Here is a 143,720-nt window from a genome sequence, read left to right as displayed (position 1 = left end):
AACAGGTCAGCATTGACTAGAAGGGCTGATAGGCCTGTTTCATTGCTGCTTGGCTCTGTGATTCTAATAATATTGTGGTTTGTAATTTCCACAGGTAGTACATTGCTACTAATGTCTGAACCCAGAAATTTGCCCAAACAAGAATTGAAAGACTCTTGGCTGGCTAAAAAAAGTGTCTGCAAGCTGTGATACTTGCCAAAGGGGGTGCTACTGAAAATGTAGGGCGCCCAAACATTTGCTTCTGGCCCTTTTCCTTTTTTTGTTATTTTGAAACTGTAATAGATTGAAATAAAAATGTAATCTTGCTTAAATATTAAAGAAATGTGTCATCTCTAACTTTATGCCTTTTGGAAATCAGGTTGTCTTTTACTCGCTGATCTATTCACATTAGCAGAACTTTTGATAGGGGGTCAAAAGCAAGGAAAATTATTGGGAAAATCAGATCGCTACTGGAAGAGTGGATTGGGAAAATCAGTTCTGCACTGGATCTCAAGAGAGAGAATTTCTAGAATGTCTATGAGATGGCTTTTTAGAACAGCTTGTTGTCGAGCCCACTAGGGGATCGGCTGTACTGGATTGGGTATTGTGTGATGAATCAGAGGTAATTAGAGAGATGGAAGTGGAACCCTTAGTGATGACAACATGATTGAGTATACTGTGAAATTTGAGAAAGAGAAGCCAAAATCAGATGTGTCAGTATTTCAGTGGAGTAAAGGAAATTACAGTAGCATGAGAGAGGAACTGGCCAAGGTTGACTGGAAAGGGACACTAGCAGGGAGGATGGCAGAGCAGCAGTGGCTGGAGTTTATGCGAGAAGTGAGGAAAGTGCAAGACAGATATATTCCAAAGAAAACTAAGTTTTCGAATGGATAAAGTATATAACCGTGGCTGACAAGAGAAGTCAAAGCCAAAGTAAAAGCAAAGCAGAGGGCATACAAGGAAGCAAAACTTAGTGTGAAGACAGAGGATTGGGAAGTTTTTTTTAAAAACTTACGAAAGAAAAGTATGGTTATTAATAGAGAAAAGAAGAACTATGAAAGAAAGATAGCAAATAATATCAAAAAGGATACTAAAATCTTTTTCAAGTATATAAGGAGTAAAAAAACAGGTGAGGTAGATATAGGACCGAAAGAAAATGATGTTGGAGAAATTGTAAATGGAGATAAGGATATGGCTGAGGAACTGAACTGACTCCATGTGTGTATATGCAATTATGATAAGAAATACAGACCATAAAACTTAAATGACAAGCTGGCTCAGAAAAATAAATCATCACTCTGGATGAAAACATTAACCAGTGAAATGTGTATGACCCTCCATGGGAGACATCCCAATGATCTGAGCAGACGAGATGGTGACAAGGAAGCATCGAGCACCTGACTGAGAGTTGGAGACTTCTTCCCAGAAACAGAGGAGTTCCTTGCGGAAATACAGGACGAGGTGGGTAACAAAAGTAAAACAAATCGAAACTTCATGAAATACAAACAAACAAAGCAGTAAGTGCAGAAAAGTCCAAGAGAAACCAGACACAGTCCAACACATTCTAGGATCCTGCAGCAGTTTAACTCAATCTGATTACTTACGCAGGTACAATCAAGTGGCAAATATCTTTCACCAAAATCTTGCTTTAAAATACAAACTCATGAATGCCCTCCATCACCTCATGAAAACACCATAAATTCAAGCCTGATCCAGTTTTAGAGCCAAAATCTTGCAAATTATATGATCATCAATACATTATTTCAGATAGGTCAATCCATCTGGTTATAATATTACAGGATAAACAAGCAGGAATAACTCCCCCAATAGATAAAACCATTCCTAACACACATGTTCCTCAACCAGTGGAACACCTCACCACAGGTAGTGTTTGTGTCGTCAGTCAGATAACCTAATTACTTTCTCTGTCAATCTGCTTCCAAATGTCATTCGTTGACATGCCCTGTTGCTGAATCCCCTCTCCTCATCATACGTTCTTACCCCGAACATCGTCCAGGGCCCCAAATTCTGCTCTGTGCAGACCTCCCTCTGGACCCAGCTTCATTGAAAATCCAATTGATGACTTCCCACTCTGCTTTCAGTCTTTAGAGGACAGTGGTGTTCGCTAACAACATTTTAGAAGTGGGGAAAGTGACCCATAATGTGGACATGAGTCGTGATTAAGGAGGTTAACTCCCAATGTCATTCTTCCTCAGCCCAGAGATTAGAGGGGCAAAGAACATCTCAGACAGATGCGCAGTCAGCTCGACTTCTTCAGTCTGCAAGAAATTCAAGGGAAACATATTCACCCACAGAGTGATGACTATTTGGACCTCATCCCAGGGAGAGTGAGAGGTGAACAACAGGGGAGGATTTGAAAGATCTGTTGTGGAACAGAATCACTGGCAGGGTTCAGCCGGCCTGAGTTGACTCTCTACTGTACACTAGGTGTGTTATAAATTCACTAAGTAACAGAGACAGTGCTTAAGATAGAACTGATTCATTTGTCACAGATCTAGTCCCATTAAAAGTGAATATGCAGCAGAAGAAACTCCCCCCATGTCCAGTGACCAGGGTGCAGAACTGGGTGTGGTGAGCAGCAGCAATAATTGCAGAGTTCAACACTTACAATCACTCTCAAAATAGCATTCAGCAATGGTGATGGACAAATATCCAGCATGAAGCTTATTGAAACTTTCTCCCCTGTGTGAATCCGGTAGTGTGTTGTAAGTGTAACACACTGTAAGGTTTCACTGCTAATGTAATGACCTCTCTGTAATGTTTCACTGCTGAGGTAGTGGTTTCTCTGCAGCAGCAATGTTTAGGATACAACTAGAGATAACAGGGTTTTGGAGTGCTGGGCTATCCAATGACAGAAATGTTCTTTCTTGTGAGTCTGAATGAGAGAATTTCATGGGCTTTTGCTGTGGAGAGATGAGAAGCCACAAATGGGGAGAGTGGGCCCTTTTTTTTTACTTTACTAACCCTTTAGTCAAAGTAAGAATTATGAATCACATCTTGTGTACTGTTCGTTATTTTGGGGTATTGATTTGTAACAGGGGAGGCGGCGCAGCATCCACATACATTTGGCTGAGCTAGGGGGCTATCACCCCCTATATTAAGCTGCTAGCCGGAGTGAAAGTTACATAAGGTTAGATGACTGAGTGAATACATTCCCACATTAACAGGAGGTTAACGGTCTCTCTCCAGTGTGAACTGACTGGTGTGTCAGTAGGCGAGATGACCGAGTGAATCCCTTCCCACAGTCTGAGCAGGTGAATGGCCTCTCACCTGTGTGAATTCGCTCATGTACCTTCAATTGAGATGATTGAGTGAATCCCTTCCCACAGAATATGCAGGTGAACGGCCTCTCCCCAGTGTGAACTGACTGGTGTGCTTGTAGGCCAGCTAACTGTGTGAATCCCTTCCCACAGTCTGAGCAGGTGAATGGCCTCTCCCCAGTGTGTACTCGCTGATGTACCTTCAATTGAGATGACCGAGTGAATCCCTTCCCACAGTCTGAGCAGGTGAATGACCACTCTCCAGTGTGAACTGACTGGTGTGTCAGTAGGCAAGATGATAGAGTGAATCCCTTCCCACAGACTGAGCAGGTGAATGGCCTCTCGCCAGTGTGAACTGAATGGTGTGCTTGCAGGCTAGATAACTGTGTGAATCCCTTACCACAGTCTGAGCAGTTGAACGGCCTCTCGCCAGTGTGAACTGACTGGTGTGCTTGCAGGCCAGATAACTGTGTGAATCCCTTCCCACAGTCTGAGCAGGTGAACGGCCTCTCCCCAGTGTGAACTCGCTGATGTACCTTCAGTTGAGATGACAAAGTGAATCCCTTCCCACAGTTTGAGCAGGTGAATGGCCTCTCTCCAGAGTGAACTGACTGGTGTGCTTGTAGGTTAGCTAACTGTGTGAATCCCTTCCCACAGTCTGAGCAGGTGAATGGCCTCTCCCCAGTGTGAACTCACTGATGTACTTTCAGTTTAGATGATGAATTGAATCCCTTCCCACAGTCTAAGCAAGAGAACGGCCTCTCCCCGATGTGAACTGACTGGTGTGCTTGTAGGTTAGCTAACTGTGTGAATCCTTTTCCACAGTCTGAGCAGTTGAACGGCCTCTCCCCAGTGTGAACTCGCTGATGTACCTTCAGTTGAGATGACGAAGTGAATCCCTTCCCACAGTCTGAGCAGGTGAACAGCCTCTCCCCAGTGTGAACAGACTGGTGTGCTTGTAGGCCAGCTAATTGTGTGAATCCCTTCCCACAGTCTGAGCAGGTGAATGGCCTCTCTCCAGTATGAATTCGCTGATGTATCTTCAGTTGGGATGAGTAGGTGAATCCCTTCCCACATTCCGAGCAGGTGAATGGCCTCTCCTCAGTGTGAACTCGCTGGTGAGCCATGAAGTCAGATGACCGAGTGAATCCTTCCCCACAAATTCAGCAGATGACCAGCCTCTGCCCAGTGTGAACTGACTGGTGTGTCCACAGGTGGGAAGACGACTGAATCCCTTCTCACTCACAGAACAGGTGAATGGCCTTGTCCAGTGTGAACTTGCTGATGTACATTCAGTTGAGAAGACCCACTGAATCCATTCTCACAGTCTGAGCAAATGAACGGCCTCTCCCCGTGTAAAATTTCCGCTTTGCCAGTCGGTCAGATGACCAAGTGAATCCCTCCCCACAGCCTGAGCAGGAAGGATGATCGAGTGAATCCCTTGCTCCACTTCTTAAATATCTGGACAGAGACAGCAAAATTGGCATTTTGTGTTCGAGATTCCCGTAGATAAATTCCTTGTTTTTAGCCTGTAAAAAGATTTACAAAATCCATCAATGTGTGTGGGGCAACTTTTCATATGAGATCACTTGAGTTGTCACGGTGTGATCTGGCAACACACTCTTACAGTGAAGTTCAACCCAAGTTGGAGTGAGAAATCATCTTCTAACTGGGCACAGTGCTGGTACCTGGAATGACCATCAAACTCTCTGATGCTCTTCCTGTCTCTTTAAGAATGGGGCATCTCTCCCATCTCCAATCTGTGACCTGGCTCAGTTTGACTCTCGCCATTGGTATTGCTCCCTCTTCCCACTGAGCAGCACGGGCTCCTGGCCCCACAGTAACTGAAATACTCTCACACAAATAGCCTGCAGTGCATTCCACGCACCCACCACTCTCTGGGTAAAAATCTTACCCCTGACATCCTCTCGGTATCTATTTCTAAGCACCATAAAACTATGCCCCTTCGTGTTAGCCATTTCAGCCCTGGGAATAAACCTCTGCCTATCCACATGATCAATGCCCCTCATCATCCTATACACGTAAAACAGGCTCTAAACATAAACAAGGACATTGTACATAGCTTTGGGAAATTGTCAGAAGTATACAAGATTATGAGGGTATAGATAGGGTAAATGCAAGCAGCTTTTTCCACTGAGGTTGGGTGGGATGGCAACCAGAGGTCATGGGTAAGTGGGGAAGGCGAAAATTTAATGGGAACATATGGAAAAGCTCTTTACTGAAATGGTCGTGAGAGTGTGCAATGACATGTCAGCACAAGTGGTGAATACGAGCTCGGTTTCACCATTTCAAAGAGGTTTTGATGGAAGCCTGGATGGTAGGTGTATGGAGGGCGATGGTCTCGGTGCAGTTAGTTGCAATAGACAGCTTAAATTTTTTTTGGCATTGACTAGATGGGCCAAATGGCCTGTTTCCATTTTGAAGGTCTCCATTATTCTATGACAGAGAAGCTGGACAAACTTGTTTGGAAGGGAAAAGGTTGGAGTGACAACGGAGCAGCAATGGCTGGAATTTCTGGGAGCAATTCAGGAGCTGAGTGATCCACATATCCCAAGGAAGTGAAAACATTGGAAACCAGGAGGACACAACCATAGTTGAATTGAGAAGCTAAATCCAACATAAAAGCCAAAGAGAGGGCAAACAAAAGAGCAAAATCTATTGGGAAGCTAGAAACCAACAGAAGACAATGAAAATGTTCAGATGAGCTCAGGGCATGGATGATGATTAATGAGTCTTGGTAGCACCCAAAAGTCTGAGGCATTTAAAGGAACGAAATATCCGGGGCTTCAATATAGCCAGAAAGCCAAGATTCCCTGCACCAGTTACGTTTCAACTGTTACATTGTTAGGCACATAAAGTCTCTACACCCTCAAAATTTCACTTCTGAAGGCCTCCCACTTACAAAGTACTCCTTTGTCAGAAAACAGCATGTCCCAATCCACACTTGTCAGATCCTTTCTGATACCATCAAAATTGACCTCTCTCCAAATTAGAATCTCAAGCCATGGTCCAGACCTCTCCTTTTTCATCTTTATTTTGAATTTCATGGCATTATGAACACTAATTTCTGTCACCAGCCCTGGTCATTGCCTAACAGCTTATTGCACACTTCTACATCGGGAATTTTACGTACCAATTAAGGGCACATTTGACAAACTTTACCCCATCTAGTCCTTTTACAGTATGGGAGTCCCAGTCAATATATGTAAAGTTAAAATCGCTTACAATCTCAACCTTTGTTTCTTGGCATGGTCTGTGACCGCTCTGCAAATTTGTTCCTCTAAATCCCTCAGACTGTTGGGTGCAACCAAGCCCCTATAATGGCCACAATATCATAATTCCCTGTTGTGAGCTCATCTGGCTTTCCTACAATGCTTCTTGCATTGTGATATACACAGCTCAGCACATTCATCGCACCATGCCCAACCATTTGATTGCTGACTCTGTCTGAGGTCTGAACAATATCTGACTGGTATCAAGAAAACAAACTCTCCCTCATTATCACAAAAACAAAGGAGCTGATTGTGGAGGACAGGAGTAGTGGAGACACAGATAAGGGCATCACCCTGGGACTAGTGAACAACCGACAGCTTCCCCGGTTTCCGAATCCCCAGTAGTGGGCACTTAATCTGGACTCCACCGCGTTTGAACCCCTTCCGTCAGCGGCCGACCCTCATGTGACTCTGTGCTATGACCCTATGGGGTGCTCATTGAGGAAAGCCAATATTATGCACCCCTCGAGCGAGAGAAGTTCCCAGTCATGTTGATTGGACAGGATTAAGGAAAAGAGGGCAGCACATTACTGGCCGAAGTTCCGGATTTCCTTTGGTGACAGACAGGACTGGTGGCTCCCCATACCATCGTTAGGGTTTGCCCTGGGTTCACGTCAAAGAGCCTAGAGTTCATTGCCTTCACCCTGAGGAAACAAGCCTCCAGCACCAAGGGAGACTGGCAAGACTTGGCCGTGGGCCAACTCCGATACTGGAAGGACATTGAGGTGAAGACGGGACATCTGGTAAGACTCTCTTTTAAAATTGACTGAACCCAAGACATTGCACACAATCTCTGCTCAATTTCAGGCAATGAAGTTGACTGCACCAACTGCCCCCTGTCTGGATCACCGTGAAAGAAGGACAGACTCTCCCATCCCTTCCTCAAAACCCCCTCTAGCCCGAGGTAATGTTCCTTGAGGATGGAAGCTCTTTTGTGGATCCAGCAGGAAAACGATATTCTGACTACACAATAGTGACGGACAGTGAAGTAATTGAGAAGGCCTCTTTTGAAGCAGCTGTCTCCGCCCAGAAGGCTGAGCTGTTTGCTCTGACTCGTGCCTGTATCCCAGCAACAGACTAAAGTGGGAATGTTTACACAGACTCCCGTTATGCATTTGGAATTGTACATGACTACTGGGCTCTCTGGGAACATGGGGATTCCTGTCTTCCTCTGGCCACCCCATTAGTAATGTCACCTTTGTAAACAACTTACTCACCGCTCTACAGCTACCTCGAGCTTTGGCTGTTATTTAATGAGCGGCCCACACCCACATGTTGACTGAGTCACTAAATGCAATGCTTTAGCGGATGAGACAGCGAAAAGTGTGGCACAATCCTAGTAGTTGTAGTCTCCTCGGGTTCCCATCAGGCAACCCTCTGTGTCTTAAGCAGAACAGGTTTGCCATACATGTGGGAGGTACATACTTTTCATGGGGACATCTCTGAGCAGCAGCGCAAATTGTGGTCCTAGATGGGGTGCTAGAAAGAACCCAACCTAGCTATTTGGATTACTCCAGTGGGACAGGTTTGTGTTCCTACACAGTTTTTACCAATATTGGTCGATCATATACATGATTTGACACACCTGAAAGGAGGGAATGGTTGGTAACCTGTACCCTGCACACCGGGTACCTTGCCAGGTGGACCCTTTTTGTGTCTACAAGTTGATTTTATTGAATTGCCTAGAGTACATTGCTATAGATACTGTTTAGATATTATAGATGTGTTTAGTAGATGGGTTGAAGCTATTCCAACTACCAATAATACTACTATGTCTGTTGTGAAGTTATTATTATGGGAAATAATTCCCAAGTATGGCCTGCCAGAGATGCTGAGCTCTCACAATGGCCCACACTTTGTGGTGAAAGTATACGAAGGGGTACCAAACGAACTAGCTATCAAGCAACAATTCCACGGTGTACACCACCCACGGGCCGCTGGCTGAGTGGAAAGAGCCAATGGCACTCTGAAGAGTAAACTGGCCAGACTAACAGCGGAGACTGGACTCACTTGGTTGAAGGTCCTACCATTAGCCTGATTCCACATGAGGGTTACCCCACAGGGGAAAACAGGGTTGTCACCAGCTGAAATCATTTCTGGATGGCCCATGAAGACACCCTGGGAACTAAGGCCTTGTGTACCATTGCTCCCAGAAAGTCTACTAGCAAAATTGGATATGCATATCTGAAGGGAAGAGATTGGGAAATATGCATGCCAACTAACCAAAATTTTCCAAGCATTACATTCACAGGTATGACAGGCTTACAAGGAAGAGAACTACCCCACAGAGAGGAGTGACTATCCCACCATAGAACCTGGGAATTTTGTCCTAATCAAGAACTGTGATTGAGGAAAACTCTGACCTCAGTGGACAGGACCATATCAGGTGTTACTGACCACTCCCACGGCTGTGAAACCGAAGGGGCAATCTCGATGGATACATTGAACATACTGAAAATGTGTTACAGAAGGAACTGAGGAGAAGGGCTCTCTCGGACTTAAGGAAAATGTATTCGTTGATAGTGGTCTTTGTGTTTTGCCTTATTGCTCAAACGATATCCGTGGGCCCCCATGTTAACACCTTTCTGTCTCTCTGTCACACCTATGCCATATAGGCAGAACTAGGGGCCTGCTGCGTTTGTGCTGCAATTTCACAGCATGGTAAAACTATGTTTCCAATGTCAGTAATTCCGCTCAACCAGAGTGAGGAACTCTAAGCCTGGGATTTCTCAAATAACACCCGGGGAAGTGAGGTGAGGAACTGCGGTCCAGTCAGAGATGACAGTGGCTGTCAGTGTTTTGAGGGATGGTATCTCAAGTTCCCATCAAATGGAATTTCCTACACTGGGAAACATGAATCCTGGTCTTAGTTGCAGGTGCCCAGCAGCAGAGAGGAATAACAGATTGAGTGCTTTTGGATGATCGCTTTTCTCGCCTATGGAGTAGCCAGGAATTCACGAGAGACAATCAATTTACCTACAGCACTTGAGGAGCTGGCCACAACACTGCAGGGACCCTGACAGAAACACAGGCCCAAGTAACAGAAATATCCACCGAAATGATTGCAATCTGGCAAACAGTCCTACAAAATTGTAGACTTTATCCCAGCTGAGAAAGGGGGAACCTGTGCTATTATTGACACAGAATGCTGCACCTATATCCTTGATGAATCTACTAACATTACATCCCTCTCCAAGCACACTGCCAAGGTGATTGATAGCTACTAGATAGAAAGCAGAGCATGATTTACATCGGTTCACTGAAGGATCGAAGTGGTGGTCTTTGAAGGTATGTTCAGTAATACATGGAACAGGATATTGCATTATGACCTAACAGTTGTCCATAGCATTGTTATAAATACTGTTGTACACTGTTTTTTTTTCCCACTGATAAGTCAATGTTGTACTCATTTGCTTTCCCTGCAAAAAAATTACTGCTTTGTTGATCATGTAATGATCAAAAGGAGGGAATGACAAAATGCGTAAAAGGGTTAACACTTTGTTAAAAAATAGCAGCCTGTTTTTCTGAAAGAAACTGCTGATAATCAACAGATGTGCTAAGCCATGCTGAGCCATATTTCTTCTTGAGGGTAGCTAGCTAGGGTTTCAGGATGCTTATCTCCTTGCACATTCACATCTAGAGATAGTACAGCTTCAGTCTGTTCTGTGTGTGTGTAAGCCATTATGACTGTTTTGTACTCTGTCTTTAGGGGCTCCAGCTTGTCATGTAGTAAATAACTTTGGCTCCAGCATGTCTTGTGTGGAGGGTATCTGGACAGATATATCAGTGGTATAAGGGGAATTGTTAGTCAGTTAGTGGATTGGGCGGGAACAGTCATCAACTGTTCCTGTTTGAGCGACTGAGTAAGCCCGATGCTTGGAATAAAGAGTTTGTACTTATACAGTCTCTCAGTGACTTTATCCAGATTCGACTTCCACATAATGGGAGTGGTTTCAAAGGGTTGCTGGATGCACATTACCAGACCTGGAGTGATTGCAACTGGGTCTGACGGAGGCATAACTGGTACTTCTGGACATGTTCAGTCTCACTCCAGCTATTTGCTACCTTCCATTGTACAGGTATGAAATGTCTAAAGAACAGGAAGTAAGACTCACCAAAATTTCTCCTGACTGAATCACTGGAATCTCCGAGTCAGTTGGGTTCTCTCTGATTGATGCTCCCAGTCCTCGGGTTGGTTCACTTGTTGCTGCTCCCTCGTCATCAGTCGTGGTTTTCCTCCAGTTGGGGTTTTTCTTCCAATAAATCTCTCACTGCAGGTCTAACTTCAAATTGAAAGATATTGAAGCATATTAACAATAACAAAGAGAACCAAACATTTCCGATTCATGTTATTAAGAACAAAACTCACTGAAATTTAAATATTGAAGGCAAATATACAGTAATGATCTCAGTGAGCAATCTTTTATTGTCCCACACACGTCACAAAACGATATAGAATCAGAAGGAGCCATCATTCAGTCATGGTCAGGCAGAAGGAACAGATTCAGATGATTCAATCCTTCTGATCTGCTCCACCACTCAACCATGGTTGATTTTTATTCCAACACCATATTCTTGCCTTCCTCCTGTAACCCTGTAGCTACTTAACAATCTTTAATGTATTAATCTCCCTCATAAATATACCCAAACGGCAGCCTCTACCAAACTTCACAAATTCCACACTTCAGACACCTTTTGGCCAAAAGATTTTTCTCAGCTGAATTTTAACAGAAGGTATTTTTATTCTGAGACGGTGCTGTCAGATCACAGACTCTCTGTCTAATGGAAACATCCTCTCCATGTACACTGTATCCAGGCTTTTTAGCATTCGGTATGTTTACTTAACCATACATCCCTCCACCACCCCCACCATCCCTCTGAACTCCATCGAGCACAGGTCCGGAACCATCAAATGCTCCTCATACATGAAGCCGATCGTTCCTGATATTATTCATGTTAACCTTGTTATCAACACACCACGTGATCCTCCGTCACAAAGCGGAGGGCGGGGCGGATCTGCGGCACGCAGCCTCACGTGACCTGTTGGTTGGTCTCCCATTTCAATTCTGCGGAAATAGACAGCCTGGGCTCCTGGTTTGAATCGTTCAAAGCAGATTAAGTGAAGTCGACATATTTTTGCCGAGCCCATATAACTGGAAAATAAATGAGTAACTGGCCCTCAGTTCGGGGCTGACGGCCAACATCGGACCTCCCTGCTCGGGATCAGTCTCAATACTCACCAATAGGAAAGTGATATCTTCAGCCCGGACACAGTAATCCAGAGCCCCGGCTCCCGGACATACGAGACGAGAAGCCTTTCTCGATCCCGCAGACTTCAGCACCGAGCGTTAAGGAATACACCGCACACCCGGAGACAGTGAGTATGCGCGAAGTGTGGTACGTCATCAGGAGGGCGGGGCCACAGAAACGGCAGCGCGATGTTGCCCACCTACGGTTTAATTGGGGGGGGTGGGGGTAAACTGCATCACGTGACCGGTTTTGGTCTCCCACCCCAGAGAGATCCAGTTACCCGCTACTCTGTGGAAAGAAGCAAACTTGCCGCTCACATCGACGCTCACCTTAAAAGTGTTAGACATTTCAACCCCCAGGAAAAATATATCATCTGTCCACTCTGTCTATTCCTCTCGTAATCTTATAAATGTCCATCAAGTCTCACCCCAGCCTGCGCTGCTCCGGAGGAAACAACACAAGTTTGACCAACCAGGTCGGGCTGCATCCGTCGAAACGAGCCGTCAACGTTTCGGGCCGAGACCCTTCGTCAGTGCTGAGTTCCTCCAGCGTGTGTGTACGTGTTGATTTGACCACAGCATCAGCAGTGTACTTTGTGTTCGTCCAATCTCTCGTTATAGCTCATGCCCTCTAAACCAGGCAGTGTCCTGGTAAAACTCTTCCCCGTCCTCTCCAAAGCCCCGACATCCTTCCGAGAATGGGGGCGACCAGAACTATATGAAACACTCCAGATGTGGTCTAACTAGTTTTATAAAGCTGTGTTACGAACTGTGACGTTTTAGAAACGAACCAGCAGCAATAGATTTCACACTGGATTCTGGTTTTGATGGTTAAAACACTCTGTTTATTAGTATTTACTTATAACATAGTAACTTAACGAAAGTTAACAGTGTTCAGTGGATATAAGTGTAAATATAATTCCCAGACTATCGAGCCTGAGGGAACAAAGCCCAGAGTATTGTGATGGTAAAGAAGGAAAGTTCAGTAATCCACGGAATAAATGATGGGAGAGAGAAATTTGTGATCCGGAGTGAAATGTAGAGAAAAGGCGGTTACTTCAAAATAACCGTCGACGAAGTTCTTATCCGTTGAATCCGTCCACATACGAGTTATCAGCGAAAGTGACCTGTCAGAGGAATACCGTCTTCCAGGGGTTACCACACGGCATACCCAGGCAAGGATTAAAGTAAGATATTCCAAAATCTACTCCTATGGATTATACGAAGTGACAGCCACACACATTCGTTGTGTTTCCGTGTACCGATGATCAACCCACTCTTGTGGGCATAGGAGAGTTCAAAGCCTCAGCTGCAACTAACTGAAGCGATCAGCTTTTCCAGTCTCTCTCTTTCTTTAGACTGGCCGACTGCCTGTCTGCAGATCGCTCTCTCTCTCCCTTACGATTCAGTCCACAATCAGCGCTGTCAGCCTGTGACTGACGTCATAGTCCCGCCTCCTCACGCCGGCGCTCTTAAAGAAACAGTCACAGTAGGAACGCAGGCTCGTAACAGCCGCAACACAACTTCCCGACTTTTGAACTCAGTGCTTCAACTAATAAAGACAACCATGTCATTTGCCTTCTTACCCACCCGATCAATCTGTGCAGTCTCTTTCAGGGAGCGATGAACTTGGAGTCTAAGATCCCACTGATCATCAACACTGTTCAGGGTTTTGCATTTAACAGTGTACTGTCGCATACATTCGACCTACCGAGCTGCCAAGATGATCATCACTAATCAAATCTCACTGAGATTTCTCAGGTCCTGTTGAATTTATTGCCAAGTGCACAAGTATGGGAAGGTAGAGGTACAGAGAAACACTGACTTGTGGCAGCATCACAGGCAAGTACTTTCAGATAACACACGGAACACAAATGATATGATTCTCTGTCAGTAACAATCTATAAATATGTTTTATGTCATCAACAATATATAAAATACATTGCGTCATGATCACTATTAAAATGTGCATTTTGTGTCAATAACAGACTTGGAAATGTTGAATTTGGTCCCTGTCTCCATTCCTCCTGTAATCCACAACCAGCTCCTGTGTTTTTGTCACAATGAGGGAGAGGTTGTTTTCTTGACACCACTGTGTCGGGGTGATGACTTCTTCTCTGTCGGCTGCCTCGTTATTATTTGGGATTCGGCCGATCAATGTACTGTGGTCAGCAGATCTAATTAGCAGATTGGAACCCGCCACTGCAGCCCCACAGTGCACTATGTACTGATTGCAAAGCTACGAAATTGCATGTGAATAGCCTCCCCTCCCCCAACTCAACTCTTTCTGCCTCACCAGCAGACTGGGACATCTCTCATCTCGCTGCCTCCGCCAGGACATTAAACTGTGAACAACTGTGGTCAGGGACTGATCTCTGGGGTACTCCAAACGCTATCTCCTTCCAGTCTGAAAACGACCCACTCATCCAGCCACACACGACCGGCAGTTTATCGATCTCCAACGAAAAAGCCTAATCACCTACTCCCGATGTTCAATACCATTGCTAACTCTGAGTTTGCCACTGTCAAATGCCGGGAGGGACATAATAATCAGAAAGTCTCTTGTCACAGCCGTGTAAATAAAATGTGATCTCAGTGGGTGTGTGGCGCATGCTCAGAATGCGAAGGAGACAGACAGACTGAGCCAAGTCACAGACTGATGAAGGGGAGGAATGATTCATTTTGATACAAAGAGGGAGGCAGAGAGTTTGATATTGTTCCTGATGCCGGAACTGTGGCCGGTTAGAAGATGAAGTCTTGTCCCCCCAAGTTGTTTTGAGTTGTGACAGTGTTTTTCTCAGAAGGCACCATGGAAACTAAATAATCTGAGTGGAAATGTTGTCCTTCCCCCACCGACGTGCTTTGTAAGCTTTTAACAGTGTAGAAAATACAAAGGATTTGTGTATGGGAATCACAAACACAACAACACGTTAGTTCTGCTGTATCTGTCAGTTCACCAGCGCTTGAATGCCGCCGGTTCTTGAATGTGGAGGCGGAGATGCTGGAGAAGACAGCGCCTCACTCGCTACAAGGAGAGCCCGAACACGTGTCCATGTCCGTGATCTGATTGGATACATCGCCATGACGTTGATAGCACTGTGACGTCATTCACTGGCTCTCATTTTGGAAGGGATTCAGTCGGCCATCGCAGATACACTAACAGCTTCGCACTGGGAAGCGGCCGTTCACCTGCTCCGTGTGTGCGAAGAGACTCATTCAGTTCACCCACCTTGTGATGCTCCGGTGAGTTCACAATAAATAGAGGCCACATTTCTGTCCGGAGTGAGCAAAGAGTTTCACTCAATCATCTCAGCTGCAGCAACACCAGCAACTTCACATCAGGGAGCAAGTTCAAATCTGCTCCGTGTTAAATGTTTAACCATCACGGTGACTGAAGGCAGCTGCAGGTCCATGAGGGACTGTTACTGTCAGATTCTGCAGTTCTTGCGGCTGCTCATCGCACCCAGGACTGAACCCTGGTCTCGGAGCATTGGAGGATTCTGTTCTGTTGATGTTAGCCTTAAACTAGACTTGTGTTTAATATTGTGGATCTGTGAAAGATAAATCAGTTCTGTATCAAATCCCGTGTCTCGCTTGAGAGGCCACTCGGCCCATCTTGTCCCTGCCCATGTTTCTGTTCCATTTCAGTATATGAAAATCTATCCCTGCCGTTCCCCTCTCACTCTCCCTGAGATGACAGATTGCAACTAGTCACCACTCTGTGGGATAGGAGATTTCCCTTGAGTTTAATAGAATCACAGAAATCAACAACATATTACCGATGCTTTGGCCCACAATGTTGTACCGACCATGTAACTTGCTTTAGAAATTGCTTAGAGTTACCCTACCGCATAGCCATCTATTTTCCTAAGCTCCATGTACCTATCTTAACAGACCCTTTTGTATCCGCCTCTACTACCGTCACTGGCGGTGCATTCCACACACACGCCACTCTTTGTTTAAAAAACTTGGCTCTGACATGTCCTCTGTACCTACTTCCAAGCAGCTTAAACCTATTCGCCCTCGTGTTCGCCGTTTCAGCCCTTGGAAAAAGCCTCTGACTATCCACACGACCAATGCCACTCATCATCTTATACACCTGCATGAATTTCCTGCATGATTTTCTCCGGGCTGAACAAGACGATGAGCTCACTGTGGTTGTGACGTTGTTCAGGGCTCCGGACGAAGTTGGTTAAGCTCCTTCTTCCCCGCTCTTTTCAATGTTTTGGGCCATTTTCACCAATTTTAAAGGACTATGCCTCAGACAGCTGGGTTGTTGCAATTGTTACATACCAGCAGCAATAGATCACTAACGGAGTCTGGTTTCGATGTTAAAACAATTATCTGTATTAGTATTGTGACGGGGTCCTGAATTGCCCCTATGAACTGTGTTTTTGAAAAGAGAGAGGGAGTTGTTCAATACCGAACACCTTGTTGGAGAGAGGGAGAGAGAGGGAGAGAGAGGGAGAGAGAGGGAGAGAGAGAGAGAGAGAGAGAGAGAGACGGGGGGGGGGGGGAAGACTGCTCGGAGATGGTGTTATGCTTTCTCTGCAAGCTTGTTGACACTTTTACAAGGACACTGTCAGCTTCTGCGTTCTTACACAGAGAGAAGGGAGGAACTGTTTGATGGACAGCTGGGGCTCAGCACGGTGAGATAAGTAGGAGGTCCGCTGATAGACCTCCAGACACATGGTTTTGGACACTGAATGAGCTTTGTTGTGTCCACAGAAAAAGTTGGGCTTTGGAAGATCGATCAGGCGCATCGATCCGTGGCTCTCGCAGTGTGAAAAGGCTGTGACCGGTGGGGAGTTATTCGTGTGTCCATCCCTCGCCTGGGTTAATAACTCCACCACAGAAGAAAGGTCACGTTTGTAGTGGTCACAGTCGGTGACATCCAAAGGATTTCGGAGGACGACGGGACTATCGACGGCGTCAGCTTACCTGAAGACTCAAAACTCTCCCTCTCTCTCTCCATCACTACTCGACTCAATCCCATGAACTGAACCGAACTTCACTCATCACCGTCAGACGGTATCCATTCACCCCGAGGCGTGAAGAAGCTTGGCTTTCCTATTTCCACACACACACACACACACACACACACACACACACACACAATCATTGCTAACCTGTTTGATATATCTGCAGTTATATTGCTGAATAGCGTAGTTACTAATAAAGGGAATGTAGAGAGAAGGCAATTACGAAGAATTCCACACACATTCCACTCTGGGTAAACGAAATCACAGTCGCCGAAGATCTTATCCGTCGATTAGTTCCGAAATCCACTTAGAAATATCACCAGGTGACAGTGACAGGAATATCGTCTTCAAGTGGTTACCACAGAACACCCCGATTCCAGGTAAGGGACAACAAAAGTGATACCACAGGATACTCCAGCAAATCCACACATATGGATGATACGAAGTGACAGTCACACATCCGATGTGCACTACGTGCCGATGATCAGATCAACCCAACCTTTTGGGCATGGAAGAGTTGCAGCCTATAGCAGTCACACGCTGAAGTTCCAACAGCTTGTCTCCCTCTCCCGCTCCCGCTCCCTCAGGCTGCCGCAGCTTGTGTCTGACGTCACAGCCCCGCCTCACTCAGCCACTTAAAGCGACACTCACAGTAAACGGTCTCGTAACACAATGCACCTCTAAAGTCTGACAGCAGACTAACGAGTGAATCTTCGATGGTGCAGAGTCAGAAACCGAAGATTTGCCAGCCTGAGTCAGGGGCTCCAGAGAGAGATGGGGTCCAGAGGAGGAGGACGAATAAGACGAGCACGATGTGGTTAAAAGTGAAAGATTAGAAGCATTTGGAAACTGGTTGATCGAAAAAAAGGTGGTTAATTTCTGCAAAACACAGGTGGAAATCAACAGATAAGGCAGAAATTTTGGAGAGGAATACATTGAAAATGTTTTCTCAGTATTTCCAGCAACTGCAGAATCTCCTATGTTTTATATCTGCATTTTACTTTGGCATTAGATACACGTTGATATTGAGTATATTGCTTATGGGAGCCGCTTTCTGCGTTAAAACAGCTGCAGATTTTTTCTATACCCAAGATAAAAAAAAAATGAGGTATGGACATTGAACCGGTGCTTGCAGAAATGTTTAATGGCACCGTGATTACCCATATGGCCATGCGTTCAGAATTTCGCCGGCGCTGAAGCGCCGATTAAATGCGCAGGCGTCAGGCTGAGGCCGTCCCTGAGTTTCACGCATGCGCGCAGTGCACAGAAGGATTTGAAAATGTCGGTTGCAGGTAAGAGCGATTAACCGTGTTTTTATCTTAAATACCGATTTCGGGATAATTCCTCTGAATTTCGGACACCGTGGGCAGCAATCCCGAGACAGTCCTGCCCTCTTCCCTCTCTCTCAGCCCCACGACCCGTACACGGGCCCCGGGGAGCTTCCGGCTGATGAGGGAATGGGAACAGATGGATCTCTCAGACAGAGCTGAGCTCCAGCTATCTAAACGCAAGGATTAGGAACTCGGAGAAAGGGAACAAAATCTTTTACATCACAAGTTGAGAAAATCGCCTTTGTTCTACCTCCAATTACTAACAGGAGAAAATCTGCAGATGCTGGAAATCCAAACAATACACACAAAATGCCGGTGGAACTCACCATTCGTACTCTTTTCCATAGATGCTGCCTGGCCTGCTGAGCTCCTCCAGTATTTTGTGTGTGTTGCTTCCTTTACCTCCTCTTGCTCTGGACTTTTCTACCGGTGAGAACATGTTTTGTCCCATTCTCTCTGGGTTCGCAATGATATCAAGCACCTTTGCCCTGGGCAACAAGTAGCTTTCACATCAGAAATGTGCCAGACTCCAGGGAGACAGACTACTGCCCTTCCCTTCATATTCATTGGCATTGCCATCACTGAGTTCACCACCGTCAGTCATTGGGGGAGGGTTCAGGGGGAATATATATGTAGAACACAGAAACTAGTGATGCCTGTTTGCATTTTGGTGATGCAAAAGTTGCTGGAGAATTTGCAAGTGGGAGGAAGTGGAGTGATATTTGGAAATCTGACTTCTTAAAGCGTAATTTAGCAAGCAAACCACATATGGACAATGTGCAAAAGCTTTGGTGAGAAACTCCTGCATTTCCTGTTACAGGCCTGCTACATAGGTTGTGTGAGAGTGCAGATGAACTCGATCAAACCCAGAGGAGATCAAAGTTCCTATTGACAGTGATTTGCTAGCTGTCACTGGGTAAAAAATACACAGTCCCAAGATTTATCTGCACACTGGATATTACAAATTAGAGGGGTATTGGAGGGAAGGAGGGGAGACCTGCAGTGTCCCTGATGCCCTCCCCTACAAGATGTGCATCCAGCTGCAACTTGTAACCCTGCACTTCAATGAGCTGCTTGAAATGGGTGAATTCCATATCATCCAGCAGTTGGAGGGGGTGATAGATATGACATGAAGAGAGGTGAGTTACTCCCAAGGTGCAGGACACAGGAAACTGGGTGAGAGTCAGGAAGGGGAATGAGGTTAAATAGGCCTCGCAGAGTACTCTTGTGGCTATTTCACACAACAACAGGTGGACCACTTCAGAAGCTGTGGGGGTAATTACCTGGCAGAGGAAAGTCAAAAGACTGATAGGGGATTCGTTAGTTAGAGGAACAGAACAAGAGGGGACAAATATCCTAGTGGTAAGACTCGCTAGTGGTAGTGAGCAGGGGAGGGGGTGATGTGGTTAAAATAAGTTGAAGAATGACAGAACAGATAGTGGAGAGGGTGAATTGAATTGACTTTATTAAATACATATTTCATAAACATGAGGAATAGTAATATTTACCTTACATCATCTAAATGGGCAATGGTTAATTTATAGTAATTTATAATAGATAGTTTGTACATAGGACAGTCAATACAACATCGAAATGCAATTGTATCAGCATGAATTAATCAGTCTGATGGCCTGGTGGAAGATGATGTCCCGGGGCCTGTTGGTCCTTTTGCTGTGATACCGTTTCCTGGATGGTAGCAGCAGGAACAGTTTGTGGTTGTGGTGAATTGGGCCTTTTTGTCCCTGATATTCGTTGGGCCCTTTTTACACACCTGTCTGTGTAAATGTACTGAATCATGGAAAGTAGATTGTGCAATGTATAATTTCCTTGTTTATATTTAGAGACATTTTTTGGTGTATAAAATGATGAGGGGTATTGAGCGTGTGACTGGCCAGAGAAGTGTTTTTTCCCCCAGGGTTGAAATGGATAATGCCGCTTCTCCACACTCCCATAGACCCTTTGTCCATCTCCTGAGTAAATAGAGTTTGAAAAATATTTAAGGTCTTCCCCCATCTGCTTTGGTTCCACATGTGGATTGCCATTCCGGTCTTCCAGAGGACCAACTTTGTGTCTTGAAATCCTTTTACTCTTAATCTATCTCTAGAATCCCTGAGGATTATCCTTCACCTTTTCTGTGACAGCAACCTCATGCCATCTTTTAGCCATCCTGATTGATTTCTTATGTGTTCTCTTGCATTTCTTATACTCCATAAGAAACTGACTGCCTATCCCTGTTATGCAATTCCATTTTGTGCTTTACCAGGGTCTCAATATCTCTTGCAATCCAAGTTTCCCTACAGTTTCTATCTTTACCTTTTATTCTGACATACCCGCTTACTACTTTCAAAATTTTGCTTTGAAGGACTCCCATTTACCAAGCACACCTTTGCCATAAAGCAGCCTGTCCCAATCCACAGTTGCCAGATCCTAGTGTTGATTCCATGTGTTGATCCATGCCCTGAACACATCCACCTTTCCTACGCTGCTCCTTGTATTGAAATATACAGGGCTCAGCATATTCACTGCACCATGCTCAACTTTTTCATTCCTGACTTTGTCTGAGGCCTGAACAACATCTGTCTCCACAACCTCTCCAATACCCGTTCTGTTATTCAGGCTCCCATTCCCCCTGCAACTTTAGTTTAACCCTCCTTACCCCCACCTCCAACCATGCAGATCTATCACACCTTTGGCTTTCCTCTCCCAGATCAATAAAAAGGAGGTGCATACCAGGTACAGGCAGATAGGAACAAATGGGGTACTTATGAAATACAGGAAATTCAAGTGAACACTTATGAAAGAAATAAAAGAAGGCATGAGGTTGCCCCTGCAGACAAAGTGAAGGAGAATCCTCAGGGATTCTGCAGACATGTTAAGAGCAAAAATATTGCAAGGGAAAAAATTAATTCTCTGGAAGATCAGAATGGTAATCCATATGAAGGGATAACATTGACTTGGGGAGGGTTTTTTTGCATCCGTATTTACTCAAGAGATGAACACAGAGTCTATAGAAGTGAGGCAAAGCCGCATCAACTTCATGGACCCTGTACAGATTACAGAGGCCGAGGGGTTTGAGGCAAATTAGTGTGGATCAATCCCCAGGGCCTGACAAGTTGTTCACTAGGACCCTGCGGAAGACAAGTGCAGAAATTATCGGGGCCTTAGCACAGATATTTAAATCATCCTTAGTGACAGGTGAGGTACTGGAGGATTGGAGGACAGACAATGTTGTTCTGATGTTCAAGAAAGGCTGTAAAAATAAACTAGGAAATTATACGTTGGTGGGTTGACATCAGAACTGGGAAAGTTATTGGAATGTGTGTGCAGGAACCAGGTATATACTGTAAGTATTTGGATAGGTGTGGACTGATAAAGGATAGACAGCATGGCTCTCGCCAATCTTATAGAGTCTCTCGAGGAAGTTATCAGGGAAGTGGATGAAGGCAAGGCAGTGGATGTTGTCTACATGGACTTCAGCAAGGCACTTGACAATGTCTCATATGGGAGGTTGGTCAAGAAGGTTCAGTCACTCAGCATTCTCGATGAGACAGTAAATTGGATGAGACACTGTCTTTGGGAGAAGCCAGAGTGTGGTAGCAGATGGTTGCCTCTCTGACTGGAGGCCTGTGTCTAGTGGTTGCCACAGGGATCAGTGCTGGATCTGTTGTTGTTTGTCATCTATATCAGTAATCTGGATGATAGTGTGGTTAACTGGATCAGCAAATTTGTGGATGGCAACAAGACTGGGGGTTCAGCGGAGTGCAAGAAGACTATCATGGCTTGCAGTGCGATCTGGACCAGGTGGGAAAATGGTTTTAGAAATGGAAAATGGAATTTAATGCAGTCCAGTGTGAGTTGTTGCACTTTGGTCTGACCTACCAAGGGAGGTCTTTCAGAGTGAATGGTCAGGCACGGAGGAGTGTTGTAGAAGAAAGGGACCTGGGAATACAAGACCTTAATTCACTGAAAGTGGTATCACAGGTAGATAGGGATGGAAAGAATGATTTCAGCCCATTGCCCTTCATGAACCAAATTACTGATAACAATAGATGGATGTTGTGTTGACTTCAAGAAGACATTGGTGAGGCCTAATTTGGACTGTTGTGTACAGTTTTGGTCACCTACCTACAGGAAAGTTGTAAAAGAAGTTCATAGATTTCAGAGAAAATTCACAAGGATGTTGCCATGTCTGGAGGACTTGGGTTATAAAGAAATATTGAACAAATCTGGTCTTTATTCCTTGGAATGCAGAAGATCGAGGGGAGATTTGATTGTGATAGAGAGGCGCAGATAGTGATAATGCAAGCTGGCTTGTTCCATGAAGATTGGGTGGGACAACAACCAGAGTCCATGTGTTAAGGGTGAAAGGTGAAATGTTAAGGGGAACATGAGGAGAAACTTCTTCACACAGACAGTCATCTGGCTGTGGAATGAGCAGCCAGCACAAATGGTGCATGCGAGCTCGATTTCAACATTTAAGAGGTTTGTATTGGTACCTGGATGGTAGGGGTATGGGAGTGGGCTGTTTAAATAGTTCTGCACAAACTGGATGGCCCAAAGGGCCTGTTTCTATGTTGAAATTTTCTATGATTGTGACAAGAACCTGAAATAATACAAAAATTCACTCTAACCCCTTTTGACAGCTGTGTGAACCAACCAGTCATTTCAGCAGGAATTTTTATGTGGCATTAAAACTGTGGCACTTTAAGTTAATAATACATAAAAGAAGATCCCAGCTGCAAGTCAAGAAAAACTATTTGCGTGAGAGTGTTTCAGTTACTGTGGGGCCAGGCATCCATGCAGCTCAGTGGGAACAGGGAATAATACCAATGGAGAGAGTCAAACTGAGCCAGGTCACAGATTGGAGACGGCAGAAATGCCCCATTCTTATAGAGACAGGAAGAGCTTCAGGGAATTGATGGTCATTCCAGATATCAGCACTCTGCCCAGTCAGAAGATGATTTCTCCGTCCAACTTTCGTTGAACCTCACCGTAACAGTGTGATACCAGATCAAACCTTGACAACTCAAGTAATCTCATGTGAAATGTTGCACTAAACCCATTGATGGATTTTGTTAAATCTTTTTACAGGTTAAAAATGAGAAGGAATTCATCTCCAGAAAGCTCGAACACGGCACAACAGTTTTGTTGTCTCTGTCTAGATATTTAAGAAGTGGAGCAAGGGATCCAATTGACCACCCTTCCTGCTCAGACTGTGGGGAGGGATTCACTCGGACATTTGACCAACTTGCACGCCTGTAATTTACACAGGAGAAAGGCCTTTCACCCGCTCAGACAGTGGGAATGGATTCACTCGGTTATCACAATTGAAAGTACATCAGCAAGTTCACACTCGGCAAGGCCATTCACCTGTTCTGTGTGTGAGAAGGGGTTCAGTCGGTCATCCCACCCGTGGACACACCAGTCAGTTCACACTGGGCAGAGGCTGGTCAACTGCTGAGTTTCTGGGAAAGGATTCACTTAGTCATCTGATCTAATGGCACACCAGCGTGTTCACACCGGGGAGAAGCCGTTCACCTGCTCAGAGTGTGGGAAAGGATTTACACAGACATCTACCCTACTGGTACACCAGCGAGTTCACACTGGGGAGAAGCCGTTCACCTGCTCAGTCTGTGGGAAGGGATTCATTCATTTAGCTAACCTACAGAGTCACCAGCGAGTTCACACTGGGGAGAGGCCATTCACCTGCTCAGTCTGTGGGAAGGGATTCACTCAGTCATCCCACCTACAGAGACATCAGCGAATTCACACTGGAGAGAAGCCGTTCACCTGCTCAGTCTGTGGGAAAGGATTCACTCAGTTAGCTAACCTACAGAATCACCAGCAAGTTCACAGTGGGGTGAAGCCATTCACCTGCTCAGTCTGTGGGAAAGGATTCACTCAGTCCTCTACCCTACTTGTACATCAGCGAGTTCACACTGGGGAGAAGCTGTTCACCTGCTCAGTCTGTGGAAAGGGATTCATTCAGTCATCCAACCTACAGATACATCAGCGAGTTCACACTGGGGAGAAGCCGTTCACCTGCTCAGTCTGTGGAAAGGGATTCATTCAGTCATCCAACCTACAGATACATCAGCGAGTTCACACTGGGGAGAGGCCATTTAACTGCTCAGTCTGTGGGAAGGGATTCATTCAGTTATCCCACCTGCAGAGTCATCATCGAGTTCACACTGGGGAGAAGCCGTTCACCTGCTCAGAATGTGGGAAGGGATTCACTCGGTTATCCAGCCTACAGAAACATCATCGAGTTCACACTGGGGAGAAGCCGTTCACCTGCTCAGAATGTGGGAAGGGATTCACTCGGTTATCCAGCCTACAGAAACATCAGCGAGTTCACACTGGAGAGAAGCCGTTCACCTGCTCAGTCTGTGGGAGGAGATTCACTGACTCTTCCACCCTGCAGAATCATCAGCGAGTTCACACTGGGGAGAGGCTGTTCACCTGCTCAGAATGTGGGAAAGGATTCACTCTGTCATCTACCCTACTGGTACATCAGCGAGTTCACACTGGGGAGAGGCCGTTCACCTGCTCAGTCTGTGGGAAAGGGTTCACTCTGTCATCTACCCTACTGGTACATCAGCGAGTTCACACTGGGGAGAGGCCGTTCACCTGCTCAGTCTGTGGGAAGGGATTCACTAATTTATCCAGCCTACAGAGACATCAGCGACTTCACACTGGGGAGAGGCCGTTCACCTGCTCAGTCTGTGGGAAAGGGTTCACTCTGTCATCTACCCTACTGGTACATCAGCGAGTTCACACTGGGGAGAGGCCGTTCACCTGCTCAGTCTGTGGGAAGGGATTCACTAATTTATCCAGCCTACAGAGACATCAGCGACTTCACACTGGGGAGAGGCCGTTCACCTGCTCAGTCTGTGGGAAGAGATTCACTCAGTCATCCAACCTACTGAGTCACCAGCGAGTTCACACTGGGGAGAGGCCATTCACCTGCTCAGTCTGTGGGAAGGGATTCACTCAGTCATCCCACCTACGTAGTCATCAGCGAGTTCACACCGGGGAGAGGCCATTCACCTGTTCAGTCTGTGGGAAGAGATTCACTCAGTCATCCACCCTACAGAGTCACCAGCGAGTTCACACTGGGGAGAGGCCATTCACCTGCTCAGTCTGTGGGAAGGGATTCACTGTGTCATCCACCCTACAGAGACACCAGCGAGTTCACACTGGGGAGAAGCCGTTCACCTGCTCAGAATGTGGGAAGGGATTCTCTCAGTTATCCAGCCTACGGAAACATCAGTGAGTTCACACTGGGGAGAGGCCATTCACCTGCTCAGAATGTGGGAGGAGATTCACTGACTCTTCCACCCTGCAGAGTCATCAGCAAGTTCACAGTGGAGAGAAGCAGTTCACCTGCTGAGAATGTGGGAAAGGATTCACTCTGTCATCTAACCTACTGGTACATCAGTGAGTTCACTCTGGGGAGAAGCCATTCACCTGCTCAGAATGTGGGAAGGGATTCACTAATTTATCCAGCCTACAGAGACATCAGCGACTTCACACTGGGGAGAAGCCGTTCACCTGCTCAGTCTGTGGGAAAGGATTCACTCAGTTAGCTAACCTACAGAATCACCAGCAAGTTCACAGTGGGGTGAAGCCATTCACCTGCTCAGTCTGTGGGAAAGGATTCACTCAGTCCTCTACCCTACTGGTACATCAGCGATTTCACACTGGGGAGAAACCGTTCACCTGCTCAGTCTGTGGGAAGAGATTCACTCGGTCATCCCACCTACAGAGACATCAGCGAGTTCACACTGGGGAGAAACCGTTCACCTGCTCAGTCTGTGGAAAGGGATTCATTCAGTCATCCAACCTGCAGATACATCAGCGAGTTCACACTGGGGAGAGGCCATTTAACTGCTCAGTCTGTGGGAAGGGATTCATTCAGTTATCCCACCTGCAGAGACATCATCGAGTTCACACTGGGGAGAAGCCGTTTACCTGCTCAGAATGTGGGAAGGGATTCACTCGGTTATCCAGCCTGCAGAATCATCAGCGAGTTCACACTGGGGAGAGGCTGTTCACCTGCTCAGAATGTGGGAAAGGATTCACTCTGTCATCTACCCTACTGGTACATCAGCGAGTTCACTCTGGGGAGAAGCCGTTCACCTGCTCAGTCTATGGGAAGGGATTCACTAATTTATCCAGCCTACAGAGACAACAGCGACTTCACACTGGGGAGAAGTCGTTCACCTGCTCAGAATGTGGGAAGGGATTCTCTCAGTTATCCAGCCTACAAAAACATCAGTGAGTTCACACTGGGGAGAGGCCATTCACCTGCTCAGAATGTGGAAGGAGATTCGCTGACCCTTCCACCCTGCAGAGTCATCAGCAAGTTTACAGTGGAGAGAGGCAGTTCACCTGCTGAGAATGTGGGAAAGGATTCACTCTGTCATCCACCCTACTGGTACATCAGCAAGTTCACACTGGGGAGAAGCCGTTCACCTGCTCAGTCTGGGAAGGGATTCACTCAGTTATTCACCCTACAGAAACATCAATGAGTTCACACTGGAGAGAGGCCGTTCACCTGCTGAGAATGTGGGAAAGGATTCACTCAGTCATTCCACCTACTGGCACACCAGTCAGTTCACAATGGGGAGTGGCCATTGTTATGAATCTCTAGGTTTTGTTTGCTGTGGAGAGAGAGAGAGAGAGAGAGAGATTAAGAAGGCAAATGTTTCTGACTTGCAGCTTGTTTACATCGTGTGCAGCTTGTTTAATTTTAACCGAGGACACAGACACTCAGAGTCAGACGGAGACAAAGGAGGAAAAATGGAAAGAATCAAAACCAGGGAACTAGTGGCCAAGGGTCACTGTTTGGAACTTTTCTTCGCTCACAAGGGTGGGTTAATTATCGATTCACCGTACATCGAATGTGTGGTGGTCACCTCATTTGATCCATAGGAGTGGATCTGATTTGGTTTATCCTGCAGAGACCACTTATGTGTTAACCCTTGCCTGGCTGTGGTGTGGTAATTCATTTGAAGACGATACCCCTCATGATAAGTCACTTCGGGTGATAATTAGTTTGTGGATTTAGAAGGATGACAGATAAAATCTACAGCGACTGTTGGTCTCATTTTACCACCATGGAACCTGTGGAATACGACATAATTGCCTTCTCTCAACATTTACCCTGGATTACAAATATCTCATCACCTATTCTGTGGTTGAACTGAACTTTCATACTTTACCATCTCAAGACTCCAAGTCTTGTTTCCCCCGAGCTCAATAGTTTGGGAATTTTATTTATACACATTTATACACATAACACTTAGGAGGAAATCTGCAGATGCTGGAAATTCAAACAACACACTCAAAATGCTCATGGAACACAGCAGGCCAGGCAGTATCTATAAGGAGAACTGTCGACGTTTCAGGCTGAGACCCTTCGTCAGGACTAACTGAAAGGAAAGATACTAAGAGATTTGAAAGTAGTGGGGGGAGGGTGAAATGCGAAATGATAGGAGAAGACCGGATGTGGTGGGATGAAGCTAAGAGCTGGAAAGGTGATTGGCGAAAGTGATACAGAGCTGGAGATGGGAAAGGATCATTGGACAGGAGGCCTCAGAGGAAAGAAAGGTGTGGGGGTGGGGGAAGCACCAGAGAGGCATGGAAAACAGGCAATTAAATATGTCAGTGATGGGGTAAGAAGGGGAAGAGGGGCATTAACGGAAGTTAGAGCAGTCAATGTTCACCCCATCAGGTTGGAGGCTACCCAGCTGGTATATAAGGTGTTGTTCCTCCAACCTGAGTTTGGATTGATTTTGACAGTAAAGGAGGCCATGGATAGACATATCAGAATGGGAATGGGACGTGGAATTAAAATGCGTAGCCACTAGGCGGAGTCTGTTGCTGCTGGTTCGTTTCTAAAGCATTACGGTTTGTAACAAAATGGGGCCTGCGTCTGGGATATGAAGAAATTTAAGGATTGATTTATTATCAATTTCATTGGGGAAATCCCTTTTGATTTATTTGTGTGTGAAAAACCAGCAGCAATGGATGTTGATAGATATCTGGAAGTGTGAACCTCTCAGGCATTAGAGAACACCAGAAGGATTGAGTTGTTCAGTATTGCTATAATGTTAATACTTGCTAAGGTGAAATTGACAATGAGGAGGGCACAGATGCAGAAGATAATAGCTGAACATTATGTATCTGAGGGTGTGTTTAAAGTGGAGGAGTTGGAGGTGTTTCCTGAAAGTAAACCTAGTGAGCTTGAGATCCAGTACAAGTGAGAAAAATTAAAGATGGAGGCCACGGAAAGGCAGAGGCAGTTTCAGGCTGGAGAGGCAGAAAAACAGACAGAACTTTCTCTTACAAAGTGTAATTAAGGGGAAGGCTTAGCAAGCCTATTCTGCTTTGACAGTTGCTGAAGCAGCTTATTATTTATTTATTTATGCTGCCCCAATCATCGCCACTGGGCTATAAATGTGCAGGAGCTGTGTATGGTTCAGTGCTTTGCTCAAGGACACACAAGTTTCCTCGGCTGAGGTTCGAACTCATGACATTCAGATCACGAGTTCAACACTGTAGCCACATGGTCATGACCTATTCATGACACATTATGACCTATTGAAGCAGGCTATGCTCAAAGCTTGTGAGTTGGTCCCAGAAGCAGACAGGCAGAAGTTCAGAAATTTGAAGAAATCTGTGAACCAGACATACGGAATTTGCTTTTGAGAAATTTGTGTGTCTTGACCGCTGGTGCACATCTGAACATGTAAATGATAATTTTAACAGCTTCAAAGAGTTGGTTTTAATTGAAGAGTTCAGAGGGTGCGTTCCTGATGACATAAAGATGTATTTAGATGGAAATGATACTGCCACTATGCAGGAATCTGCTAGATTAGCAGATCAGTTTGCTTTAACTGATAAAGTTATGTTTACCCTGAATAAGAGTTTCCAAAAGGCAGTTGTCAAGTTGTGGGTAAACCTAATGAGGTCACCCCAGTGGCCTATACCTGCATTCGGTGAACCCTTTTCCAAAGTTATAGTGGATTGTGTTGGCCCATTGCTACAGACTAAAGCTGGCCATCAGTATCTGCTAACTATTATGTGTACTGCATCCAGATTCCCAGAGGCAATGCCTCTCAGAAATGTTAAAGCTAAAACTGTGGTGAAGGCTCTTACCAAGATTTTCACTTTATTCGATATGCCTAAAGAAGTCCAGTCTGATCAAGGATGTAATTTTACATCTGGATTATTCCAGCAGGTTGTTTCTGAACTCGGAGCAAAACAAATTGCATCATCTGCGTACCATACAAGGGGCTTTAGAAAGATTTAATTCTACCCTCAAAACAATGATTAAGACATATTGTGTTGAAAATGGAAAAGACTGGGATGAAGGAATACATTTGCTTTTTTCCACAGAAAGGGAGTCAGTGCAGGAATCACTGGGCTTTACTCCGTATGAACTTGTATTTGGTCGCAGAGTGACCTTTGACCTTGTTAAAAGGAACGGTGGATTGATGGGCATGTACATGTTAACTTGTTAGACTATGTTTTGAAGTTCAAAAAGAAACTACACCAAGCCTGTAGTCTAGCGAGACAAAACTTAAAGATTTCTCAAAACAAAATGAAGTGTTGGTTTGATAACAGGGCTCACGAAGGAAAATACCAGGTTTGAGATAAAGTGCTTGTCTTATGTTGACGAATCCACTTCAGGCGAAATTCAATAGACAGTATGAAATAGTCTCCCAAATTAATTATGTGAATTATGTTATTAAAGCACCCAACTGAGTTGAACTAACGCAGGTGATACACATAAATATGATAAAGCCTTTTTTGACAAGCAGGCACCATCTGTGTGTGTTGTTCTCAAATCATATGAATCTGGCAACCCTGAGAATGAAACAATTGACTTGTCTGAGACTTTCCACAAGCCAAACGTGGTCCCAGTTAGGCTAATGAACTTGGTTGTTCTGGAAAACATTGATAACATGTTGGCTCATCTGCAGCCAGAGCAACAACAACAGCTGAAGTAATTAATTCTGAAGTTTAAAGATTTATTTCCCGATGTTCCCAAGCAAACCATGGTCGCAGTACATGATGTAGATGTTGGTGAAGCCAAACTGATTAAACAACACCCATATCGCATGAACGTAGAAAAGTGTAAATTGGCTGACCAGGGAATTGAGTATATGCTGGAGAATGGTATTATTAGGCCATCAAAATGAGATTGGAGTCACCCTGCATTATTGTGCCCAAACCTGATATAACCATATAACAATCACAGCATGGAAACAGGCCATCTCGGCCCTCCTTGTCCGTGCCAAACCCTTAATCTCACCTAGTCCCACCTACCCGCTCTCAGCCCATAACCCTCCACTCCTTTCCTGTCCATATACCTATCCAATTTTACCTTAAATGACACAACTGAACTGGTCTCTACTACTTCTACAGGAAGCTCATTCCACACAACTATCACTCTCTGAGTAAAGAAATACCCCCTCCTGTTCCCCTTAAACATTTGCCCCCTAACTCTCAAATCATGTCCTCTCATTTGAAGCTCCCCTACTCTCAATGGAAACAGCCTATTCATGTCAACTCTATCTATCCCTCTCAAAATTTTAAATACCTTGATCAAATCCCCCCTCACTGATGGTAGTGTTAGATTTTGCACTGATTATAGAAAGGTAAATGCAGAAACAAAAACAGATGCCTGTCCTATCCCTAGGGTGGATGATTGCATCGATAAGGCTGGAAAAGCTGATTTCTTACAAAGATCGATCTGTTGAAAGGGAATTGGTGTGTTCCATTGACGGACAGAGGTAGAAAAATTTCTGCGTTTGTGACACCTTCTGGGATGTATGAATACAATGTTTTGCCTTTTGGACGGAAAAATGCTCCAGGAACATCCCAGAGAATTATTGATTTTGTAATTCGAGGGTTAGAACACACAGATAACTATATTGATGACTTAGTTACAGGGAGTGACACTTGGGAAGAGCATATCTCTGCAGTAGAAAAGCTATTTGACAGGCTTTCCTAGGACAACTTTACAGTTAATTGAGCTAAGAGTGAATTTGGCCATGCCACTGTGACCTGTCTTGGGTATGTTGTAGGTCAAAGCAAGTTGGTTTCTGTTCGGGCAAGAGTCCAGGCAATTTCTCAAGTTCCTATTCTGACTGCTAAGAAGGCTCTTAGAAGGTTTCTGGGAATGGATGGATATTACCGTAAGTTCTGTAAGAACTTTGCTGCTATCGCTCTTCCTCTGACCAATCTCCTGAAGAAGGGTGAAAAGTTTGTTTGGACCGAGCCTTGTCAGAAGGCATTTGATTGATTGTTATCAGTATTTCAGATTAGGCCAATCAATGTACTGCTGTCAGCAAAATTTAATTAGCAGATTAGAGCTGTGGGTGGCAACACAAGTCATGGGTGCGCAGAGAGTAAAGGAGAAGGCCAAACAGACAACCCTGTAGGTTATGTATGCTGAGGGTCAGAGAGACAGAGGAGATGGAGCCCACTCTTACTACCTGCTGGCGATCTGACAGAAAGTTCAGGATCCAGCTACACAAGGCAGGGTGAAGGCCGAGGTCTTTGAGCTTCTTGTCGATACTTCACGCCTTCGTATGGCTGCTGCTCTGCCCATGACGGCAAGGAACTGCAGAGAACTTTGGAGAGCAGAGAACATCAGAGAAACAAGCCTCCACTCCATGGACTCTTCCTATACTTCCACTCCCTCGGGAAAGCAGGCCATGGACACAAAGAACCTCATAACCTGGACAGTCTGGCTGCAAACCCACTCCCCCATCGGGGAAGAGATACAAAAGCCGTAAAGTGCGTAACACCAGGCTGAAGGACGGCTTCCTGTCTGTGGTTATAAGCCAAATGAATGATAAAATGGACTTGACCTCACAATGATTAAGACATATTGTGTTGAAAATTTATAAGAGTGGGATGAAGGAATACATTTGCTTTTGTCCACAGAAAGAGAGTCAGTACAGGAATCACTGGGCTTTACTCCGTTTGAACTTGTATTTGGTCGCAGAGTGACGTTTGAGCTTGTTAAAAGGAATGGTGGATTGATGGAGATGTACATTTTGAAGTTCAAAAATAAACTACACCAAGCCTTTAGTTTAGCGAGTCAAAACTTAAAGGTTTCTCAAAACAAAATGAAGTGTTGGTTTGATAAGCAGGGTTGCGAAAGAAAATACCAGGTGGGGGATAAGGAGCTTGCCTTATGTTGACGAATCCACTTCAGGTGAAATTCAATAGACAGTATGAGATAGTCTCCCAAATTAATGATGTGAATTATGTTATTAAAACACCCAACTGACTTGAACTAACACAGGTGGTACACATAAACATGATACAGCCTTTTTTGACTAGTAGGTACCATTTGTGAGTGTCGTTGTCAAAACAAATGAAACTGGCAACCCTGAGAATGAAACAATTGACTCGTCTGAGAATTTTCACAAACCAAACGTGGTTCCAGTTAGGCTAGTGAACTCGGTTGTTCCAGAAAACATTGCTAACAGGTTGTCTCATCCCCAGCCAAAGCAACAACAGCTGAAGGAATTAATTCTGAAGTTTAAAGATTTATTTCCCGATGTTCCCAAGCAAACAACGGTCGCAGTACATGATGTAGATGTTGGTCAAGCCAAACTGATTAAACACCCATATTGCATGAACGTAGAAAAGTGTAAATTTGCCTGTCCAGGGAATTGAGTATATGCTGGAGAATGGTATTATTAGGCCTTCAAAATGAGATTGGAGTCACCCTGCATTATTATGCCCAAACCTGATGGTATTGTTAGATTTTGCACTGATTATAGAAAGGTAAATGCAGTTACAAAAACAGATGCCTATCCTATCCCCAGGGATTACATCGATAAGGCTGGAAAAGCAAATTTCTTACAAAGATTGATCTGTTGAAAGGGTATTGGTGTGTTCCATTGACGGACAGAGGTAGAGAAATTTCTGCATTTGTGACACCATCTAGGTTGTATGAATACAATGTTTTGCCTTTTGGAAGGAAAAATACTCCAGGAACATTTTAGAGAGTGACTGATTTTGTAATTCGAGGGTTAGAATACACAGATACCTATATTGATGACTTAGTTACAGGGAGTGACACTTGGGAAGAGCATATCTCTGCAGTAGAGAAGCCGTTTGACAGGCTTTCCTAGGACAACCTTACAGTTAACTTGGCTAAGAGTGAATTTGGCAATGACACTGTGACCTGTCTTGGCTATGTTGTAGGTCAAAGCAGGTTGGCTCCTGTTCGGGCAAAAGTCCAGACAATTTCTCAAGTTCCTATTCTGACTGCTAAGAAGGCTCTTAGAAGGTTTCTGGGAATGGATGGATATTATCGTAAGTTCTGTAAGAACTTTGCTGCTCTCGCTCTTCCTCTGACCAACCTCCTGAAGATGGGTGAAAAGTTTGTTTGGATTGAGCCTTGTCAGAAGGCATTTGATTGATTGTTAGCGGTTTTGAGATTAGGCCAATCAATCAGTACATGATGATAATAAACAAATTCCCCATTTTAATTGTGTGGAAATATTAGACAGACTGAGCTTCTGCTCAGGAACCTCAGAAGGAAACTGAACTGTTGTAATTTCTGTGGAAAGCAACTGTATGGAAAATGCTTCAATCTCACATTACGATCTGCGGTAACTGGGAACAGGTGGCCGGTGGTGGGTCTCCCATATCAATATCAGAATCAGGTTTAATAGCACCGGCATATGACATGAAATTCATTGTCCCTGCGGCTGCAGTAGAACCTAATTCATAACAATAGATTTTAACAATTGTGATTTTAAACAAGAAACATGCAGAAAGTATTGCAGAGAAAAAAACATTGTCCACGCACAACAGAGGACGTGACAGATCCGGATCTCACTGACTTGTCTGAACGGGGAAAGATGAAGCTACACATACACGTAGAGCAGTGACCCGCAGATGCTGCAGATCTGCAGAGAAACGTGAACAGGAAACGGGATCAGGAGAAGGGTGGAGGGTCTCCCTTCTGATCTGGTGACTCTGCTCCTCGCCCCTCACACGCTGCCCGACTCATCCACTGCATTCCCCACATTATTCCATATTTACCCCAGAGACATGATTATTATTTAACACCATATCTTCCCCGATCCCTTTCCCTCCATCTCCAGGTCACAGAGTCAGCGGCTCATTCCCATCCAGGTCCAAAACATAATTCAGACCCAAACAGGAAATTTTCACGTTTCATTTAAATCAGTTCTGTGTTTATAAACACTAATTTGTATTCGCATTCCTCCGGAGCCTTGCTGGACAGGAACACTGAAATATCAAGTGAGAAACAGCAGGCCATTCAGCCCCTCTAACCATCAGCAAGATTGCGTCTGCTCTCCCATCTCAGCCACATGTTTCTGCCCAGTCCTCGTTTCCTCCATCCCTTCGGTCTCCACACATTTGCCGCCCTCTGTTTTACGTGGGGACGATCACTGAGTTTTCACCGCCCTCTGTGGAGAGGTTTTACAGACATTTACCACCCTCGGAATGGGGACATTTCCTCTCATCTCAGTCCCGGACAGTCCATCCCTGTTTCAGAGACTGAGATCCCTGGTTCAACCGGTCATGATGTTGTGAATTTCAATGTTCACCTCTCAGTCCTCGATTCTCTAAATGAAAGGGTTATCACATTTGATCTTTCTTCATATGATAACCCCACCACCCCAGGGATCAGTCTGGTGAATCTTCATTGCACTCTCTATAACAAATGCTCTCTATCCTCTTTGATAATCCTCTGTGGAATTAATTTCCATCTTCTGCAGCCCCGTGTTGCCCCAACCACTCACCTCCCACCCCTGTTACTATTTCCACCTTCCCACCTCCCCCTGACCTGTATCCACCTCTCTCTCCCCATCTCTTGCCCCATCCCCACCCCTCACCTCTTTTATCTGACTATTTCCCGTCCACTCTCAGTCCAGAGGGAGAGTCTCGGCCCGAAATGTTGACGGTCGATTTTCCTCCACAGATGCTGCCCGACCCACTGAGTTCCTCCGGCAGTTTGTTCTTTGGTCTGTATAACCCGTGTCAGTATGGGGAGCGGGATTTTACACCAAATTCCAGGTACAATCTCAACAAAGCACAAATAATTGTCACTCTGCCCGGACCATTGGTCCCGCTTGCAGGGCAACAGTCTGCCGGTGTTTGCCCCCAATGTGGTGAATCCCTCTGCTCGGCACCACCGTGGGTTCAGACATTTCCACAGATGAGCCCCTCCTGTCCCCACCGGGACAAACATCCTGTCCGCCCCCTCTCTCACCATCTTCATCCTGTCAATAAAATCCCTCCCCGGGGAACCGGCATCGAACCGACGGGCCGAGCGGTCTCCTCCTACCTCTCAGCGATATATCAGACTCCGGCCGCAGGATACGCTTCACAAACGCCCCAACTTCCCTCGGAGGGAAAGGGAAATAAATCAGAAAGCGGACATTTACTTTGAGGTTTTCTTCGCTCTGAGGAGGCTGTCGGCGCTCGAGAGGGTGACGGACTCAGCGGGGTAACGCCCACTCGGCTTGTCCGCCTCCGCTACTGGTTGTAACCCGTGATTGACATAACTTCGCAACAATGGGAATAACGTAGCCCCTGAATCCTCTGTTGACAGCGGTGGGGGCGGGGCTAGTCACGTGATTATTAGCCCAGCTGTTAAACCGATAAAGCTCGAGCACAGCAGCGCGTCCGTGACGTAAGACACCACGCACATCAGGGCAGAACCCGGTGGGGGAGCCCATGCCTGACGTCAGGCGCGTGGGGGAGGAGCTGTGTGACGTCACATGTGGGAGTGCGTTGCCAGCGGGGTCCACACACAATGTATTAGTCAACAGAAAACCTCCCGTCCCTGCAGTCTTTGACTCCTGGTAAACTCAACACCCTGACAGTGTGGACCATAGATACCCCTTCCTCTCAGAGTCAGGGAATCATTCAGACAGCTGATCGCTGAGAGGAATTATATTTATTGGTCATTAAAGATCACCCAGATTCGTTTGGACGGATTTGATGTGGAGTTCGGGGTGTCACAGTGAAAGGGCCGGACGGTCAAACTCTCTCCGTTGTCCAAACATCCTTCCAGGTGAGGCGACACTTCACCTGTGAATCTTCCGGGGTCGCCTGTTGTGTCCGCTGCTCCCGATGCGGCCGCCTCCACACTGGTGACACCGGCTCCTCCGCAATTGTCCCGGGTAGGAATGTTTATTTTTCGGGGGTGTTGATGTTATTGTTCCCTTTTGTATGGGAGGGGTGGGTTTTGGGGGTTGATGATCGGGATGCCGTTAGTTCTTATGCTGGGGTTGGTGTGGAAATTTCATTTTTCTCTGTGAACGACATTTGTTTCGTGGCTCTCTGGAGAAGTAAAAAATTCAGAGTTGTTTATGGATACCTGCTTTGCTAATAAATTAACCTTTGAACTATCCGCTCCGAGCGGGACTTCCCGGTGTCCAAACATTTTAATTCCCATCCCATTCCCGTTCCGACGTGTGAAACATCGCCACCTCTTGTGCCAAGATGAGGCCACCCTCAGGGTCCAGGATCAGTCCCTATATTCTATCCGAGTATCCCCCCCCCCTCCACCCGCCAACCCGTTTGCGCTGCATGGACCTCCGGCCACCGGCGGCGAGGTGCAGACCTCTGCATCTGTTGTTGGCGGTTCTCCCATTCGGGCGGCGATAATTATGGGCTGATCCCGAGATTGTGAAAATCGAGGCCGGTTGCATTGAGAAAGGGCCGGGCCTGAGCTCTGCCGGACGCCTGGAGCAGTGGTGCAGTGCCATTTCTTTAGGTGCCGGAGCCATACCAGGTGTGATTGATAAATTCGTGTCCTAAGTTAGAAGGCCGAAAGTTATACAGCTCTCGGAACCTGCACGTGCAGTTCAACTCTTTGAGTGATTGTGAAGAGAGTTTGAAGGTAATAACGTTTGTGGTATTTCTGTTTCTGATCATTGAAAATTGCTAGGTTTTCTAAAATTGACTCCTTCCACCTTAGGCCACGGACTTAACCCCTCGTATGTCGCACCCAATTTGTGTACCTGCTCATTAATTGTGTGTGTGTGTGTGTGTGTGTGTGTGTGTGTGTGTATAAAATAGGGCTTCTTATAATGTCAAGCTGTAAACCAAGATGAAAGAAATATATGAATTCCAGAGCTCCACAGAAATACAGTGATAGTTAAGACATTAACAAGATTATAACCTATCACTACATTTCAGTGAATAACTGGTACAATAACACATATAATACTTAATTTAATAATATGACGAAGTATTGCATGGTTGCACTCACTAATTATCATAAAATATAATTATCAAGCAGGTAAAGTAACGTTGTTTGCTTAGAAGTGATAGGGTTGCTAGTGAGAAAATTTTACTTTTCAATCAGCGAGTTCACTGTCAATGCATCGGATGACAGTATTGATGGCCCGCTGGGGAAATTTACAAATGAATTCCAATATTAAAAGGGCTGGATAGAGAGGTCGTGGAGAGCTATACTATCTGGTTATCACAGTGCCATAAATACAACTTAAATATACAATCGATAGGCTTGTTCCCCAGCTTGGGATTCTAAATTGGAGAATGGTGCTTTATTCACAAAATTGTCACAGTCCACAGTGACTGTGCACGGATCCCAGCAATGGAACCCGCCACTACAGCCCCACAGTGCACTATGTACTGATTGCAAAGCTACGAAATTGCACGTGAATAGCCTCCCCTCCCCCAACTCCACTCTTTCTGCGTCACCAGCAGACTGGGACATCTCACATCTCGCTGCCTTCGCCAGGACATTAAACTGTGAACAACTATGGTCAGGGACTGATCTCTGGGGTACTCCAAACGCTACCTCCTTCCAGTCTGAAAACGACCCACTCATCCAGCCACACACTACCGGCAGTTTATCGATCTCCAACGAAAAAGCCTAATCACCTACTCCCGATGTTCAATACCATTGCTGACTCTGAGATTACAACCGTCAAATACCAGGAGGGACATAATAATCAGAAAGTCTCTAGTCACAGCCGTGTAAGTAAAATGTGATCTCAGTAGGTGTGTGGCGCATGCTCAGAACGCGAAGGAGACAGACAAACTGAGCCACGTCACAGACTGATGAAGGGGAGGAATGATCCATTTTGACACAGAGAGGGAAGCGGAGCGTTTGATATTGTGCCTGATGCAGGAACTGTAGCCAGTTAGAAGATGATGCTTTGTTCCTCCAAATTGTGTTGAGCTGTGACAGTGTTTTTATCAGTAGGCACCATGGAGACTAAAATAATTTCAGTTGAAGTGTTGTCGTTCACCCACTGAAGTGCTTTATAAACCTTTAACAGTGTAGAAAATTCAAAGGATTTGTGTATGGGAATCACAAACACAACAGCACGTTAGATCCGCTGTATCTGTCAGTTCACCAGAGCTTGAACACAAAGTACACTGCAGGTGCTGTGGGCAAAGCAACAGGTACAAAATGCTGGAGGAACCCAGCAGGCTGGGCAGCATCCGTGGAAACGAACAGTGAACATTTCGGGCCGATACTGAAAACCGTGACCTACAGTTTTGCACTGGGAAACGGCCGTTCACTTGCTCCGTGTGTGCGAAGAGACTCATTCAGTTAACCCACCTTGTGATGCTCCCGTGAGTTCACAATAAATAGAGGCCACATTTCTGTCCGGAGTGAGCAAAGAGTTTTACTCACTCATCCCAGCTGCTGCAACACCAGCAACTTCACATCAGGGAGGAAGTTCAAATCAGCTCCGTGTTAAATGTTTAACCATCACGGTGACTGAAAGCAGCTGTAGGTTCATGAGGGACTGTTACTGCCAGATTCTGCAGTCCTTGCGGCTGCTCATCGCACCCAGGACTGAACCCTGGTCACTGAGCATTGGAGGAGTCTGTTCTGCTGATGTTAGCCATAAATTTGACTGGTGTTTAATATTTTGGATCTGTGAAAGTTAAATCAATTCTGTATCAAATCCCATGTCGCAGGTACTTACTGTCACTGCCAAACTCACAATGTACACTAGAGAGGCCACTCAGTCTATCTGGTCCCTGCCCAGTTTTCTGTTCCATATCAGTGTTTTAAAACTAATCTCTCACTCTTCCTGTTGCAACTTGTCACCACTCCGTGGGAGAAGAGTTTTCCCTTGAATTTCATAGAATCAGAGAAATCTGCAGCAAATTACAGGCCCTTCGGCCCACAATGTTGTACTGACCATGTAACCTACTCTAGAAAATGCCTAGAATTACCCTACCACAGAACCCTCTATTTTCCTAAGCTCCATGTACCTATCTAAGATTCTCTTAAAAAACTCTATTGTACCCGTCTCTACCGCCGTCGCTGGCAGTGCAGTCCACACACCCACCACTATCTGTATAAAAATATATATCTCTGACACCTCCCTTGAACTACTTCCAAGCACCTTATCTATGCCCCCCACGTGTTCGCCATCTCGGCCCTGGGGAAAAAGCCTCTGAATTTTCACACGATCAATGCCTCTCATCATCTTATACACCTGCATGAATTTCCTGCATGATTTTCCGCAGACTAATTAACACGATGAGCTCGCTGAGTATTTGACCTTCCCCAGGGCTCTGGACTAATGTGGCTTAACTCCTTTTTCCCTGCTCTTTTCAAACTTTGTGTCATTTTCACCAATTTCAAAGGACTGTGCCTCAGACAGCCGGGTTGTGGCAATGCGCCTCTAAACCCCGACAACGGACTGGCGAGTGAATCTTCAGTGGAGCGGAGTCAGAAAACAAAGATTTACCAGCTCCAATCAGAGCTTTGGGGTTCCGGAAAGAGATGGGGTCTGGAGGTTACGAGCAGGAGGAGGAAGAGGAACCAGACCAGCAGGATGTGGCTATGAATGAAAGATGAGAAATATTTGGAAACCGGTTAATTGAAAAACCAAATGGTTAATTTCTACGAAACATTGCAGGTTATCAGCAGATCAGGCGGCAAATGTGGAGAGGAATAAATGGGCAGCATTTAAGCCCAGCCCCTTCAGCATGTCTAGACTGTGTACTCCTCTGTTTAGTTGCTGCCTGAACTGCAGAGCTCCTTCAGCATTTTGTGTGTGTGCGTCTCTGTATTTCCAGCATCTGCAGAATCTGTTTTGTTTCACATCTGCATTTGGAAGAGGATTGTACTTTGGCATTAGATACACGAAATGCCTGTTGATATTGAGTGTTTCGTTTATGGGAGCCGCTCTCTGCGTTAAGAAAGCTGCTCAGTTTTCTATACACACACAAAAACTGAGATATGGACGTGGAACCGAAGCTTGCATAAATTTTGAATGGCACCATGATTACCCGTAAAGCCGCGCGTTTAAAATTTCGCTGTCGTTTAAAGCACCGATCAAAAGCGCAAGCGCAGGATTACGGTCGTCTCCGATAACTACGCATGCGCGTAGTATACAAAATGTCGGGAGGAGCGGAAAGGTAAGGGCTCTTTCGACTCTAATTGAGTGACAATTGCTGTGAGAACCGGAGACTGTGGTCCGCAAGGTCTTTTTCCTCTGTCTCAGCCCCACGATCCGTACGCGGGCCCCGGGGTGCTTCCGGCTAATCAGGGAATGGGAGCAGATGGATCTCACAGACGGAGCTGAGCTCCAGCTATCTGAATGCAAGGATTAGGAATTCGGAAAAAGAGAACAAAATCTTTCTATCAGCTGCTGAGAAAATCATCTTTGTTCTGCCTCAACCGCAGCAAGAGAAAACCTGCAGTTGCTGGAAATCCGGTGGAATTTCATACAAAATGCCGGAGGAACTCAGCATTTATACTCTTTCCCATAGGTGCTGCCCGGCCTGCTGAGTTCCTCCAGCATTTTGTGTGTGTTGCTTGTTCTGGAGTTTTCTACACGTGAGGATATGTTTTGACCTATTCTGTCTGGGTACATAATGATTATCAAACAACTTTGCCTTGGGTAACAAGTAGCTTTCGGATCACAAATGTTCCAGACTCCAATGAGACAGAGTACTGCCCTTCCCTTCATATTCATTGGCATCACCAAGTTCATCACCGCCAGTCACCTGAGGGAGGGTCCAGGGGAAATATTTATGTCCAATACAGAAACTGGTGTTACCTTGTGTATATTGTGGTGATGCAAAAATTGCTGAAGAATTTGCAAGTGGGAAGAAGGGGAGTGATATTTGGAAGTCCAACTTTTTAAAGCATCATTTAGCAAGAAAATTGCATTTAGTGATATGCAAAAATTTGGCTACCTTTCTCTTCCTGTGAATAGCTAAGCGAGTAAAACAATGACCTGATTTCCAAAAGTCATAAAGTTAAAGATGACACATTCTTTAATATTTTAAGCAAGATTACTCTTTTGTATCCATCATTTACAGTTGCAAAATAATAAAAAAGGAAAAGTGCCTGAAGTGAAAGTTTGGGCACCCTGCATGGTCAGTACTTAGTAGCAACCTCTTTGGCAAGTATCACAGCTTCTAAACGCTTTCTGTAGGCAGCTGAGAGTCTTTCAATTCTTGTTTGGGGATTTTTGCCCATTCTTCCTCGCAAAAGGCTTCTAGTTCTGTGAGATTCTTGGGCCGTCTTGCATGCACTGCTCTTTTGAGGTCTATCCACAGATTTTTAATGATGGTTAGGTCAGGGGACTGTTCTGGTCCATGGCAAAATGTTCAGATTGCGTTTCCTGAGGTAGTCCATTGTGGATATTGAGGTGCATTTAGGATCATTATCCTGTTGTAGAAGCCATCCTCTTTTAATTTTCAGCTATTTTACAGATGGTGTGATGTTTGCTTCCAGAATTTGCTGGTATTGAATGGAATTCATTCTCCCCTCTACCAGTAGAACGTTCCCCGTGCCACTGGCTGCAACACAAGCCCAAAGCATGATCAATCCACCCTCGTGCTTAACAGTTAGAGAGGTGTTCTTTTCATGAAATTCTGCACCCTTTTTTCTCAAAACATACCTTTGCTCATTGCACCCAAACAGTTCTTTTTTAACTTCATCAGTCCAGAGGACTTGTTTCCAAAATGCATAAGGCTGTTTAGATGTTCCTTTGCAAACATCTGATCCTGAATTTTGTGGCGATGGCACAGGAAAGGTTTTCTTCTGATGTTTCTTCCATGAAAGTCATATTTGTGTAGCTGTCCCTGCACAATAGAACAGTGCATCACCACTTCAGAGTCTGCTAAATATTCCTGAAGGTCTTTTGCAGTCAAACGGGGGTTTTGATTTCCCTTTCTAGTAATCCTACGAGCAGTTCTCTTGGAAGGAATTCTTGGTCTTCTAGACCTCAACTTGACCTCCACCATTCCTGTCAACTGCCATTTCTTAATTACATTACGAACTAAGAAAAGGGCTACCTGAAAACGCTTTGTTGTCTTCTTATAGCCTTCTCCTGCTTTGTGGGTATCATGTATTTTAATTTTCAGAGTGCTAGGCAGGGGCTTAGAGGAACCCATGGCTGCAGATTGTTGGGGCGAGGTTTGTGGAGTCAGGGTATTTATAAAGCTTTGAAATTTGTAACACTTGGCTTTTCCTAATGAAGATTGTGAACAAGCCATAGCCCTAACCAGTTAATGAAGGTCTGACTCCTTGGTAAAAGGTACCTGAGAGCTCAAATCTCTTGGGGTTTCCAAACTTTTGCATGCTGCTCCTTTCCTTTTTTTTCACTCTGAAATTGTAAAAACAAAAATAATACACTAATCTTGCTTAAAATGTTGAAAATAATGTTTCATCTTTAACTTCATGACTTTTGGAAATCAGTTCATCTTCTCAGGACTTTATTCCTTGGAATGTTGAAGATTGAGGGGATATTTGATTGTGAAAGAGGGGCATAGATGGTGTAACTTCATTTTTCATTCTTTTTTATTGATTTCCAACTAAAGAATATACAAATCGGAAGAGGAGTTTAACAAGTAGATATATAAAAGACATAAACAGCAATAGTAAAAACAAAAAGTATAGAATATCAAAATCAAATAAGTAAAATATTATGCCATTATATATACAATGGTCCAAAAAAATTACAACTCCTCATAATAATTTAAAAAATTGGAAATTTTATTGATAAGGAAAAAAAAACCACTAACTAAACTGAAACAAAAAAAAACAAAAAAAAGAAAGAGAAAAAAGGGAAAGAAAAAGAAAGATTGGGCTGTCCAATTGAGGATAAAATTGGAAAAAAAAACAGAGAGAGTGAAAAAAAAACACATCCTTTCAGTCATCTCTGAACCTTCATGGATAAGGATTTCCCCCAAAGAGAATTTAAAAAAATAAATTAAATCATGTGAAAATATTGAATAAAAGGTCACCAGACTTGTTCAAAATTAAAGGATGTATCAAATGTCCTGCTTCTAATTTTCTCCAAGCTTAGACATGACACAATGGTGGAGAAACAATAGGAAACAGTAGGTGGTTAGATTCGTTCCAATGTAGCAAAATAGCTCTCCTAGCCGGTAAAGGTGAAAAAGCTATCACATGTTGGGCAGAAGCAGATACTTTGCTTGCTTCTTCTGGAATAATCACAAAATTGCTGTAATTGGATAAGGTTGAACATCCATATCTATAACTTTAGATAATATTCCAAACACATCCCTCCAAAAATTATTTAAACTTGCACATGACCAAAACATATGAGTTAAAGTAGCCATTTCTGTGTTACATCTGTCACAGATAGGGCTTATATTCAGAAAAATATGCACCAATTTATCTTTGGATTATATGGGGCCTGTGTACTATCTTAAACTGTATTAAGATATGGTGTACACAGACAGATGAATTATAGACTAAATAATAAATCTTATTCCATTGATCATCTGAAAGTGAATGTTGAAGTTCTATTTCCCAGATAGGTTGAACCCTATCATTAGGCGACATGCGAGCATTCATTAACTGTTTATAAATGATAGCTATTAATCGTTTTTGAAAAGGTTTAAACTGAAAAATAACATAAGCCAAATTTGAAGAGCAGGCTAAGGGGTAATTCAGTAAAAAATCATGTAAGAAATTCCTAACCTGTAAATACCTGAAAAAAATGAGTATTAGATATCATATTTATCCATTAACTGTGAGAAAGACATTAAACAATCTTGTAAAAACAAATGTAAGAAAGTCTTTATTCCCTTAATTTTCCATGTTAAAAAAGCCTTATCCATAGTTGATGGTTTAAAAAATAAATTAGAATAAGTATTACTAGAAAATAAAAAAAAAATAATTCAAAAAATCTATGAAATTGAAACCAAATTTTAAAAGTATGTTTAACAATAGTGTTAAGAGATTGTCTACCTATTCTGGAGAACAGAAACGGACGAGGAGCTCCTAATAAAGTAGCTAACAAAAACCCTATTACTGAATTTTCCTCCAACTGTAACCATGAAGGGCGGTCTTGGTCGTCTATCTCATAAATCCAAAAAGTAATATAATGAATATTAATTGCCCAGTAATAAAATCTAAAGTTTGGTAAAGCCAGTCCTCCATCTTTTTTTTGATTTTTGCAATAAAAGTTTATTCACTCTAGAGCCTTTATTATTCCAAACATAAGATAAAATCAAAGAATCTATTTTATCAAATAATGTTTTTGGAACAAAAGAGGGAACTGCCTGAAATATATATAAAAAATTCGGTAGAATAGCCATTTTTATAGCATTTATTCGACCTATGAATGACAACGACATAGGTGACCATTTAGAAAGCGCCTTTGAGTATATTCAACTAAAGGGAAGGTGTAAATTCAAGCTGGCTTTTACCACTGATTGGTGTGGGACTACAACCAGTGGCCATGGATTAAGGGTGAAAGGTGAAATTTTAAGGGGAACATGAGGGGAAACTTCTTCACACAGAAAGTCATCTAGGTTTGGAATGGGCAGCCATCCCGAGTGGTGCATGCGAGCTCGATTTCAACATTTAAGCGGTTCGTGTAGGTACCTGGATGGTAGGGATGTGGCAGTGGGCAGTTTAATTAGTTCAGCACAAACTAGATAGCCCAAAGGGCCTGTTTCTGTGTTGTAGTTTTCTAGACAAAACTGAAATATTACAAAAATTCACTCTAAGCCCTTTTAACAGCTATGTGGACCAACCATTCATCTCAGTAGGAATTTTTTATATGGCGTTAAAATTGTGGCACTTTAAGTTAATAATACATAAGAGAAAATTCCAGTTGCACGTCTAGAAAGACTATTTGTGTGATACTGTTTCAGTTACTGTGGGGCCAGGCACCCATGCTGCTCAGCAGGAGCAGGGAATAATACCAATGGAGAGTCAAACTGAGCCAGGCCACAGATTGCAGATGGCAGAAATGCCCCATTCTTATAGAGACAGGAAGAACATCTTATAGAGCATTCTTATAGAGACAGGAATTGATGGTCATTCCAGATACCAGCTCTCTGCCCAGTCAGGAGAGTGTAATACCAGATCAATCCTTGGCAACTCATGTAATCTCATCTGAAATGTTGTCCTAAATCCATTGATGGATTTTGTAAATCTTCTTACAGGTTAAAAATGGGAAGGAATTTGGCTCCAGGAAGCTCAAACATGGCACGCCAGTTTTGTTGTCTCTGTCTAGATATTTAAGAAGTGGAGCAAGGGATTCACTCGACCATCCTTCCTGCTCAGACTGTGGGGAGGGATTCATTTGGTCATTTGACAAAATTGCAAGCCAGTCATTTTACACAGGAGAAAGGCCGTTCACCTGCTCAGACAGTGGGAATGGATTCACTCAGTCATTTCAACTGAAGGTATATCAGCAAGTTCACACTGGGCAAGGCCATTCATCTGTTCTGTGTGTGAGAAAGGATTCTGCCGGGCATCCCACCTGTGGACAAACCAGTCAGATCACACTGGGCAGAGGCTGGTCATCTGCTGAATTTCGGGGAAGGGATTCTCTGGGTCATCTGACCTAATGGCACACCAGTCAGTTCACACTGGAGAGTGGCCATTCACCTGCTCAGACAGTGGGAATGGATTCACTCGGTTATCTCAACTGAAGGTACATGAGCAGGTTCACACTGGGCAAGGCCATTCTGTTTGTGGGAAATGATTCTGTTGGTCATCCCACCTGTGGGTACATCAGTTAGATCACACTGGGCACAGGCTGTCATCTGCTGAATTTCGGGGAAGGGTTTCTCTCGGTTATCTGATCTAATGGCTCACCAGCGACTTCACACCAGGGGGCGGCCGTTCACCTGTATAGTCTGTGGGAACGGATTCACTCAGTCATCCCACCTACTGAGCCATCAGCGAGTTCACACTGGGGAGAAGCCGTTCACATGCTCAGTCTGTGGGAAGAGATTCACTTGGTCATCCCAACTACTGGCACACCAGTTTGTTCACACTGGAGAGAAGCCGTTCACCTGCTCAGAATGTGGGAAGGGATTCACACTGTCATCCCGCCTACTGATCCATCAGCGAGTTCACACTGGGGAGAAGCCGTTCACCTGCTCTGTCTGTGGGAAGAGATTCACTGCATCATCCAACCTACTGGTACATCAGCGAGATCACACTGGGGAGAGGCCATTCATCTGCTCCGTCTGTGGGAGGGGATTCACTCAGTCATTCAGACTACAGAGTCATCAGAGAGATCACACTGGGGAGAAGCCGTTCACCTGCTTAGTCTGTGGGAAGAGATTCACTGAGTCAACCAGCCTACAGAGTCACCAGCGAGTTCACACTGGGGAGAAGCCGTTCACCTGCTCAGTCTGTGGGAAGAGATTCACTGAGTCATCCAGCCTACAGAGTCACCAGCGAGTTCACACTGGGGAGAAGCCTTTCACCTGCTCAGACTGCAGGAAGAGATTCATTGATTCATCCAACCTACAGAGACATCAGCGAGTTCACACTGGGGAGAAGCCATTCACCTGCTCAGTCTGTGGGAAAGGTTTCACTCAGTCATCCCAACTACTGGCACACCAGTCAGATCACAACAGGGTGTGGCCATTGTTATGAATCCCTATGTTTCGTTTACTGTGGACTGTCATTTTAAGAGAGAAAGTGTGAGATTAAGAAATCAAATCAGTCTGACTTGCAGCGTGTTTAGTTTTAATCGAGGACACGGACGCTCAGAGTCAGATGGAGACAGAGGAAAAATGGAAGGATTGAAACCAGGGAGTTGGTGGCCAAGGGTCATTTTTCAGAAATTTCCTATACCCGCAAGGGTGGGTTAATTATCAATTCACCGTACATGGAATGTGTGGTTGTCACCTCGTTTGATCCATAGGTTTGGATCGGATTTGGCGTATCCTGTGGAGACCACTTATGTGTTACCCTTTCCTGGGTGACGACGATATCACTGTGAGAATTCGCTTTCGGTGATAATTCGTATGTGGATTTGGAACGACGGATAAATTCTACAGCAACTGATCTCTCATTTTACCACCGTGGAACCTGTGGAATTCGACAGAATTGCCTTCTCTCGACATTTACCCTGGATTGCAACTATCTCTCTCTCATCACCTATTCTGTGGATAACCTGAACTTTACCATCGCAAGACTCCAAGCATTGTTTCCCTCGAGCTCAGTAGTTTGGGAGTTATATTTACACACATTTATACACATAACACTTAACTTTTGTTTAAATTGTTTGTTACAATTTTATAAGTAGTTACAAATAAAGACAGTGGTTTTGACATCAAAAGACTCCAGGTGTAGTCTATTGTTGCTGGTTTGTGTCTAAAGCATTATGGTTCATAACAAAATTGGGGCCTGCGTCTGGGATATGAACAAATTTGCAGGGCTTATTGATCAAATAATTATCAATCTGATTGGGGAAAATCCCTTTTGATTTATTTGTGTGTGGAAATCAGCAGCAATGGATATTTATATATGTGTGGAAGCGCCAACCCCTGAGGCATTAGGAAAAGCTAAAACAAATGAATTGCTGACTATTGAACCTCAATGAGGTATGGGGGTGTGAAGGACCAGGGGAAGCATAAAACTGGGAGAGCAGGTACAGGTGAAAAAAATAGGAGTTTTGTTACCCAAAATGTTTATAAACTCAACAGAACTGTTCTACAGTCCAAACTTTAATCAGCGAAACAGAACAAAACTGGGTTACAACAACATAGAGAAATACTCCTCTGACCAAGAGACACCACTCAGCTCCTGGCTGTGGGCTTATATTGGATGCTGGCCATTCAATAGTAAGTTGCATGGGAGAGAAAACATTCCTCTCCTTAAAAAGATATGGCATAAATGAAGTAGCTCCAGAGAACATTCCCCTGGCTGTAGTAGAATGGCACAATCCAATTATCCAGCCCCATCTACTTAGGCTGGTGTAACGCAACAGCTCAGCCGTTTACCAGATCATCAGGAGGATGGTCGGCTCCAGGACACTTTAATATGTCCGGTTGATGGTGCGGCTGGGAATTGCAGCCTCCATAGGGGGGCTATGAGAAAGCCAGAAATTCAGAGGAAAATAGTTGAGCACAATATATCTATGAAGGTGTATGATAAGGAGGTGTTACACAGGTTTTCTGTGAGTAAAGAGGAGATCCAGTTATGACTGGAACAAATGAAGATTGATGTACTTAAATTAGAGGCTGAAGAGAATGAGAGAAAGAGGGTGTTTGATGATTGACAGGCATACGAACAGATGGAAGAAGCATAAAAAAAGGAGTTCTGAAGCTGAGGAAGCAGAAAAACAGAGGGAAGAAGGAGAAAGACAGAGGCAGTTTGTGATAGAGAAGTTAAGGCTCGAGAAAGAAGTTGCTGGCTCAAAGGAGTTGGTTGTACCGTTTAATGCCAGCCAGAAAGTTAAATTGGTCCCTCCATTTGATGAGACTGAGGTTGGTAAATACTTCCAGCATTTTGATAAAGCGGCTCAAAGTCAAAAGTGGCCGAAAGGAAGCTGGACTCTTTAGTTACAAAGTATAATTAAGGGTAAGGCTCAACAAGCTCATTCTGCCCTATCAATTGAAAATGCAGCTAATTATGACTTAGTGAAACAGGCTGTGCTCAAAGCTTATGAGTTGGTCCCAGAATCATACAGGCAAAAGTTTAGAAATTTGAGGAAATCTGTGAATCAGACTTATATGGAATTTGCTTATTAGTAGTTGTGTGTTTTGACCACTGGTGCACATATAAAAATATAAATGATGATTTTTACAGATAGAAAGATTTGGTTTTAATTGAAGAATTCAAAAGGTGTGTTTATGAAGACATAAAGACATACTTAGATGAAAAGGATGCTGCCACTTTACGGGAGTCTGCTAGATTAGCAGATTAGTTTGCTTTAACTCATAAGGTTAAGTTTACCCCAAATAAGATCTTCCAAAAGAGTAGCAGGGATCAGCAGGGTAAACCAGAAATTAAAGCTGGGACTAGTGACAAGAGTAAGGATGAAGGGAAGCAGTTGAAGGAGAAATATTCTGGTCTTTCTTGTTACTATTGTAACAAAGCTGGTCATATGATGGCTGATTGTTCCATCCTGAAGAAGAGAAAGGAACAGGAGGCAGTCCCAAATGACTCTGTTCAGTATGTTGAAGCACCTATAAACCCACAGGGTTCTGAACATTCTGTTGAAGCTCAGTTAAAGACTGAGAGGTCTGACCGAGTTAAGAAGGGATTCGATCACTTTATGTCAGATGTGTTTGTATTAGTAAAGGAAGTTTCAACCCCGTTACCAGTGAAAATCCTTCGAGATACTGGGGCTTCTCAGTCACTTTTATTAGACAGCGTTCTAAAGTTTGGTGGTGAGACTGACACTTGTGAACTAAATCTTATTAAAGGCATTGGGGGTGGCATGGTTTCTGTGCCATGGCACAAGATAACTTTACAGTCAAGGTTGGTTTCGGGACCTGTTAAAATCGGATTATGCTCCAGTTTACCAGTGAAAGATTACTATTAGGGAATGACCTGGCAGATGGTAAAGTTGTTCCTGCAGTGCTGTTGAAAACTAAGCCAACCACTGACGACCCACGGATGGATTTTAACATTTATCCTTCCTGTGCAGGAACTCGAAGTATGGCTAAAAAGTCTGCCGACGCAGACGGTTATGTGCAGCATGATTCTCATACCCATGATAGCCAAAATCGGGATTCCGGTTCTGATGATGTGTCAGGGACTTTTCTGCCTTCATTGTTTCAACAGGATTATGGTAGTAAGTCTGATGAGAAAGATTTATCCCTGTCTAGGAAGGAGTTTATAGCAGAACAGAACCGAGACCCTGAGATTGAAGCTTTAAAAGAAACAGCTCTCTCAGATGATGAGATTAGGAAAGTGCCAGTAGGGTATTATTCCAAGGATGGAGTGTTAATGAGGAAGTGGAGGCCACCTGCTATACCAGCGAGTGAGAAATGGGCAGTTGTTCACCAAGTTGTAGTTCCTAAAGTTTATAGGGCTGATTTTTTAATTTTGGCCCACAGTATGCCTTTAGGTCGACATTTTGGAGTGAATAAAACTAAACAGGATTATGTAAAAATTTTACTGGCCTAAGTTCAGGAAAGATATTGTGACCTTTTGCAGAACCTGTCACACTTGTCAAGTTGCGGGTAAACCTAATCAGGTCATCCCAGTGGTCCCACCGTGGTCTATACCTGCATTCAGTGAACCCTTTTCTAAAGTTATCGTGGATTGAGTTTGCCCATTGCCAAAGTCTAAAGCTGGCCATCAGTATTTGCTAATTATTATGCGTACTGCATCCAGATTCCCAGAGGCAATACCTCTCAGAAATATTAATGTTAAAACTGTGGCGAAGGCTGTTACCAAGTTTTTTTACTTTATTTGGTTTGCCTAAAGAAATCCAGTCTGATCAAGGAAGTAATTTTACATCTGTATTATTCCAGCAGGTAGTTTATGAACTGGGAGCTAAACAAATTAAATTATCCGCGTACCATCCTGAATTACAATGGGCTCTAGAAAGATTTGATATTCTACCCTCAAAACAATGATTCAGACATACTGTGTACTACACAATCTTTCTCACTCGCTCCGTGCCTTGTAAAGGCTTGATAAAGACATCATTGATGCACGCACGCACACGCCAACAAAAGACATACTGTGTTGAAAATGGAAAAGACTAGGATGAAGGAATATATTTGCTTTTGTTCGCAGTAAGAGAGTCGGTACAGGAATCACTGGGCTTTAGTCCATTTGAACTTGTATTTGGTCATAGAGTGAGGGGACTTTTGACCTTGGTAAAGGGACAGTGGATTGATGGCGATGTACATGTTAACTTGTTAGACTATGTTTTGAAGTTCAAAAATAAACTACACCACGCCTGTACTCTAGCAAGACTAAACTTAAAGATTTCTCAAAACAAAATTAAGTGTTGGTTTGATAAGCGGGCTTGCGAAAGAAAATACCATTTGGGGAATAAGGTGCTTACCTATTTCCAATGTTGACGAATCCACCTCAGGCGAAATTCAACAGACTGTATGAAATAGTCTCTCAAATTAATAATGTGAATTATGTTATCAAAACACCCGACTGATGTAAACTAACACAGGTTGTACACATAAATATGATAAAGCCTTATTTTGACAAACAGGCACCGTCCGTGAGTATTGTTGTCAAAACATATGAATCTGGCAACCCTGAGAATGAAACAATTGACTCGTCTGAGATTTTCACAAGCCAAACGTGGTCCCAGTTAGGCTAAAGAACTCGCTTGTTCTAGAAAACATTGATAACAAGTTGGCTCATCTGCAGCCAAAGGAACAACAACAGCTGAAGGAATTAATTCTGAAGTTTAAAGATTTATTTCCTGATGTTCCCAAGCAAACCACGGTCGCAGGACATGATGTAGATATTGGTCAAGCCAAACCGATTAAACAACACCTATATCGCATGAACGTCGACAATGTAAATTGGGTGAGCAAGTGTGGTAAGTGGGGAAACAGATTCGGTAGGTCTCAAAGGCAAGGAGTTTGGACACAGTCTTGGTAGTAAAGTATTTTATTTACAGAAGGCAAGCGTGGGAAAATGGCAACTGAAGCAACATGCACACAATTTACAACAGTCGTGGGGAAAGGCGGATCGGCAATAAAACACACACGGTCAATTACTAATGAACGTGGGAAAATCGCCTGGGGACAAAGTACACGCACACACACACACAACCAAAGGAAAAGTCAATACGATACTCCCCACCACTTGTCTCTGTGCAGGCTCGGCTCTATGTTATCAGGGACAGTAATCAACGCTCCCCATAGTCTTCAATACACAGCTCACCAACAATTCCTCCAGCTCCGTTCCACGGTTCTCAGCCTGGGGTGAAGCAGGGTGGTCCCTCGGAGTTGGCAAAGGGAAAGGGTCCAGCACACGTGACACCCTTTATAGTGCAGCAGGGCTGGAGGGTCCCGCCCTGGTAATTCACAGTGGGGCAATGGCTGGGTTCCAGCAGGGTTAAGCCTATTAGAAAGGCCAATTGCTCGAGGCCAAGTACAAGGAAGGCTAATTAAAGGGACCAATAGTGAGGTGTGCATTGATGGGCGAGGAGGGGTCAAACCTTGACTGGCAGGTGGCGTACCTTCCGACCAGGTAGTGGGCAGTTCCGTCACGTGACAGTCACGACCCCTCCAATACAGTCCACCCTTCGGATCCACGCCAAAATCTGTGAGACCGACATCCCACAGCCTAGAGATGAGAGAGAGGGAGGGTGAAGGACACAGAGAGACAGGAGACAGTGCAAATTCCCAGTATTTATCAGTAACACAATTACTGATTACATTAATTTTCAGTGTCAGACACCCAGTGACTGTAAACACAATCTCCCACAGTCTGGTACTTACCGCAGTTTCTGTATTTTACACTCCGGGTTCCTCAGAGCCGCAGACACCAGTTTCACTCCTGAATCTCCCAGTTCATTACATGTAACAGAGTGAGAAGGAAAGTAATATATCTTAATGGAAGTCTTACACTTAACCATTTCTGAAGAAAGGCAGACGTGCTCTGAATAGTTTGACCAGCACAGCACAATATACACACAGAATTATAACGAGATTGAGTGCAATCGATCAGTGAATGACAGTTGCCCACCACCCCAATAAGGACCCAAACGGCCACCAGTTTCCCCATGAGGTGTCGTGTTGGAGGAGCTGGTCCCTCGATGTTTGAATTTTAGCCACCGAGTCCCGAATGTGAGCAGCCAACTGGGAGATGTTAGTCGACTCGTCAGGGATAAACGTGCAGCGCCCCTTACCAATCACTGCACAGGTACCACCATCAGCCGTCAGTGGGTAATCCGGGGCCAGTCGATTCTGCAGGGCGACCATCCTGACAGCCGCCAGCTCTGCCGCTGTTCGGGTGAGGGCATCTTCGGTGTGTTGCAGTGCCACTGCCGTTCCGTCAGCCGGCGCCTCGAGCACACTGGTCATCCGGATCACGTCACGGGACAATCGGGCCGTGTCCTATCTGGGAGAGGCTGTCATCCAGAACCTCTCCGCATCCGTGATGGCCCTCTTGTCCCGGTAGCTGCTGTGTGCCGGGGGCTCACCCAGATCACCCCGCCCCTCAGGGCATACACGTTGATGAAATGCAGAGGTTCACCATCCAGGCGCACAGCCAGATGGAGCAGGCGGCCGGCCAGGACATCCTGAGCTTTTACCATTTCCGTCCGGAAGGTCAAGGCCAACAGGATCACCACCCCGCTAGAGTTGGAGTTAAGGTGGCTCATGTAGACCCCGCCCCGCCACTCTAGAAGCCAAACAGACTCATCCCCTGGGGTGGTATGGATTCCTTACAGGTCATTCACCGCATATCTCCCATGCCTGGGGACTGCGAGATTGTTTTATCTGCGGTGAGAACCCCTGCTCCCATTAAACTTTAGACTAGCTACAGTGAGCTTCATGTCGGGAGTACTCTAGGCCTCAGCAACAGTACCCTTCCCGATGAGAGCGGAGGGGCCCTCAACCACACTATCCAGAAAAAAAAGCAAGAATGCTGTTTGCTTTCCGGCCCGAGTGGTGCCAACGCCACCCTGTGACCCACCGTCTCCCGAAGGAGCGAGGCTGCTTCCCACTCTGATGTCCCCTACCAGGTCATCCAGGAAGGATTTCAGCTGCCGTCTGTCATTCCCGACACAGTATTCCTCTTCCCCTTCCCCTTCCGTCTGAGGATGACCCTCAGGGACTTCACCAGCCTCGGCATGCTAGGCCAGCGAAGCGAGGCGAGTTTAGGCCGATGCTTGGCACCCACAGAGGAGTGAATGAACTCTCTGATCTCCTCCACAGTTATCAATGGGGATTTCTCAGAACGGGTGAGGATGTCCATTCTCTCGCTAAGAAAATAATCTCCCTCCATCCCCTCACTGCAGTCAGATCCCCCATCTTCCTCCTAATGTGTTCTAATAGGTGGCTGCACTTGTGACCCACACTGCGCAGCGGGTACCTCACTCAAACCTTCCCGCTCCACCGGCGCATCAGTCTTATCCACAGTTACGACGATGGAGGGATAATCCCCAGAGACTCCCTGCAGGCCATTAGTTGATGGGGTCGGCATGCAGGGTATATCACCCTCCCCAGGAGACAGGCATGAAGGGGACCCCAGCAGCTCTGATCCAAGGGATTCACCGGCAGCCTAAAGCTGACAGTGAGAGAGTTTGTTCTCCTCTCCGCTCATACTGTTTAATACACTTGCCTCCAGGGAGGCGCTTACTGCTAAGTCCTGGGTGGAGGGCTCCAGGTCTGTTTTAGTTGTGCAAACAGGCCCAGCACTAGCTTCCTGCACAACCACACCACCAACCACAGGACTGGTGGCTACATCTGGGAATTCAGTGTTAGACACAACTTCTACCCATATTCCCACCCCTTTCTGGGACTCCCCCGCATCTACATTCCCTGCCCTCTTGGGGGAACATTCCCTTCTCCTCTTAAAGCCGGAGGAGCACAGCGATGGTGCTCTCTGCTTCCATCACCCCGTCCAACTGCGCACTTACCCGAGCATCCCGCTCCACTTCAGGGCAAAAGGGTGTGAGCTCTGCAGTCTCGGGGCCGACCTTTGTTTGGACTTCTTATTTGTCTTCTTGCTCCGCACAGGCTCCACCACGTCACTTGCCTCACCTCCCTGCTCGTAGCCTCAGGAACACTCGCCTGAACCACAGGACTAGGAGCAGGGACTGGAACAGGCGTAGGAACAGGGACAGGGGTAGGAACAGGGTCAGGGGCAGGGGCAGGGACTGGAACAGACGTTGGAATGACAGGGGTAGAGATAGGGTCAGGGCAGGAGTAGAGACTGGAACAGACGTAAGAACAGGGACAGGGTTAGAGACAGGGTCAGGGGCAGGAGCAGAGACTGGAACAGACGTAGGAATAGGGACAGGGGCAGAGACAGGGTCAGGGGCAGGAGCAGGGGCCGGCACAGGTGTAGGAGAAGGAATGAGATCAGGGGTAGAGGTAGCTGGGGCACTAGTTCCCGAAGTGGACTCCCTGGGTTTTCGGGTGTTAGGACAATCCTTCCGCAAGTGCCCCAGCTCCCCGCACGCATGGCACCGTGGGTGCTTAGAGCTCCAATACACCTGATAATCTACTTCCTCGTGCCGTCAGTAAACCCGTCCTCAACGTCGTCCTCCCTTTCCATCTGCATGAATACCTCTCGCCGGAAACAAATTACAGTACAGAGGATGCGCCTCCTGAATTTGTGCCTGATGGCAGTTATCTCTGACCGTACTTGCCCCAAGCGGGCCAGTGCGGGAAGCAGGTCCTCGTTGGGGATGAAAGGCTTTACGTGACCGTGGACGATGCGTTGTATGGGAGCTGTCACCAGCTCCATCTGTAAAAAGATGTTTTCCACCGTGATCCCCTGTTACGTATTCAGGCAACAATAAATATATGAGTTCGGCAAGGGTTTCTTATAACAAACAACACGTTTATTAAACACAGAAAACAAACCGCCCAAAAGTAAACAAACACTACCGTAACCGGAAACAGCTGCTGAGCGGCCGCCCAAACAGTTCTTAAAGTGATATTCCATAAACAGTTCTTAAAAGTGGTATTGCCAAAAGTTCGATATGCTCACAGTCCATTTAAAAGGAGAGACTTTATAGGACGATTTAGGTTCTCTTTCACGTCGCTTGCTTCGATCCCCGACGTCGAACTTCCCACGAAGAATTCACGAAACAGAACGGCTTAAAGGCACTGACCTTTCCTTCTCCACTACCTTCAATCCCTTCTAGTTAAACCTAGGGATTAACACGAAGGTAGTCAACGAAATCCTTCCAAATAAGGATCAAACAAAGGTCGGCCCCGATTCACCGTAGAAAGCGATGCTCCTCGATCTTTATCTTCCGAACTTCCAATCTTCACTCTCCACTAATTTCTCGAACTAACAGAATCAGAAAGAACCTGCTGGCAATGACCTTTTAAACTTTAGGCATTAAATAAAAACTTCATCCTTCAACTAAACTGCGTCATCACTTAAAACACGTAGTGGCATGAAGTCAACCTGGCAAATCCAGCCACGAACTGCCCCTCCTCACAGGGTGGGGTCTACCTTTTATAACCTGTAAAAAAAACCCGTCACATGATCTCTACTGGCGGGAAAATGACGTCATTCCACCATCACAAGACAATCACCTCAAGACCAGTACAGCTTCAACCCCAGTCACATGACAAGGGCACCACTGAAATGTGTCACGAGTACGTAACACCTCCCTTTTGGTCTGACAAGAACAAACATTTTTAACAATTGCTTACAAGAAAAACAAAGGTATAAATGTTATAACATACACAATACAGTAGGAGTGTTACAATTGAAAAAAAAACCACTCCAAAAAAAAATTTACAGTATACATCCAACATCGAGATAGACAATCAGCAACCACATTATCTTTACCTTTAATATGAGTTATCACAATATTGTACTCTTGTAACATCAAACTCCAATTTAATAATCTTCTGTTTTTGTTTTTCTTCTTACTCAGGAAAACTAACGGATTATGATCAGTGTAAACAATAAGTGGTTTTTGAGTTGTACTAACATATACCTCAAAATATTCCAAAGCTAACACAAGAGATAACAATTCTTTCACGATTTTCGAATAGTTTCTTTGATGTTTATTAAATTTCTTAGAAAAGTAAGCTACTGGATGATCAACCTCATCACCCTCATTCCTTTGCATTAATACTGCTCCTGCAGCCTCATCACTAGTATCCACAGCCAATGAAAAAGGTTTTCCAAAGTCAGGTGCCTTAAGCACAGGTTGTTGACATATCATTGTTTTCAATTTTTCAAATGCTTCTTGACAAGGCACCGTCCATACAAACATCTCATTCTTCCGCAGAAGCTTAGTTAATGGAAGGGCAACATTAGCAAAATTCATACAAAATTTCCGATAATATCCTACCATTCCCAAAAACCTTCTGAGAGTCTTTTTCCCCGTTGGAGTGGGAATCTCTAAAATTGCCTGAACTTTTGCCTGAACAGGAGCTACCTTACCTTGACCCACAGCATAACCAAGGTAAGTCACAGTGGCATGTCCAAATTCACTCTTAGCTAAATTAATAGTTAAGTTAGCTTTTGAAAGCCTTTCAAACAATTTCTCCATCGCAATAATGTGTGCTTCCCAAGTATCATTTCCTGTCACTAAATCATCAATATAAGCATCAGTATCTTTCAATCCCTGAATCACAAAGTTAATCATCCTCTGGAAAGTACCTGGGGCATTCTTCATCCCAAATGGAAGAACATTATACTCATATAACCCAGATGGAGTTACAAATGCAGAAATTTCTCTACCTCTGTCCGTTAATGGAACACAACAATACCCTTTCAATAAATCAATCTTTGTAAGGAACTTTGCTTTTCCAACTTTATCTACACAATCATCTACTCTAGGAATTGGATATGCATCTGTTTTCGTTACAGCATTCACCTTCCTATAATCCGTACAAAACCTAATACTACCATCTGGTTTTGGCACCATTACACATGGCGAACTCCAATTCGAGTTAGAATGTCTAATAATATTATTCTCTAACATATGTTCAATTTCTTTCCAGCAAGTTCACATTTTTCCGTGTTCATCCTATATGGATGTTGTTTAATAGGTTTGGCATCTCCAACATCTACATCATGTGAAGCTATAGTAGTCCTTCTCGGAACATCTGGAAACAACTCCCTATATTTAAAAATCAACTCCTTCATCTGTTGTCGCTGCTCTAACTGTAAATGTGCTAATTTTCCATCAATATTTTCCAGAATGGTTGAATTTGGTAACCTAACAGAAACAATGTTGGATTTAGAATGAAAGTCAGATGAATCATCTACCATGTTCCTAGTTAAATCAAACTCATTCTCACTAACCACAGCAGTCACAGTATCAGATTGTTTCTCAAAATATGGTTTCAACATATTTATATGGCAAAGTTGTGTTGACCTTCTACGATCTGGAGTTTTTACCACGTAATCCACATAATTGATTTTAGACAGAATTTCTTAAGGACCATGAAATCTAGCTTGTAAAGGATTTGTCTGCACTGGGAAAAGAACCAACACCTTATCTCCAGGCTTAAACATCCTCATCCTAGCGTCTTTATCATACCAGGTCTTCATTTTCTCCTGAGCCAACTTTAAATTTTCCGTAGCTAAGCTACAAGCTTTATGTAACCTGTCCTTAAATTTCAACACATAGTCCAACAAATTAGTGTGTACTTCCTTATTAATCCACTGTTCTTTCAATAAAGCTAAAGGTCCTCTAACTCTATGCCCAAACACGTTCAAATGGACTAAAACCTAAAGATTCCTGTACCGATTCCCTTACTGCAAATAAAAGTTTATATCCTCATTCCAGTCACTTTCATTTTCCACACAAAATGTCCTAATCATATTCTTGAGGGTAGAATGAAACCTCTCCAAGGCACCCTGCGATTCTGGTTGGTATGCAGACGAAGTGATTTGCTTAGCTCCCAATTTATAAACTATCTGCTGAAACATTCTAGACATAAAATTACTGCCTTGATCAGTTTGTATCTCCTTAGGTAATCCAAAATAAGTAAAAAAAATATATAAGTGCCTTTGTCACTGTCTTAGCTTTTATATTCCTAAGTGGTACTGCCTCTGGAAACCTAGAAGAAGTACACATGATAGTCAACAAATACTGATAACCAGTTTTTGTCTTTGGTAATCGACCAACACAATCTACAATAACTTTAGAAAATGGTTCACCAAATGCTGGGTAGGTTGTAATGGAGCTACTGGTGTAACCTGATTTGGTTTACCCACAATTTGACAGGTATGGCACGTTTTACAAAACATCGCCACATCTTTTCTTAGACCAGGCCAGTAAAAATGTTTTAAAATCTTGTCCACAGTTTTCCTGACCCCTTGATGTCCACCTAAAGGCACACTATGAGCTAAAGTCAAAATCTCATTTCGATAAACTTTTGGGACAACTACCTGGTAAACAACATTCCAATCCTCACTTGCTGGAATTGTAGGCGATCTCCACTTCCTCATCAACACTCCTTTTTCCAAGTAATATCCTACTGGCCCCTTATCAATTTCACTATCTAGTAAAACCTGCTCTCTTAATTTTATAATCTCAGAGTCTCTATTCTGCTCTGCTATCATCTCCTTCCGAGACGAAGATAAATCTTTATAGTCAGACTTACTCCCAGAATCTTGTTCAAACAACGAAGATAAGAAAGTCTCTGACACATCCTCAAAACTCGAATCCTGAGTTGAACAGTCCTGAATAACAACCTCATTCTGCGCATCAATCTTTTTAGCCATAGCTCTCGTCACAACACAGGAAGAATCTGTGTTAGAATTCAACTCTGGTTCCTCTGACTCCTTTGTCAAATGCACTTCAGGAAAAACTTGTCCACCTGCCAAGTCATTACCTAACAATAAAGAAATACCCTTCACAGGTAAGCTATGCTGTAATCCTACTTTAACAAATCCAGTAACTAACCCTGATTTTAAATTTACTTTATGTAAATGTACAGGCATAAAGTCACTTCCAACACCTCTTATGTAATTTACCTCACCAGTATCAGACTCTTCATTAAACTTCAACACACTGTCTAACATCAGTGATTGAGAAGCACCAGTATCCCTAAAGATTTTTATTGGCACCAGAGTAGATCCTTCCTTCAAGGATACAAACCCTTCAGTTATAAAATGATCATATCCCTTTCTAACTTGGTCAGACTCTAACAAAGCCTCATTTGTGTTTATCAAACCCTGTAACTTTACAGGTGCTTCAGTATGTTGCACACAAGCATCTGGAACTGCTTCCTTCTCTTTCTTTTTCAATTTGAAACAGTTAGCCATTACATGGCCAGGCTTCTTACAATAGTTACAAGTAAGACCAAACTATCTTTCCTTCACAGGCTTTCCTTTCTCATCAACTTTCTCATTAACCTCTGATTTAATTTCTGATTTACCTGGAGTCTCCATGTTATTTTTCCTCTTAAAATTCCTGCCCTGAGGAAATTTGTTCTTATGGATCAAAACCTACTCATCAGCTAATCTAGCACAGTCCTGCAATTTATCAGTATCCTTCTCATTTAAGTAGGTCCTTACTTCAACAGGAATGCTTCGTTTAAATTCCTCCATTAAAATCAGCTCTCTCAATGTATCATAGTCCCCATTTAGATTTTTAGAAGAAACCCATCTCTCAAAACACATAGCTTTATCATAGGCAAATTCCACATAAGTTTTTTCCACATACTTTTTCAAACTTCTGAATCTTTCCCTGTATGCTTCTGGGACTAACTCATATACGTTTAAGATATGCCTCTTTACAATATCATAATCAAGTGCTTGCGCAGCTGTTAAAGCTGTGTAAACTTGTTGTGCTTTGCCTTTAATTACACTCTGTAACAACACTGACCATTTATCTTTCGGCCACTCTGACATCCGAGCAATAGTTTCAAAATGTTGAAAATACCTTTCCACTTCTGTTTCACTAAATGGAGGGACCAATTTAATTTCTTGACTAGCAACAAACGTTTTTTTAGAACCAGAAGACTGATTTCCAGACCTTAATTCCTCCATTGCATATGCAAATTCTCTCTGCTTTTGTTCCGCCTCCAATTTACACCTCTCCAATTTCATTTGTTCGATTTGCAACTGCATCTCCAGATTACTTATTTGAAACGACTCTAAAATCGATTCATCAAAAGCACCCGAATCCACATAGTGCGACGCGATTTTCCTCTGTATCACAGCCTTAGAAGTAGTCTGCAAAATACCTATAAGTCGCAATCTACTAGCTAACTCAAACACCTCAGTTTTTTTCGCCTTCGCCAACACCTCCGCAGCTGGCGAAGCCAGAAATTCATCAATATTCATTGCTGCCGAATACCACAACAAGCCAAACAAAAGAACCGAGTAATCCCCGTTTCCAAAACACCGATTTAAAAGTTAGCAAGCATTTAAACTCAAATGATTCAATCCAGACGCAGCCCCCATATTTAATGTTACGTATTCAGGCAACAATAAATATATGAGTTCGGCAAGGGTTTCTTATAACAAACAACACGTTTATTAAACACAGAAAACACACCCCCCAAAAGTAAACAAACACTACCGTAACCGGAAACAGCTGCTGAGCGGCCGCCTAAACAGTTCTTAAAGTGATATTCCAAAACCAGTTCTCAAAGTGATATTCCAAGAACAGTTCTTAAAAGTGGTATTGCCAAAAGTTCGATATGCTCACAGTCCATTTAAAAGGAGAGACTTTATAGGACGATTTAGGTTCTCTTTCACGTCGCTTGCTTCGATTCCCGACATCGAACTTCCCACGAAGAATTCACGAAACAGAACGGCTTAAAGGCACTGACCTTACCTTCTGCACTGCCTTCAATCCTTTCTAGTTACCCAGGGATTAACACGAAGATAGTCAATGAAATCCTTCCAAATAAGGATCAAACAAAGGTCGGCCCCGATTCACCGTAGAAAGCGATGCTCCTCGATCTTTAACTTCCGAACTTCCAATCTTCACTCTCCACTAATTTCTCGAACTAACAGAATCATAAAGAACCTGCTGGCAATGACCTTTTAAACTTTAGGCATTAAATAAAAACTTCATCCTTCAACTAAACTGCGTCATCACTTAAAACACGCAGTGGCATGAAGTCAACCTGGCAAATCCAGCCACGAACTGCCCCTCCTCACAGGGTGGGGTCTACCTTTTATAACCTGTAAAAAAAAACCCGTCACACGATCTCTACTGGCGGGAAAATGACGTCATTCCACCATCACAAGACCATCACCTCAAGACCAGTACAGCTTCAACCCCAGTCACATGACAAGGGCACCACTGTCATGTGTCACGAGTACGTAACACCCCCTACTGAGAGCCCGATGCACCAACTCATCATTCCACACATAAAAGACTGCCTTCGCGAACTCTTTCTCAGTGGCCAAAACACCATCTCTCCCCAACAAGTCCTCCATAGCCTCCGCGCACTTTTCCAGGGTAGTTCCAGTTCGCAAAATACATTGCACCCCGCGTTGCACTTTCACCGACCGAAAAAGGGCGTTCTCCGAGGCTGGAGAGGCAGCCGCCTTTGTATAACTCCCCGAAGGCCACCGACTCCCTGTAGACCGGTCCGGCTCGTTACTTCTGTGTCCCAATCGAGAACTATATGCCGGTGCTGCTTATAAAGTCCTGGAGCGAGTTGAGTAACTGGCCGGAAAAGTTTGTACTCGACAGTACCTTGCTGGCCCAGCGCCAGAAATTCCAACGCCAGGAAAGGCTCCGTTATTCCCGCAGAACTTCCAGGCCGTGAGAGGTCGAGACGTCTCAAACGATGCTTCGGTTCCTGCACCGAACGTGAGTCACGACGATAAAGATGGAAGGTGGTTGTCCCGATGTCAGTGGAGGAACAACGGCGTTTGTCTCTGGTTTTTGGAGCGACCAGGCTTCCTGGAGAGTTGCCAGCGGCCACAGCAGGGAGCTACGCAGTTCGCAGCCGTCAACGAACCCAAACTGGCAGAAAAACTCCATACGAAGCTTCCACACTAACCCAGCCGCTCACACAGATGTCCAGCAGACGTTTCGAACCACCTCCAAAGTATCTCACGAACTTAATACAGCAGTTTTCCCACGATTTCTCTCAGCACATTGCGAACAACTCAACGCTGTGTCTGATCCCTGGAGTCTGTGATGGGATCGGACGGAGGGAGATCAACTCAGTGTCTGACACCGGGAGTGTGTAATGGGACAATGTGGAGGGAGGTTCAATCTGTAACTGATCCCGGGAGTCTGTGATGTGACGGTATGGAGGGAGCTTTACTCTGTGTCTGACCTGGGATTGTGCGATAGGATGATGTAGAGGGAGCTTCACCCCATTGCTCAACGTCGGTATTCCATCCCCCATCAGTGAAATCGGGGGCAGTTAATTACGATGGAGGTTGGGTGGAAATGAGATCCTGGGCACCCAGACTCTGCAAGTCCGACATCGCTCAGCCTCAAGCTGAGACGCTGCTGTACCAATGTGAGGAGATCAGAGCCATTATAACCATATAACAATTACAACACGGAAACAAGCCATCTCAGCCCTTCAATTCCGTGCCGAACGCTTACTCTCCTCTAGACCCACTGACCTGCACTCAGCCCAAAACCCTCCATTCCTTTCTTGTCCATATACCTATGCAATTTGTTAAATGACAGTATTGAAGCTGCCTCTACCACTTCTACTGGAAACTCGTTCTACACAGCTACCACTCTCGAGTAAAGAAGATCCCCCTCGTGTTAACCCTAAACTTTTGCCACCTATATCTCAGATGTCCTCTTGTTTGAATCTCCCCTACTCTCAATGCAAAAAGCCTATCCACGTCAACTCCGACAATCCCCCCTCATAATTTTAAATACCTCTTTCAAGTCCACCCTCAACCTTCTACGCCTCAAAGAATAAAAACCTATCTTGTTCAACCTTTCTTTGTAATTTAGGTGCTGAGACCCGGGTAAAATTCCAGTAAATCTTCTCTGTACTCTCTCTGTTTTGGTGACATCTTTCCTATAATTCGATGACCAGAACTTTACACTATACTCCGAATTTGGCCTCACCAATGCTTTGAACGATTTTAACATTACATCCCAGCTCCTATACTCAATGCTGATTTATAAAGGCCAGCATACGAAAAGCTTTCTTCACCACCCTATCCACATAAGATTCCATCTTCAGGGAACTATGCACCATTATTCCTATATCAGTCTATTCTACTGCTTTCCTCAATGCCCTACAATTTACCATGTATTATTTCAGTTCACCGGGTGCAGGGGGCAGCAGTAACGTCAGGTCACTTTTCCTCCTCTAATGAGACCACCAAATTTATTGGTGTTCACCTGGAGGAGAATCTCACCTGGTCCCTCAACACCAGCTCCGGAACAAAGAAAGCCCAGCAGCGTCTCTACTTCCTGCAAAGGCTGAGGGAAGTCCACCCCCCCCCCCCACCATCCTCATCACATTCAACAGGGGTTGTATTGAGAGCATCCTGAGCAGCTGCATCACTGCTTGTTTCGGAAATTACACTATCTCGGATCGCAAGACCCTGCAGCAGATAGTGAGGTCAGCTGAGAAGATCATCGGGGTCACTCTTCCCGCCATTACGGACATTTATACTACACCCTGCATCCGCAAAGCTAACTGCATTATGAAGGACCCCACGCACCCCTCATACAAACTCTTCTTCCTCCTGCCATCTGGGAAAAGGCACCGAAGCATTCGGTCTCTCACGACCAGACTATGTAACAGTTTCTTCCCCCAAGCTATCAGACTCCTCAATACCCAGAGCCTGGACAGAGACCTTACTGTCTTGTTTATTATTTATTGTAATGCCTGCACTGTTTTGTGCACTTTATGCAGTCCTGGGAAGGTCTGTAGTCCAGTGTATTTTTTTCCGTGTTCTTTTTAACTTAGTTCAGGCTAGTTTTTGTACTGTGTCATGTAACACCATGGTCCTGAAAAAAAACGTTGCCTCATTTTTATTTTGTACTGTACCAGCAGTTATGGTCGAAAAGACAATAAAAGTGACTTAACTTGATAAGACAATAAGAGGTAGGGAAGAAGTAAGCCATTCGGCCCATCGTCTTCTCCGCTATTTAATCCTGGGCTGATGCAATTCTTCCAGTCATCTCCACTTCCCTGCATTCACCCCATAACCGCCGACGCCGTGTTTAATCAAGAACCTATCGATCTCTCCCTTAAATACACCCAATGACATGAGCACCCAATGTTGCTCATGGCAACAAATTCTTCAGATTTGCCACCCTCTGAGATCCCTCTAAACCTCTTCGTCCTCAGTTTAAATCTGTGCCCTCTTATCTGTGACACTTCTGTACCAGGATTATGGCCTAGATGGGCATCAGTGAGGCCTTTGATAAGGTTCACATGGTAAGTTCCTGTGGAAAGTCAGATCACACGGGATCCAGGGACAGCTGGATCACTGGATGCACAGTTGTCTTGATGGTAGGAAGCAAAGAGTGATGGTGGGAGGTTGTTTATTGGATTCGAGGCCCGGGCCTAGTGGTGTTTCCCAGGGTTACACCCCATTGCTCTCGTTATTTATTGCTATTTAGTTATATTTGCATTTGCACAGTTTGTTGTCTTCTGTGCTCTATTTGACCTTTCATTGATCCTGTTACAGTTCCTATTCTATAGATTTGTTGAGTATGACCAGAGGAAGAACAATCTCAGGGGTGTATGTGGTGACATATATGTACTCTGATAATAAAATATATGTTCAAATTTGAATATTGCTAAATTGGTTGAGAATGTATAGGGTAATGGTATTCCGTTTAAAAAGAAAACATACTTTTTTGAATGATTTCAAGGATAAGCACTCCGTCTTGTTTACCTCTCCTCACTCAGTCTCCTCCTCCCCTTCCTGCCTTCCCTCGCCACCCCGTCTTCATTCTCGCCCTTTCATTGGACATATTATAAGGGTGAAAGGTGAAATATTTTGATGAATCTGAAGGGGAATTCAGCACTCAGAGATTGGTGAGAGTGTGGAATAAGCTGCCACCAGTGGTAGATGTGGTAGATGTGGGTTTGATTTAGACTCGAAGGAGAAATTTGAGTGAGAACATAAATCAGCAGTGTATGAAGGCTATGGTGCAAGAAGTTGGAATTAGGTAGTAAAAACCAAAACAGGTTGGCATTGACTAGAAGGGTCGAATGCCTACTTCAATACTGCTGCGCTCCTTGACTCTCATAATATTCTGATTTGTAATTTCCAGTCAGTGTTCTTTTGCTAATGACTGAACCCAGCAATTTACTGAATCGGTGACAATAAACAGGGCTACTGGCCCTGTGACAATTCCGGTGTTAAAAATCACTGAGAAATCCCGTCACTGAATAGATATTGTCTCATCCACCCTCTTTCACTCAGTCTGTCTCTCAACAAGTTAATTGTCTACAGGAAATCACAGAACTGAAAGAGAGCCCCTGACAGAGGATTCTCCGCTCTTCCTCAGCCTGGTGATGGGGAAAGGCTCCCAGTTCCAGTGAGTGATGTGGGAATCCTTTGTGGAAATGCGGAATGGACTGGCAAAGTTGGACAAAATGGTGAAAGAATTCTGGAGCTCAGTATTGTAAACCAACACACTGAATTGAAAAACACATTAAAACATTGTAGACTTCACAAAGTTATAGATCATCGAACAGTACTGCACAGGAACGGGCCCTTATTGTGCTGAACCAAATATAGTATTCATCAAATAGCGACTACACTAATCCCTTATAAACAGTATTCATATCTCTCCATTCTCATCACATCTGTGTCTAAGCATTTCTTAAGTCTCTAATGTATCTGTCTCTACCAGCACACTCAACACGCATTTTATCAACCTCTGTGTGAAAGAACTTGCCGCTCAATTCTCCTTTGAACTTATCCCTCGTTATACTAATTGAATATCTTCTGGGATTAGACATTTCAACACTGGGGGAACAAAAAATTCTGTGTGCCCAGCACAGGAACAGGCCATTCAGCCTGAAATATTCTGTTGATTTAAATAAACTAGGCATCAAATAGTTACTAAACGAATTCCTTATGTCCACACAACGTCCATATCCATCCATTCTCCTTACATTCATGTGTCTATCTAAGAGGCTCTGAATTGTCCTGAATGTTTCGTGCATTCCAGTCTCTCACATCTGCTTTGAACTTACCCGCTCCAATATAAAATACATGCCTTCTGGTATTAAACATTTCACCTTTGGAAAAATATACTCTCTGTCTGCTCTATCTATTTTTCTCATAATCCTGTAAACCTCTGTGAGATCGCTAGTCAGTCTCGGCTCTTGAAAAAACAACTTAGGTTTGTCCAATCACATACCCTCTAATCGAAGCAACATCCTGGTGAACCATTTTTGCACCCTCTCTAACTCTTAGACACCATTCATCTGATGAAGTAAACTGAAATGTATAGAATAATCCAGATGCGGCGTAACTGGGGTTTTATAAAGCAGCAACTTGACTGTGTGCCTTTTGGACTAAATGTCTCCCCTATTAAAGGCAAGCATGCCATTTGCCTTCTTAACCACCAGCTTAGCTAATTTCAGGCAGCTATGACCTTCGACCCCAAGAGGTTTTGTCTAATCAGCACTGTTAATTGTCTTACCCTCAGCAATGTGCTTTCTCTTTACGTTTAACCTATTGAGGTGCAGCACCTCACATTTGGCGGGTTAAACTGCATCTGCCATTTCTCTGCCCATATTTTCAATGTTTCTACGGGATATCGAACTGTATTCTTTGACAGTCCTCTAGGCTATGCACACCAATATTCTTACATTTATATACTTACTGACCCACCCATGTATATTTTTTCATCTCTAAATCTGAAACTGCTGATGTCTCAGTAGAAATCCTTGTGGAACAGCACCAATCACAGACCACCCTTTATCTTCCAGTTTTGCATCAAGCAGCGAATTCACCATGTATCTTAATCTTGTCGATCAGTCTCCCATGAGGGACCTTGTCACATAGCGTACAACCTTAATCTGTAGACATCCACAGCTCTATCTTCATCAGTTACACTCGTAAGCTCATCAACAATCTCAATCAAGTTAGTGATACATGACTTGCCACTCACAGAGCAACGCTGACTCTCCCCAATTGAGCTGTGGATTTCCAAATGTTCAAAAATCATGTCTCTAAGAATGCACTGCAGTAACTTTTCTATCACCGACGTGAGACTCAATGGTCTATAGTCTTCTGGTGTCTCCCTGTTTCCCTTCACGAATAACGGATCGACACTGGTTCGTCACCTGTCCTCCAGGACCTCGCCCATGGCTGGGGAGGACACAGGGCTATTGGACAAGGCCTCAGTAATCTCTTTACTTTCCTCTATCACTAACCTGGGGTATATCCCATCGGGCCCTGGGATTTATCCACGTTCATGCTGTTTAAGAGACCCAAGATGTCAGCTGTCTGGTCAGGCCCATGACCCAGCAAAAGATTTCGTGCAGCCCTATCTCTCGTTGTACACTCTACATATTAATTGTAGAAACCCTCCTGAAATATCAGACCGAATTCATCATCATCTGAACCACTTGCCCTCAGGGCCCCAGTGTATATTCGAGAGTTTGAAGTTCTGCATGACAACAGCTCTATTGTTTTTACATCTTTCCTAAATCTGTCTGCATAGTGTTAGTTAGATCCGATGTAATAGAACATAGAACGTGAAAGCAGAATGCGGGCTCTTCGACCCACGATGTTTTGACAAACTTAGAAACTCCTGCAAGCTGAATCTAACTCTTCTCTCCTGCATAGTGCTCCGTTTCTTTCCATGTCCCTAACTTAGCGGCTCATAAATGTACCTGATATTTCTCTCCTCACCACTGCCCTTTGCAGGTCATTCCACTCTCCATCTACAATGACATACCTCAGACATCTCGCTTGCACATTCTTCTAATCACCTTAACATAACCCCTCCCCCCTTTAATGTAACACCCCAAGTCAGGACTGCTGCAGCCAATTGATTTTAGAAGTCACATAATTATTAAAATGGATATCTTTTTTTGGAGACCTGTGTGCAGTTAATGTGTTTCAGTTAATTGTAACAAAAATGCATCTGCATCTGGAATGTCCAGCTGTAGGCCAGCCAGTATCCTGGTAAAAACTACATCATGAACACTCCAAGCGACTCCGCTAAAAGTTTATTGAAAAGTACAGGTCAGGAGATGATACAAGTACATTTCCAAAGCAGATGGCCGAACATCTCCACGTTGGTTTCATCATACAATTGTACCATCTTCCAAGGGACTTCACAGTCTCCCACCTGCCATTTAATAAACTCCAGCTGGAATTCCAAGCCAGTTCGATTCAACATTGGCTTTCTCTTAGACACTGTCCCATCAAACAGCGACTGATGAAGCACATGCGCAGCAGTTGTGTGGGCAGTGCCTCCCATCTCAGCTACTGAAGCTTGTAATTCCTTCAGTGTTGTCACAGCTTTCTTGGTGGCCTCCTTCACTAATCTGCTTCTTGCACAGTCGCTCAATTTTTGAGCATGGCCTGCTCCAGGCAATTGTACAGCTGTGCCACACTTTCCATTTCTTGATGATTGACTTATCTGTACTCCAAGGGACGTTCAGTACCTTGGGACTACGGGGAGAGAGGGGGACAGTGTGATTAATTCAGAGACTGACACAAGACTGTGGGGAGAGAGTGGGACAGTGTGTTTAGTTCGGGGACTGACACGGGCTGTGGGGAGAGAGTAGACAGTGTGATTAGCTCGGTCTGTTGCGAGAGACTGCGACAGTGTGATTAGTTTAAGGTCTGACTCGGACAGGGGAAATGAGCAGGGTAGTGGGATTAGTTTGGGATCTGTAGGGAGAGCACAGGGCAACAAAATTAGTTTGGGGACAGACGGACTGTTAGGATATGACAGGACAGAGGGATAACTTCGGGAACTAAAAGAGGGCTGTGCGATCAGAGTGTGTTCTCCGTTTGCAAAGAGAGACTGCTGGAACAGAGTGAATCACTAAAATATAAATTTTATTATATTTTGCATATGGCTTGGGATGGTGTTATTTCATAAATCATTAAAGAAATCTACCGAGGGAAATAGAGACCATACAGCGATCCCACTCTCCATCGAGGAGTTCCTCATAGCCCAACGCCGCGTTACGCGCTTTCACCCCTCTGACATCAGGACCACAGAAACCCCGAGCCCAAGAGTAGAGCCAACCCCAGCAGTGTCCGGGATTCCCCCCTCCCCGCCCCACCGCTCCACCAGCGATTGCTCCATGGATCAGTCTAATCTTCTCTCCATTTCCACGGGCCATAAGAACTGAAGACATAGTAGCAGAATTAGGCCATTTGGCCCATCGAGAAAAATCAGCCTTGCGATTGTCACAAATAATTTTTTTCTCCTCCTCAACCCCACTTTGCGGCCTTCAACCTGTAACATTTGATGCCATCTCCACTCAAGAACCTATAAATCTTTGCCTTAAAAACACCCAACGACCTGGACTCCACAGCAGTATATGCAATTCCATAAATTCCACAAATTCACCGCCCTTTTGTTTCGTATCTCTGTTTTGAAGGGACGGCTCTCTAACCTGAGGGTGTGCCGTCTTGTCCGAGAACCTTCCAACATGGAGAACATCCTTTCCACACCCACTCTGTCTCGGCCTTTCACCAGTCGAATGGTTTCAATGAGATCCTCCTCTTCGTTCTAAATTCCAGCGAGTGCAGACCCAGAGCCATCAAAAGTTCCTAGTATGATAAACCTTTCATTCCAGGAATTATCCTAATGAACGTCCTCTTGAACTTCTCCAACACCAGCATATCTCTACTCAGATGAGGAGCCCAAAACTGTACACAATCCTCAAGGTGAGACCTCTCCAGTACCTTGTGAAGACTCAACATCGCATCCCTGCTCTTGTATTCTAGAACCCTTGAAATGAATGGTAACATTGCATTTGCCTTCCTCGCCACTGACTCCACCTGCAAGTTAACAGTCACAGAGTTCTGCACAAGTCCGTGGCATAGACACCAATCCAGAAATTACCAACTGGGAGGTCCTGCTTCTCAGCTTTCGACTTGGCTTTCTAAATTTTCTTTTCAGGACCTCTTTGCTTTCCCTTCCTAATGTCATTGAGGTTGTCACTCTCTGTGTCTGACACAGGAATTTTAAGATGGGACTGTCTGGAGGGAGAATGTTCTCAAAGTCCTACCCTGAGAGTGTGCGATGGGATCGGGTGGAGGGAATTTTCTCTGTGTCTGAGCCCGAGAGTGTGTGGTGGAACGATGCGCATGGATCTTCACACAGTGCTTGACTCCAGGACTATTTGTTGGGACAGTGTTTTGGGAGCTTAATACTCTGGCTGACACCGGGAGTGTGCGTTCTGAAGGGCTGGGGGTAACTTAATCCTTTGCCTAACCCCGGAAGTGTGTGATGGTATGCCGTGGTGAGAGCTCCACTCTGTGTTTGACCCTGGGAATGTGTGATTAGACTGTGTTTTATGAACCACTCTGCGTCTGACCCGGAAATGTATGATGGGATGATGTGGACAGAGGTACACTCTGTTTCTGACACTGGGACTGTGCGAATAGATGGGTAGGAGGAAGATTAAAACTGTGACTGATCCTTGGAGTGTGTCATGGGAATATGCAGGAGAAGCTTCAGTCAGTGTCTGACAATGGGAGTGTGTGATGGTGAGATGCAGACGGAGCTTCACTCTGGGCATGACACGGAGAGTGTGTATTGGGACGGCATAGAGGGAGCTTCACTATGTGTGTGACCTGGGAGTGTGTAATGGGATCCTTCGTGGGGAGCTTAAGTCAGTGTCAGACACCGGGGGTATGAGATGGGCGGTGTAGAGGGAGCTTCACTCCGTGTTGATTGCTTCTGTTCGATTCCCCATCCCTGTCTTGTTTGCGACCTTTGTCGATGCAGGTCAGATACCATGCAGTGTATGAGCTTCCAATATCTTTTGTCGTTGTTGTCTGCGGGAGCAAGGAGAGCACGCAGGAAGGTGGGGGTCAGGGGAGTGCATGATTCTAGGGTATGAGGAAGCTGTGTGTCAGACTGACTGGTGGATGAGGAGTGAAGAGGTCCTGAAGAAAAGACGCCACCAGACTGACATACTTCAACCTGGAGCTGAGACGCTGCTGTACCAGTGTGAGGAGCTCGGACCTATTATTGCAGTTCACCAGGTGCGGGGGACAGCAGTAACCCCAGGCCACTGTTTCTCCTCTAATGAGACTCAAGTCCGACACCAAGACAGGAAGTGACAGCGGTTTATTGATTTCATCATGTCAAATGTAAATTAAGCAATGTGTGAGCTTCTAACGTGTGGGAATAAATAAGCTGTTCACGATTCACTCACAGTCACACACAAATAACTGACCGGCGACAACGAGTGACATATTGAATCATCAGTCCCGTTTCTCACCGTCACTCTGCATCGGGGAACCGATGATTATAAAATCAGGGCCGTGTCCGGGATCGCTGCAGATCCAGGGTCACTGCCGAAGTATTTGTCAATTTAAGATCATTGTATCGGCCAGACAGCCGAAAGTACTGTCCTCAGCAAAGTAAACAAAAGGATTCTCTTCCCGGATAATCCCACCCCGGGATACTCATGTCCTAGAATGAACCCGGCCACTGGGCTCTTCCTGACTGTGCAATTCCGCAGAGCCTAACTTGTGTGAGATCTCGAACATGGTCATGTGTCAGAATCAGCGGCATTGGACAAGAGGAGGAAATACGTCACTGCAGGACAGCTTCAAAAGTCACAAAGCGCGAGACCAGAGCCAGTTCCGTTAGATCCATTAGGAATCAAACCTGGAGTGCGGGCATTAAAGAGGAGCTTGGGGAATCAGCGAAAATGTCACCATAAGTGTGGGGATGTTCACGCATTCAGATGTTCAAAGGATCACTATCAGTCCGGGTCTCTGATCCTGCACCAATCTTAGTTCCTTCTCCCTTGTCTCACTGAACCGATTCCCCACCAGTCTGAAACACATTGAAGAACAGAGATGAAATAAACAGTTTACACATCAGTGTCAGTAAGAGGGGACGAGGATAATGTTTCAACATGCTTACAGACCAGTATCCCTGATATTTTATCACATTGAACGTTAACACAAACACTCACCGGATCCACTCCAGATTTGGGAGGGTCAATATGAGGCGACAGAGAGCGGGTGCTGATCGGTCTGTGAGGGAGTTAATTCCCAGGTTCAGCTCCGTCAGTGATCTGTTTGGACTGAGTGCAGAGACGAGATGCTCGGCACCAGAATCCGTGAGACCAACCTTCTTCAGCCTGCAGATAACGAGAGAGACTGGGAATGAAAGAGAGTGGGAAAGGGTTGGTACAAATCCCCAGTGTTTATCAGTAACACTGATAAACTATTAATGTTCAGGGTCAGACACCCGGTGACAGTAAACACAATCTCCCACAGTTTGGTACTTACTCCAGTTTCTGTATTTTACACTCCGGGTTCCCCAGATCCGCAGATACCAGTTTCACTCCTGAATCTCCCAGTTTATTATCACTCAGGTCCAGCTCCGTCAGTGATGGGTTTGTACTGAGAGCGGAGACGAGATCCTCAGCACCAGAATCTGTGAGACCGACATCCCTCAACCTGGAGATGAGAGAGGCAAACAGTGAATAACACAGAGATACAGGAGACGGTACAAATCCCCAGTGCTTATCAGTAACACAATTACTGATCACATTAATGTTCAGTGTCAGACACCCAGTGACTGTAAATAAAATCTCCAACAATTTGGTATTTACCCCAGTGTCTGCATTTTACACTCCGGGTTCCTCAGAGCCGCAGACACCAGTTTCACTCCTGAATCACGCAGTTCATTTTCACTGACGTTCAGCTCCGTTAGTAATCTGTTTGTTCTGAGAGTCGAGACGAGATCCACGGCACCTGAATCTGTGAGACCAACATGGTTCAGCCTGGAGGTGAGAGAGAGTGAGGGTGAAGGTCACAGAGAGACAGGAGACGGTACAAATCCCCAGTGTTTATCAGTAACACAATTATTGATCATATTAATGTTCAGTGTCAGACACCCAGTGACGGTAAACACAACCTGCGACAGTCTGGTACTTACCACAGTTGCTGTATTTTACACTTCGGGTTCCTCAGAGCCGCAGAAACCAGTTTCACTCCAGAATCTCCCAGTTTATTTGCCCCAAGTCTAAAGCCAAACAGACAAATTGATGAAAAAAGTGATTCAAAAACCGTGAGTCTGAGAAAACCTCTCTCACTCGGATATTTCAGGAAACATTAAAATCTTCTTTAAATCACTGATCGGAGTTCCCATCACTGACAATGTCCCTCACTGAAATTTCATCTCTCTGTTTCCTTGCTTCATCTCTCTGTTTCCTTGCTTCATCTCTCTGTTTCCTTGCTTCTTCTCTTTGTTTCCATGCTTCATCTCTCTGTTTCCTTGCTTCTTCCCTCTGTTTCCTTGCTTCTTCTCTCTGTTTCCTTATTTCTTCTTTCTGCTTTTTTTGCTTCTTCGGCCTCTAGCTGTTTCTTTCGTAATTCAGACTCATACTTCATCTTCTCTGCCTGAAGCTGAATCTCAGCCTCAGTATGTACTTTACCTTCAACAAACATCTCCAAAACCTCCGCTTCTTATTTCCCCTTGGCTACGTAATACTGTGCTATTAACAGCTGTACCCGAGCCTTCCCCATGCGAGTGGACACTTTAATATCTAGCTCACGAGCAATTCCCATCAGTGTATCCCTCTTAGACTCGTCCAACGCCTCGGGGGTTCGATCCGCCACAAACTTACTAACCTCAAACTCCATTTCTGCTGTATTTCCACACCAAATCAAATAAGGGCAATAGGTACAAAACTAACCTCTTTCAACCCTAGTGGTAAATGGCTACAGTCATACGATGTGAAGAAGAGGGTTCAGTTAAGTTCGTGGGTTCATGGTATTCAGTTGAGTAACGCTGGAGAAAGAGAAAGAGGTGAGAGGTGATGCCGTCGATCTTCTCGTTGTCCTCCGAAGTTCTGTTGTGGTCACGGACTACGACCGTTCTTCAGTGGCGGAATTATCACCCAGGCAGGGTGGACACACAAATAATTCCCTACCTGTCGCACCTTTTCACATTGTGAATCACTGATCGATTTCCCCGAATCGATCCTCTGAACCCTCCCCTTCGTGTGGGTGCAACAAAGCTCAGTCAGTATCCGCACTGCCCGTCTCGTGGTGTGTCTCGGTGTGTCTTGTGGGTCTGTCTGTGTAACAGCAGACGTGGCTTTTATGTCTCCATGTTGGACACCAGCTGTCCATCAAACTGCTCCGCCCTTCGCTTTCTGCAGGAGCTCTGCAAGCAGGCAAGTGACCTCCGAGAAGGGTACACAATCGGCAGAGGAATCATAACATCATTCCTTCGAGTATTCTCTCTCTCTCGCTCTCGCTCTCTCTCTCTCTCTCTCTCTCTCTCTCTCTCTCTCTCTCTCTCTCCCTCTCTCTCTCTCTCTCTCTCTCTCTCTCTCTCTCTCTCTCTCTCTCTCTCTCTCTCTCTCTCTCTCTCTCTCGCTCGCTTTCACATTGTGCTGGACGCCTCCCTCTCTCTATCCTAGTAGCAGCACATTTCATAGAGTCTATTCTGGACCCCCTTGCAAGCTAGGGTGACCCTTAACACAAGGTTAAGTGAAACTGCTTCACAGAAATCAATTCAAAAATCAGCCCAAGGTGGTCGTTCCTTTTTATCAGCCCAATATCACCAAAATCACATACAACGTATATTAACAGCCCAATAATACATTCTTAAATTAGGCAAAGCAAGACCTCCATCCTTTTTGATTTTTGTTAATGATATTTACGAATTCTTGGGCTTTTATTATTCCAACCAAACGATGACATAATAGAGTCAACCTGATCAAAAATCTTCTTAGTTAAAAAATACAGAAATTTTGAAATACTTTAAAACATTTTGGTAAAATCATCATTATAACTGCATGAATTCGGCCGGCGAACGAATGTGTAAGTGGATCGCATCTACAAAATAATTGCTTCATAAAATCCGCTAAAGGAACCAAATTAGCTTTTTAAAGGTGTTTATAAGTTTTAATAATAATAAAACCTAAATATTTAAAAGAGACCGTAACTTTAAAAAGAATGTCAGCATATATAGAAGCAGAATCATTTAGGGTAAATAATTCACTTTTATGGAGTTTTAGTTTATATCCCGAAAACTTTCCAAATTCGTTTAATAGTTTCAATGAATTAGGAATGGACTCTTCAGGATTCGAAATATAAATTAAGAGATCGTCAGCATAAAGGAAGATCTTATGAATAGTCCCATTTATTAAAATTTCATGAGTATCTTTAGCTTCACGAAGTGCAAAAGCCAAGGGATCGAACATCAAATTAAATAACAAGGGACTTAATGTACATTCTTGTCTCGTATACCGCAAAAGCCGAAAACAAGGAGATCTGCAAATATTAGTGATAACAGTAGCAATAGCGCTTTTATATATCGTTCTGATCCACTTATTATAATTAATGCCTGAGCCGAATTTCTCTAAAACGTTAAGTAAGCATTTCCATTCAACTCTGTCAAATTCCTCTTCAGCATAGAGAGAGGCAACACATTGGGGAGTCTTAGAAAAGGATGAACGTATAACATTTAACAGTCTCCGAATATTAGAGAAGGAATAACGGCCCTTACAAAACCTAAAAATACAAAAATACAGCTGCAGATGCTGTGGGTCAAAAAAATGTTGTGTACGTATTTCGTTACAAAACCTGTTTGGTCTTGAGAGATAATTTTCGTGCGATAATTCTCGAGCCGGTTAACCATTATTTTTGAAAGAATTTTAGCATCCACATTTTATAATGAATTAGTTCTATATGAAGTACAGTCAGTAGTGTCTTTATCTTTCTTAAGAATTAAAGAAATAGAAGCTTCATAAAATGTGGAAAGTAACACTCCTATCAAAAAAGTATCTTTAAGCATGTCCAGCATATATGGAGAAAGCAACTTTTCATTGTTTTTAATAAAATCCGATAGAATAACCACCCAGACCAGGAGTTTTGCCAGATTGCATTGAAAAATAGCTTTCTGAATTTGGTTTTCTGTAACAGGCACATAAAGAGTTTGTTAACCTTCAACAGAAATTCGAGGAAAATCGATCTTTTGTAAAAAAAAAAAAAGAGAAAAAGACGGCATTAATTTTAGGAGAATCAACTGGAAACTGAGATTTATAAAGTTCAATGTAAAAGTCTTGAAAATTTTTATTAATATCTTCATAATTACATGTTGTACTACCGTCTCCCTAACGATTTTTTAAAAAATGTGTCTTTCGGCTCTAGCAGCTTTTAATTCTGTTGCTTATAGCTTATTATTTTTAATCCCCAAACACATAAAATTGACTTTTCAACTTAAGCAAATTTCATGCAACTGAATAAGTTAATAATAAATTATATTGTGATTGAAGTACAACTCTTTGTTTGAATAAATCAATGTTAGGAAAAATTGCATAAATATTATCCAAGTCTTTAATTTGTCTTGAAATCTTATCTAACTCAGTTTTTGCTGGTTCTTAAGCTGAGCTGAATAGAAGATTATCTGACAGCGCAGAAGTGCTTTAAATGTATCCCATATAATCAATTCCGGCACATCTCGCATATTCTTAGGATGAAAAAAATCTTTTATCTAATTCTCAATAAATTTGACAACGTCCGAACTTTGAATTAATTTTCTGGAAAACGCAAAGGCGAATTTGCAATAGCAACATCATTTAACTCAAAGGCTAAGCTTCAAAGCGCATGATCCGAGAGAACGATAGCAACATATTCACATTTCTGGACTTTTGACAAAAATCGGGGTCAGCTATAAAATAATCAATTTTCGAATAATTTTTGGTGAACATCTTGAAAAAAGAACAATCTCTATCATTAGGATGTAAATGTCTCCAAATTTCAACCAGATCAAATTCAATTTAAAAAAGAGTTATTAAGTGATGCAGAGCAACTCGGCAGCAGCTGATTGGTCGAAATCTTGTCAATCAAACGATTTAAACAACAGTTGAAATCACCCCCCCCCCCCCCATTAACAACATATATTCAAGCAAATCCGGCAATACAGCAGATGCTTTTTGATTCAAAATAGGATCATCTACATTAGGTCCATATAGATTAATCAGGACAATTTTTCGGTTGCAAATTGTTCCTTTAACAATCAAAAATTTACCATTAATATTTGACACGATATCTTCCTGGGTGAATAAAATATTAGGTTTAATCAAAATAGATACCCCCTTTGTTTTACTTTTAGAAGTAGCGTGAAATTGAAGGTCACTCCACAATTTAAAAGATCTATTTTGATCGCCAGTTCTGATTTACGTTTCTTGAGCAAAAGTTACATCGGGTTTGAAGCGATTAATGATTTTAAATGTCTTCTTCCGCTTAATAGGATGATTCCAACCACGTACATTCCAACTGATAATGTTTATCTGTTTAGTTAACAAAGAAAATATTTTATTTAGCCCATAAATACACGCATACATCGCGGGCTAATCAAAACTGGCCGTGTGAAACATAAACATATATACTCCGGAATTTCGTAATGGGAAAAATATTAAAAAAGGAAACTAAAATGAATCCTACAAATATTCATATTACTCAAAACTAACCCCAGTCCTCCCAACACCCCGAAAAGCCCGAAATTCCGCAAAACAAGCTGAAATGCGTTCCCATTGAAGTAAAAGAAGAGAAAGACTCTGTGAGCTGCCCATTTTATAATGTTAATTTTAAAAGCTTTCATTAGTTCATGACCCTAGTTACAAAAGAAAATACACAGCGCTGAAATAGGGAAGTCCTGCAGAGGAAAAAAAGTTCATACTTAATCCTTAAAAATAAGCTGGGGAAACCCAAACAGGTTTCGGAAAAATCATTCATCAGTCACATCAAAAATTTTACATCTTCGTTAAATGCTCCATCGATCAAAGGACATCTTAATCAAATCAGAAATCTTCAAAGCTTATTTTCTTTCCGAAATAACAATTATTCAGCAGACCTATAACCATTCAAACCTCAGCTGCAACCGAAATAGTATTAATATAGGCCAATGCCTCCTTGGTGTCCAGAAAAACATGTTCAGTCAAATCGTTGGAAATAATTTTAATCGGGCTGGATAGTGAAGTGATGGAAGTAATCCCTTATCATAGGCTATCTTCATGGATGGAACGAATTTAAAACGCAGGTCCATGACTTCCCTTGGATAATCTTCATAAAAGCGAATCTCGGAACCCTTGAATTTAAAAACTCTGTGTTTCCTTGCATGTTTTATGATTTCGTCTTTAACTTTGAAACGAAGAAAGGAAATCAAAACTGAGCTTGACTTATTGGGATCCCAACATTTCGAAGTGAAAATTTTATCCGCTCTATCGATATCGGCAGGTTGAGGTAAAATACCCAGAAACAGAGATTGAAACAAGTTCGCAAACTAGTCCAATTTATCCCCACTTTCAGATCCTTCCTTCTTTCAGACCAACAATTAGAATATTATTCTGACGAGATCTTGCTTTTAAATCGATAATCTTGAGACTTTTCCATACAGGCTAAAATATCCGCGACCTGACACTTCCTCTCTTTAAGTTCAGAATTCAGGGAAATAATATTTTATTGCACAAACGGAAAACTCTCTCGCATTGACTTCATCTCAGAAGAGGTAGCATCAAGGAGATGGATGGATGAAATATCGTCTATACTTCTTACTAGAGATGTATAAGCACCATCCCTCGACCTGCTGTCTTCTCCTAACATTTTGGATCTCCCCCTCCCCCTCCCGCTTTCAAATCTCTTATTACCTCTTCTTTCATTCTCGGCCTGAAACAGCGACTGTACTTCTTCCAATAGATGCTGCCTATTGTGTTGCACCAGCATTTTGTGACTGTTACACATTTGTTAGTTTGAGTTACTGTCGTGCGTCAGAATCCCAGGAGATTATTCGTTTCAGGAATACTCAAACCACCCCGTCAGGCAGCACCAATCATTCCACGGTCCCGACCTACATCATTTCCTTTTCTGAAGTTCGCTTTCAAGAAGAACTGAACCTCCTGACCCTGTCTACACTGATTTATGCACTGAGGTGCTGCCACATAATTGGCTGATTCGATATTTGCATTAGCGGAGTCTGCGTGTACTTTAGAGACAGGCAGATTTCTGGGTGATGGGTGAAGGGCAGGTCGTGTCACTGTGGTCACTGGCCGGATTTGAGCCAGGTGCGGAGGAATAGCAGACTCTGCCCCGTTGAGCGGAGGGAACGAGTCAACACAGGAGAGCAGGTAGTGGCAGATTCCCACGGAGAGACGTAAAAAATGGTTGGACATGGGAATACCGAGACCATCCAAGGCATGACCGAACGGCAACGCGAGGCAAATCATGCTCCCAAGCACAAGGACTCCAATACAGTAAAGGAGAGTCCTCTCTAAACAATCGTTGTGTCCTTAGGCACTCCCTCCATGTTCTCTCTCTCCCCTTGGCTTTTGCAGACCAGAGCACTCGCTCCCACATCTCTCGCCTCACCCACGTCCATCAATGCCAGTCCCACCTCAACATCTCAGCCTCTCACTCTCCCCTCTCTTCGCTTCCGCACCCCTGCCTCATGTGTATACTCTTCCCTCCTCACCCCCTTCCGTCTTTCCCCGCAGCTGCAGACCCCTATAATCCTAGCAGCAGCCCAACGCCCCTTTACTCAAGTCCCGCCCTCTGTCTTCCTCCACGTCTATATCGCATCCCCCACACACCCTTATTTTCCCCAGCATCACTCCCTCCTTCACTCTCCCCCACAATCCTAACTCTCTCCTGCTCTTCTCTGCCCCCATTTCCTCTGGCTGTTATTCCTCCTCTCCCCTGGTCTTAGTCCCTGTTCCCCAATCTCTCCCTCGCACGTTCCTCCCTCCTCTCTCTATCACATGCCATGCTCTATCACTGGCATTTCGTTCCAATTCTATCACTGCCCATATTCTCCTTCACCTCTTCTTTCCCTCACACTCCTTCCGCTATGTGCCTCGCTCACTCTCGCCCATCTCGTTCACCCTCTCTCGACCCGCTGCTCTCACCCTCCCCTTCTTTCCCTCTTTCCTCTTACGCGCTCCACCGTCTCTCTTTCGTTTTCTGTCTCTCCCTACATCAATCTGCCCTTTCATTCCCCCTCTACTCTTCCCCCACTCTCCCCAACATACATCCCTCTTTCTTGTTCCCTCCACACTCGGACTCCGTCCTTCTTTCCAATTTTCTTCCTCCGCTGCCCTCTTCTTCCCGCAGCTATCTCACCACTGCTGTTACCCTGCTCCTGCTTGCGTCCCTCTCTTCTTCCCAGCTCTGTCTCACGCTATCTGCCCTCCTCTCTCACTCTCTCTCTTCCTCTCTCTCGTCCTTTCTCTCTCCCTCTGTCTATCTCTCTCTCTCTTTCGCTTTCACACCTTCTCCATCCCTCTCTCTATCTAACACTCTTTGCCTTCTATCTCGTTCACTCCGGACTCTCTTTCGCCCCCACTTCTCACCTCCTACACCTCCACTCTCCCCGACTCAAGACGCGGTTTTGCCAATCTTTCCACAATTTTGTCTTTGCCTCTGCGCCTGTGCCGAGTGAGAGTGCTTCGACTGTACTGTATTTGGGGATTGTCCCTGGGCTGTCGGTATCGAGAGGAGAAGTGATATTATTTTGTCCATAGACATGGGGCCCAGGAGACAGCCCAGTGCAGTGGGATGAGTTTGGGGACTGATACAGTGCTCAGGGGAGCGACGGGGAAGGAAGCGGGATACAGGTTAACTGTAGATACCGAGAGCTGTGGAGAAAGAGGGGGCGGTAGGGTTAGTTTAGTGGCTGACACAGTGCTGCAGTGGGCAGTGCGATTAGTTAAGGGGTTGATGCGGTGTAGTGGAGAAAGATGGTGCTGTGGATGTACCTTGAGGGGCCGACACGGTGATGTGGATACAGCCGGTGCGGCGGGATTCTGATGCAGTGCTGTGTTGAAGAGGTGGCAGTGGGATTAGCTTAGGGGTTGATACAGTGCTGTGCAGAAAGAGAGGACAGTGGGACTGGTGTAGGTGTTGATACAGTGATGTGGATAAAGAACGACAGTGGGATGAGTTTCGAGGTTGATGTAGTCCTGTGGGCAAAGACCGGCAGTGGGATTAGTTCAGGGGCTGATACAGTGCTGTAGATAAAGAGGGATATGGGTTTTAGTTTAGCGGCTAATACAGTACTGTGAAGAAAGAGGGGCTGTGGGATCAGTTTAGAGACTGTTACACAGTTGTGTGGAAACAAGGGGCAGTGGGGTTAGGTTAGTAGCTCATATAGTACTGTGGGGAAAGAGGGGGCAGTGGGATTAGTTGAGGGTCTGATATAGCTTTGGAGAAAATAGGGGGCAGTAGGATCAGTTTAGGGGCTGATCAGTGCTGTGAAGAAAGTGGGGATAGTGGGATTAGTTTAGGGGTTGATACAGTGCTGCAGATAAAGAGGGATATGGGTATTAGTTTAGCGGCTAATACAGTACTGTGGAGAAAGAGGGTCTGTGGGATTAATTTCGGATCTGATACAGTACTGTGGAGCCAGAGGTGGCAGTAGGATTAGATTAGTATCTGACACAGTGCTGTGCAGACAGGGCATCGTGGGGTCACTTTATGGGCTGATACAGTGCTGTGAGGAGCTGAGGGAAGTGGAAATAGTTTAGAGGCTAATACAGTGCTGTGGAGACTTTCCAATTTAAACTACGTCAGGAGTTTATAATCCTGGTGACAATGGTAGCAACTGGCGATTCAATACAATACTACAAGCTACACGGTTACAAATCATTTTGCTGTGTCTGATAAACGGTTCGTTTGAAGTACAGATTCACAGTGGAAGCATTTTGCAATTGATGAGGAACTTCTGGAGGTTCCAACTAATCCACACAGATGGTCAAAAAGCTTCTGAGAACTGAGATCCCAGAAGCCCAAGATTATTGTTGTGAGGGTTCACACACGGACAGTCAGGGTATGTAGGGGGACTGATCAAGTATTGGTAGGTGTGTTCCGTTTAATACGACGTCATGGTTGGCAGAGTCACTGTGGGCCGAAAGGTTGGTTCCCGTTCTTTAACTTTCTCTGTTCTATTTAGGATAAACAGAAGGCAAACGTTTATTTTCTCAGAACAAATATTCCTCTCAGTGGTGCGGAACGTTGACATGTTTACGATCCAGGACAAAGTTTGGTCCACTTCATTCAAACAAGCTGAGGATGGTTTCTCGTATCGGGAGGAGATACGGTTACAGTGAGATGAGCTGTGATTACAGCAGGTGGAGAATCAGAGTGGAGAGGCCGCTTTCCTCTCAGTCAATCTGCTCAGCCGAAGCACAAGAGACGCACTGACGCAAGGTGAGGTGGAGAGTTGGCTCTGATGGTGTTTGAAACAATATCCCCTTTGCTGGAGGAATGCCACTCGCAATTTACATCCCTTAGTAACATCACAATTTTGATTGTTGGCAGTCTAACAAGTAATTCACAGAGGTAATCATGGAGTTGCATATGGCTGACGGAATCGGATTGTAACTAAATTAAAAACCGTTTATTTTTAAACCTGTTGAAACTTGTCCCTGTGGAATCGGTAATTGTTATTAAAACCCCAGGTATGTGCAGCCTTGACATTTCATTCCAGGAGATCGCCTGTGGCTCACGGGGACAAAGCGCTGACAGGAGAAAATGCCTGCTTTGTTTGATAGTTACATGCGTGTGGACAAAATACTGAACGTGTTCATTGTCGTCATTGGAGTTCCTGGTGAGTGAGCACAGTTGTTCGCATTTGACACTTCTTTCTGTTAACCGGTGTGAGCCAGTTCGGGGCCATTTTACACGCTTCCTGCTTGATTCCCGTGGCAGTAATACCCGTCGGCAATATTGATCCTCACTATTCAATATTCTGATTTTTCATATTTACTGACAAATTGAACTATACCCCCATCTCTCCTCGAACTTACGGAATCGACTCGAACGTTGTTCTTGCATTTGATGGAATTTTGTTCAGAGTGGTACCAATGCTGGGGACAGGCAGCTCTCCGGGAATGTGAGACTGGGAATGTTATACATTGTGGTGTTGACTGTTTTGAGAAATATTGTCCCGAGTGCATACTTGGTCCTGTAATGACACCCTGTTATTAAACTGTTCCAGTTTTGGGAGCTGTTAATCCTCCGGGAAGGTGTGACAGCGAAATTTGAATAACATCTTCTCCATGTTGTCCCTGTGCTGGGGGGGCACTGACATAAATAGTGGTCGGGTTTTTTTCCAGAACAAAGGCTTCGGCCGCATACTTTAAGTGTCTGGTCAAAGTGACGATTGGTGCTGAATTCCCCTAGGATTTTCTGTGTGTTACCGCCCTTTGGATACCATAAGACCACAAGACATAGGAGCAGTATTAGTCTATCCGGCCCATAGAGTCTGCACTTCCATTCAATCTTGGCTGATCCTCTTGATTTTCTCCTCCTCAACACTATTTCACATCCTTCTCCCCACAATCCTGATGCCATGCCCAATCAAGATCATATCAATCTCTGTCTTAAAAACACCCAACGACCTTTGCTTCCACAGCTGCATCCGGAAACAAATTCCACAAATTTAACACTCTCTCGCTAAAGAAATCACTCTGTGTCTCTGTTTTGAAATGACGCCCCTCTATCCTCAGGCAGTGCACAGTTGTCCGAGACACTCCCACTCTGGGAAACATCTTTTCTACATTTTCTCTGTCTAGGTCTATCAACATTCGAAAGGTTTCAGTGATACCCACAATACCCCCCCCCCTCCGATACCCGGATACCCTTTCGGCCCCGTCAGATGCTGAGTTTCCAGCGGCCTGGACGGTCACGTTACATCAGTGACTGGAAAGGGGATGAGCACCGATCGTTGTTGTTCATGCCGCTCGTGTTTAACCCCAACGATTACCGACACATCGCCTTATCTCTACACTGAAGGTAGGTCGGAGACAGTCTGATCCATGTTTGGTATTGGAGGAGCAGCCGTTCACCGCATCTAGTTTCCTGACCTCTGGCTGAAACCCGAACCTGTGTCCATTCCCGGAGAATGAGTTTAATAATGCCCGGTGTCTGTCCCCTTCTCTCTCCCGGCAGTGAATTTAGCGGCGATTGTGATCTTGTCCCAGGGAAAGTGCGGCCGCTCTACCTACGCCACATGCTAACTGGTGGCCATGTCAGCGGGGGATCTACTGATCGTAGTCATAGAGGTCCTTGTCTTTTAGATTATTACTTTCCGTGGAATTTTCTGAGGATTACCCCTGCGTGCAGGGTTATAGAAGTACTGAGGCACACAGCCACGTACTGTTCTGTCTGGTTCACCGTCGCATTCACTGTTGATCGGTTTGTCGTTATCTGCTGTCTGAAGCTGAAAACAAAATATTGCACCGGGAAAACTGCGGCTGTGGTTCTCACTACAACCGGCGTGCTGTCCTTTCTGAGAAGTGTTCTGCGCTACTTCCTCTGGGAACCCAGATGAATAATCGACAATGTAGCGTGGCTCTGTTAACTCACCTGACTGACACCCAGTCCAGATTTGTCCCACGGCTCGGAGAAGCAAATCTCCGGGAAAGTGTGACTGGGAGGTTTCAATGGCACCTTGTCCATGTTGTCCCAGAGTTGGGGACAGGTAAATCTCCGGGACGCTGTGACTGGGAGGTTTCAATGGCACCTTGTCCATGTTGTCCCAGAGTTGGGGACAGGCAAATCTCCGGGAAGGTGTGACTGGGAGGTTTCAATGGCACCTTGTCCATGTTGTCCCAGAGTTGGGGACAGGTAAATCTCCGGGACGCTGTGACTGGGAGGTTTCAATGGCACCTTGTCCATGTTGTCCCAGAGTTGGGGACAGGCAAATCTCCGGGAAGGTGTGACTGGGAAGTTTCAATGGCATCTTGTCCATGTTGTCCCAGGGTTGGAGACAGGCAAATCTCCGGGAAGGTGTGACTGGGAAGTTTCAATGGCACCTTGTCCATGTTGTCCCAGAGTTGGGGACAGGTAAATCTCCGGGAAGGTGTGACTGGGTGGTTTCAATGGCACCTTGTCCATGTTGTCCCAGAGTTGGGGACAGGTAAATCTCCGGGAAGGTGTGACTGGGAGGGGTTTGCATTTTCAAGTTCCCAGTCTCTGTGTCACTGATCAGATTGAACCCTGGGCCCTGCGTTTCACTTCTCCTGGTGGAACCTGTCACTGGCGGATTCTATTGCCTGTTTGTCAATAATTGGGTCTGATCTCCTGAACCTGAGGCCGGGTTCTGCCCAGAAGAAAGGCCTCGCCGGATGGTTTGGGTGTCTCCTCAATACGGTGACTGCTGCTGAATTCCCAAACACTTTGTGTGTGTTGTCTCCCTTTCGATACCATAAGACCATCAGACACAGAAGCAGAATAGGGCCTTCTGACCCATCTAGTCTGCTCCGCTGTTCAATCATGGCTGATTTCTTTCTTTTCCTCCTCCTCAAACCATTTCCCGGCCTTGCCCCACCGTTATCTTGGTTCCATGTCCTATCAATCTATCAATCTCTGCCTTAAATACACCCGACTACCCAGACACCACAGCTGCATGTGGCAACAAATTCCACAAATGCACCACGCTCTGGCAAAAGAAATTACTCCGCATCTCTGTATTGAAATGCAGCCCCTCTAACCTGAGACCGTGCCCATTTGTCCGAGACTCTCCCAACATAGGAAACATCTTTTCTCTCTGGAAAGGCATTAATGAGATTCCCCCTCCCCACCCCTCTGATCCCCGCACACCTTTCCGGTCCCGTCAACAGTTAAATCGGAGACTGGAACCGGGATGAGCACTGATCGTTGTTGTTCGTGCCGCTCGCTTTAACCCCGACGATTACCGACACGTTACCTCATCTGCAGATCAGAGACAGTGTGACCCATGTGTGGTGTTGCATGAGCATCCGTTCGCTGCATCTAGCCTCTTGACATCTGGTTAAAACCCGAACCTGTGTCCTTTGCCAGAGAATGAGTTTAATAATGCCCCATGTCTGCTCTCTTCTCTTTCCATGCCAGAATTTATTGGCGATTGTGATCCTGTCCCAGGGAAAGTGCGGCCTCTCTACTTGCACCACTCGCTACCTGGTGGCCATGGCAGCGGGGGATCTGCTGACCGTTGTCATAGAGGTCCGAAAGCGTCAAATCTTAGATTATTACTTTCCGTGGAATTTTCTGAGGGTTACCCCTGTGTGCAGGGTTATAGAAGTACTGAGGCACACAGCTACGTACTGTTCTGTCTGGTTCACCGTCGCATTCACTTTTGATCGGTTTGTCGCCATCTGCTGTCAGAAGCTGAAAGCAAAATATTGCATCGGGAAAACTGCGGTTGTGGTTCTCACAACAACAGGCGTGCTGTCCTTTCTGAAAAACGTCCCCCGCTACTTCCTCTGGCAACCCAGACAGATAATCAACAAAGTGCCGTGGCATTGTATAATCACGGCCAACATTTTCACTGACTTCGGGTGGGTAGTATACAGTTGGGTCGGCATAGTGTTAAATCCGTTCATTCCTTTCGTTGTGATCCTGCTGCTCAACGCACTGACGGTCAGGCACATTGTTGTGTCCAGCCGTGTCCGTAAGGGGCTGAAGGGTCAGAGCAAGGGAGAGAACAGCAGGGACCCGGAGACGGAGAGCCGGAGGAGGTCTGTGGTTTTACTCTTCACCCTCTCCGGCAGTTTCATCCTCCTGTGGATGACGCTGGTTGTAAATTTCATGTATTATGAGATCAAGGAATTACGATTCAATTTCAATGATTCTGAATGGATCTTTCATTACGTCGGAGCCTTGCTGAAGAATTTCAGCTGCTGCACGAACACATTTATTTACGCGGTCACTCAGTCGAAATTCAGGGAGCAGGTGATCAGCGCGGTGAAATATCCTGTCACCTCGGTGATTCAGTTCATTACTCAGGCCGCGCACTGAGCGGAGTCTGGAGGCGGCAGCAGTGTCTCCAGTCCGGGCCCCAGATCCTCACATTCACCGCTGGGTCTCTCATGTGTTATTTCCTGGAGGACTTTGTGTGTGTGTGAATGAGAGAGAGTGAAATATGGTTAAAGTACAAGAGTATCGAAAATATTAACGAGGATGTTGACAGGAGGCGAGGGACTGTGCTATCGGAGGATTGGCCAGGCTGGTCCTTTCTTGCCCCACTGGAGTGATCTGCCGTGTTTCACAGCGGGGTTGGAGTTGATACGTCTTTTTATAGCTTTGCAATCGGTACATCGTGCACCTTGCGACTGCGGTGGCCATGGTCCGAATTCTCGGATGAGTGCACAGTTAATGTATGCTCGTAGGATTTTGTGAATAAAACGAGTCCGAGTTATTTTAAGTGTTTAACCAGAGCAGCCGCCCTTTGCTTCCATTACGAAGAAACCAAATGCAGTCGCCCTAACTCTCTACACTTGATCAGGCCCCACCTTGGAAAGCGAACTCAATTCAATGACGGAATTTGTGCATGATGTCGAACATTTCCTCTGACGAACAGGTTGTGTCATTTGCCCCACTTTACATTGCCCCACAAATGTTTCATGACAGTCGAACTTTTAGCGGCGGAGGCGACAATCACGCTGATATTTGGGATCAGAGCACAGTCACTATCCAGTCTCCTCCTGACTCGAATCCTCCCGTCCAGGTAACAAAAGAACTGAATCCTTACCGCGCCTGTCTGGTTAATTACGTCCTTTCTGAGGCGGGCGACCAGAGATTCACTCGGTTCTCCGGAAAGGGACAGAACGGGAACAGGCCTTTCCGATCACTGTGTGCCTGAACCAATTGAACTGGTAAGTTCCTCATCCCCACACTCTCCCCATATTCATGACTATATCCTCCATCACCTCTGCCTCTACCATCGCTACGCTATTCATTCCAGACACTCATCACTATGAGAGTGAAAAGAAAGACTTGCAACATACGTCCCATGAAAAATTATGGGTCAGCTTTGGCATTACTTTCTTATACAGGTTGATTTTGTTTTACCGCAGTAGTCTAGGGAAAAGATACAAAATGACACTAAATTAAAAACAAATAAGAAATAAGGAGAGTCTGAAGGGGCCGAGAGAAAGCCTTGGCGGACAGGATTAAGAAAAATTCCAAGATATTCCACAAGTATGTAAAGGGCAAGAGGATAAGACGTGAAAAAATAGGACCTATCATGTGTGACAGTGGGAAACTGTTTATTGAGCAAGAGGAAATAGCAGAGGTACTTAATGAATACTTTACTTCGATATTCACTATGGAAAAGGGTCTTGATGAATGTAGTGATACCTTGCAGCAGACTGAAAAGGTTGAGCATGTCGATGTTAAGAAAGAGGAGGTGCTGGAGGTATTGGAAAACATCAAGTCGGATAGGTCGCCTGGACCAGATGGAATGTACACCAGGCTACTGTGGGGGGTGAAGGAGGAGATTTCTGAGCCCGTGGCTATGATCTTTGACGGGAGAGGCACCGAGAATTAGAGGCTTGAGGACGTTGTTCATTTATTCAAGAAAATGTCACGAGGGGGACGTCACGTGATGACGTAGGATCGAGACGCTGGAACCCAGCTCTCCTGTAAAAAATCAGTAAATTAATGTTTAATTGAAGAAAAGTTAGTCAATACTTTCTAAAAGTGACTTATAAACTACTCCGGACTGTTTTAAGTTATGCCTCACAAACAGAAGGTGAAGAAAACTACTACCGTGAAGACAACGCAAGCTGGAGCAGAATCAAGGCCCACTTCTGCCAGAGAACCGCGGGCTCAGGTATATTTTACCACCGGCGATACAGAACAGGAAACTGCAGCAACATCGACCATTTCTAAAGAAAAAGACCAACAAGAACTGCGTAAACGTGAAGGAAGGAGCATGCGCAAACGAGAGCAACCGGAACTACAAATCCCAGTTACGATTGAAACCGGAAGTGAAAGTGAATCTGAGTTAGATTCAAATTCTCTGGAAAAATCAGGCGAAGATGGAGGTAAAAGTTCTTCTGGAAATATAGAAAAGACTTTGATGCAAATAATGCGTAAATTAGACGCATTAAAAGTAATAAAAATAAATATGATTATGCTTGAGAAAATGACAAAAAGAGAGGAAAAATCGGAAAGAGAATTATAGATTTGGAAACTGCAACAGAAGCCATGGTTGAAAGAATGAATAAAGTGGAAGATGATATAACTGCCTGGACATCAGAAAGAAAACAAATGTTGGAAATAATTGATAAGCTTGAAATTTTTAGTAGACGAAACCATATTAATATTGTTAGACTTGAAGATACAGAAGGAGATGATCCAATATTTTTTTTTCAAAAATGGATTCCTGAAAAAATTGGAAATGGAAGGAGAAACTCCAATTGAAATTGAAAGGGCTCATGGAGCCTTAAGGTCAAGATCTCAAGCTGACCAAAATCCGCAATCAATTTTGATACAATGCTTAAGATGCCAAGATAAAGAAAAGATTCTGAAGGCGGCTTCCCAATGTGCCAAAAAGAGAAACGGGCCATTGATGATAGCAGGGAAGGCAGTTCTTTTCTATCCTGATATAAGTTATGACCTTTTGAAGAGAAAGAAGGAATTTAACCCAGCGAAAAAAGTTTTATGGGAAAAGGGTTATAAATTTATAATGCGTCACCCAGCAACATTGAGCATTTTTTTTTTGGAAGAGGGAAAAAATGATCTTTTACCGATTATCGAGAAGTGGAGGAGTTCGCACAGAAACTTCCAACAACTCACTAATTACACATAGAGATTTCCAAGTGTAATGGATTAAAGATGAAGACAGAGACAGTGAAGGGAGGTGATGGACATTTAAGGATGACATAGGGGAGAAAAGCAAAATTTCAGAAATACTAATTGAGAATAGTTTTTTTTTCTTCTTATATATATACTTTTTTATGTTGCGTGGGGGGGGGGCTGGGGAGCTTGTGATCAATTACTGCAGGATTCACGTGTGTAAACATGGCGATCGCCATGACACGTACAACAGAGGGGTGTAATGTTGTGTTCTTTTTTTTCACAACATTAGTAGGGGGGTATTTTGTTTTTTTTCGTTATACTCCATTTTTCTTCTGTCTTTCTGCCTGGATGATCGGTGGGGACACACATAACAACATGGAGAATTTTAGAAAGATTTCCCAAGATACCACGAAAGTTGAAAGATTAGGTACTATTCTAGATTGTAGTAACAGAATTGAAAATAATGACTAATTTACTGAATTTTTAAAGTTTTAATGTTAATGGGCTTAATGGACCGGTGAAAAGAAAATCTAAACATAACTTAAAAAAATGAAAATAGATATAGCTTCTTTACAGGAAACACATTTAACTGAGATAGAACATCAGAAATTAAAAAGAGACTGGGTTGAAAATGATATTGCAGCTTCATTTAATTCAAAGACGAGAGGAATTGCAATTTTGGTTAATAAAAAATTTCCAATTAAAATACAAAACGTATTAATTGATTCGGCGGTGAGATATGATATAATACATTGTCAAATTTTTTACAGAACTATGGACTCTTATGAATATTTATGCACCAAAAGAAAATAATGTAAAATTTATACAAGAGGTCTTTTTGAATTTGGCTAACGCACATGACAAAATATTAATAGGTGGAGATTTTAACTTTTGTCTAGATCTAGTTTTAGATAGATCAACAAAGGTTGTCACATATTCAAAAGTAGCAGGTTAAGATTAGTGCAATATAATTTTTTACATCAATTATATATTACACCACAAAACATAAATAAATTAAATCCAAATTTATCTCATCAGTGTTTCCGATGTAACCAAGAAATCAGTACTTTTTACATTCTGCTTGGTCTTGTTCTAAAATTCAATCTCTTTGGACAAATTTAAGAGTTCTATTGGAACAAATTATTGGAACACAACTTCCACATAATACAATATTATTTTTATTAGGCGATATTGAACGGATAAAATCGAAACCCAAATTGAATAAATATCAGAAATAATTCATAAAAATTGCACTGGCAGGAGCCAAAAAGGCTATTGCAGTTCCTTGGAAATCGGATGCATACTTATGTATAGATCGTTGGAAGAATGAAATTTCCAGCTGTATTCCACTTGAAAAAATTACTTATAATTTAAGAGATAAATATGAATCATTTTTGAAAATTTCGCGCCCTTATTTACAATAGACAGGATTAAATATATAGGTGCTCTGAAGATAAAATAATTGTTTATTTGGGGAAAAAACTAAATATATATACAAAAGTTATTGCGAACTCCGTGGAGCATGTGGGGATCTTCCGATATCCAGGCACGCACTCACTCACTCACTCACTCACTCACTCACTCACTCACTCTCTTTCTTTCTTTCTTTCTTTCTTTCTTTCTTTCTTTCTTTCTTTCTTTCTTTCCTATAGGGATGTTAGGGGAGGTGATAAGGGGAGGGGGGAAGGGAATATTTTTCTTCTTTCTGTAATTATTTGAAAACAATAAAACAAGTTTTTTTAAAAAAACAATAAAAAAATAAAGTGTCACGATCCGGTTCGTGAAATCTGCGCTCCAGTTCACAGTCCGGTCCGTTTACTCTGGACTCCGGGTCTTCGTCTGTCCTTGTTTCAGTTGGGCTTAATCCCAGGCACCTGATTCTCGTCTTGGGGCTGGAAATATAAGAGGCCTTGGGTTCGAGTGTAGGGGCGGGTTCATCTTATTAGTATCCTGTCCTCGCCTCTGTGGTGTAAGTCAGGCCGTATTTGCCGTTACCCTGAGGCTGAACTGTTCCTTTCCCTTCTCCTTCTTTCTGTATACCTTGGCTGAAGCCTTGCCCTGCAACCTGTGTCTGCAGCCTTGCCTGCAACCTGTGTCTGGAGCCCTGCCCTGCAACCTGTGTCTGGAGCCTGGCCCTGTAACCTGTGTCTGGAGCCTTGCCCTGCAATCTGTGTCTGGAGCCTGGCCCTGTAACCTGTGTCTGGAGCCTTGCCCTGCAACCTGTGTCTGGAGCCTGGCCCTGTAACCTGTGTCTGGAGCCTTGCCCTGTAACCTGTGTCTGGAGCCTGGCCCTGCAATCTGTGTCTGGAGCCTGGCCCTGTAACCTGTGTCTGGAGCCTGGCCCTGTAACCTGTGTCTGGAGCCTTGCCCTGCAACCTGTGTCTGGAGCCTGGCCCTGTAACCTGTGTCTGCAGCCTTGTCTGCAATCTGTGTCTGGAACCTGGCCCTGTAACCTGTGTCTGGAGCCTGGCCCTGTAACCTGTGTCTGGAGCCTTGTCTGCAATCTGTGTCTGGAGCCTGGCCCTGTAACCTGTGTCTGGAGCCTTGCCCTGTAACCTGTGTCTGGAGCCTTGCCCTGTAACCTGTGTCTGGAGCCTGGCCCTGTAACCTGTGTCTGGAGCCTGGCCCTGTAACCTGTGTCTGGAGCCTTGCCCTGTAACCTGTGTCTGGAGCCTGGCCCTGTAACCTGTGTCTGGAGCCTGGCCCTGTAACCTGTGTCTGGAGCCTGGCCCTGTAATCTGTGTCTGGAGCCTGGCCCTGTAATCTGTGTCTGGAGCCTGGCCCTGTAACCTGTGTCTGGAGCCTTGTCTGCAATCTGTGTCTGGAGCCTGGCCCTGTATCCTGTGTCTGGAGCCTGGCCCTGTAACCTGTGTCTGGAGCCTGGCCCTGTAACCTGTGTCTGGAGCCTTGCCCTGTAACCTGTGTCTGGAGCCTTGCCCTGTAACCTGTGTCTGGAGCCTGGCCCTGTAACCTGTGTCTGGAGCCTGGCCCTGTAACCTGTGTCTGGAGCCTTGCTCTGTAACCTGTGTCTGGAGCCTGGCCCTGTAACCTGTGTCTGGAGCCTGGCCCTGTAACCTGTGTCTGGAGCCTGGCCCTGTAACCTGAGTCTGGAGCCTGGCCCTGTAACCTGTGTCTGGAGCCTTGCCCTGCAACCTGTGTCTGGAGCCTGGTCCTGTAACCTGTGTCTGGAGCCTTGCCCTGTAACCTGTGTCTGGAGCCTGGCCCTGTAACCTGTGTCTGGAGCCTTGCCCTGCAATCTGTGTCTGGAGCCTGGCCCTGCAACCTGTGTCTGGAGCCTGGCCCTGTAACCTGTGTCTGGAGCCTGGCCCTGTAACCTGTGTCTGGAGCCTTGCCCTGCAACCTGTGTCTGGAGCCTTGCCCTGTAACCTGTGTCTGGAGCCTTGCCCTGTAACCTGTGTCTGGAGCCTGGCCTGCAACCTGTGTCTGGAGCCTTGCCTGCAATCTGTGTCTGGAGCCTGGCCCTGTAACCTGTGTCTGGAGCCTTGCCCTGCAATCTGTGTCTGGAGCCTGGCCCTGCAACCTGTGTCTGGAGCCTGGCCCTGTAACCTGTGTCTGGAGCCTGGCCCTGCAATCTGTGTCTGGAGCCTGGCCCTGTAACCTGTGTCTGGAGCCTGGCCCTGCAATCTGTGTCTGGAGCCTGGCCCTGTAACCTGTGCCTGGAGCCTTGCCGTGCAACCTGTGTCTGGAGCCTGGCCCTGTAACCTGTGTCTGGAGCCTTGCCCTGCAATCTGTGTCTGGAGCCTGGCCCTGTAACCTGTGTCTGGAGCCTTGCCCTGTAACCTGTGTCTGGAGCCTGGCCCTGTAACCTGTGTCTGGAGCCTTGCCCTGCAATCTGTGTCTGGAGCCTGGCCCTGTAACCTGTGTCTGGAGCCTTGCCCTGCAACCTGTGTCTGGAGCCTGGCCCTGTAACCTGTGTCTGGAGCCTTGCCCTGTAACCTGTGTCTGGAGCCTGGCCCTGCAATCTGTGTCTGGAGCCTGGCCCTGTAACCTGTGTCTGGAGCCTGGCCCTGTAACCTGTGTCTGGAGCCTTGCCCTGCAACCTGTGTCTGGAGCCTGGCCCTGTAACCTGTGTCTGAAGCCTTGTCTGCAATCTGTGTCTGGAGCCTGGCCCTGTAACCTGTGTCTGGAGCCTGGCCCTGTAACCTGTGTCTGGAGCCTTGTCTGCAATCTGTGTCTGGAGCCTGGCCCTGTAACCTGTGTCTGGAGCCTGGCCCTGTAACCTGTGTCTGGAGCCTTGCCCTGTAACCTGTGTCTGGAGCCTGGCCCTGTAACCTGTGTCTGGAGCCTGGCCCTGTAATCTGTGTCTGGAGCCTGGCCCTGTAACCTGTGTCTGGAGCCTTGTCTGCAATCTGTGTCTGGAGCCTGGCCCTGTAACCTGTGTCTGGAGCCTGGCCCTGTAACCTGTGTCTGGAGCCTGGCCCTGTAACCTGTGTCTGGAGCCTGGCCCTGTAACCTGTGTCTGGAGCCTTGTCTGCAATCTGTGTCTGGAGCCTGGCCCTGTAACCTGTGTCTGGAGCCTTGCCCTGTAACCTGTGTCTGGAGCCTTGCCCTGTAACCTGTGTCTGGAGCCTGGCCCTGTAACCTGTGTCTGGAGCCTTGCCCTGCAACCTGTGTCTGGAGCCTGGCCCTGTAACCTGTGTCTGGAGCCTGGCCCTGTAATCTGTGTCTGGAGCCTGGCCCTGTAATCTGTGTCTGGAGCCTGGCCCTGTAACCTGTGTCTGGAGCCTTGTCTGCAATCTGTGTCTGGAGCCTGGCCCTGTAACCTGTGTCTGGAGCCTGGCCCTGTAACCTGTGTCTGGAGCCTGGCCCTGTAACCTGTGTCTGGAGCCTTGCCCTGTAACCTGTGTCTGGAGCCTTGCCCTGTAACCTGTGTCTGGAGCCTGGCCCTGTAACCTGTGTCTGGAGCCTGGCCCTGTAACCTGTGTCTGGAGCCTGGCCCTGTAACCTGTGTCTGGAGCCTTGCTCTGTAACCTGTGTCTGGAGCCTGGCCCTGTAACCTGTGTCTGGAGCCTGGCCCTGTAACCTGTGTCTGGAGCCTGGCCCTGTAACCTGAGTCTGGAGCCTGGCCCTGTAACCTGTGTCTGGAGCCTTGCCCTGCAACCTGTGTCTGGAGCCTGGCCCTGTAACCTGTGTCTGGAGCCTTGCACTGTAACCTGTGTCTGGAGCCTGGCCCTGTAACCTGTGTCTGGAGCCTGGCCCTGTAACCTGTGTCTGGAGCCTTGCCCTGTAACCTGTGCCTGGAGCCTGGCCCTGCAACCTGTGCCTGGAGCCTGGCCCTGCAATCTGTGTCTGGAGCCTGGCCCTGTAACCTGTGTCTGGAGCCTGGCCCTGCAACCTGTGCCTGGAGCCTGGCCCTGTAACCTGTGTCTGGAGCCTGGCCCTGCAATCTGTGTCTGGAGCCTGGCCCTGTAACCTGTGACTGGAGCCTTGCCCTGTAACCTGTGTCTGGAGCCTTGCCCTGCAACCTTTGTCTGGAGCCTGGCCCTGAAACCTGTGTCTGGAGCCTGGCCCTGTAACCTGTGTCTGGAGCCTTGCCCTGCAACCTGAGTCTGGAGCCTTGCCCTGCAACCTGAGTCCAGATAAGAACCGACTTTCGTTGTTTGGAACTTTCTCCTTATGTCCTCGCCTTCACTAGTTAGATCCGGCTGTTTGCCGCAACCTAGCGTTGGGAACTGTCTCGTCGTGTGCAACTTCCTGTGTATGAGTCCCGGACCTACATCCGGTTTCCAAGGAGGGGTCCCGGCTCTGTGTTCTGCGCTCCTGTTCTCCCTCGACCATGGTTCTGCGTTCCTGTTCTCCCTCGACCAAGACCAAGTCTGACCTTCATGTCCTCGTCCAAGTCTGAGATTTGTGTCCTCGTCCAGCCCAGGAGTCCCGCGTTCTGTCCCCACGTCCAGTCCTGTTGCCTTGCCACTTCTTGACCTCGCCGGGATCCGGTGTCCGAGCCAGAGTCAAGATATAGGTTCCGGGTCCCGGCACCGTCTCTGAATCGGAGTCCTTGTCCAGGTTCAAAGTTCCTAGTTCCTCGTCCAGGTCCCGCTTTTCTAGTCTAGTCTTAGCCCAGACACAGCCCGGCCCCTGTATCCTAGTCTCGTCCAGGGCCCGCATCTTGTGCAGCGTCAGTTCTTCCCCACATTCCTTGCTTTCGAAGCCCCTAGTCCTGTCCCTAATAATTCAGTGTCTGTGTCTTGCATTTGGGTCCGTTCCCAACGCCCCGTCTTATGACAGAAAGAGAGTCGAGACAGTCCAGGAAATAGTATATCAGTGAGTCTTACCTCAATGGTTGGTAAATTGATGAAGAAGATCCTGAGAGGCAGGATTTATGGAGATTTGGAGAGTTATCATATGATTAGGAGTAGTCAGCATGGCTCTGTCAAAGGCAGGTCGTGCCTTACGAGTCTGAATGAATTTTTTGAGGATGTGACTAAACACATTGATGAAGGTATAGCAGTAGATGTAGTGTATATGGGTTTCAGCAAGGCATTTGATAAGGTACCCCATGGAAGGCTTATTGAGAAAGTAATGGACATAGGATCCAAGGGGACATTGCTTTGTGGATCCAGAACTGTCTTGCCCACAGAAGGCAAAGAGTGGTTGTAGACAGGTCATATTCTACATGGAGGCCGGTGACCAGTGGTGTGCCTCAGGGAATTGTTCGCTGACTCCTACTCTTCGTGATTTTTATTAATGACCTGGATGAGGAAGTGGAGGGATGGTTTAGTAAATTTGCTGATGACACAAAGGCCAGGGGTGTCGTGGATAGTGTGGAGGTCTGTCAGAGTTTACGGCGGGATGGGATAGTAAGTTCGTTGATGATACAAAGGTTCAGAAAGAAACATTAACCCACCCACCCACACACGCCGCACTTCACAACTCGGAACGGCATCCCGATCACTGAGCCCCAAGAGCCTCGCCATGCACACACGCGAACAAAAACATCGACCCCAAACCCCGTTTCCCCCGCGATAATCGAGCAATAACATGGATCGCAAACCAGCCGTCTCCTCACAAAACAAGAGGGAAAGCAATGGGTGAAAAACACAGAATATAAAAAAAAATTATAAACGCGTGAATGTCCACAGTGCATGAACGCAATGGTGCAATGCATAACGCAGAAACACGTTAGAAACTTCCTTCGTCAATGAAACGAGAAGCCTTCCCGCCTGCTGCAGAGAGGCTCACAGCGTGACAGACTCGTGTAACTTGACACAATTAAATAGAAGGCAGCAGTACTCACTGACCACAGTTCAAATAACAACTAGCAAATGCAAGTGCTTGAGCAACCAAGTAGCCTAGCGCTCTCTGACTCGTGTCAACAAACAGGCCACGGCAAGGTCGGTGGCGCCGTTTCTACGGCCAGATCTGCAGGGATCTTCTTGCATGGCCGAGCAGGCTCAACCGTCCACGTGACCGACTCCTGCTCCTGTTTCTTTTTAACGTTAATATGTAAGAAAGAGAGAGGTCTGGAGAAAGAGAGGAATGGGGAGAGAGGATAGAGATAGAAAGGGAGAGAGTGAGCTTCGGAATAGACGGAAACAGAGAAAAAAGAAAAAATAATTCGCTCCCTGGAGAGCAGAGAGAACTTTGCTCTTTCAGCACCCCTGGCAATGCATTCCACAGACCCTCCAATCTGTGTTTAAAAAAAAACCTCTGGAATCCCCTGATAATTTCCTACAATCACCTTTAAATTATGGCCCCTCCTATTAGAATTTCCGCCGTGGGAGAAAGGCTCCGCCTGTCCACTCTATGTACACCTCTTTACCATCTTGTATACCTCTATTAAGGCGTCTCTCATCCTACTTTCATCCAAAGAGAAAAACACACAACTGCTCAGACTTTACCCATAACGTATCGTTTCTGATTCACGCAGCATCCAGGTAAATCAACACTGTGTCTTCGCTAAACTTTCCTAATTCATCGTACAAGGGATTGATCAAATGTGAGCACAATACTTCAAGTGTGCTCTAATCAAAACTTTATGCAACATGGGGACAAGGCAGGGACTGGGTATTGATAGTGAATGATCAGCCATGATCTCAGAATAACGGTGCAGACTCCAGGGGCCGAATGGTCTACTTCTGCACCTATTGTCTATTGTCTATTAACTCGCAAGCTCTGAATTCAGTCTCTGACCAATACAGACAAACACACCAACCTTTGACAAAATGGAAGAATGCTATCCATAGAGGGGTAGAGAGGTTTATGGGGTGGCAGAACAAGGAAGGTAACTACTTAATAAAATTATCAGCAATCGTCACTTCCCTAACACTGCCTCACATCCCTTCTCCCTCGGTAACGGCCATTTCGCCTCTCCTCTCTCGGTCCCCAGCATGGATTAGAGCAGAGCTCAGGTATAGGCCATGGCCGGGCTAAATTCCAACCTGTCCAGTGCTCTAACCAGGGCAACGCAAAGAGCAGGCTATTGAATTCTCTCTCCCATGAAACTTTTGTTTCACATAGACAGCAGTGATGGCTACTCAGGCAGTTCTCAGGTAGTGAAACAGACAGATGACATGCCGGCCTTCATCGGTCAGGGCCGGGAGTACACAAGGCAGAAGGAGAGAAGCTGGAAGGGTTATTCTCAGAGACAGAACAAGCCAATTCAAGACTATGTCTAAGATCTCAGAAAGGATGTGCTAATAATTGGAAAGTGTTCAAAGGTGTTTCTGGAAATGATTCCAGACCATTTGATAGGCAGGCGGCTTCTCATTGAAGCCTATCGAATGTTGAAAGGATGTGACAGACTGGGTGTGAAGAGGATGTTCCTTATAATGGGGTAGTCTGAGACCAGAGGGCAGAACATCAGAATAGAGTGACATCCTATCCGCCCCTCCAAATCTCCGTCGTGGTCTTGGACACACAGTCATTTTCTTAGACTGCTGACTTTGGTCGCCATGCATTAGGTTTAGGGGTGCGTCCTGAACGAGTCCCCAAATATTCTGACTGTGAGGGAGTCACTGAAGACACTTGACAGATTGGTGGATATGAAAGTGTTCATTCATCAACAAAAATATACATTTTCCTAGACAAACTCTAGGCAGAGACTCTCAAACTCAAATTACGTCAAGAGGTTTTAATCCTGGTGACAATGTTAACAACACGTAATTCAATGCAGTAACTCAAGCTGCAATGTCACAATTCAAGATGTTGCGTCTTACAAACATATTTATTCAAGTTCAGATTTACAGTGGAAGCACTTTGCAGTTGAGGAGACAGCTTTGAAGGTTCAGTCACATTTGGTGGTTCCAACTAATCCACACAGATGGTCAAAATGCTTCTGAGAACTGGTGAACGTAGACATGTTTACGACCCAGGACAAAGTTTGGTACACTTCACTCGAACAAGCTGAGGATGGTTTCCTGTATCGGGAGTAGGAGATGAGTTTACAGTGAGATGAGCTGTGATTACAATTGGTGGAGAATCAGAGTGGAGAGGCCGCTTTACTCTCAGTTTATCTGCTCAGCCGATGGACAGGAGTCGCATTGACACAAGGTGAGGTGGAGAGTTGGGTCTGATGGTGTTTGAAGCAATATCCCCTTTGCTGGAGGAATGACACTCCGAATTTACACACCCTTAGTCACATCACAATCTCCATTGTGTCAGATTCACAATTAATTCACTGAGGTAATCACAGTGTTGCAACCAGGGACTGCACTTGGCTGACGTAATGAGACTGTAAATAAATTATTAAAAATATTTATTTTAAAATCAGTTGAAAACTGTCCCCGTGGAGTCGCGAAATAACATTAAAACCCCAGGTACGTGCAGCCTCGACATTTCATTGCGAGAGATCTTCTGTAGCACACGGGGCCAGATCACTCGCCGGAGGAAATGCCTGCATTGTTGGATAGGTTCCAGCCTGTGTATAGAATATTGAACGTGTTCATTGTCGCTATTGGAGTTCCTGGTGAGCGAGCACATCTATTCGCGTTTGGCACTTCTGTCTGTAAACCTGTGTGAGCTGTTTGGGGTCGTTTTGCAAGCTTCCCCCTCGATACTTGTGGCAGTAATACCCGTCAGTGATATCGATCCTGACTCTCTAATATTCTGATTTATCAGATTTAATGACAAACGGAACTAAACCCCTGTCTCGTCTCTAACTCACGGGATCGACTCGAACGTTGTTCTTGCATTTGATGGAATTTTGTTCAGAGTGGTACCAATGCTGGGGACAGGCAGCTCTCCGGGAATGCGAGACTAGGAATATTATACATTGTGGTGACGACTGTTTATGAGTTATTGACCGGAGTGAATACTTGGTCCTTTAAGGACCATATTGTCCCAGTGTAGGGAGATGGGAATCCTCTGGGAAGGTGTGACTGGGAAGTTTCAATGGCACCCTGGCAATGTTGTCCCATTCTTGGGGACGAGCAGCACTCTGGGACTGTGTGACTGAGAGCGATTTCCCGAGATTGAATTTCAGACATTGTGTTTCTGTTCAGACTGAACCCTTGCTCCTGTTTTTCACTTCTCCCTGTGGAAAAAGTTTCGGTCCTGTCAGGTGCTGAGTTTCTATATGCGCGGACAGTCACTGGAAATCAGTGAAACCAGCCTCACCAGCGACTAGAATCGCGTTAACTACTGATCGTTGTTGATCATGGCGCTCGTGTTTAACCCCGGCAATTACCGACACATCGCTCATCGCAACACTGAAGAAGGTAGGTCAGAGAAACTGTGACCCATGTTTGGTGTTGGATGAGCAGCCGTTCACCGCATCTAGTCTCCTGACCTCTGACTGAATCCCGAACCTGCGTCCAATCCCGGAGAATGAGTTTAATAATACACGGTGTTTGTTCTCTTCTCTCTCCCTCCAGTGAATTTACTGGCGATTGTGATCCTGTCCCGGGGAAAGTGCGGCCTCTCTACCTGCACCACTCGCTACCTGGTGGCCATGGCAGCGGGGGATCTGCTGACCGTAGTCATAGAGGTCCTTGTGCGTCAAGTCTTGGAGTATTACTTTCCGTGGAGTATTCTGAGGATTACCCCAGCGTGCAAGGTTGTCGAGGTACTGAGACTGACAGCCACATACTGTTCTGTCTGGTTCACCGTCACATTCACTTTCGATCGGTTTGTCGTCATCTGCTGTCAGAAGCTGAAAACAAAATATTGCACCGGGAAAACTGCGGCTGTGGTTCTCACAACAACCGGCGTGCTGTCCTTTCTGAAAAACGTTCCCCGCTACTTCCTCTTTGAACCCAGAGAGATAGTCAACAACGTACGGTGGCTTTGTAAAGTCACGGCCAACAGTTCTACTGACCTCGGGTGGGTAGTGAACCGTTGGCTCGACATGATTTTCAATCCGTTCATCCCGTTCATTGTGATTCTGCTGCTGAACGCTCTGACGGTCAGGCACATTGTTGTGGCCAGTCGGGTCCGTAAGGGGCTGAGGGGTCAGAGCAATGGGGAGAACAGCAGGGACCCGGAGATGCAGAGCCGGAGGAGGTCTGTGGTTTTACTCTTCACCCTCTCCGGCAGCTTCATCCTCTTGTGGTTAACGTGGTTTATAAATTTCCTGTATTATGAGCTGAAAGGAATACGATTCAATTTCAATGATTCTGAATGGATCTTTCACAATGTAGGAGGCTTGCTGAAAAATTTCAGCTGCTGTACGAACACATTTATTTATGCTGTCACTCAGTCGAAATTCAGGGAGCAGGTGATCAGCGCTGTGAAATATGGTGATTCAGGTCATTACTCAGGCCGCGGAATGAGCGGAGTCTGGAGGCCGCAGCAGTGTCTCCAGTCCGGGACCCAGATCCTCACATTCACCGCCTGATCTCTCATGTGTTATTTCCGGGATGGTTGTCCCATGGACCGGCAGCTCCTGGACGTTAGGAGCAGCAGCGGTGTGGACCAGAAGCGGATGAATGAGCGTGCATCTTGATCGAGGGAGAGAGGAATGTAATTGGGATGGGGAGCCTTGAGACAGTGGTTGAGTGAGGTGGGGAAGCGAGTGCGGTGCTCGCGTGGGCTTGGGCTGACTGGGAAAACGAGTGAGATGGTGTGTGTGTGTGTGTGTTGTGTGTGTGTGTGTGTGTGTGTGTGTGTGTGTGTGTGTGTGTGTGTGTGTGTGTGTGTGTGTGTGTGTCGGGACGTAGTGCACCGTGTGGTTGCAGTGGTGGGTCTGGATTCTGGGATGAGTGCGCAGTCAACTCAGGCTCGTAGGAATTTGCGAGTAAAATATGTCCGTGACGTTTCGAACTGGTAATTTCATGCCTAACTGAACCAGTGCTGTTTGCCCACCCAAGGTCCACATCCCCACTTTTTCCTTATACTGTGGATTCCAATACCCTCCATCGCATCTGTCTCTACCATCGCCCCTGCAATTCTTTCCAGACTTCTACCACTATGAGTAAAAAACAAGACTTGCAACGCATATCTCCTGAATACATTATGGGTCAGGTTTAACATTATTGTGTTATATTGTTTTTTTTCCCGCATCATTCTCGGGAAGAGATACAAAATGACACTAAATTAATTCTAAATAAATAAGATGTGAGAAAACAAGTTTGCGTTTGACCCATCTCCCTTGGGACATGAATTGGCCCGAATAGACCCCCGTCGCTTTGCACATGCGCTGTAGGGTTATTCCCCCCCCCCCCGCCGTCGGTGTGTGTGACCAAACCTTCACTATCCTGCAAGCATACAAAACCATGCGGAGATACAAAATGCCTTTTAAGTTTGTAAAAGCATTTGGTCGTTGAGCAGGTCGCGTCTGGTCTCTTAAAGAGCATTAAGCGGGATATGTTTCCAGCGCCTGACGGTATTTACTGCACATCATTGAGAGGGAGGAGATGTGTAAAATGCGGATTTGACCAATGCATTTGGGTTCTTCCTACCCACAAGCAAGATTCTAGAAATCCAATAATAAATGTTAATGTTAATTTAGAAGCGGGGTGGGTACTCTTAAAGAACATCGACCAACCTCACGTCAAGGGTAGGTGAGTTACTCGGCAGGATTTTTAAGGAGTGTTTGTAGAGTTTTCGAACAGCACGCACACAAACTGGCCCCGGGAAATTATAGGCCTGTAAGTTTGACGTCAGGAGTAGGTAAATTGTTGGAAGGAGTACTAAGAGATTGGATCTACTAGTATTTATATAGGCAGGGACTTATTTGGGAGATTCAACACGGCTTTGTGCGTGGTAGGACATGTTTAACAGATCTATTAGAATTTTTCGAGGAGGTTACAAGGAAAGAGGATGAAGGGAGCAGTAGATGTTGTCTACATGCATTTCAGTAAGGCCTTTGACAAGGTCCCGCATGGGAGGTTAGTTAGGAAGGTATATGGTAAGTTAGGTAAATTTGATTAGACATCGGCTCAATGGGAGAAGTCAGAGAGTGGTAGTGGAGGATTGCTACTCTGAGTGGAGGCCTGTGACTAGTGATGTGCCACAGGGATCAGTGCAGGGACCACTGTTATTGTCATCTATATCAATGATCTGGATGATAATGTTGTAAATTGTATCAGCAAAGTTGCTGACGAAACAAAGATTGGAGGTGTATTGGACAATGAGGAAGGTTTTCCAAGCTTGCAGAGGGATTTGGACCGGTTGGAGAAATAGGCTGAAAAATGGCAGGTGGATCTTAATGCAGACAAGTGTGAGGTATTGCACTTTGGAAGGAAAAACCAAGGTAGAACATAGAAGGTAAATGGTAAGACACTGAGGAGACCAGTAGAACAGAGCGAGCTATGAATACAGATACAAAATTCCCTCAGTGACGTCACAGGTAGACAGAGTAGTAAAAAGAGCTCTTTGTACATTGGCCTTTATAAATCAAAGTACTGAGTATAAGAGTTGTAATGTAATGGTGAGGTTGTATAAGGAATTGGTGTGGCCGAATTTGGAGTATTGTGTGCAGTGTTGATCACCTAATTACAGGAAGGATATTAATAAGGTTGAAAGAGTGCAGAGAAGGTTTACAGGGATGTTGCCGGGACTTGAGAAACTGGGTTTCAGAGAAAGGCTGAATAGGTTAGGACTTTATTCCCTGGAGCGTAGAAGAATGAGGGGAGACTTGATAGAGGTGTATAAAATCATGATGAGCAAGCAGGCTATTTCCACTGAGGCTCGGGGAGAAATAAAACCAGAGGACATGGGTTAAGGGTGAAGGGGGAAAAGATTATAGTGATCATGGGGTGGCGGGGTGTCTACTTCACTTAGAGAATTGTGCGTGTGTGGAATGAACTGCAAGATGAAGTTGTAAATCCGGGCTCAATTTTAACATTTAAGAAAAACTTGGTTCATGGATTAAAGGCGAATGGAGGGATATGGTCCAGGTGCTGGTCAGTGGGACTAGGCAGAAAAATGGTTCTGCACAGCCTAGAAGATCCAAAAGGCCTGTTTCTGTGCTGTAATGTTCTATGGTTCTATTGTCCTTCTCCCGTCCAATTCAGAGCCGACCTGCTTTCCAGCTTCGTCTCTCGGCGTGCACCGAGTCATTAGTCCTCCACACCCCTTCTCATCCGTGCACCTACCGAGACAGGATTAAGAAAGGATTAGTGACAGAAAGGAAAAGCCGTTCGGAGAGAAATATCGACCCCACACCGCACAGAAAGGAAGAGCATCCAGATCGCCAACTCCCAAATCCCGCTCCCCTCGTAAACCAAAATGGAAAGGAATGGGCGAAAAACACGGAACACAGAAAACATTAGTGTGAGATCGCAAAAACTCCATAAACGCCATTATGTCCAACTCAAAACGCAGAAACACGGAAATATCTTCCTTCGACAATGAAAAGTGAGACACCACACGAAAAGGGGAGAGAAAGAGGGAGGCTGGGAGAAACAGAGTAATAGATAAGGAGCGAGGACAGAGATAGGAAGAGAGGCTGAGAGCTTCGGTGGAGCTCGGAACAGAGGAAAAAGAGAAGGAGAATCAACCGATCGGATACCGGGACAGCAGAGAGGACTCGGCGGATTAACGACACTAATCCGCTCAACAGTAACCATATCCTCCACATAAGGTAATGAGGGAGTGGTGAGTTGGTGGGCAGAGTGCCAACTGCATTCTAACCCTACCCTCAGACCTGCGATGTGGAGTCGGTTGGTTAGTGGGCATTTGGCGATGCCCTGGAAGACATCACGGTGATATTGAACCACCTGAGTCAGTGGGGAGTCTAGTCAATAGCCCGACGTGCTCCCTCCCCTCACAGGCGTCTTAAGGCCGACTGATTGTCGGTGTGGTGTGGTTAGGGTGTGCGAGCACGGCGCGATAGTGCTGGTTGAGGGTCCTGTTGCTGGGAGATCCGAGGAGTTGTAGGTATGATCTTGGTGGCTGAAGCAGAGCGAGGGGGAAGGGTTGGTGAGATTGCGTTGTCCACACATCCTCCGCCGTCTACGGAGGAGGGGAACCTGAGGTTCGTTCCTCCCGTAGTTTCCTTGACGTCCCAAGAGGGGCGGCTCTTCACAACGCTGAGAAAGCGGTTTAAGGTGGAGATAGTTTAGCGTCTGTCCGGTATCGAACTGTGGGTGCGAGTCGGGGAGAGGTTGTCAATACATCGCCCCTCCCCTCATCATCCATCCACCTGTACTCCAATCCCCATCTCCATTGCCCCTCCCTTCCCAATGACTCACTCGGACTGTGAACTCCTCTCTCCAGGAAAATGTTCCCTGCCTCCGTCTCCTCTCCTCCTGCTAGACACCTCAGCGTGTGAGTCGCTCCTTCCCTACCTAGCACGGCTCCCCTGTGTCCCATATCATTCCAGCAACCACTCCCTCACTGATACCACATCCTCCCCCCCATCTCCGCTCCCCTCTCTGAACACCTTAGCCTGCTCTTCAATCTGTTACCGACAGCGCTCTCCGTCTACCTCACGCTTCCCTCCCCTACAGCCTATCTCGCCTCCGTTACCCACTCCCTCCTCAATACCCCAGCAGAACTTCTCCCAGTCTCTTCCCGAATTCGTGACTCCCTCTCTGCCCATCCGCTCCTTCTCCTGCACCTCTAATCGTCTTCGTCACTCCTCCCTCCCCTACACGCCTCCGGGGATCTCTGGCCGCGCCCTTCACCTACAGCACTCCCCGCCTCCTTCAGTTCCTCCCCCGCCCGCACCTCTCACAAATTTGTGACGTCCCCTGGCTCAGAAATTACGTCGATCAGTCTACCTGGAGCCAATCAATTCAGACTGACGCAGGTTTACCGCAGTGAAGCAGGACAGTTTCGCGTCGAAGTTCCTCTCCACTGTCCGCTCCATTTATCCGGGCAGGAACAGCAACAGGGCAAAAGTCTGAGAGATCCTCCGATCTGAGTGGAGTTTTTGAATCGCCTGTACGATCTGGCATGTTTCTGGTGTGAACTGAAGTATCGACGGTACAGACGCTTGCGGGCCAATTCGACGCGGCCGGACCCGGACCCGAGAGCGGGGAATGAGCCGATGTGTGACGCTAGCCAGAGAGGACATGGAGGCGTTTCGTGAGTCGATGCGGCAGAACCGAGGCGAGCAGAGCCGAAATAGAGTGGAGGCGCCGGGGACCGGGCCTAGACCCGAGAGCGAGAAGAGAGCCGATATCGTGTCAACTGGCGGGGAAGAATTAGAAAGGAAATTGACAGGGCGAATCGCGGGGCCGTGGACAGGCTGGAGAGCTGGAGGGTGTCGGAGATCGTGGAACGGCCCGAGGTTTGAACGCTCGGGGAACGCCGAGCGCGATGGAAGTGGTCCGGATTTTCCGGAGAGTGGAGAGGGAGGGGCCGGTTCAGCTCGCTACTCCGCGGGGTTAAGCTGTCTCCGCTCTGAAGTCAGGCTTCAAACGCCACTGGAGAAGGACAATGATGAAGCGTACCAGCAACTCCAATCGCCAGACCGTGACTCCTCTTTCCCTATCTGCCCCATCAGTCTTCCAGCCTACAACTCTCCCCTACCCAGAACCTCCTCCCTCCACAACTCTCTCCTCTGCTCTCCACCCGCCGATCTTCCTTCTCTCTCCACCTCTCCCCACCTCTCGCACTGTCTCTACAACTTCTCTGCACCGGTCTTTCTCAAAACCTTTCCCCCTCCACCCATGCACTCTCCCTATTCTCCATCTGCTGCCGATCTTCGTCTCTCTCTATCGTCCTGTTTCTCTTGTTTTGCTCCCCCCTTACTCTCCCATCTTTCTTCCTATCTTCCTCTCTCTCTCTCTCTCTCTCTCTCTCTCTCTCTCTCTCTCTCTCTCTCTCTCTCTCTCTCTCTCTCTCTCTCTCTCCTCTCTCTCTCTCTCTCTCTCTCTCTCTCTCTCTCTCTCTCTCTCTCTCTCTCTCTCTCTCTCTCTCCTCGGATCGTTGGGATATTATCTTGGGAAGATTTTGGGAAGGTACGACCTGCACAGTAAGGACACTTTGCACCTGGACGAAAAACGGCGGCTGCTCGAGAGGGTTTGAACTAATTTGTCCGAGAGAATGGAACTGGGAAGATCGGGCTGAGGACATATTTGGTTTAAAAACAGACGCCGTGCGTCGTGATCGTGTTAGCAAGAAGATTTCAAAATGTAGGCAGTTTGTGACAAACAGTTTGGTGTGTTCTGAAGAGAGAGAACTTGTAGTTTACCTGCGAGAAAGTATTTCAGAGCAGCTCGCGTTTGACCCACAGGGGGCTCGGTTGATCTGGATGGGTGCGCGTACTGAACCGGATTTGATTAGGGAGCTTACGGTGGAGGAATCCTTCGGAGACAGTGATCAAAATACTATAGATGGGCAACAAATGCTGGCTTAGCTGGCGACGCTGACATTTCGTAAATGAATTTTAAAAATAATACCACAGAATGCACCCTGCAATTTGAGAGGGAGATGGGAAAGTCAGATCTCTCAGTATTACAGTGGAGTAAAGGGAATCACACGGGCATGAGAGAGGAGTAGGGCAAAGCTGATTGGAAGGGGACATTCGCAGGAACCAAATGTCTGGAGTTTCTGGGAGCAATTACGAAAATCCACACATCCCGAATAAGAAGAAGGATTGCTGACGAAACCAAGGCTGTCAGGGAAGTCAAAGCCAACATTAAATCAAATGAGAGGTCATATAACAGAACAAAAAATGGTGAGAACTTAGAGGATTGTAAAACTTTAAGAAAATAATCAACAGAACGTGACTAAAATGGCATAAGAGGAAATATGAAATTGGAAGGAAAGCTAGCAACTATATCAAAGATTTTCCGGATATATGTATTGCCGTAGTTATGATTTCCACTGCGAGCCCTGTAGAATTCATTTTGTAGCTTTCTGTAGAGCGGTGTGCTCTATTGGTAGTGCGTAAGTTTCAGTTCCAGATAAGGGTCGGTGATGATCAACTATTGTGTCATCCATTCAGGATGGTGGAATGGGAGATGGTTCTAGAGAAAGCTGGGCCGAGAGCAATTTGTGAGGGGCACTGCTGGGTTTCGGGGTCTTTTGGCGGGAGCTGGGGAGAGGGGAAGATCAGGCGAGACGGCCATAGGGTTCGATCCGGCGGCAAGGCGCGATCCGACAGAGGCCAAGATGGGAAGCTTTACTGGTGATGGCGATGTGACTCGGCAGCATGAGTAAAGGACACACCAGGCTTTTGGAAGATATGAACTCCTACGCTGTGTGCATTTAGCCAGGTTTAATTGTTAATGGGCCCTTTGAATTTTCTTCTTTTCCTCTTAATAACTGTTCGCTAAAGCTGGAATTAGTAAAAATACTCACGTTATCATTGCAAGCTTTGTATAATCTGCTATTCCTTGCCGTTGCACAACCGCACATGGGTAATATTTACACCCCATCGCTCAGCTGGGGATTCCGTTATTGGAAACCTCACGGATTTCTGGTTTTCTGGGACCGAAATCACACCGTCCCTCGACCTACATTGTTTGAGAAAGGTGACAGTCCGGTGGCTGCCAGCAGAGCCGACTGACGGCGAAGTTTCTATTGAAGTGGCAGAGAAGCGAGAATAGATGTGAGATGATTACACTGGACGGGTTGTAATGGGGAACCGCTCCCATTCCTGCCACTGACCACCCCGGCTCCGATTGACGCCGCCACCTCTTCTTTCTGACTCCGACTCTCGTCCAACAAACCCCACTGTCTCAGCGATACTCCTCCCACCGATGTTCCTCCGGTTGGCCTTCAGTGGTGAGCGGAAAGCTAGGCGAGGTAGACCTGAGCCCACCACAGTTCACCCTCCATATCACCGGCTTCGAGGAGGGGACACAGCGAAGCGAATTTCATTTTACCGATCACACTAAACTAGCAAGTTGATTCAACGGTGGATATAGATAGTCTGCACAGTGATATGAACAGGTTCGGAGACATGGCAAAGGTAATTCGGATCTATTACAACTTTGGGAATGCGAGATTCTCCACTTTGGTGGGGAAACACAATTGATTATTAAAACAGTGCAGGGTTGCAGTGAGATTTTGCGCGGAGGGACTTGTGAGTGTTTCTGCATGAGTCGCACAAGGTGCAACTGTTCATGAGAAGGCAAATGGAAGTTCGGCCTCCGTGGCTGGAGGGGTTGAATTTCAAAGGAGGGGGATTATGCTGCATACTTTCAGGGTAGTGCCGACGCAGCAGCCGGAGTACCGTATGCAGTTGTGTTCTCCCTACTTGAGGAAAGATTGTATACAGGACGGGTCCTTCGGCCCACCATGTGCAGACCATTTCTCAACCCAGTTTCCATCCTATCAACGTTGCGCTGAAACTTTTGACATCCCTCCAGACTATCCACAACACGCCCAGTGTTTGTGTCATCCGCTTCCTCATCCAGATCATGTATAAAATCACTTGGAGAAGGGGTCCCACAACAGATCCCTGAGGCACTCCACTGCTGACCATTTTCAAGATGAACCGTCTACAACCTTCTGTGTCTTTGTCTTCTGTGGGCAAGGCATTTCTGGATCCAGAAAGCAAGGTCTCCTTGGATCCCATGCCACCGAATTTCTCAATAAGCCTTACATGGTGTACTTTATCAAATGTCTTGCGGAAATACATGTACACTACATCCAGTGTTCTACGTTCATCAAAGCCCTTAGTCATATCCTCAAAAAAATTCATTCAGGCTCGCAAGGCACGACCTGCCTTTGACAAAGCCATGCTGACAATTCCTAAACATATTATGCCTCTCCAACTGTTCATTAATCCTGCCTATCAGGATCTTCTCCATCAGCTTGCCAACCACTGACCTACGAATCTACAGGCCTATAATTTCCTGGGCTACCCTTAATCCCTTTCGTGAATAATGGAACAACATCCGCAACTCTACAAACCTCTGGAACCTCTCCCATCTCCATTGATGAGAGATATTCCAGAGGATTTTAGAGTTGCCATTGTTGATGCAAAGGTCCTTACCAGAGGCACAAGCAATCTTTTCCCTCGATCCCATATTAGTCTGGGATACCTCTCGTCCGGACCCACAAACATCCAACTTTATGCTTTCTAAAACTGCAAAACATCCTCTTTCTTAATGTGAATATGCTCAAGCTTTTCAATCCGCTGTAAGTTATCCCTACATTCGCCAAGATCCTTTACCAGTACCTCAGCTATATTCTTCCGTTCCATACACAGTCGTCTGCACTGTCACATTGGAATGGTCCTATGCTCTCACGTCGGATCCTCTTGATCTTCACATACGTGTGGAATTCCTTGGGGGCTTTCTTTAATTCTGCTCGCCACGGCCTTCTCATGGCCCCTTCCCTGAGAACATCTGCTCGCAATGTATGCTTCCAGGTTCTTCCCTTGTATCTCCCCTTACTCCAATTAAACGCTTTCTCTACTTGTCTGTTTCTATCCTTCTCCAATGCAATGTTAACAAAGATAGAATTGTGATCACTATCTCCAAAATGAACGGAAAGAGATCTCATTGAGAGAGCAAATGGTGGGAGTGAATGGAAAGGGGGGAGTCCATTGGGAGAGTGGAGGATGGGATGGATTGGGAAGGGAAGGAGTCCATTGGGGGAGCGGACGTTGTGATTGGATCTGAAAGGGGTGGGGTCTATTAGAAGTGCGGACGATGTGAGTGAATGGGAGGGGCGTGTTCTATTGGGAGTGAGGACGGCGGGAGTGAATAGGAAGGGGTGAGGTCTATTGGGAGAGCGGACGGTGGGTTGAATGGGAAGGGGTGGGGTCGATTGGGAGTGAGGACGGCGGGAGTGAATAGGAAGGGGTGAGGTCTATTGGGAGAGCGGACGGTGGGTTGAATGGGAAGGGGTCTATTGGGAGTGCGGACGGTGGAAGTGGATGGGAAGGGGTGGGTTCTATTGGGAGTGCGGACGGCGGGAGTGAATGGGAAGGGGCGTAGTCCATTTGGAATGCGGACGATGGGAGTGAATGGGAAGGGAAGTTGTCCCAGTGGGCGTGGGGACGGTGGCAGTGAATGGGAATGTTTGAGGTCTATTGGGATTACGGACGGTGGGGGTGAATGAGAAGGGGTGGGTTCTATTGTGTGCGCGGACGGTGCGAGTGAATGGGAAGGGGTGGGGTCCACGGGGGATGGGTGGTGGATGGGCGTGAACGAGAACGGGTGCGATCCCATTGGGAGTTCCAGTTCAGACAATGGGAGTTAATCGGACGGGGTGGGTACAATTGGTATTTCGGACGGTGAGAATAAATGAGAAGGGTGGAGTTTGGATTTCGGATTGTGGGAGAGAGTGGGAACGGATGGAGACCAACAGGATTGCGCCTAGTGGAAATGAAAGAGAAGTGCTGGAGTCCATTGATATTTCGGATGGGTGGAGTGATTGGGAAGGGGTGTAACCCCATTAGGAGGCAGACGGTGGGAGCGAATAGGAATAGATGTTGTCCCTTTGGGAGTGGGGACAGTAGGAGTGAATAGGAAGGGGTAGGGTCACATTAGGATTGCGGCCAGTGTAAGTAAATGGGAAGCGGTGGTGCCCTATTGGGGGTTCGGAGAGTGGCAGTGAAGAGTAAGGGTTGCATTCAATTTGGCGTTCAGATGATGGCATTACGTAGAAAGTTTTGGCTCCCATTGGGGTTGTGGACGATAAGAGTGAATGGAATCCATTGGGAGTTCAGATGGCTGGTGTGAATGGTGAGTTCCCATTGGGAGTCTGCTCGATGGGAGTGAATTGGAAGGCGTGGAATGCCGCTGTAATTGCCAATGTGGAAATAAATGGGAAAGAGTGGAATTTGGTTGGGACTGCGGACTCTGTGAGTGGAGGAGAAGGAATGGCGTCCATTTAGGTGTGCGGGCAGAGCGAGAGCGCGGGAAGTCCTGGGACACCGTTATCGCAGAATTATCCTCTTCTTCAATTTCATCCCTGCTTCTTCTCGGATCTCGAAGACAAATGAAATTGTTAACCGCTATGACTCTCAAATTTGCCTGTACGCCCCTGCCCGTCTCAGAGTCCTCATTCCTAAGTTACCATTTCCGGGTCTACCCAACCCTGCGTTAATCCCCTTCTAAGTGTCCCCTCCGTCTCCTGTGACCCTCTGCCTCTCTGCTACATCTGCCCTTCCTGTCTGCGCAGCAACTTCGCCCCTTTACCTCTCTTCCTGTCTGTGACCTTCTCCACAAAGATTCACCTTGTTTGTGTGTGAGGTGGGTAGGTGGTCGTGGGCGTTCTTAATGCTGCATGGATCAGAGTATCTCCTGCGATCAATTTCAAATTAACACAGCTAATATATCTCACACAATCTTATTTTCTCCATGTCTGGGCCCGGGAGTGCGAGATTCCACAGCATTTATCTGTGTGTCCCCAGGAATGTGTGATAGGACAGTGTGAAGGAAGCTTCATTCTGTGTCTGACCCTGTGAGTGTGTGATGGGACTGTGTCGACTGTGATTCATTTGCCTGATCCAGGGATTCTGTGATTGTATGCTGTGGAGGGAGCTTCACTCTGTATCTGACAACGGGACCGTGTAATGAGACCGTGTGGAGGAAGCATCACTCTGTGTCTGACCCCAGGACTGTGTTATGCGACGGTGTTGAAGGAAGTACACTCTGCGTCCGAACCTGTGAGTGTGTGATGGCACGGTGTGCAGGGAACTTCACTCTGAGTCTGATTCGGGGAGTGTGAGGTAAGGTGTTGCGGTGGCAGATTCACTCTGCGCCTGAGACGAGGTGTGTGTGGTGTGACGGTGTGGAGAGAGCTTCACTCTGTGTCTGACACAGGAATATGAGCTTCCAACTTCTTTTGTCGTTTTTGTCTGTGAGAACAACGCGGTGCGCAGGAAGGTGGCGGTCAGGAGAGTGCGAGTATCTGGTGTATGAGGAAGCGGTGTGTCAGCCTGCATGGGGATGGGGAATGAAGAGATCCTAGGGCAATACACCATCAAACCGACATCCCTCCGCCTGGAGCAGAGACGCTGCTGTACCAGTGTGAGGAGCTCAGACCCAGGGGCGTGTGGGGGCGGTAATCCCAGCTCACTGTTTCTCCTCTAATGAGATTCGGCCGACACGCAGACAGGAATATACAGCGGTTTATTGATATCATCATGACAAATGCATATTCCATAATGGGCGAGCTGCCCACATGTGGAATAAATAAGCTGGTCTCGATTCACTCACAGTCACACACAATTACCTGACCGGCAACAACGAGTGACAGGTTGAATCATCAGTCCCGTTTCTCACCGTCACTCTGCATCAGGGAACCGATGATTAAAAAAAATCATACTTCAGGGTCGTGTCCCGGATCGCTGCAGATCCAGGGTCACTGCCGAGGGATTTGACTATTTAACATTATTATATCGGCCAGACTGCCATATGCACCGTCCTCAGCAATGGGAGTAAAAGGATTCCTTCCCGAGATAATCCCCGTCCGGGACACCGGTGTCCCAGACAAAGCCCCGGATCCAGGGCTTTTCCTGTATGTGTAATTCCTCAGGGTCTTACGTGCGGGAGTCTCGAAGCCACACATTCGGCGGAATCTGCGTCGCTGGACAGGAGGCGGAAATACGTCTCTGCGGGAACGCCTCCGATGTCACAGAGCGCGAGACTGAAGCCAGTTCTGTTAAAACCACTGGGAATGACATTCGGCGTGCGGCTACTCAAGGTAAGGGCGATAGTTAAAGGGGAGGAGTAGTTACAGGAGAGGACAGGGAGTCCGCCAAAATCTCCCCATCCCGCGCGCGGGGAGGTTCACACGGTCACTCTCAGTCCGAGTCTGGGTTCCTGCAGAGATCTCAGTTCCTTCTCCCCGGTCTCATTGAACCGATTCCCCCACAGCCTGAAACAGATGGAAGAATAAAGATGAAATAAACAGATTACACGACAGTATCAATAACAGGGGACTGGGGTTAATGTTTCAACAACACTCACAGACAAATATCACCAGAAAACCCGCGGAACCGCTGATATTTTATCGCATTGAACATTAATACAAACACTCACTGGATCCACTTCAGACTCGGGAGGGTCAGTATGAGGCGGCGGAGAGCGGGGACAGATCGGTCTGTCAGAGAGTTTGATCTCAAATCCAGCTCCGTCAGTGATGGTTTTATACGGAGAGCAGAGACGAGATCCTCGGCACCAAAATCTGTGAGACCGACATCCCTCAGTCTAGATATGAGAGAGAGTGAGGGTGAAGGACACAGAGGGACAGGAGACGGTACAAGTCCTCACTGTTTATCAGTAACACAATTATTGATCACATTAATGTTCATTGTCAGACACCCAGTGACTGTAAACACAATTTGCTCTTTCTGGTACTTACTCCAGTTTCTGTATTTTACACTCCGGGTTCTTCAGAGCCGCAGACACCAGTTTCACTCCTGAATCTCCCAGTTCATTACTACTCAGGCTCAGCTCTATCAGTGATGGGTTTGTACTGAGAGCGGAGGCGAGATCCTCGACACCAGAATCTGTGAGGCCGACTTTGTCTATCCTGGAGATGGGAGAGAGTGAGGATAAAGTCACAGCGAGACAGGAGGCGGTACAAATCCCCTGAGTTCATCAGTAATACAATTACTGATCACATTAATGATCAGTGTCAGACACTCAGTGACTATAAACACAATCTCCCACAGTCTGGTACTTACTCCAGTTTCTGTATTTTACACTCCGGGTTCCTCAGAGCCGCAGAGACCAGTTTCACTCCTGAATCTCCCAGTTCATTATAACTCAGGTCCAGCTCTGTCAGTGATGGGTTTGTACTGAGAGCGGAGGCGAGATCCGCGGCACCAGCATCTGTGAGACCGACACGGATCAGCCTGGAGATGAGAGACAGTGAGGGTGAAGGACACAGAGAGACAGGAGACGGTACAAATCCCCAGTGTTTATCAGTAACACAATTACTGATCACATTAATGTTCACTGTCAGCCACCCAGTGACAGTGAACACCATCTCCCACAGTCTGATACTTACTCCAGTTTCTGTACTTTACACTCCGGATTCCTCAGTGCCGCAGAAACCGGTTTCATTCCTGAATCTCCCAGTTCATCCCAGCAAATTCTAAACACGAACATACAAATTGAAGAACAAAGTGATTCAAACCGTGGGTCTGAGGGAATTTCTCTCACTTGGATATTTCAGGAAACATTAAAACCTTCAGTAAACCACTGATCGGAGTTCCCATCACTGTCAATGTCCCTCACTGACTAGCCCCAGGGTATTCACCGAATGTCAGTAATTTAGTGTCGGTGTGACCGTGTAACCTCCACATATTCGGTCTCATTCCCTGGGTCGGAAGTGGAAAGTGTTAGGAAGGGGAAAAGTAAAGAGAGATCCCACAGGTGGAAGGGGGATGGGGAAGAGAGATGCTACAGGAGGAAGGGATATGGGGAACAGGGATCCACAAGGCAGTAGCACGATGAAAACAAAAACCCATGAAGGGAAGTGTCATAGGGCAAACACAAGGAAATCTGCAGATGCTGGAAATACAAACAACAACAACACACAATGCTGGTGGAACACAGCAGGCCAGGCAGCATCTATAGTGAGAAGCGCTGTCGACGTTTCGGACCGAGCCCCTTGGTCAGGACTAACCAAAAGGAAAGATAGTAAGAGATAGTAAGGGTTATAGGGATTTATTACAGTTTTACTCAAATCCATTTACTTTGCAAAAACGCAATGGAACAGTTTCGCAGTTCAAAATGGAGATAAATTAAGTTACCTGGCACCTGTGCAGCCCAGGTCCCAGCCGCTGCATTCCGACACACTGAATATTACAGACAGCCAGTTTGAGGTGTTTTATTGTATCACAGAGTCCGATGACATGAGACAGGTCCGCACAGTCAATCGGGGTCAGTGTCATTCCACTGAATGAAAGTGTTTCCACAGATCCCAGTGCGGCCTGAGCCAGTCCACTATTCTGAGACTCAAACAGGTAGTGCAATGTGTTCAGAAAGCTCCTTTTACCAGCATCACTCCATGTGTTTCCAATCTGACGTTTAACCTCCTCCTTCACCCAGTCAATCACCCGGCAGGTTGTTTGATGAGGAAATGGGCCCAGAAACTCCTCCAGGCCCCGAGCTGTCATTGAGGAGGAGAGACCAGCAACAAAACGGAGAAATACCTCAAATCGCTCATCTGTCGTGCTGTGGACTTCAGTGAGGAATTTCAGGATATCCCCGGGATGTGGATTCAGGAATTGTGCGACTGCAGCTACAAACTCTTGGATGGTGAGGTGTGGGAATGTGTACACCACGCTGCGGGCAGATGCAAATCTCTCCAAATGCTCCATCAGGAACCCGGACAGGAACTGAGAAGGTTTCAGATTGAACTTGATCAAATCTCCATCTGTAAACACAATCTTCTTCTCGGACACTCCTCTGAAGGCCATCTGACCAACCCTGAGTAACACATCACGGGGGTTCTCAATCTCACGGCCGTGGTTTTTCAGGATGTTGTAAATATAGTAGGAGTACAGTTGAGTGATGGTTTTGGGAACTCGCTGCGGGTTCCTGACTTTTTGTGTGAAGAAGGGGCCCAATGCCAGGGCGAGGATCCAGCAGTAGGAGGGGTTGTAGCTCATGGTGTACATGATCTCGTTCTCCTGCACGTGTTTGAAAACAGCTGCTGCCACCGTCTGATCTTCAAAATGTCTGATGAAATATTCCTTCTGTTCCTCACCAACAAATCCCAGGATTTCAGCCCAGACAGCGATCTTTGCCTTTTCCAATAAATGTAACGCAGTGGGGCGGGTGGTCACTAGCACTGAACACCCTGGGAGCAGATTGCCTTGGATTAAACTGTGCACAATTTCCGACAACTTGCACTTGAATTCAGGATCTGTGTACTGTGATTTTGTGTCTCTACGACAATCAACAAAATTGATTTCGTCCTTGAATTCATCCAAACCATCAAATATAAACAGCAGCCCCTCTGTCTGTTTCCAGATCTCTCCCAAGATATTCCCAAAGTAGGGATACTGATGCAGAATCAGTTCTTTCAGGCTTATTCTGCAGTTAATGGAGTTTAAATCCCGGAACTTGAAACTGAAGACAAACTGGAATTGTTGGTATATTTTCCCCGTGGCCCAGTCATAAACAATCTTGTGAATCATTGTTGTTTTCCCGATTCCCGGGACTCCAGCTACTGCAGCGGACATCCCGGATTGGCTTCTAAAGAAAGATCTTTTCAATTTTTGATGAAAACTCCTCTGGAATAACTGATCAGCCCGGATTTTTTCTAGCTCTGTGCGGAGATGTTTCTCTCTCCACTCCTCGTGGTCTCTGCCTCTTGCCAGCAGCTCATGTTCCACCAGTCTCTGATCTCGAACAGTAGAAATGACCGTGAGCTCAGCGTATCGATCAACCAGCTGGAAAACCTTCACCTTCTCCCTCATCAGGATCGTGTTCACTCTCAGTGTTTCAGTTTGTGCCCGTAGAGTCTCCTTGTGTTTCTGTTGAACAACTTATGGCGGACAGAAAAAGATTGTCAAAGCCTGATCTGATGAACATGGAGTACATAACATATTTTCTTTAAAAAAACTTGTTAAAGACATAGTTTGGGTGAAATCGGGAGATCAGAGATGAGAATGTCTGAAAATGAACCATGGCCCAGGCACATTTCAGCTCTGATTCAGATCCACTGTTAAAGTCTCCACTCTCCCATCTGTTGGTAGTTAGCAGATTCCCCGGTGTTCCAGCGAGCACCAAGTGCACACGTGATTCTGGAGAGGAGAGTGTTGTGTGGAGCGGGTGGTTTCACTGCTTTCACTGCTGAGCTTCTGCTGAACTGTGCAGCCCCGCAGAGGGTAACAGTGGGGGAGGGGGCATTTACTTGCTCTACTGACTTTTACTTCTCTCACAATGGACCCCATGTTCTTGACACTCCTTTAGGATTAAGCTGTCAGTACTGAGCCACAGAAAAGGAACATAATTTCTGTTTCCTTTTCCAGGCTGAGCCAGTCACGGTGTAACACACCCCGCACTGGTCTACAGTCTCTTATTCTCTGAGGAGCTGGTACATGAACCCAGGCAAATCCCCGATGATGTGCAGAAGAGCAGGAAGCTGAAGAGGATGGCAGTGGTAATAGGGGAACTCTGAAGTCAGGAGGGCAGGCAGGCGATTCTGTGGACACCGATGGCACTTTGCCTCTCAGGTGCCATTGTCTGAAATGTTTCCGGACGCATCCACAATATCCTGAGAAGAGATTTTGAGCAGCCAGAAGTCGTGGCCAACTTGGTACCAACGATATAGGAAGAGAAAAGAGAGGAGGTCTGGAAGACTGAACACGGGGAGTTAGGAAAAAAGCTGAGAATCAGGACCTTTAAAGTAATGATCTCAGGATTGCTCACTGTGCCGCCCGATAGTGGCAATAGGATTATAATGAGGTGGCAGAGAATTGTGTGGCTGAAGATTCGGAGCAGGGGGCAGTGATTCCGATTTCTGGATAATTGGGTCCACTTCCGGGGTAGGTAGGACCTGTACAAAAGTGGTGGGTTGCACATAAATCCGATGGTGACCAATATTCTTACAAGCAAATTTACTGGAGCTGTTGGGAATGTTTTAACCTAAAGTTGCAGGGTGACTGGAACAAGGACAATAGAGCTGTGCATGAACCAGAAGGGTTACAAGTAGATGATGGGTGTAACATGAATGTAATGAAGGACAATCCAATGATTGGGTTCAAATACAGACAGAACAAATGTTAAATTGTACCACATGAACAAAATTCAAAAGGGCGGAGATGCAGGACTAAACGCATTGTATATAAATAGGCACAGTATTCGGAATAAGGTGGACAAACACGGCGCAATTAGAGCTTGGTCGGTATGATGTTGTGGGCATCACTGAGTCATGGCTGAGAGAAGATCATAGTTGAAAGCTTAACGATAAGGGATGTACGTCTTGTCGAAAGGACAGACAGGAAGGCATAGGCGGTGGTGGTGCGGCTGTGCTGGTTCGAGATGGAATCACATCTTTAGAAAGAGATGACATCGGGTCAGAGAATGATGAATATTTGTGGGTGGGTTAGTGAAAAAGCTTATATTAGCCTGAAAATAGCAGGAAAGGATTGCAAAGGGAGATAGAAAAGGCATGTAATAAAGGTAATGTTTAATTTGTAATGGGGGACTTCAACATGCACGGGGAATAAGAAAATCAAGCAACAGGAGTCGGATCGGAAGAGAGGGTAGAGTGGGAAAAGGGGGCTTTTCTGGTTGGCTGCCAGTGACTGGTGGTGTTTCGTAGGGATTAGTATAGGGAAGGCTGACTTTTAGATTGTTTGTCAATGATTTAGATGACGGAATGAATGTATTTGTGGCAAAGATTTTGGATGATACAAAGATCTGTGGAGGAGTAGGTAGAGCAATTGCAACAGGACTGAGACAAATTGGAAGAATGGGCAAAGAAGAGGAAGATGGAATTCAGTGCTGGAAATATATGACAATGCATTTTGGCGAAAGGAGCTGACTGTTATCTAAATGGGAAGAAGGTCCAAGCATCAAAGGTGCAGAGGGACTTCGGAGCTTCGAGCAAAACTCCCAGAAGATTAATTTAAAGGTGGAGTCTGTGGTAAAGGCGGCAAATGCAGCGTCGCCATTCATTTAAAAAAGAATCGAATATAAACGCAAGGAGAAAATGCTGAGCTCTTACAAGACTGTAGTCAGGTCACACTTGGACTATTGTCAACAGCTCTGCGTCCCGTACCCCTGAAAAGCTGTGTTGTCGTTAGAGAGAGTCCAGAGCAGATTCAAGAGGTTGAAGCCGAGAATGAAGGGGTTAACATGTGAAGCGTGTTTTGGGAACTTGAGCCTGTACTCACTGGAATTTTGGGGACTGGGAGGGAGGCTATTTGAAACCTCCCGAATGTTGAAAGGACCAGATATGCTGGATGTAGTAGCATATTTCCCGTGGTGGGTGCATCCTGAACAAGGGGGCACAGCCTCAAAATTGAGGGGCGTTCCTTTACAACAGTTAAGGAGGATTTCTTGAGCCAGAGAGTGAAGAATCTCTGGAAGGCTCTGTCACGCACTGAAGTGGAGTCCAAGTCCATGGGTATATTTAAGGCGGAAGTTCCCGATCGGTTAGGGCATCAAAGGATATTGGACAAGGCAGTTATATGGAGTTGAGTGCGATCACGGATCAGCCGTGATGGATTGGCGGAAAGAAACAGATGGGCTGAATGGCCTAATTCAGCTGCCATGTCTTATTTTCTTATGGAGGAATAACAACAAATCTCGGATCCACTTTGGATCAGAGGTGTGAGATTTCCCTTGCTGGAGTTGGATGTTCCAATTGGAGTGGTTTGGCTTCAGTTTTCTCAAATCTCCAGACATTCGGCCCGATGGAAAAGGGAACACCAAGGCTTCCTCTCTGACCGAAGGGAATGTCTGTTTATCAAACTCATAGAGGCCTCTGGGTACACAGCCCGGTACTGGGAAGGTGTCGGGTTTTGTGACAAATGCAAATTGCTTCCTGTTCTCCAGACACAGCGACAAAAACCTGTCTCCCCGTTTCTCACCGTCTCTAAACATGCCTCTGAAGACCCCCATATCTCATGAAGTATGCGTTGCCATTAGAGAGTCCAAAAGCGGTTCATGAGAATGAACCGGCCGCCGGATTCCTACAGTTCAGAAACATGCCTCGAAAGAGACCTATTCAGACTCTCAGAGTGAAATACAGACGTTGAGATTTCCGTTCCATCGCTTACCTTTCAGATGTTTGGGCACTTCAGATAAACCCCGCTCAGTGTCCATGTAGGCGAACTGGCCGTCACCTGTTCAAACAGATTAACCTGCATGAAGTCTGTTCTGTGTAATACTGTAAATTCATCAGCATTTACATTGTAATACACAGTGTATTGTTCACCGTACCTCGCTCCCTTATTTCATTCAATATTCTACTCAGCTTCGGTAAATGGTTATTTAGTTTCACAAAGGATTCCCACATCACCTTCCGGGCCCCGGAGCCCTTCTCCATCACCAGATCCAGGAGGAGTTTGGAAGCGCCCGCTCGGTTTCCCTTCTCCGCGAGCTCAGTCACGCTCTGTAATGAGCAATGGGGAATATATTGAGGAGCAGAGGGATGGGTAGAATTTTACCCTGATCATAGACTAACCCAGCACAGGTATACAGCTTACAGTTGCGGGGTATGACCTAACAGAGGAAAGCCACGGCGGTTATGTCTCTGGCACTGAGTATCGTTTTGTGACTCAGAAAGGGTGAGAAGAGAAAATTTCACTAACAGTGGAATTCAATGGTTAGTAGAACAGACAGGAGATTCTTTTGAGGAGAACAAGATTTCTGGATGGTGTGTTGTCACGGCCAGTGATATCTCGCATCGAGTCCGGAACTTTTTTAAGGGCAGGGTGAGTAGCCGGCGGTGTGGTCCACGTTGGTACAAATGTCAAGTGTAGGAAATGTGATGAGGTCCTGCAAAGTGAGTTCATGGAGTTAGATGTTAAGCTGAAGTGCAGGATCTCCAGGGTTGTGTTCTCAGGATTGCTACCCGTACCAGGTGCTACTGAGGCCTGAAATAGAGTTAAACGTGAGGATGGTGCATGACTGACGTCTTCAGATGTTTGGATGATTGGGCTCTCTTCCAAGGAAGCTGGGGCTTCGGCATACGTGATCGTTTTGCACCCGAATTGGAAGGGGACTGATACCCTCGCGGGAAGGGTTACTAGCGCTGCATGGGGAGGGGGGAGGTGTTAAACTTGAGTTGCAGTGTGATAAAGTACCAAAGTGGATAGTGGAGTGGTTGTGTGGGAGAGATGTTGTTAAGGCGGCATGCAAAGTCAGGGGACTAAAGGATGAGCATCGTGAACCTTTTTTTGTTCCAAAATGCATATTATTTCAATGCAAGAAGTACTGTAGGAAAGTCAGATCAGCCTAGCGCATGGATCAGCACATTGAATTACAGCATTGTAATCATTAATGTGATTTGGTTGAAGGAGGTGCAGGATTGGCTGCTCATCTTTCCTGGGTTCCCTTGCGTTATAAACGACTCGATGGAGCTGGAGGGATTACAGATGGAAGGGTGGTTAACTAGACAGATAAAATGTCACTACATTGCTCAGACAGGACAAACTGGACAGTTGATCCAATGAAACCACATGAGTGAAACTACGGAATTAGAAAGATATGACCAAGTCAGTGGGATTATATTGTAGAGCACCCAATAGTCAATGGGATTTTGTGGAACAAATGTGCAGGGAGATCACAGAAATAAACACAAGATTCTGATTGTAGATAATTAACTTCCCATTTAGTGACTGGCACACCGAGTTAAAGGGCTGGATGGGCTAGTGTAGGTCAAATGTGCACAGGGAAGTTTCTGTAATCAATATATTCAGGTGACAACTGGAGAGAGCGCATTCTCGAATTCCTATTAGAGAGCAAGGGACAAGCGACAGAGGTGTGTGCACGGGGACACTTTGGATCTGGTGATCATAATAATGTTAGTTTAAAGGTCATTATGGAAAAGGATGGGTCTGGTTTTTGGGTTAATATTCTAAATTGGAAAAGGCCAATTTTAGTGGTACCAGAAAAGATCTGACGACAGTGGATTGGGACTGGCTCTTTTCTGGTACAGATGTGCTTGGTAAATGTGGGGCCTCTAAAACTGATATTTTGGGAGTGCAGTGCTCAAATGCATAAATGACCACAAGTAAATAGTTCGAATGTTCCTGACAGAATAAGAGGCAAGCGTATCTTTGTGTAGGGATATCAAGGCCCTGAGCGCATTGCAAGTGTAGGCTTGAAGGATCAACTGAGATATTTGATGAGTACAAGAAATGCAAGAGTTACTAAAGGAGGAAATCAGGATGGCTAAAGTATGGCATGAGTTTGCTTTAGCAGACAAGGAAAAAGAGAACCCCAAACTCTTCATCAAATATATTTAGAGAACAAATATAACAACGGACTAAATTGGTCCTCTTGAAGATCTGAGTGGGCCTTTATGCATGAAGCTGAAAAAGGTGGGGGAGATTTTAAATGGATTCTTTTCATTTACATTTACTCGAGAGGCATACAGAGTCTTTAGAGTGAGGCAAAAAGTCGGTGAGATCATGGACTCTATACAGATTACAGAGGAGGAGGTGTTTGCTGTCTTGAGGCAGATTAGGGAGGGTAAATCCCTAGGGTTTTCCTTCCTACCTCGTTTAAGTAGTTCAGAGATTGCAGGTCCTCCTGTAACGAAATGTAAAATGTTAGCTCCGGAAGTATTATGTTAGCTCCGGTAGCTAATGTTTTTTTCTGCTGTCTGAAACGGCTGTAAGATTAAGCCAGGGAATTACAGGTTGCTGAGCCTGACACCAATGGTTGTAAAGTTATTGGCAGGTATTCTGAGGGATTGGATATCAGTATTTGGATGGGTAAAGATTCATTACGGATAGTCAACACCGATTTGTACCTGGTATATCCTGATTAACTAACCTTATGGTTTCTCGAGGATGTTACCAAGCGAGTAATGAAGGCAAGTGAGTGGATGTTGTCCTTTGACAAGGTCCATCATAATAATATTAAGTCGCTTCCTTTCATGACATGGTGGTAAGTTAGTTTAGATATTGGATACAAGAGAGAAGCTTAGACTGGTAGTAGAGTTTTGCTTCTCTGACTGGAGGTCTATGACTAGTGGTGTGCTTCAGGGATATGTACTTGGTCTGGTGTTGGATATCATATGGATATAAACGCTTTGGATGGGAATGTGGTAAACAGGGTCAGTAAATCCGTGGATGACATCAAGGTAGTAACAGCGAGGAAGTTTAACAGAGCTTGCAGCAGGACTTCAAACAGCTAGAAAAAGGTAGAATGGAGATCGGCAGATAGAATTTAATGCAGACAAGTGTGAGGTGTTGCACTATTTGAGGACAAACCACGATAACACTAAGACATTGAGTGGTAGGGCATTGAGCAGCACGGGGAAAGCCAGATATCAGGGAATACAGATCCAAAATTGCTTGTTAGTGTTGTCGAAGGTAGATGATTTGGTAAAGTCTTTAGGATAGGGGCATTCATAAACCAATATATTGAATATAGGTTGGGATATAATGTGGAAATTGATGTTTCAGAGGCGATTTTGAAGCAATGGGGGTACCTACCTCTCGGAAGGATATCAATAAGATAGAACGAGTGCAGAAAAAAAAAACACAGGTTGTTGTCAGGACTTGAGGGACTGAGATATAGGGGAAGTATGAATAGGTTAGGGTTGTCACAGAATGAAGGAGGACCAGGAGATATGTGATAGAGGTTTATAGAAGGTATACATAAGGTAGATACGAACAGGCATCTATTACTGTGGTTGGGTGAGACGGGAACTAGTGATCATGGATTAAGGATGGAAGATGAAAGAATATTTGAGGGAGAACTTCTTCACTCAGAGGCTGGTGAGAGTATGGAACGAGCTGCCATTGGAAGTGGTATATCTGCATTCCATTTGAACATTTAAGAATTATTTGGATGAGTACATGAATGAGAGGCGTGTGGATGTTTCTAGTCCGTGTGCAGATCAACGCGACCAGGCATATGATAGGTCAGTGCGGACGATGGGCCGAAGAGCCTGTTGCTGTTCTGTAGAGTTCGATGTCTATAGCGAAGTCAAACTATGACAGGGTCACTGTTGACTTTCCCTGGGATAAACCCTGGTGAACCGGAGCAGCTTCACAATTCACTGCCAGGCTCCGTGAGGGATCCAGTGACAGCCAACAGCTGGGAACTGGCAGTGAGAAGCAGCCAGCAATTGCAGGACTTTTGTGCATGTCAGAGAGACCAAAGTCAAATGGTAGTAATGCAGAGAAGGAAGTTTGGATTAGAATTGTCAGCTGTCTCGTGTGGAATGTCAGAGATAGGGATAATGTGTGGATCTTCTCTAAAATTCAGTCTGGTGAGCAATAGGCGAATGTGTCCCAGTAAAATGAGGACCATTAGAAAGGCGTTTCTTGGTAATTCTGTGTTAGCTGGAGATTTTCAATTGGACTATTTTCAATTGTATGATTTTGCAGTTCTCAGTGTTAACAGTATATGCTGTGGTAATTACAAACTCCAAATGGAAAAGTCACAAAGAACAGAAATTAACTGAACCATGAGGCATTTTGGGATATTTGATCAAATGCAAGAGGATCAGTCGTTGAAAAGAGAAACGATATTCAGTACTGCCTGTTCAATTGACGATGGGGTTGAAGGTAGACTCGAGAAATGAGCTGAGAAATAAGCCACTATATATTTGATTTGTGGGAAACCCGTGGATAATCAAGTCAGTCTGGTGATTGACCATTAAGGTCGAGCATTAGGAATATGATGTAATGTCTCTGGTTCTCTGTCCACTTGCGATGTCCGTCAAGAGTCACATCATTAACTTCCCTTCTCTATCATTGTATGTATCCTAACACGTCTAAAAGTGATTATGCTCAGAAATATGGACAGAGGCGTGTATTGGTTAATAAAAGTGCAGTGTTTCTGCAAAGGAAAACACTTTTCTTGATGTTGATCACAAGCATTGCAGGATTTTCACTGCCCAGAGGTGCCGTTACACCGGTCCTGTCGCTCTGTGATAGATTCAGAGGAATCTACTCTCATCCTATGTTTCTTCCACTTACGTGATACTCTGGCCCAGTGAAGTGATCCTCCCCCATTAACATAAAGCTGACTCCCTCCACACCCTCCTCAATCGCCTGTTCAAGTCGCTCCATGTAGAAACTCGTCAACCGGAACAGTTGGTGATCGTCACAATTTGACAGGAAGGCCGAGATTGCAGTGTTCAGATCTGTAGAGAGTCATAGAATATAAAATAGCAGATGTACCATGCGTATGTAGACAAGATGCCAATTTAAACCAATCCCATCTTCAGGAACACGGTCAATGTCCCCCGTTCCCGGCCGACTCATGAGTTCAAACGCCTCTCAGACGCTGCTGAGTATCTGTTTCCAGTCCCTCCCTCGGCAGCTCATTCCAGACACCGATCACTCTCTGTGGAAAACATGCATCCTAAATCCCCTTTAAACTTTACCATCTAAGCTTAAACTTATTAATTCCCCAGCTTGATATTTGCATCGAGTCACAGACTATCGAACTGTGTTATGCCTGTCATGAATTTATGAATTCTCTGAGATTGACGTCTCAGTCTCCGACGCTCCAGACAAAGCAATCCAAGCGTGATCGACCTCTCCCGGAAGCCAATATTCTGTAATTGTGGTGAAACTCATCTGCACCCTCCCCAGAGCATTCACATCGTTCTCGTGACGTGGACACCAAATCTGCGCACAATATTGAAATTGTCACTTTACCAACGTTATTTCAGTTAGAGCACAACTTCCAATAATACATACTCACACCTGAACTCGACGCTTGCACGCTACCAATTGTGTTGCCACTTTCAGGGAGCTATTCTCATAAGGAAGCTGCCGGCACTTTCAGGGAGCTATGGACAAGACCCGTCCGTATATCGGTATTCCTAAGGGTCTCAGCATTCACCGAGCACATCGCTCGCGAACTTGACCTTCAAAAGAGCAACTTCTCACATTTGCCCGAATTAATTGTACCTACCGTCTCTCTGAGAGCTTCACGGGCGTTTGGCCATTGAAGAAGCCCTAACAGCGGCGGGAGCAAAGCACTGCAAACTAAGTAAAAGTACAGAAGGGACAGGCGGGGCGGTGATTGTCGGGTAGGCTTGTGGCGAGAGTAGAAGCCTCAGCCTTTGGCTCAAAGGAGACTTCAGCTAGGAAGAGGCGTTGTCTCTGAGCAAGTTTCTACAAGTTTTCCTTCCTTTTTGTATTTCTCTTACTGTGCCTGGTATAGTAAATGGAGGTTGCGTGTTCTTCATGCCAGATGTTGGAATCCTGGGAGACCCAGAGTGTCTCAGGGAACTACACCTGCGTGGTGCATCCAGCTGCAGCTCCTTGAAGACCATGTTAGGGATGTTACAGAGAGCTTAGTGATTTAGAAGGCTATAGGTAAGCCAGGTAATCTCTAAGGTAGGGACACGTTCGACACAACTTTCTGGGCCGAAGGTCCTGGATTGTGCTGTAGGTTTTCTAAGTTTCTGTGGATCTGGAGCAGGACTTAGATGACCTTTGATTTGTATGGGAGAGTGGAAGATAATTGGACAATAATTGAACAGAGTTACAGGCAAACAATCACCCCGACACCACGAAGTTGCAAGTACCCTGAGGTAGCTGGGTGACTGTCAGGAGGAACTGAAATGTAAATAGGCAATTAGAACAGAGTACACCAGAGGCCACCCCCTCAAAAATAAGTATATAAGTAAATAAGTTATCCACTTTGGATACTTTTGTGGGGAATGACCTCCCGGGGGAATACCACGGCGACCGGTTTACAGGCACTGAGCGTGGGTCCGTGGTGCAGAAGGCAAAGCGAGAGAAGAAGAGAGCGGTAGTGATAGGGGCCACAATAGTGAGGGCACAGACAGGAGATCCTGTGGACGTGAACGGGCTACCCGGATGATATGTTGCCTCCCAGTGCCAAGGTCAGGGACGTCTCAGATCATATCCACAACATTCTGGAGAGGGAGGGACAGCAGCTAGTTATCTTGGTACATATTGGTACCAATGGCATAGGACGGAAAAGCAAAGAGGTCCTCAAAGGAGATTTTAGCGAAGTAGGTAGAAAGCTGGGAAGCAGGACCTCCTGGGTAGTAATTTTTGGATTGCTGCCTGTGCCACGCGCCAGTGAGGGTAGAAACAGGATGATTTGGCAGATAAATGCGCGGCTGAGAAACTGGTGCAGGGGGAAGTGCCTCAGGATCTTCCATAATTAGGATGTCTTCTCGGAGAAGTATCACCTGCTCAAAATCGACGGGTTGCACCTGAACCCAAGGGAGACCAATATTCTTGAAGATAGATTTGTTAGAGCTGTTGGGAAGGGTTTAAATTAATTTGGCATCGGGGTGGGAGCCTGGGTGAATGGTCTCAGGATAGGACTGTCAGGAAGGGCTGGCAGGTGATGGGACGTAGTTGTAGCCAATAGAATGAATATCAGTACATTAGTGATGCAAAATCAAAAAGGGTAGAAAATGCAGTAAACAAGGTGCATCTCACTGCGCCGAGTATAAAAAATAAGATGGATGATCTTGTTGGACGATTACAGCTTGCCAGGTATGATGTTGTGGCTATCACTGCATCGTGGCTGAGGATGTTTGTAGTTGGGAGCTGAATCTCCAAGGGTACTCGATATAGACAATAGGTGCAGGAGTAGGCCATTCGGCCCTTCTAGCCAGCACCGCCATTCACTGTGATCATGGCTGATCATACACAATCAGTACCCCGTTCCTGCCCTCTCCCCATATCCCTTGACCCTGCTATCTATAAGAGCTCTATCTAACTCTGTCTTGAATGCATCCAGAGACTTGGCCTCCACTACCTTGTGGGGCATAGCATTCCACATATCCATCAATCTATGGGTGAAAAAGTTTTTCATCATCTCAGTTCTAATTGGCCTACCCCTTATTCTTAAACTGTGGCCTATAGTTCTGGACTCACCCAGCAGCGGGAACATGCTTCCTGCCTCCAGCGTGTCCAGTCCCTTAATAATCTTAAATGTCTCAATCAGATCCCCTCTCATTCTTCTAAATTCCAGTGTATACAAGCCCAGTCGCTCCAATCTTTCAACTTATGACAGTCCCGCCATTCCGGGAATTAACCTTGTGAACCTACGCTGCACTCCCTCGATAGCAAGAATGTCCTTCTTCAAATTTGGAGACCAAAACTGCACACAATACTCCAGGCGGGGTCTCACCAGGGCCCCGCACAGCTGCAGAAGGATCTGTACTCAATTCCTCTTATTATAAAGGCCAGCATGCCGTTATCTTTCTTCAGTGCCTGCTGTACCTGCATGCTTGCTTTCATTGACTAATCTACAAGAACACCTAGGTCTCGTTGTGCTTCCCCTTTTTCTAACTTGACTCCATTTGGATAGTAATCTGCCTTCCTGTTCTTGCCACCAAAGTGGGTAACCTCACATTTATCCACATCTGCCATACATTTGCCCACTCACCCAATCTATCCAATACACCCTGCATTCTCGTAACACATTTCTGAAATTTCACACTGCCACACAGCTTTGTGTGATCAGCAAATTTGCTGAAGTTACTTTTAATGCCTTCATCTAAATCATTAATGTATATTGTAAACAGCTGCGGTCCCAGCACCGAACCTTGAGGTACCCCACTGGTCACAGCCTGCCATTCCGAAAGGGAGCCGTTAATCGCTACTCTTTGTTTCCTGTCAGCCAGCCAATTTTCAATCCATGTCAGTACTCTGCCCTCATTACCATGTGCCATAATTTTGCCCACTAATATCCTATGAGGGACTTCATCAAAAGCTTTCTGGAAGTCCAGGTACACTACATCCACTGGCTTTCCCATGCCCATTTTCATAGTTACATCCTCAAAAAACTGAAGATTAGTCAAGCATGATTTTCGCTTCATAAATCTATGCTGACTCGAACTGATCCTTCTACTTCTATCCAAATGTGTCGTAATTTCATCTTTATAATTGACTCCACCATCTTTTCCACCACTGACGTCAGGCTAACCGGTCTATAATTCCCTGTTTTCTCTCTCCCCCCTTTCTTGAAAAGTGTGACAACATTAGCCACCCTTCAGTCAGCAGGACCTATTTCTGAGTCTATAGAACATTGGAGAATGATTACCAATGCGTCCACGATTTCTAGCGCCACCTCTTTAAGTACCCTGGGATGAAGACCATCAGGTCCAACACCCTTTATCCAACTCAGTCTATCTAACACCGTTTCTTGCCCATAAATTTCCTTCAATTCATCCTTTACCCTAGTTCCTTTGACCGCTATTACATCTGGGAGATTGTTTCTGTCTTCCCTAGTGAAGACAGATCAAAAGTACTTGTACAACTCATCTGCCATTTCCTTGTTCCCCATAATAAATCCACCCGTTTCTGTCTTCAATGGTCCAATTTTGGTCTTAACTATGTTTTTGCTATTAAAATACCTAAGGAAGCATTTACTATCCTCCTTTATATTCTTGGTTAGTTTACCGTCGTACCTCATTTTTTCTTGGCGTACTGCCTTTTTTGTTATCTTCTGTTGCTCTATAAAAGCTTCACAGTCCTCCGGTTTCCCGCTCATCTTTGCTATGTTATACTTCTTTTTTATTTTAAACTGCCCTTTACTTCCCTCGTTAGCCACGGCCGCCCCTTACTCCCCTTAGGATCTTTCTTCCTGTTTGGAATGAACCGATCCTGCACCTTCTGCATTATTCCCAGAAATAACTACCGTTGTTGTTCCACTGTCGTACCTGCTCGGGTATTGTTCCATTGAACTTTGGCCAGCTCCTCCCTCATAGCTCCATAGTTCCCTTTGTTCAACTGTAATACTGACACATCCGATTTTCCCTTCTCCTTCTCAAATTGTAAGTTAAAGCATATCATATTATGTGCACTACCTCCTAAAGGTTCCTTTACCATTGACAAGGTAGAATATGGAAGATTTTTTAAAGCATATTAAAAATAAAAGAGAAATTGGAGTCAATCTAGGACCGCTAGAAAATGAGGCAGGAGAAATAATAACGGGGACAAGGAGATGGCTAAACTAATTTACGTAATTAATTAATTAAATTAATATCCCGCATCAGTCTTCTCTGTGGAAGACACTAGCAACACGCCTGATGTTGCAGAGTGTGAAGGAAAAGAAGTAGGTGCAGTTACTATTACAAGAGAGAAGGCGCTCAAAATGCTGAAAGACCTAAATGAACAAACGTCACCGGGACCAGATGAAATGCACCCTGGGGTCTGAAAGAGGTAGCTTTATAGATTCTGCTGGCATTAGAAATGATCTTTCAAAAATTATTGGACTCCTGCATGGTGTCAGAGGACTGGAAAATTGCAAATGCCACTCCACTCCTTAAAAAAGGAGGAAAGCAGCAGAAATGCAATTATAGACCAGTCAGCCTGATCTCAGTTGTTGGGAAGATGTTAGGATCAATTGTTAAGGATGAGGTGATGGAGTACTTGGTGACACAGGACAAGAGCATGGTTTCCTCCATGGACAATTCTGCATGACGACTCTTTTGGAATTCTTCAAGGAGATTACAAGTAGATTAGATAAAGGTGATGCATTGGATGTTGTACATATGGAACGTCAGAAGGCCTTTGTTCACGTGTACACTCTTGAGCTGCCGACCAAGTTAAGAGTCCATGGTATTACAGGAACGTCACTAAAATGGTTAGAGCATTGGCTGATTGGCAGGAGGCAGCGAGTTGGAACAAAAGTACCCTGGTCGGCTGCCAGTCATTAGTTCCGCAGCAGTCAGTACTCAGAGGCCTCTATGCTTTATATAATTGATTTAGTTAATGAAATAGATTGTTTTGTTGCCAAGTTTTCAGATGATGCGAAGCTTGGTGGAGGGGCACTAGTGTAGAGGATTCAGGTAGGATGAAGACGGATTTAGTTTAGGAGAATGGGAAAGAAAATGGCAAATGAAGTACAATGTGGGAAAATGCAGGGTCCTGCAAATTGGTAACAGAAACAACTGTGTGGACTATTTTCTAAACGGGGAGAAATTCCAGGTATCTAAGATGCAGGGGGAGGTCGGAGTCCTTGTGCAGAACACAGTGAAGGTTATTTTGCAGTCTCAGTCGGTGGTGAGGAAGGCAAATGTCACGTTTGCATTCATTCCAAGAGGTCTAGAATACAAGAGCAATGATCTGATGCTGATTCCATATAAGGCACTGGTGAGGCCACACCTTGAGCATTTTGAACAGTTTTGAGCTCGTCGTCTTAGAAAAGATGTGCTGCCAATGTTGCTCGAAATCTATCCCGAGGCCTAATTGGAGCAGTGTGCGCAGTTCTGATCACCTATCTACCAGACAGGAATGATTGAAAAACTGCAGAGGAAATTTAAAAGCATGTTGCCTGCTCTTAAGGATTTGAGTTATAGAAAAAGTCTGAGTAAGTTAGGAGTTTAGTTTTGAGCGTCATGGTAGCATAGCGGAGGGCGTGTCGTTTTACGGCGTCAGTGACATGCGTTCGAAACTGGCCGCTTTGCAAGGAATCAATCCTTTCTGCTCACAGCACGTGTTTCCGGTCTCATCCCAGATTCCAAAGATATTTGGTCAAGGAGGTTAATTAGTCATTTGTGTATATTTGGTGGCGTAAAACTGTTGGATCGTTCTGTATGAAGGAATGAAGGGAGGAAGGAATATATTGTTTGCCATGTCCACTGCCTGCTCCTCAGTTATTTGACCTGCTACATTTAGTAACACATGGTTCAGCAGAAGTTTGAAGCTCTGGTTAGTAGGGTCACACGGTATTCTATTTTCTTACCGATTGCAGAAATAGTCAGAGACTTATCTTTGACAAGGAGCTCAATGTTTCATTTGCAACTATTTGCAGTCTACTGACCTGTTCCATGGTAAAAGCTTCCAGATGGCTCCGAAACACTTCTGTCAACAGCAATCTCTTCAGGAGGAGAGGCTCCGGTGTGTCGATCTCCCTGAAATAGATCAGGATCCAGAAAAAGTTTTTCTTCACTGACACTCAACGTTGTTGCATGATCAGCTTCCGCATCCGACAAGTCCTCAGACTGGGTGTTAACGCATGCGTGCATTCCTCCCATTTCAGTTGTTTTGTCAGCAAGAAAAGGAAAGGTTCAGGTTAATGATCAAGAAGCACGTGACTGACGCCAAATAGAATTTGTCAGACAAAACTCTCTGGTCCCAATTAAGTGGCAGGTTCCCAAAAAATCAGAGGAAATCCCATTTATTTTCTTGGTTTGATTTTGCCTTACGAGATGTCCCAGATATGCGGCGGCCATGATTAAACAACCTTTTCGCATCAACTGTCTTCAGGCCTTTCAACATCAGAAACATTTCAATGAATTTCCCCCTTATCCTTCTGAATTCCAGAGAGTACAGACCCAGAGGCATCAGTCACTCCTCGTATGATAACCCTTTCATTACCGGAATAATCATTGCGAACCTCCTCTGGACTCTCTCCAATGCCAGCACATATCTTCAAAGATGAGGGGCCGAAACTGTTCCTAATACCAAAGTTGAGGCCTAGTGCACCAGTGCCTTATAAAGCCTCAGCATCACATTCTTCCTATTGTACTGTAGACCACTTGAAATGAACGCTAATATGGCATTATCCTTCCTCACCACCGCCTCAACCTGCACAAGTTTAGGGTGCTCTGCACAAGGACTCCCAAGTCGCTTTACACCTCAGATTTTTGGACTTCCTCCAGCTTTAGAAAATATTCCATAAGTTTATTTCTACATTCAAAATGCATAACCATACATTTACCAGCATTGTATTTCATTTGCCGCTTTCTTGCCCATTCTCCTAATCTGTCTCAGTCCTTCGGCAGCCTACCTATTTCCTTAACATTTCCAGCCCCTCCACCACTGGTCGTATCATCTGCAAACTTGGCAACAAAATAATCTATTACATCATCTAAACCATTGCTATTAAGCATAAAATTAAGTGGTGCCCACACCGTCCCACGCGGTAAATCACTAGGCGCTGGCAGCCTGCGAGAAAAACGATCCTTTGCTTCCCACTCGCTGCCTCCTACCAATCAGCCAATGCTTTAACCATGTTAGTAACTTTCTTGTTATACCATGGGCTCTTAACTTAGTAAACAGTCTCATGTGTGACACCTTGTCAAAGGCCTTCTGGAGGTTCAAATAAACAACATATCCCCATCCATCAACTTTATCTATCCCACTTTTAATCTCCTCAGTGAATTCCAACAGGTTCGAAAGGACTAACTTATAGATGCTGCCTGGTCTGCTGTGTTCGACCAGCATTTTGTGTGAATTTCCAGCATTTGCAGATATCCTGGTGTTTACTTAAGAGCTTCCCTATCTCTTTTGGCTCCACGCACAGATTACAGTTCTGGCAATCCATAGAATCAACTATGAACCCTGCACTACTGCTGCTTCTAAAATATCCGTATAATCTCTTAGGAGTCATCCTGCACCTTGTCTGCTAGGGCAGCCATATGCCACTCAATAGACTTTCTGGTTTACTTCTTCAGTGTTACCTTTCATGTTAAAATTTTTTTTTTATTAATTATTATTGAAGATTGACAAAAAAGATACATTAAGTCAATATGAAAAGCAAACACAAGGAAATCTGCAGATGCTGGAAATTCAAGCAACTCACACAAAATGCTGTTAGAACACAGCAGGCCAGGCAGCATCTACAGGGAAACGCACTGTCGACATCTCGCGCCGAGACCATTAAGTCAATATATCATTCTGCGCAATAAGGAATTAAATTAGTAAACAACTGATTAACAAAGCTAAGTAATTTCAATAATAATAAAAAGTGTTAAAATAGTTTTTTAAAGAAAAAGGATAAAAAGAACCCCTGCTAACTAAAAAACTATACTAAATATAAAAAGCAAACAAAAAAAAAAAAAGACTGGGAGCACAACCCCGCAGCTTAAATGTTATCTTTCATTTCCCTGACTACATAAGTACCACATTTTTCCCGACCTCCCTAACCCTGCTTGGCACCTCGTATGTTTATTTTTACCAGAGTGAATATCTCTTGAAAAGCAAAGTTCCCCCAATCTTGCATATTTATCTTTTAGTCTGACACACAAAATTGCTTTGAACTCTACAAATTTTAAATTTCTGGGTCTCCCACTTACCAAATAGACATTCGCCAGAATACAGCCTGTCCCAATCCACACTTGTCAGGTCCTTTCTGAAACCATCAAGCAATAGGTCTTTCTCCTATTTAGAATCTCCATCCACCAGATGCAAAGAGTTCCCTTACATAGACTTCTGTTATGTGTATCCCGTCTCTTTCCTTAATGAGAGATCTAGTATACAACACTCTCGGTGGGACATCAATGTACTGATGAAGGAACTTTCCTGAACACATTTGTCAAATAGATCAGTACATCCACTCACTTTACAGTATGGGAGCTCCTGTCCTTATATTGAAAGTTAAAATCACGTTACAGCAAATTATGTTTCTTGCAATAGTCGTGACCTCTACTAAATTGCTCCTCTTAATCCCGCGAGCTGTTGCGTGGTCTAAAATAAAAGCTATTAACATGTTCAACCAAATATCGAACATAAAAATTTACAACACATTAAAGGCCCTTCGGCCCACAATGTTGTGCCGACCATGCAACCTAATCAACGTTTGTAGAGACTGCCTAGAATTTCCCTCGCGTAATCTTCTATTTTTCTAAGCTCCATATACTTATCTAAGAAATACCTGAAAGACGCTATTGTATCCGTTTCCACCACCTCCTTCGGTAACGGCCCATTCCACGCACCTACCACTCTGTGTGAAAGACTTATCCCGATATACTCTCGGTTCCTTTTTCCAAGTTCCTTAAAACTGTGCCCCGCCCCCCCCCCCCGGTTCCATTTCAGCTTCGGGGCAAAAGCCCTCTGGCTCTCCACAGTATCAATGCCCCTCATCATCTTGTACACATCAATCCGCTCACCTCTTATACTCTCTTGAGTATCCACATCTTTCCAACAGAACTGAGATAAGTTCTCCAAGTGGGGTCTGACAAAGTTCTTATATAGCTGTAATTCTCCCATGGTTGATGAATGCCTTAACAGCACTGCCAGTCTCCGCAGCAGCTTTGTGTCACAGACCCCAAGATCTCTCAGAGCCTCAAAGCTGCCAAGAGTATGACCATTAATATTATTGTCACAGGTGCGGAGTAAAGGTGGACCTAAAGGCAGGACACATAAGTTTTGTAGGGTTAATTAAATAGAGTTTATGAATAATTACAAGGAAAGCCCTGATGCAAGGACAGATCAGAGAGAACTCAAGGAGAGAACAAAGCGGAAGCGGGAATAAGCGTGATGGACTTGGAACAGGACTAGGAGTTTCAAGAAAGCACGGGAACAAACGACGTTGGACAAGACACAGGCCCTGGACGACTAGGATACAGGGCCTGGGCTAGGAATAGACAAGGAAAGCAGCACCTGGATGAGGAAATAGGAACTTAGATCCTGGACAATGAATGCGAGCCTGATACTGGACAGGGACCCGGAATCTGGTCTGGGCTCGGGTTCGGATTCCGGATCTAGGCGAGGACAAGACGTGGCAGGGCAACAGGACTGGACGAGGAACTCCTATACAGGATGAGAACACGAAGCTTTGACTTGGACTTGGAACTGGAACCTGGAACTCGGGACCCAGACATGGACTTCATAGTTGAACCTCGGAGCTTTGATTGGATACTTTAACATCGGAGTTTGGACTGGATCCTTGAAACTCGGAGCTTGGACTTGCTCCACAAAACCTGGACTTGGACAGGTAAAGATAGTTTTATCTCAGGGTAGGTGCAGACGGCCTAGCCTAACCTGTGGAGGCGAGGACAAGAAACACTGAGCCAGGTCTCCTTCTTGGACACAGGACGTAGTCGGGACTGTTTTTGACACAGGGTCAGGTCCCTTCTACACAGGGTCGGAACCCGTTTTAGACACAGGACATGGAGACGGCGACCACACAACGATAGACAGTTTTTTTACCTGCACACAAGTTTGCTCCAAGCAGCAGTGAGCTCTTGACTCACACCGACGGGTTAACTTCGACGGACCCGCTCTGGCGATGAAAGGCGGCTTGCTGGCACTTGCCTCGGGGAGGAGACTTGGCTTGCTCCGGAAAAAAACTTAGTTGGCTCCGGAAAGATGACTTTGGCTCGCACTAGCTTCGATGACTTCATTAGTGCTCCATAACGCTCTTGCCTCGACTAGCTGGAAGCCGGAGACTTATGAACTGCCGGTTTAGTCTAGAGTAATCACATTGCCCGAGGATCACGGGAAAACATGGAATTAAAGGGAAACAAGGAGTCAACGGTCCCGATCGTAACACAAACAAGGGAAATTTAAAGGGAACCCGATCCGGACCATGACAATTATATTCTGTATTCTAATTAGACCTACCAAAATAAATCACTTCATAATCATCTGGGTTGAGGTCATTCTACCTACTTCTCAGACCAGTGCTAAATCCGATCGATGTGCTGGTGTAACCTCTGACAACCATCCAGACTATGCACAACACCCTCAACTTTTGTGTCATCAGCAAACTTACTAACTCCTACTCTTCCTCCAGGTCATTTATAAAAATCAGGATGAAGAGAGATCCGAGAACAGATCCTTGCGGAGCACCACTAGTCACCGACCTCCATGCAGAATACGAACCATCTACAACCCCCCTTTGCCTTCTGTGAGCGAGCCACACAGCATGGCCTCCTTGGACTCGTATACACGACATCCACTGCTCTAACTCCGTTAATGTGTTTTGCTACTTCCTGAAAGAATTCAACCAGGCTCGTAAGGCACGATCTGCCCTTGACAAAGACATGCGGACTATTCCTTATCAGATTAAGTCTCTCCAAATGTTCATAACTCTCGTCTCTCAGGATCTTCTCTAACAACTTGCCCACCACTGAAGTCAGACACAGAGTCTGTAATTTCCTGAGTTATCTCTACTCCCTTTCTTGAACAAGGGAACCGTATTTGCAATCCTCCAATTCCCTGGTACTTCTTCCATCCCTATTGATGATGCAAAGACCATCGCTAGAAGCTCAGCAATCTCCTCCTTCGCTTCCCACAGCAGCCTGGGGTATATTGCATCCGGTACCGGTGACTTATCTAACTGAACGCTTTGCAGAATCTCCAGCACAGCCTCTTTCTTAATCTCTATATGCCCATGCGCTTCAGTCCGCTGTAAGAGATCCGCACAATTGCCTAGGTCTTTGCTCCTGGTGAATTCTGAAGCTAAGTATTCATTAGCGGAGTATTCATTAGCGTTAGTGGGAGAGTACCTCCGCTCTCTCTCCCACTCCATGCACACGTTTCCACTGTCGCACCTGATTGGTAATATTCTCACACGGTTCCACACAATCGGGGAATGTTAGTTATATTAAAGAACGTCTCATTTCGGAATGGCACGGACTGGTTTAGTTAATGGAATCCTGAACAAAAAACAAACACAACGGCTGATAGCGAGAGCTGAGGTCAAAATAAAATGATGTAAACTCACGGCAAAAAGGGCAGCAAATGTAACAGGTAACGTTACGGGCTGGAGACCCTAGGTCATGTTCTTTATCATACGTTAAAGGTTCTATCACTCTACCCTGCAGGTGAAATGGTTAAATACAATATTAAGCAACACACACAAAACGCTGGTGGAGCGCAGCAGGCCAGGCAGCATCTATAAGGAGAAGAACTGTCGACGGTTAGGGCCGAGACCCTTCGTCACTTCTAAGGAAATATACTAAGAGATTTGAAAGTAGGATTGGGAGGGGAAATTACGAAATGGTAGGAGAAGACCAGAGTGGGTGGGGTGAAGTTGAGAGCCGGAAAGGTGATTGGCAAAAGGGATTCAGAGCTGGAGAAGGATCATGGGACGGGAGGCCTAGGGAGAAATAAAGGGGGAGGGGAGTACCAGAGGGAGATGGAGAACAGGCAGAGTGATGGGCAGAGAAAGACAGAAAAACAAACAACTAAATATGTCAGGGATGGGGTAAGAAGGGGAAGAGGGTCATTAACGGAAGTTAGAGAAGTCAATGTTCATGCCATCAGTTTGGAGGCTACCCAGCCGCTATATAAGGTGTTGTTCCTCCAACCTGAGTGTGGCTTCATCTTGACAGTAGAGGAGGCCATGGATGGACATATCATTAAAATGACTTTGTTAACACGCGAATTAGAGTGATTTTTCGAACCGGTTCCATTTGATTTAAGCAGAAATGCCGCTCACTGTTGGCCTTTTGAAATGACGTCAAAGCATACCCAGGCTGTTGGACTGTTTTTGGTGAATTACTCTACGGATAATTCAAATTTTGATATTTATCGAAATAAAGGACAGGGCTGGAAAGACTGGAGAACGTTAGATGGCCAGGGAGGTGATAAATTTGGTCAAGAATGAAAAGGAAACGTAAGTAAAGCTTCACAAGTTAGGATCAAACAAAACACATGAGGTATAAATATGCCAGAAAAGAACTAAAAAAGGGAATAACGAAGAGGAATCATGAAAAATTCTTGGCCAGCTGGATTAATGTGAATCGTAAGCCTGATTCAGTAACTTGCTCAAATCTCAGGCATTCACAAAACTGCATGTTATATTATATCACATAACACCTCACAGATAACTTCTTTGGAAATTATCTCTACTTTGCAGATGACCTGAAACATTGTTGTGTCTATTTTAAAACACAGAAAGCAAAACAACTTAATTTCACAAAATGGGAGAAGTAAAACAGTTCCACAAAATGGCAGTTTCCATTTCCAAACACAAAAAAATAACGTGAACATCAATTGGCACCAAGTAAAAGTTATCATGTCGATGAAGTGCACATCCTCATGAAGCGAGGATAGAACCTGGTGGGATATTTAATTACAGATTCTTGAAGGAATAATAAACAACACTAAATGTGATATAAAAATAATAGCAGTTAAAAAAGATCTAATTCTCTTCCGCCGTATATGACGAATAAACTCTCCTCCGGCTTCAAGCTGGGTACATTATCGTTTATAACCGACATTCCAATGACAAGAAGAAGATAGCGAAGTTTGTCATTGAAACGTCGGATGTAATCGATGCCAGTACCCGGCTTGAAGCTCGAGAAGTTGTTGAACAAGGGAACTAGAGGTTAATGGGAACGCGGTTAACCATTTCCTCGATGACGGTTAGGAATATTTTTACATATCAAGATCTCTGTAGAGATAAGTATTAAAATATGTGGTTTTCAGAAAACAAGGGAAATATTTTGTTCCCTGTTCAGAGGACGAAGGTCATTTTGATCCTAGAAACGTTTAAGATGATTTCTTGTATCTCCAGGCAATAACAGGGAGGAGCTGACACAGCAATGTTGATATCAAGTTCTAAGATTGTGATTGATTAGGATAAGTGACTTTCAGAAAACAATTCAAGAATTTTGGTCCGAATTCAGAGGACAGTGATCCTTTTGTTCCGAGAAAGGTTTAATCTGATTTCATTCTATAAACAAGCAGTATCGGGGCGGAGCTCATAGCTTGGAGTTTGTTTAATAGTCTCTTTGTGGGTCGTAATGGGATATCACAGAAATAACTTGCGAAACCTACAAAGGCATAGAGCCGGTGGACATGTTCATCAGACAAAATAAGGTTGACACAGCCTCGGCGATTACTTTCTGCATTCCCCCCTCATCCCCCACTCTACGCTTGCACATCCACTGAGCAGTTCCAGGCCTGATCAAGGTCGTTCTTGTGTGTTGCAATACCAGTCACGAGGTACAAATCATGACTCTGATTTCGAATTATTTTACTTAACCTGATCAGGAGCCCTCCGTGCCTTTGCGAGAAGTTGAAATCCCAACAGATTCTGTTAGGGACCCCACTTCTGCACCCTCATGTGGGCTTTTCCATTTACATTCCGCACTTGGCTGGCAATGCCCCGCATTTCCTAATTTCGAATCCATTATCACAGTCTCCTCAACTAAGGAACCGATGAGCACAATAATACGAAAATATTCGCGATACAGACATTGGCCATTCTATCAATTGGGACCGCCCCGCCATTCCATTATGACTCATTTATTATCCCTTTAAAGACTGTTTTCCTGCCTTCTCCTCGTCGTTTTTAATCGTGCAAACTGCGCCTGAAGTATAACTAATATCTCGGACTGCACAGCCGAAGAATCCCACAGATTCCCTGCGCTCTGGCTGAAGAAGATTTTCCCCATCTGTGTTCTAATTGGATGTCCTTCAATTCTGAGGCGTTGATCTCTGATCCTAGACTACCCACTGTAGGAAACGTCCTTTCAAAATCCTCTGTATCGGGAGGTTTCAATGTTCGATAGTTTACCAAGAGATCTCCCTTCATACTGATAAACTCACCGTGAGTTAATCAGTCTGATGGCCTCGTGGAAGAAGCTGTCCCGGAGCATGTTGGTCCGGGCTTTTATGCTGCCGAATGGTAGCAGCCTGAACAGTCTGTGATTGGGGTGCCTCTGTTCCCCAATGATACTTAGGTCGCGTTTTTTCACCTGTGTTTGTAAATGTACTGAATCATGGAAAGTTCACAACTACAGATGTGCCGGGCCCTCCGCACCACACTCTGCAGAATCCTGCGAGTAAGGGAGGTACAGTTCCCATACCAGGTTGTGATGCAGCCAGTCAGGATGCTCTCAATTTTACTCCTTGAGAACTTTCTTAGGATTTAGGGGCCCATACCAAATTTCCTCAAACGTCTGAGCCAAAGGAAGCGCCGTTGTGCCTTTTTCACAACACACCTGGTGTGCACAGACCACGTGAGTTCCCCGGTGATGTGGATGCCGAGGAACCTAAAGCTGTTGACCCTCTGAACCACAAATACAATAATGTTAACAGGGATTATCCCACCTCCATTTCTCCTGTAATCCTCAACCAGCTTCTTTGCTTTTGCAACATTGAGGGTGAGCTAGTTTCCTTGCAACCACTCTGTCAGGGAGATGACTTCTTCCCTGGAGGCCACCTCGTTATTGTTTAAGTCCAATCCATTTAGCGTCGTCAGCAAATTTAATTAGCAGATTAGATCAGTGGGTAGCGAAACAATCATGAGTATACGGGGGGGGGGGGGGGGGGGGGCTTAGTACACAGCCCTAAGGGGCTCATGTGTTGAGATTCAGAGGGGTGGAGAAGATGGGGCCCACTCTTGTGAATTGTGAAGTTATACATTTTAACATTATTGAAATTATAAAACGAAAATTCTTTTTACTTGTTTCTTGTTTTCCTCTGTTTTCCTCATCATTACTGTAAAGGCCGTGCTGCAAACCTGCTTTATCAAGGTTAACTTATATTTACTGTTTGAAAATACTCTCAGGCCAATAGGAAATGTGTCCCGATATGTTGTCAGATTAGAGACAAGCTGGGCCGATGAAGAACTACATCGCATCTGTACTGTAGGATTCGATGTTTGCTGAAACTGGAAAGCTTCAGCCAGACAGAGAAAGGGCAATTATTCTCCCAGCAACATACTGGTATAGAAGATAAACCAGAACTTTAAATAAAGGGAAAACGCCGAACGAGAAGGAAAGAGAATGGACGTCGGGATTGGCAGACACGGCCAGGTCACTAGGAAGGTTTAGAAAATGGACACTTCGACAGTGGATCTGCGTGTTTTCAATACCGGGCATCAGGGTGATATAACGTGCAAGGTAAAATACATTTTACAGGACGGAAATTACCAAGCAATCCAATCTATACTTGGATTTTTTCCCACTGAAATAAAGGCATAACTGCTGGGAACAGCAACACTTTCAGGCAGTTCAATTCACTAATATGCTTTCAGAGCAGGTTTTTTATTTCAAAATTTGTAAATTATTTGATCCTATCATCTGAGCGGTACAGACCTAAAATATTTCAAAACTAAAGTAGCCGGCGAGAGCAGAAGACCTTTCAGTTGTTCTCTAAATTTTGTCTGGGTTACTCCGTAGATAAAAGTATTTGTGCAGCTGCTGAAATTCTGAATCACTGAACCCCAAACCTGTGCCTGAAAAAAGCCGGATAGACATTTCTAGGTCTGTGTAGAGGCATCGCATGAGAATGAAGACCAGAGTGGTTGTCGCCCAACAGAGAAGGAAACTCGCCGACAGGCTGAAGAGCAGAATGATGGATTGTCTCCGAATCTCCATCTCCGGATCTCGCTGTTTCCCGCAATTTCCCCGTCCCTTCAGCCCGCTGCGGACTCTGCTCGCCGCCAGTATCTGTCTGACGGTCCGAGTATTGAGGGTCAAAATGAGGAA

General features: G+C 45.4%; 3 protein-coding genes and 1 pseudogene across 5 annotated transcripts; 2 read left to right on the top strand and 2 right to left on the bottom strand.

The window, feature by feature from the left end:
- Positions 1-3,936: 3,936 nt before the first annotated feature.
- Positions 3,937-11,906, bottom strand: LOC132387791 (gastrula zinc finger protein xLCGF3.1-like). Of its 3 annotated transcripts, none has more exons than XM_059960160.1 (3): positions 11,794-11,906; positions 10,669-10,836; positions 3,937-4,789 (listed from the first exon to the last, which is right to left on the bottom strand). In XM_059960160.1, the coding sequence occupies exon 3, from the start codon at positions 4,385-4,387 to the stop codon at positions 3,953-3,955; it is 435 nt and encodes a 144-aa protein (XP_059816143.1). In that variant the 5' UTR covers positions 4,388-4,789; positions 10,669-10,836; positions 11,794-11,906; the 3' UTR covers positions 3,937-3,952. The 3 variants fall into 3 exon arrangements, with proteins under 3 accessions (XP_059816143.1, XP_059816145.1, XP_059816144.1); XM_059960162.1 differs by having other exon boundaries at positions 3,937-4,721; XM_059960161.1 differs by lacking the exon at positions 11,794-11,906 and adding an exon at positions 11,531-11,645.
- Positions 11,907-17,903: 5,997 nt separating this feature from the next.
- On the top strand, positions 17,904-27,720 carry LOC132387793 (zinc finger protein 850-like; annotated as a pseudogene).
- A 12,765-nt stretch (positions 27,721-40,485) lies between these two features.
- Positions 40,486-51,571, top strand: LOC132387794 (zinc finger protein 239-like). Its single transcript, XM_059960163.1, has 2 exons — positions 40,486-40,555; positions 45,575-51,571. The coding sequence occupies exon 2, from the start codon at positions 46,224-46,226 to the stop codon at positions 47,022-47,024; it is 801 nt and encodes a 266-aa protein (XP_059816146.1). The 5' UTR covers positions 40,486-40,555; positions 45,575-46,223; the 3' UTR covers positions 47,025-51,571.
- Positions 51,572-72,389: 20,818 nt separating this feature from the next.
- LOC132387797 (NACHT, LRR and PYD domains-containing protein 12-like) lies at positions 72,390-133,583 on the bottom strand. The gene is made up of 13 exons (XM_059960175.1): positions 133,370-133,583; positions 126,577-126,743; positions 121,856-122,027; positions 121,693-121,758; positions 116,707-118,448; positions 116,189-116,271; positions 115,959-116,045; positions 115,633-115,776; positions 115,308-115,478; positions 73,721-73,891; positions 73,395-73,565; positions 73,076-73,243; positions 72,390-72,933 (listed from the first exon to the last, which is right to left on the bottom strand). The coding sequence occupies exons 1-13, from the start codon at positions 133,581-133,583 to the stop codon at positions 72,846-72,848; spliced, it is 3,444 nt and encodes a 1,147-aa protein (XP_059816158.1). The 3' UTR covers positions 72,390-72,845.
- Between the last annotated feature and the right edge of the window lie 10,137 nt (positions 133,584-143,720).

This window comes from Hypanus sabinus, unplaced genomic scaffold (genome assembly GCF_030144855.1).
Source record: "Hypanus sabinus isolate sHypSab1 unplaced genomic scaffold, sHypSab1.hap1 scaffold_221, whole genome shotgun sequence".
In the NCBI taxonomy this organism is placed as follows: Eukaryota; Metazoa; Chordata; class Chondrichthyes; order Myliobatiformes; family Dasyatidae; genus Hypanus; species Hypanus sabinus.
The sequence above is the reverse complement of the archived record's forward strand: the minus strand, read 5'-3'. Positions and strand labels throughout refer to the sequence as shown.

Bases quoted from the DNA above. Each gene is read 5' to 3' on its own strand.
- LOC132387794 (XM_059960163.1), top strand. From the start codon at position 46,224: ATGGCTCACCAGCGACTTCACACCAGGGGGCGGCCGTTCACCTGTATA.
- LOC132387797 (XM_059960175.1), bottom strand. From the start codon at position 133,583: ATGGGAGGAATGCACGCATGCGTTAACACCCAGTCTGAGGACTTGTCG. The intron at 116,272-116,706 runs GTAACTTAATTT...CTTCCGACCCAG, and splicing joins CTGGGCTGCACAGGTGCCAG to GGAATGAGACCGAATATGTG. The intron at 115,777-115,958 runs GTAAGTATCAGA...TCTCACAGATGC, and splicing joins TGTAAAGTACAGAAACTGGA to TGGTGCCGCGGATCTCGCCT.
- LOC132387791 (XM_059960160.1), bottom strand. From the start codon at position 4,387: ATGGCTCACCAGCGAGTTCACACTGAGGAGAGGCCATTCACCTGCTCG.